Source organism: Sorex araneus, chromosome 1, assembly GCF_027595985.1.
Source record: "Sorex araneus isolate mSorAra2 chromosome 1, mSorAra2.pri, whole genome shotgun sequence".
NCBI lineage: Eukaryota > Metazoa > Chordata > Mammalia > Eulipotyphla > Soricidae > Sorex > Sorex araneus.
The window spans coordinates 329,705,146-329,849,324 of NC_073302.1; the positions used below are offsets into that span (position 1 = coordinate 329,705,146).

Genomic DNA, 144,179 nt, shown 5'->3' on the forward strand with positions numbered 1-144,179 from the left:
AGGGCTGAAACAGCACTTGCTCAACTGAGAATGAGAGCAAATTTAGATTGGCTGGTAGGCCACTAGACCAGTCCTTAGAGACACATCGTAATTTCAATTTGACATCAGGAGTTAGGATGATAATGACAAACTTGTGACCACGAATATGGAAGCTGGGAATGAGGGATCGGAATCATGTGCTTATTTCCCCCCTCCTTAGCTCTTAATAGATGGAATTCAATCCAAATGAATGAATTTGAATGCAAGGAATCCCATGTGGAAGGTCCAGAGATTGACCCATAAAGAGAGAAGGAATTTGGTCCATTTCTTGTTCTAAAGGAGTATAAAGGCCCGAAGATGAGACACATTTCTAACTTTAACACTGAAGCAAATAGCAGAAATGATCTGGTGTCCACAGAAGGGATAACTAGCTCAATGAAAGAGAAATTCATTTTTCCTTAGAGATTCTGGGAGGCTCCAAGGAGGGGTAACATTTGAGCTGGACCTGGATGAGGGTAGTACCTATCAAGGGAAAATAGTCCTATGAAGAAGAACCACCACTCAGAGTGAGTCAAAGACACATGGCCTGGGTGGATAAGAGCAAGGCATAGGACTGGGGTGAGTCATCCCACGTGGGCACTGAACATGATGTTTCTGTTCATAGGAAAATCAACTCTACTCGGAGGCCGGGGTTGTCTCGACTAGTGCTGGACCTGCCATGCTTCAAATGACGCTCAGCAAATAAGACCTGCTCAACACTTGAGTGAAAGGGATTGCTTCAGCCTCGTTTATTTTGATAAAAACTTCATGGGGTTGTGGTCTCTGTTCTCTCACCAGCTCCATCTGCTGCACCCAGGTCTCTGCTCCAACTTTGCTTTACTCTGGAAGTAGCCATGAAGTCTCTCCTCCACACCCCGCATGCCCTGCCCCTGCTGTCGGTAGCTCACACCTTCCCGTATCTCATCTCAAGAGCAGGAAACTCGGCCCTGGCGTATTTGTTTTTATATGATGCCCACACCTACTTCATCTTGCAATGTGAGATGGAAAGAAGGGCCCAGAGCAGGCAAACAATAGTCCCCAGACACCTGTGGATCTGCTATTCTTCGAGTCCTCAGACTATGCCACTGGCCAGCAGGCCACTCGTTTACTGCCCCCAAATCTACTCGCCTATTTCTATTTTAAATCTTTATCGGAAAGGTTCATTGTTCCATTCTCAAGTGGGCAGTGCTGCTCTCTGCTTCTCACAGAAGCCTGTGCTTTCCTAACATCAGACTGCCTGACAGCGATGGGTGGCCTGTGGCAATTATTTCAGGACTGGAGAGATAGTGCAGGGGTTAAAGTGCTTGGCTTGCATGTGGCCAACCTGAGTTCAATCTCTACACCACATATGGTCCCCTGGGCACCTGGGGAGGAAGGCGTGAGCACTGTCCAATGTGCCCCTCCCGGCCTCCCCTAGGCAGCCACAGGCCTGAACAGAAGCAATGTCTGGTCTTCTCCTGAGTAAGGGAGAGCTCTGCTGAATTGTCTTGGAATTGAGATGCAGCTTTGCAGAGATTAGACTTGCCAGTCTCCATAAACGTGTCGATTTCTAATATAAGTGTCTTTCCAATGTGTGCTATTGAATCTGCTGCTCTAAAGGACGCTGGTGATCATGATCCCTTCAAAGAAACCCCATGCCTGTCAGCTGTTCATCCTTCTCCTTAATACTCCTAAGCAGTCGTGGATATTTTTGTCTTTGTTAATTTGCTTATTCTGAATGTTTCTTTTTTTTTTCTTTTCTGTCTTGGGGCCACACCCAGCAGTGCTCAAGGCTTATTCATGACTCTTCACTCAGGGATCACTCCTGATGGGCTCCAGGGATATTGTGGGATGAAGGAAGTCAAACCGGGGTCAGCTGCATGCAAGGTGAGCTCCCTACCGGCTGTATTGTCACTCCAACCACCTCCCCACTTGTTCTGAATATTTCACTTAAAGGCCAAAATACGACATATGGCCTTTCGTGACTGGCTTTTTCCACTTTGTATTAATTTTTTTGGCAGGGCCGAACATTGCAGTTCTTGGGGATTTCTAATGCCAGGTATCACTCCTGGCAGGGTTTGGGATACCATATGAGGTGCTAGGATCAAACCCAGATGGACCTATGTAAGGCAAGAGTCCTGTGAGCTATGTCTCCAGCTCCAGCCAGTATAATATTTATATGTAGTTTTTCGGAGCGATACCACCCATCAATACTTTGTTTCTTTTATTATTTGAAATAATGGACCACTCATGGGGATGACTGGTTAGCAGTGAAGGTATGATAGTTTGGGGCTCAGCCTGGTAGTACTTGGAGGTCAACAGGCAGTGCTTGGGGACCATACGATGTCCTGGCACATACAAAGAATTCATTCCAACCCTTTAAGTTATCTCTCCAGCCCTTGTTCTTTTTATCACCAGACAATACTCCACTGTAGAGATTGCCCCACAGTTTAGTTCTGTACTCATTCATGCATGTATACTTAGAATGTTTTCATATCTAGATATCATGAACAGTGCTGCCATTCTCATTTGTTGACAAGTGTTTGAATGGGTGTGTCGACATCATTTCTCTTGGGTGTAAGCGTGTAGTGGAGAGTGGATTGCCCAGTCTGTTGTTTTGTTTGGGAGTCATACCCAGAAGTGCCGAAGACTTGTTCTTGGTCTTGCGCTTAGGAATCAGTCCTGGCAGTGCCCTGAGGACCATATGTGGTGCCAAGGAACAAACGGTGTTTGGCCACGTACAAGGCAGATGACTTAACCCCTGTACTATCTCTCTGGCACCCCAAGATTAAGCCTATTTCTTTCTGAAGGGCATGAGCTTTTAAGTTTGAGCTACTCTGTGATACTCAGGGCTGCTCGTGACTAGGTTGCTTGTGGCTTGGGATATGACATCTTTTGTGCTTGGAGGATCACATAATGTTGGGGATTGGACCAGGACCTCCGTCCTTGACATCATTTTCCTAGTCCCAGACTGTTCAATCTTAAGTAACTCTGACATTTTGAAGAACTGCCATACTGTTTTCCAAAGCAGCTTTTCCATTTTATTAGAAATGCATAAAAAATTCAATTTCACCGTACCCTCAACCATATTCATCTTTGTCTTCTATGGTTATAGCATCATGATGTGTATACATAGTATGGTATCTCATTGAAGTTTTGATTTGCTTTTCCCTCAGAGATAATGATGTAATCTTTTCATGTGCTTATTAAACTGTTTTTGTTATTGTTGCTGTTGTTTAGTTTTTTGCTTTTTGAGTCACACCTGGCGTTGCACAGGGGCTACTTCTGGCTCTGCACTCAAGAATTACTCCTGGTGGTGCTCAGGTGGCCATATGGAATGCTGGAATTTGAACCCAGGTTGGTCGTGTGCAAGGCAAACGCCCTGCCTGCTGTACTATTGCTCCAGCTCTGCTTATCAGACTCTTAAGGAGAAATCTTTACTCAGATGCTCTTCACATTTTACTTTATTTATTTACTTTTTATTTTGTTTTGGAATTATGCCCAGCTCTGCTCAGGGCTTACTCCTGGATCTGCTCAGGAATCACTCCTTTTGGTGCTTAGAGGACCATATAGGGTGCTGGGGATAGAATCCAGGTCAGTCATCTGCAAAACAAGTGCCTTACTGGTACTATCTTTGTCCACCCTCCCCACCCATTTTAAAAATCAGGTTTAAAAAAATTATTGTTGTTGTCACCATTATTCTTGACATATCCGTCTGTACTCAGGGCTTGCTCTTCACTCCAATCACTCCTGGAGTATCTCTGGGGGTGTAGTACCAGGAATGGAACCCAGGTTGGCCATGTGCTAGACAAGCTCCCAACCTGTTGTACTATTTCCAGTTATTTTCTCCCTTCTAAGTTTTAAGACTTCTAAATATATTCTGGATTTCATTACCTTATCAAATATATGATTAATAAAGATTTTTATCATTCTTTTTTCACTTTATTGAAGGTATTGTTTGCAGCAAAAGTGTGTTCTTTTATTCTTTAGAAGAATTCGAGAAGGATTAGGGCTGGAGCAATAGCACAGCATGCAGGGCATTTGCCTTGCACGCAGCTGACCCAGGTTCGATTCCCAGCATCCCATATGGTCCTGTGAGCACCACCAGGGGTAATTCCTGAGTGCAGAGCCAGAAGTAATCATTGTACATTGCTGGGTGTGACCCAAAAAGCAAAAAAAAAAAATTCAAGAAGGATCAATATTAGTTCTTTTGATATTTATTATATTTCACTAGTAAAACATACTGTTCTGTTTTTTTTTTTTTGGCTTTTTGGGTCACACCCGGCGATGCACAGGGGTCACTCCTGGCTCATGCACTCAGGAATCACCCCTGGCGGTGCTCAGGGGACCATATGGGATGCTGGGATTCGAACCCGGGTCGGCCGCGTGCAAGGCAAACGCCCTACCCGCTGTGCTATCACTCCAGCCCCTGTTCTGGTTTTATTTTTTTAATTTTTTTAAATTTTTACTTTTTTGGGTCACACTCAGCGATGCTCAGGGGTTACTGCTGGCTCTGCACTCAGGAATTACTCCTGTCAGTGTCTGGGGGAACATATGGGGTGCCGGGGATCGAAATGGATGCTGGGAATCGAACCCAGGTCGGCCGCATGAAAGCAAACACCCTATCCCGCTGTGATATGGCTCCGGTCCCTATTGTTCTGGTTTTTGCATGACATTTTTAAATTACTAATTCAATAGTTTTTTTGAAAGGTTTAGAGTTTTTTATTTCTTCTTGAATCAGTTGTGTTAATTTGTATCTATTTGTATCTATAAATATCTATATTTTGGGTTGTTGATGTATAATTATCCTTACAGTTCCCTTATAACTTTTCCCCTAAAGGTTAATATTATGCTTTCTTTTGTTCATACATTTAATAATTTGAATCTTCTTTCTCTCTTTCATTCTCTCTCTATCTCTCTCTTATCAGCCTTGCTAAACATTTTTCAATTTGATAATCTTTTATAAGAACAAACTGGATTTTTGCCAACTGTTTTAATATTCTATGTTTCATCTATTCTGTTATTTTAGTATTTCCTTCTTTCTACTTGTTTTAAATTTAGTTTACTCCCCCCACCCCATCTAGAGTCTTAAGGTGAAAATTCAGTTATTAATTTGAGGTTTTTCTAATGCTCTGAATTTCTCTCTTTGTATTGCTTTAGCTACATCCTAAAAGTTTGGATAAGTTTTTCACATTTATATATCACAAAGTATTTTCTAATTTCCCTGTCTTTCCTTCTGAACTGTGAGTTTAATATTTACTTAGTCGTGCATTTCCCAGATTTCCTATCCTTCCGGATGGATTGATCTATTTCCATAATGAAATGTCCCTCTTTATTTCTAGAAACATCTAAATTCTTAATGTCTATTTGGTCTTATGTAACCACTCCATCTCTATTATGGTTGGTTTTTGCCCAGCAAATCTTTTACTGTCTATTTGTATCTTAATTTTTAAAAATGTCTCAACAGAGAGCATGCTTCTTAAATATAATCAGATAATCTCTATCGTTTTATTGAGTTATTTGATCAATTAATTTAATGTTATTGATGGTATGTTTAGTTTCATCTGCCATATTGATTTTTGTTCTCCACATATGTCATGTCTGCCTTGTTCCTTTATCCCTCCTTTACCGTGCAGTTTTGCATTAAGTGGATACTTTCACTATACCATTTAAATTCCTGTGTTGGTTTCTTAAACATATTTTTGAATTATTTTCACAAGGGGTGCCCTGATTTGTATGGTATATACCTTAATTTATCAGAATTTACTTCAGATTTATATTGGCTTTATTCCAGAGAAATATAGAAACTTTGTTCCAATACAACTTCAGTGCCTCTACCCTTTTGTGCTATTATAGTTTTGTACATTATATATAATTCACAGTTCTATATTTTATAGTCATATTTTGTTATTTTGCATGGTATATGATTTAAAGTAGCTGAGAAGAGGAAAAAGAAAGTTTTTTTCTCCCTTCCTTCCTTCCTTCCTTCCTTCCTTCCTTCCTTCCTTCCTTCCTTCCTTCCTTCCTTCCTTCCTTCCTTCCTTCCTTCCTTCCTACCTTCCTTCCTTCCTTCCACCACATACAAGGCAAGCTCCTACACCCCTGTACTATCTATCAGGCCTTACAACTTTATTTATTCTGAGGTCCACTTTGGTTCTCCCTCCCGTGTCAGTTTTATATAATCTCCTTATTCCAGTGCAGATTAGGTCTGCCCATCCCCTCTGTACTCTTACTAGCAAATGTATTCCTTTTCTCTATATTATAGGCCAACAAGAGTATTATATAAATGATGTTTTGCACATTTGTTTTAAATTATTCATAAGAAAGAAGAAAACCACATAATTTTTATAATTGTTTACATAATTTACATTATTAAGTATCTTGGATATCCCTACCAATATCCCTCCCTTCATCACTCCTCCCCCCAACCCCATGCCCCACCCCCACCCCCCCACACATATTTTTTTGGGTTAGCCTAGCCTGGCTAGCTAGCTTAAATTATACACAAGTTTGCATTAGTTACTTATGGTCAAATGTGCTTAAACTTCAAGTCAGTCAGGGGTGTGTGTGTGTGTGTGTGTGTGTGTGTGTGTGTGTGTGTGTGTATGTGTGTGGTTGTGTGTGCACATGTGTGTGTAGGCCATACTTGCAGTGCTCAGAGCTTTCTCCTGGATCTGTGCCCAGGGTCACTCCTTAGGTGCTTGATGTTTAAGAAAAGAATGCTGTGCTGGCAATGAAACTGGGGTTGTACACATGCAAGGCAAGTGCCTTCACCCTGATACTGTCTTTCCTAAGATGTTTATGCTTTACTTTAGATGGTGTATGGCTTGTAGGTTGCCATCACCCTTTAGGAAACTTACTTTGGGGGGCTTTGAATTCAGCCAGAGGCAAGCTGTTTGTAGTTTTGGTGTTCACTCCCGATAGGGCTGTCTCTGCCTTGGAAGTGCACAATCTTTGACTGCCAGGAGTGAGTGTAACGATACCCAGCCTTCCTAGGCCAACTCCCGGGTTGGAACAGCAGCTTCCGGTTCAGACAGGACTTACTCACAGGCTGTCATTGAACACCTGGACCAGTAAAGCGTCTGTCCTGTGATGATGAGTCTGTGAGTGGTTTCCTTATCACCCCATCTCCTACTATGATTTCTTGGGGGTGCAACCCACACACCTCCACACCTGTCTGTGATCCCAGGAGGGTATTTAAATTTTTGCTTGTGTGTATTGGGACACATCTGATGGTGCTCAGGTGATTTGAACAAGGGTCGTGATTGTTGCAGCCTCCCTTTAAGATCAGCCTTTTCCCTGGACTACTCTGGTACCCCTGGCCCAGAACTGAGGACAAACGCCTTCTTTTCCTGGGAATAACGTGTATGCTCTGCAAGTAAGAACTGACACATGAGAAGCAATTGTCCCTGGTTTTCTTGGCTTGCTTCTTCGGAAGTAGAACCTCTGTTCAAGTGTGACAATTGTGCCAAGGGCAAATGAACCACTCCCCACCACAGTCCCCCACCCCCAGTGTTCTTGGTTTGACCCAGAAGCTGAGACAGATTTTTCTCTTGCCTGGAGAAAGCTTCTGCAATAAGTTCTCCTGGTCTTCTGCAGGTGCTGGTCCTGCAATAAAGATTTTTTTTTAAAAAGTGTAGGATGGGAAATGTGAGCAGCTTCCCTTTCCCAAGATGCAGATGAGGTTCTAGACAGAGTTGGAGGGAGAATTTCTATCTCTCAGGCCACATCAGCCCAGAGCAGAGGGCTGGAGACCACTCCAGATAAAGTGCTCAGACTGGCAGATCTAATATTTACTAGCTGTGTTTGACTGGGTATTTCTCCACTTGCTGTATATCCTTAAGGTACCTTCTAGAGATTTCAAATGATAGCTGTGTGCTACTGTTTTAAAATTTCCCTAGTTAAGTTATTTAGGGGAAATTTCCACTGAGCTCCTTCCCCTGGCATTCTAGAAGCTTTACTCATCTGCCATCGTGACATGCTCTTCAGGGTCAAAGAGAAAAGACTGAGAGCATCTGTACACTGAGGGCATGATGCCTGATCACGGACACATGCCAGGCATTTGCCCGTACCCAGCTGAATTCCTCGTTATGATTTCTCAAGTACAGAGAGACTAGAAGACAAATCTAGGTGATGTCTTCTCTCCTGTGGGTTCCAAACCAGTTGGGGAGGTTTTGCTTTCATTCCTGGTGAGTGAAATGTGTAAGTTCATTGTTTCAGTCTAGCTTCAGTTAAATATTCAGAGAGAAAAATGTTCTAAAAGAGCCTTCCATTATATTATACACTATAATTTATCAGTATCTGTATTGCAAACTGCAATGCCCAAAAGGAGAGAGAGAAAGAGAGAGAGACTCTGTGTGTGTAGGAGAGAGAGAGAGAGTGAGTGAGAGAGAGAGAGAGAGAGAGAGAGAGAGAGAGAGAGAAGTACCTGCCATAGAGGCAGGCTGGGGTGAGGGATTAAATGGGGGATGATGGGAGGGGAAACTGGGGACACTGGCGCCAGGAAATTAGGAAAGGTACCCTGGTGGACGGATGGGTGTTGGAACACTGTGTGACTGAATCCTAATCATGAACAGCTTTGTAAGGGTCTATTTCATTGCAATTCAATAACAAATTCTTTAAAGAGAGAGAGAGAGAGAGAGAGAGAGAGAGAGAGAGAGAGAGAGAGAGAGAGAGAGAGAGAACTTTCCATGAAATGTTTTCACAAGCAGTGTTGTATTTATAGTCTCTGGCTGCAGTAAGACATTGGAGAATAAAGAACTGGGGGCTGGGAGACAGGACAGCAGCAAATGGTCTCCTGAGCTCTGCTGGTTATGGCCCTGGTGGTCCCTGGGCAGTGCCAGGGTGAGCCAAGGCGACCCTCAGCAATGCTGGGCAGAGCAGATGTGTCCTCCCCAGGCCAGTTAGCAAGATCCCTGTACCACCAACCCCCTAAAAAATGCAGAACTAATATTAAATTTCACATTTAAAATGTATTCATTTGAAAATAATACAATGATATTTCTATAGCTTTCCAGTAATTTATTTCTGCAATTTTTTTTAATTGAGGAAAGAATTTTTTTAAGTGTTTGAGGTTTTTGGGCTTCTAGAAACAACCCAGTGTCCCTCCATTCCTGAGCTCATCCATCACGGACCATTCTTACAATCCATTAATCTTTCCCCTCTATCTGTATACTCTGCACAGTCACAATGCATTTCAAGTATTTTTAAGTGCAGTCATTTTGTTTAACATTCATTTTTTAAAAGTGGTTTTAGGGTCCGGAGAGATAGCTATAGGGGTTTGAGTGCTTGCCTTGCATGTGGCCAAGACTTATTCAATCCCCACATCATCCTCCAAACCTCAGTGGGAACACTACCAGGAGTAACCCCTGAACACTGCTGAGTGTGACCCCAATGTGCTTGCCCCCATTGTTCAACTTGTTCTTCATCATGGAGGCCACACCTGTTGGTGCTGGGGTGAGGGTGAGGACCACACAGTATTGGGGCCTGAGTCCAGGGCCTCAAGTATGCAAGGCATGTGCTCTAAAATTTGATCCTCACCCCCTGCCCTAAACACATACTTTTTTAAAGCAAACACTTCATCATCAATGCAAAGAGCTAAGTAGGAAATTTATTATTTTTTTTATTTTATAAAGTAGCACTGTAGCACTGTCGTCTCATTGTTCATCGATTTGCTCGAGCGGGCACCAGTAACATCTCCATTGTGAGGCTTCTTGTTACTATTTTTGGCATATCAAATACACCACAGGTAGCTTGCCAGGCTCCGCTGTGCAGGCAGGGTACTCTCAGTAGTTTGCCGGGCTCTCTGGCAAATAAAATAAAACTATTTTATTTTATAAAATCATTCACAATATTTGATTACATTTAATATTCAAACACCAATCCCATCCCCATTACACCTTCCCACCACCGTATTTCGGATGTTTCCATTCCAAACCCCAATCTCTTCCCCAAAGCAGAACTGAAATAATATATTTTGTATTGTTTGTTATGAAAAACTGCTGAAAATGCTGCAAAAAAGTATCCTTGGAGGAAAGAGTGTTAATATTGTTGTATTTCAGTGAGGGCCCATTAAGCCCTTTTCCAAGAGATAGATCACTAACATGTTGTTAAAGGTTGAATCTTCTGTGGTTTTATATATATATATATATATATATATATATATATATATACATATATATATATATATGCCTGGCACAAGTTCTGGCAGTATGGGCATGGCGAGTGTCATGTTATGCTCCCTTATAGGAGAGAAGGAGATGCTATCTGAATGGTGGCCTATAATGAGCAAGTAGTAAATTTAATAAAAAGAAAATTTGTTTGTGATTCCAGCTATATACACTGAAAGATTCCGAGCCTGAGGTGTGCTTTCTCAGTGGGGAAACAAAACAAAACAAAAAAGTCATCTCATATGTGAGGCCTGGCCTGGGTTCCTTCCTTGGTCCTGAGAGAGAGAGGGAGAGAAACACACACACACACACACACACACACACACACACACACACACACACACAGGCAGACAGGCAGACAGGCAGACAGAGAAAGATTCATCATCAGAGGCAACAGAAGAGCTGTATTTGATTAGTGCTTGCCATCCCAGGCCTTGTCATAAGCACTTTACACGCAGTAATTTATGGCATACTCCTAACAGCAGAATGAGATATGGATTCCTCATGGTATGTGAGGAAACTGAGGTACAAGGTGACTGGATGGAGTTGCCAGGAGTCACAGAGGTACAGCTGAGCATGGAGCTGGTCCCCATGGGTCCTGCCTCCTCTTGGCACCAAAGACCCCCAGGGAGAAGTGACTTCATCTGATGCCGGGTCCACCCCCTCCCAGGCAGGCTGGAAAATAGGGGCATCTCGAGGGTGAGTCGGCCACCCTAGAAATGCTGCCCATCCCTTTTGTCCCTCGGACATTCACTGTTTATATTTCAAAAGCTCTCAGGGTCCCTCGACAAAGCTCTTTTAGGCTTGAATTACCATAATATTTATCAATTACAAAAATCTTGGCACCCTTTGAAAGAGTTTTACCTGTGTTAGTGTGTCCGGGATCCTGTTTCAGGCAGCGGTCTGAGAAACACTGACTGTATTCAGTGGGGCAAGGGGTAGGTCCCACCTGGCTGTGCTCGGGGCTCACTTCCGATTGTGCTCAAGGGGTCCCTCCTGGACGGTGCCAGGGATGGAACCCAGGTCCGCCGTGTACAAAGTAAGTGCCTGTGCTGCTGGCTGATCTCTCGGCCCTCTAGTCTGTATTTAGAATAAAATTCCTTTCAAAGATGAAATCTAAACAAAAGATTGGAGATATTTCTTACTTGAGCCTAAAGCTTCAGATCGTTTCTGATACCAGGTGTTCTTTGTCATGCTTGTCAAACCCAGTCACTTCAAAGGGTCCCGTCATCAACCCCCTTTCAGGAGCCCCACGTCCCTTCCCTACGCAGGAGCCCAGCCACCGGCAGCTCACCAGACAAGTCCTTCCTGATTCGGGGCCCCCTGGTTGATGGAAGGGCCCCTGGGCCAGGGAAAGCCTGGGCTTCTGAGCTGAGCATGAGTGGTCAACCCGGGACCGGGCACTCCCTGCACGCTAACAAGGAGGTGGGGCAGAGCCTGGGAGGGAATGAACCCTCGCTCAGTGACGCCTGCTCTGCCAACAGCAGTGGCTTGGCTGTGGCTTGCTCAGCACGTTATTAAAAACTGCAGCGCTTTCTTGGTAAGGAACTCTACCCATGGCGTGACCTTGGCTTCTCCCACGAGACACCACATCCTGCCTCCTGCCTTTCCTGGCCCTGCGCCAAGGGGGCTCTTGTGGGTGCCTCTTCTGAAATGTTCCTAGAGCCTGTGGTGTGGCGACTGCTTTCGAGGTGTTTGTTCCAGTCACCTGCTGTCCCTGCCTACCACCTCAGCAGTCTTACCTGTGCTTGGATTGAGGGTCTTTTGGGGGGAGTGAGGGAGGCATATCCAGAAGTGCTCAAGGCTTACTCCTGGCTCTACACTCAGGAATCACTCCTTGCAGGCTCTAGGAACCATATACCCGGGTCAGCCAGATGCAAGGCCGGTGCCCTAACCACTGTACCATCCCTCCCTGAGGGTCTCTTCTTTCCCCCAACAGCTGGGGTGCCAGGGACACAGCTTGTCTTTTCCATCTTTCCTGAAAAGTTGTAATTTTTGCACAAAACAATCGCATTCTTTTATCTCTGTAGTCATCCTTAAATTATTATTTGTTTTGGCTTTTTGGGTCTCACCCAGCAATGCTCAGGGGTTACTCCTGGCTCTGCACTCAAGAATTACTCCTGGAGGTGCTCAGGGGACCACAGAATGGAACCCAGGTCAGCTACATGCAAGGTAAATGCCTTTTCCGCTGTACTGTCCATCCAACCCCCACAGTGATCCCTTTAAAGTGGCAGGATTAAGGGCTGGGATCAGGCATGGCAGAGCCCGTGCTTTCAGGGTGGGATACGAATCAGACAGTTCCTCCCTCTGAACTTCAGGGTCTGACTGAGGACTTTTCAGCCATCTGGACACCCACCCCGCCTCCAGGGAAGCTGGGCAGTGGCACAAGCCCAAGACTCCCCATCAGTGTGTTCCATCTACTCTAGTTTTCATTTGCGATCAGCTTAGCAGGAAGGGGATTCTTTCATGAATGGAGGAAGCTCTGTATTTACATGTGGTTAGCAAGGACGTCTGCCAAGAGCCTTTGTCAGGAGTTGGGGAGATGGTGACTTCAAACCTATCATAAAATCAGTTTTTTACTTAGAAATACAGCAGTTAACTCAGGGGGGAAAAGTTGTATTTTCAGAGACAGAGGTGCTATTCACTTTTCTTGGTTGTTTTTGGGCCACACCCTGCAATGCTTAGGGGCTGCTCCTGGCTTTGCACTCAGGAATTACTCTTGGCAGTGTTGGGGGACTATATGGGGGTGCAGGACGTCTACCCCGAGTCAACCATGTGCAAGGCAAATGCCCTCCTTGCTGTACTACCATTTTGGCCCCCAGAGATGCTGTTCAAGAGTGGAACCCCCAGCTGCAGAAAGAGGCAGGATTTTAACCTGGGGCACTCCAGTTTTCCACCTGGGACTCATCCCCAAACAGAGCTGCCCACCCCTCACCTTCCATTGCTCAAGTGACTGGAGAACTTAAAAGGTAAACTGGTGATCTTTAAGTCAGAAGTGGGCAGCTCTGACCAGAAAAGGCCTGTGAAATCATGGATGGCCCAGGATGGAACAGACATATGCTCCTTACCAACCACAGATTGTTGGCCACTCTCTACCTGTATCGTGTGGTCTATAAAATGATGTTTTCAATCTCCAAATTTATAGGAGGATACCCAGCCCGTTTTAACTGCTAAAATTTCAACAACAGAAGTAACAACAAAACAAAACAGAAATAACCAAACTCCGGGAATATAGCTGCTTAACACTTCTTTGTATTTTTATTCAATTTTTGAATTTCCATTTTTTTTAAAAAAAAATTCTGCCTGGTTCTGACAGTTAAATGGGAAACCACAATTACAATTCACAAACAGTGGTATGGAAAAGAACACATACCCCATCAGGAAGCACACCAAACTCTTTCCTTTTTATTCATCCAAAAGAGTCCAAGACACCATGTCAAATATGAGCACTGTCATTTTTTTTTTATATAGAAGGGGAAAAACGTTCATTCTGGCTGCACTTGGACCATCCCAGAAGTGGTTTTGATAAGCTGCAGGTATAGAAACGATAGCAAACTTGGAGGGCGTTTGTCTGTGAGGTAAGGGACTACTTGATTGGAAAAAACTCCTTTTGTGCTTAGTGAATCGCTTGCCAGCCTCAGTGGACTGTGTCTTCTCGGGTATTCAGAGAAAAATGGCATTTCCTGCATCCAGAGCAGAATTCCTCTAGAGCAGGGTGCTTTCTGTGTCTCCAATGCACCCCCCTCTTCCCACGGGAAGCAAATTCTGAGGCTTTTCGGGAACTTGCTGGGTCCCAGGACCCTCTGCCATGACAACCTTTCTGCTAAAGCACATGACACACACCAGTTCTTCCACTGCTTCTCTCAGGTTCAGATGACAGCACAAAATGGCACTTGTCAAAACAAAAGAGTAGATATCAAGAACATGGGCATGTCTATCCATAGAAAGGGCAAATCTTTGCAGGTATTTCACCCCAAAGAGCATTTTTGCTCTCATTGAATAGGGTCCCCTGTGCCTGAAGTGATACACGGGAGGCCGGGTCTTTCCAAATGGTGAGGCCAAGTCAGTGGGGGGGTTTAGGAACTGTTTCGTGCCAATTGAAACACTTTTATGCCCAACAATTCAATGGTCCATAAAGTAATCAAATGTTACCATTCTACTTATACGTACACACACACGCATGCACACGCACACACACCCATGAGAACTGTGACAAAAGGGACCAGATTCAATCCTGTGAACGTGCTCTTAAAAGGAAACGAAATCTCGAAGTTGAGGTGCCATAGCCAAGTACCCCAAAAGGCAAAACTCATCTCCTCCCATGAGAATTTAGGAGAAGAGAAATGAGACTTGTTACAGTGGAGGTTCTGGGGGTCTGGTGAGAGGACTTCCAGGGCACACTCTTCCCAAAACTATCTGTGAGTTTTTTCAATAAGCTGGTTGGCTCTTTCTTTTATTGGGTGGGGGTTGGCTGTTAGGGGAATCACACCCAGCAGTGCTCAGAACTTATTCCTGGCTCTGTGCTCAGAGCTTCTGGAAAAGCTCGGGAGAACCCTATGCGGTGCCGGAGACTGAACTGGAGTCAGCCGCATGCAAGGCAAGTGCCCAAACCTCCACGACTATCTCTCCAAACCCTCTGGTTGGCTCTTTCTTTAAGGAACAGGTTGCAACTCTGTCCCAGTGGCATTGCAAGAGTTAATACTTTGCGAGAGACGAATGAGAATAATACCAGCTGACTCATGGTCCTTGTTACACGGGTGGGGAACAGCTTTAGACATTTTCCATCCATGCTCATGGAGGAGGCAGGTGTAAACAGGGCCTGCCGTTCTCTGGAGAATGTGTTACTATTGCAGCACATGCTGCTGTTTGGCCCCAATTAAGAGGAGACTGGAGAGTTTTCACTTCATGGAGACGATAAAGCCGGGGCTAGACTGGCGGTGGCAGGGGACAGCCCTGTCAAAGGGTCGGCATTATAAATGGCCCATGTGGGATGATGTTCTCCAAGGAGGCTACTCTCTCCCTTAGTTTCTGACGGGAAGGTGTGCAGAGCCTTCAAGCACTCTGCTGTATTTCACAGGCATTTCTGGGCAAAGTGAAAGGCCTTCCTGGCAGACCCTGGGTGCCTTGGCCTGACCCTGAGTGTTCTCAGCTACCGAGACTCGATTGCTTCAAGAGCTCGAGTCCTTGCTGCACCCCTCCTGGGAAGAACCCCAGCCCAGGCTCTGCACCCCGTGCTGCCCTGACACCCCACAGTCTGTGTAATGCTGGAGGCAGAACATTAAGGCCAGCAGTAGCCATCTGTGTCCTGCCCTGCCGCTGGCCCCCAATCTCCCAGGCAGGGACTTGTATCCACAGGCGGGGGGCAGTGCCCAAAATGCAGGTTTGCTTTGGCTTGGGGGTCACACCTAGCAGTGCTCAGGGCTTACTCCTGCCTCTGAGCTCAGAGATCAAACCTAGCAGAGCCTGAGGGACCGTATGTGGTGCTGGGGCCAGCCACAAGCCAAGTGCCTTCAGCCCTGATCTGGCATACAAGTTAATTATTAGCAACCTCTGAACCAACATTAATCCACTGGCTGAGAGCGCGCTGGATGAAGAGCTATTTTGTTTTTGTTTTAATCTGAAAGGAATCAAAGAAGAAAGAAAGAACCAACAGATCTTCTGCTAAAACAAGAAATCAGCCCCACCTTGGCACAGTTCTCATGCAGAATATTGCACCCAGTGTTCACTAACGCTAGAAGCTTCCAACGATATAAATTTAAATGTATTTGCATATTATAAAAATAAAGATAAACATATACATATTTTACACTCATGACGGAACAGCGATGGACGGTCAGTCAATCCCTCTTTCACATTGAACAGAACTGAAATCTGAGTGCTCTCAATACTGCCGCCTGGACTGGAGCTATGGCTATATGTGCACAGAAAACAAAATCCCTGAGAAGCCGTTCGACTTTTGTTTTTCTTGTCTTCAAGTAGCGCTCGCCTTGGAGGATCACAGTTCTGAGGTTCAGGTTGTAAAACATTTGCCCCATCTTCTCGCCCCGAGTCCCAGCCTGCCCGCCTCATTCCCCCCAGCCCACTCTGTGCTCCCTCCACAAACAGCACTGAATGATAGAATGCTTCTTCCCTCTGGGTCCCTGCCGGCTGCAGATCATGCTTGGGGCGTGTGGAGGGGGCAGCGGCCACGCAGAGCGGTCCAGGCGGCTCTCTCTTCTCCGTGGAGATGGCCCTGCCACGCCAATCACTGGTTCCTGTGCTTTTCACCCACGTTCTTCCTAGAGGGCAGAGAAAGAAGGCACAGACATGACAACGGTCGGTCACCAGGGAGGGGAGTCTCCAAGATCAGGAGGGGCAGCAGTAACCACTCTAGGTTTTTGCTCACAAGTTTTCCTTTCTACCTCTGGGGCTCCTAAAGGATGTCGCTAACGTTTCTCACAAAGGAAAGAATCTTCGCCAGACTTGGAAAGGGGACTCAGGCTTGTGAGTTCTGTCTCCTGGACCCTCTGTTATCTCATGGATTAATTCCATTTCTGAGTAAGAAACCCAAACTCACTTGCTAGTTTGTTCTTGAGTCACACCTGGTTGTGCTCGGGGCTTGCTCCTGGGTCAGTGCTCTCAACACAGCCCTTAGAAGCTGCACACAGATACATGTGGTGCCAGGGTCTCTCAGCCTGTCTCTAAGGTGCCTGCTCCCTTCATGTGTCCCCCACATCCTGTCCTACCAGTGTACTAAAGCCCCCCTATTCATGTGCTTTTCCACCTGTGGCCCTGTTGGAACATCCTTGGGGTCCACGCGAGGCCAGTTGGGAAACTCTGCATTATGTAACTGACTAGGAATAGAAGTGTGTGCTAGGAGGGGAGGCGGGTCTCTGTATTGGAAACACGCTAACCTCTGGCACTGGATGGAGAAAAATAAGGACCTGCTGCATCTTACGCTACTTAAACCAAGTGATAAAAACCAGACAAAACAGAGCAGAGAAATAAAAAGTATACCCCAGCCCTTATTCTAGGTTTCTGTGCTGATTTTCAAGTTGCTTTAGCATTTATTTATTAAAGACACAGGGTCAGGAACATGGCCCGGCAGGAGGGCATGTGCTTCACATCTGTAAGGTCCCGGCTTGGATTCCCTTGAACAGAAAGAAAGGAAAGAATACAAGGGTGAACTGGTCTAGCAAAGTCCCCTAAAAATATGTCTGACTTAAGTCCCCATTCCAAAGACCTGGCAGGCTGAGACGGAGCATGAGAAGATAATCAGTTTGCCCAGGAGGTTCCAGAAGCCCCACCTTCGCTCCACTCTGCCCACGGCTCCCATAACTGGCCACGGCAGCCCTGCCTTATCACTTGCCAGCGAGACACAGTCTATGCTCCGGCCTCTCACACCCCTAGAATTGGCCTTACTACTCCCTTCCTGGGAGCAGTGTTTTATTATTTTCATGTAGATTTTATTATCTTTATAGCTCACTTAGAACATTCTATAGCTGATCCAAATGATTAGATAGGCATTTCTTGTCATTTCTTTATGTGGTTGACTTAGAATATTTTATGTACAAGTAACTTTCACTCCTGAATTGGGTACATGTCTCCTGTTCATCCCCTCTCAAAACCAAGCAATCTATAGGAAGCAGAAGTTTCCCATGAAAGCACGAAAAAACTGCATGCTACAGAAAGTATCCCCTTAGAATGCCAGACAGACCCGGTCCTTGGAAGGCCTCTGCTCCCTCAGACCTATAGTCCTTTCAATAAACGTGCTTGCTCTAGCTTAAAAGTCAACTCTTACATCACCCCACAGCTCAGACCCAGAGGATCTGGGTTTGGGTATCTTCTCCTAACCCTTCAAAAGAAATTTTCCTCCCTCCCTCCCTCCCTCCCTCCCTCCCTCCCTCCCTCCCTCCCTCCCTCCCTCCCTCCCTCCCTCCCTCCCATCCTTCCTCCCTCCCTCCCATCCTTCCTCCCTTCTTCCCTCCCTCTTTCCTTCTTTCCTTTTAATGGTTTGTTCATTTTTGCTTTGGGCCACACCCAGCAGTGCTCAGAGCTTACTCCTGGTGGACTTGGGGAACCATATAAGATGCCAGAGATTGAATTCAGGTTGTGATGTGAAGGCAGGCATCTGACCTGCTGTACTATTGCTCCTGCTCCTAGGAGTCCTGATTTTCTGCCTAACCTCCAGCCTTCCCATCTCTAGGCTACTTGATTTTACACAAAAGGGCAGCTTAGGTTCCTTTTATGATATTTCTCCAAATTCGTACAAGAACTGCTGGATATCCTATCAAGAACGACTTGGTCGAGAAGATGCACTCTCTACTTCCTAGTTGCAAACTTTTTGCTAGCAGAATGATATCTCTCCTAACACATCAGTGGATTAATCTTAGTGCCTACCTGTGCATTTGACCAAGAAAGAATCAAAGATTCCAAGAAATTATTTCCCCGAGGGCATTCTAGTGCGTGGAGCCAGCCTCGCTAGAAACAGGGTCACCAGACTCTGAGGGAGGCTTAGTGGAAAAAAACGAGGTCGGAATGTTTCAGGCGGAGGTTGGTATCATGTTTTCATGGCACTTAGCCCAGGATGCTTTTCTGAAGGCCCAGTCACGCAGGAAACGTCTTAGGAAGTGACTTCAAATTTACAGGCTCGCCCACTCAGCCTGACTGCAAAGCAGGGTGGCCCAAGCCCACGCGGCAGGTCAGGCGGTGACGCTGGGATTGGTGTCGCTGCATCCCACTGATGCCACATCCCGGGAATGCATGCAGGTGGGCACTTTCGTTTGTTTCCGGGTCACACTTTTGTTTGATGCTGGCAGTAGCCACTCAGCTAAGAGGGCACACAGCAGAGAGGAGGGGAGAGAGGGACTTGTGCCTTTTCCTCAGTCCCCAGTCAAGGAGGAATATAAAAATGACCTTTCCCAAGGGTCACACATTCCGCGTCCTCTGGAGGGAACCCCTGGGAATTCTGACAGTATCTGAAAACCTTCACGTGGCCAAGGAAGTTGGGGTTCGGGAGGGGAGTGGCCTGTTCTTTCACTCTCCTGCAGGGTTCCGGGGCCACCGGGAAAGCTGAGACATGCATCAGCACCTCCTCCTGGCACTCGGGGGCAAGCTTCCTCTGTCGGGGTGAGAGAGGCTCACTGGCTTTAACTCTGACCCCACTGATGACACTTTTCAAGTCTGGACTCTTAGTGAAAGAACAGGGTCATCCAACAGCCACCCGTCTCCCCCTCGGTGGCTTTATTTTTATTTTTATTTTTTTGCTTCTTAGGTCACACCACATGATGCACAGGGGTCACTCCTGGCTCTGCACTCAGGAATTACCCCTGGCGGTGCTCAGGGGACCATATGGGAATCGAACCCGGGTCAGTCGCGTGCAAGGCAAATGCCCTACCTGCTGCGCTATCACTCCAGCCCCGTGTGGCTTCAGCATCTCATCTTCATCTGTCAGGGCGTACCATGACCAACTCCTGCCTCTCTGAGCTCTTACACTGTACCTGTCCTGCCCCTGAGAAGCCTGGGGGTTGGGGGGGTGGGGGGCAGCTCCAGGGCTGAAGCGCCTGCCTTGAAAGTGTGAGGCTGTAAGTTCGATCCCTGTGGCTGCCCACAGGCACTCAGCACAGTGCTGGGTCTCTGCTGACCTGGACCCGCAATGCACTCTAGCCAGGTGTGTGAGCCCCATAACCAGGTCTGCGTGTGACCCCTTGACATGCAATAACGACTATGGGAAGGGGAGAGAGAAAAAATAACACCCAAGCCTGCCAGTCTGAAACCTGCCTAGTCACAGTGCCCCCACCTCCAGCAGAAACCACGCTCCAGGCTGCAGGCCACAGTTCCTGAGAATTGCTCCTCTCTTCCTGAGCACCGGCTCCCTGCGTGCCCCCCCCGGGTGTCCACCCCCACAGCAGCATGTCCCCATGGGGAAGCTGTAAGAAACTACTGAAAGGCAGTCAGTTCCTGATCTGCTCTCCTGGCCACACCTCCAAGTTTCTCATTCACCCTTTTCCTCCAATCTATGGACCCCAGGTCCTGCTACTCTACACCCCATCTGTCAGAGCACCTGTTACCTGTCACCACGGGAGCAGGGAGCAGGGCTTGGCCGACAGTGAGTGCTCCCGGAGCTATGCCACTTACAGGGCTGGTAGGGAGTCACGGGGGCTGGGGTCAGGCAATGGAGGTTATCTGTGATGAGAAGGAAGAAGGGACCCTCTTTACTGCTTTCTCCTGTGAAAACGGTGCTAGGGCACCGATGCTGACTGACAATCCACATGGTCTGAGGTCATCATGGGACAGGGGAAATGGGCAAAGGGTGAGTTTTGCATGCACGAGGTACTGAGTTCAATTCCCAGCCCCACTGGGCCTACACAGCACGGTGTCACTGGGCCTAAACATTCAACCATCTGGTCCTGTTGGTTGAGTATTGCCAGAAGTAGCTCCCAGGTATTCTGAATTTTGGAGACCAATTCAACAACAACAACAACAACAACTTCAAGAAAACTCTCTCCCTACTTTGTGATGGTGAGGGGAAGTTGTGCCAATATCCCCCGCCCATCATTGTCCAGTGCAGGCAGCTTCTTAAGGCTAAAGGTTGCTTGGGAAGCAGGGAATAGACTTTATTTGAGTAAAATTTTACTCTGTAATTAGAAAGCAATTTTGATTATTACCTTTAAAGGCTATCCACCAGGTACATCACTAATACTTTTAGTACAAGTAAGAGTCACCGGATGTATGAAGTGTTAATCTAAGGAACAGTGTAGCTCAGTCAGTATGAATCTGTACGTAACAAATGTCAACAACACTCAATCCTTAAAGATTAAGCTCAGGAACTCACTGCAGGAGATCTGCCTTGGGAAAATACACCCAAACACTGTGTTTTATAAAGCAATGGGCTGGCTTGGTCAATGCCAGCTTTTCCTGAAGTATTTATATATGATGTTAGAGTAAATTTTTTTTTTTCAGAAAAACTACTTTTAGTCCAACAAGGTTTACGGTCATTCAGTATATGTGAAATTAAAGTAAATTACCAAAAGAATCATGCAGTTTCCTTATTTTATTTGTTGTTTGTTTGGGTGCTGAGGGATCACTCCTGTTGGGACCAGGGATAGAACCAGTCTTGTCTTGTCAGCCACAGACAAGGAAGCTCCCTACCCACTATACTATCTCTTTGGCCCCAGTTTCCCAATTCTTAATCTCCAAATGGGTCTTGATTCTGGATAAGGAAAATACTCATAATCTTTCTCTATTCAGCTCTATGGGGTGGCTTCTCTAACCCTGCCCGCCCCCCTCTTTCTTTCTCTCCCATCCTCCTCCAGGGCACCCTAACTATGAGGAGAACTCTCCTTCTTCCCAGAGACTTACCCTTAAAACTTGGTGCTCCTAAAGTCACAGACTGAGTACAGTAAAAATGATGGCATTAGGGAAAGAAGCACTATCTTTTCCACTTAATTTTCCAAGAAAGTATGGAGAGACCTAAGCAGAGAGGGAACAAATTCCAGTGTCAATGTGGCTGATGGGTGACTAGGTCATCAAAGAAACACTCTTCCTCCCAGCCTTTGGGGGGGAGGGGGGCAAGGCAGCATGGGGGGAGGGGATGGTGAGTCATCCTTACGAAGAACCAATCAGTGCCCTCAAAGGCTCCAGGCGAGCTCCACACTGAGCCTCCACTCTAAACTATGCCCCCTCATCCCCCCACCCCATCCTCCCCCACACACACATCTCTCCATGTTTCAAAATTCTGGGCTTTGTGAAAATGTTTCTATTGTGACATAAAGCCCAATTCACTCCACTGCTTTAAGAAAATGCCATCGCGTCTGCACTAATCTGAGAGGAGTGAAACAAATTCAGAATTGCCTGAATAGCCTCATGTCATCACAATGTCACTGCCAAGATTCCTAGGTAACAGAATCACTAGACTTTTGAGAAGACGTCTAAGCACTAGTCACTGAAAATTCCCTGGGATCTGGCTTGAATGGGAAGACTACAGAATCGAGGTGATATTCCAAGTCTGGAAGGCAATTTTGAATCCCAGGGTCTCAGCATGGCTTTTTACTGGTTGTTGCGGTTTCTGGAAATGGAGAGCGTGATCCACTGCTGAGCACAACCGCCCTATTTTCTAATCATCTATCACATGAGCTGTTAGAATTAACTTCCTTTTTCAGTCCCACTGCTCTGCCTATGGCAGAGCGCAGATGGATGTGAGAAACGGCAACTGTCAGGAAATGATCTATTCCCATTTCCTGTTGTTCCCGGGTCAGTCCATTATAAAAACCACAGGGAAAAATGTGGGTTGCATTCCAGGTTGTGTAGAACACATTTTTATATGCTAACATGTTGAGATCTTTCTTTTGAGGGAAAATCAGTAAATACATTAGATTATCTGGCAGCTGGCCAGAATATATACTTTAGTTATCGGGGAAGGAAGTGGTCTAAACCAATTTGGAAATAAGAAGAAATGTTCTCCAGGAGACTGACAAAAGAAAATGGCTATTTGCCCAAAGACATTCACACTTCCCTTCTGATTTAGAGTATTTAAGTATTTCTACCTAACGGGCAACAGGATGAAGCAGATATTTTGAGTACATTTTAAGAATTATCTTTCTGGGGCTGGAGTGATAGCACAGCAGGTAGGGCGTTTGCATTGCACACAGCTAACCCGGGTTCGATTCCCAGCATCCCATATGGTCCCCTGAGCATAGCCAGGGGGAATTCCTGAGTGCAGAGCCAGGAGTAACACCTGTGCATTGTTGGGTGTGACCCAAAAAGAAAAAAAATAGAATTATCTTTCTACTCTCTCCTTTTCTCACTAAAGGTACAGCTCCTTTCAGGATTCCTAATGTCCAAGGCACCACCTTCTTAGGGAATCTACTAAGAATCTTAAAGGATAAAGATGGGAGGAAGTGGTAACAAGCCCAGGTTATATCACCACCAAAAATAGTTTAAATATCCCGCGATCTTGCTGATTGTAAACCTCAATACAGCCAATAAAAGGAAAGATCAGTGGGCGCTGCTGCCAGAGGCAAGGAGGGAAGGAAATGGGAGAGGGGAAGCAGGAAATGGGAGAGGGGAAGCAGGAAAAGGGAGAGGGGATTTTGAGAACAATGAGAACATAGTGTGATATCACGGATGATGGGATTTCACACATTAACCATTCACCCAAACCTACAGAATACACAACACCAGAAATGAACTCTAATGTGAACAGTGGGCTAAAGCTTTATCTATGTAACCTCAGAGACTAACACACGTGTAAGACTAACACATGTGTACTCTGGGGAGCAGCAGTATGGGAACGGGGTGTTGGGGGTTGATGCATGAGGGTATATGAGGGTGTAGGCAATTTTGTAAACTTTAAAGCATAAAGTCTATGGTCTGTTTGTTTTCTTTAAATCACTACCTGTGCTAAAAAAAAAAAAACATATTTGGGTGCAGGAAGGAGTGAGGCTGTTCTCCCCGCAAGCACTGCCACCCATCTACTGTCCAATAAGGAGGGAGTGAGGCAGAAACAGATTCTTTACCTTTGTCTGCCCTACGCTAGTGGTAACAAGCATCTGAAAGAATTTCATAAAACTCAGCAGTCTGTTTAACACCAACACACTGAGCAACAAACCCATTCCTGAATGTGATAGGGAAAATAATAACTGGCTGCATAGAGCTGGGTTTTGGACTGGGACACACGTAACTGTAAATGGGTCCCACATGTCTTTTGGGGGTTGGGAATGAAACTGCATGATCTCATGGATGATGTTCTAAATGAGACCGTGATGGCAGTGTCCATACGTGAACAAGTACCTTCATGATGCTTTAGAAAATGGAGCTGACTATTATATCCTTGAGGCGGCCTGAATTTGTCAGGGCAGTCCAGAAAATTTGCTACTTGGGTGAATTTTCATCCCAACTGAAAATGTTGCTGGAAATTACTCCAGGGTAGCCAGTGTACAAAAATGCCTCGACTGTCTATCTGATAATCAAAAGGTTCAGTTCTGGAGTTCTCCCAGGAGGGGAGACCCTCATGACCATCAACTGCTGGGACAAGTGATTGGGTTGGGGGTGGAAGCCAATACCGATCTTGATCCCATCTCTCCGGAGGGCAATACCACATTCAGAAACGTTTTCAGTGAGATTGAGAAAAGTGCAGAATTCAGAAGGACGGGCTGACCAGAGAGCAGCTCCCTTTGGCAGGACACACTGCAGCCAGGGTTTTGTCACACAGGGGGGACCAAGCCAGGGAGTCAAGTACCTACACAGACCTACACAGGATGAGACCTGCACAGGAATGGGGCAAAGGGATCCAGGAAGAGTCTGAAGCATCTTTAAAACCAGCACAAATCAATGCCCTAGGAATAGAGAAGTTTATTCTCACATGCCTGAACAGATCTGGCTGGTGCCTGCTGACCTGGCAGTACTGTCACTTTAGGCCATTTCCTGTTAGAAGAAGTTAAGAAATCAAGTTTTCATACAGGGCTCAACCTGTAACAACATGTTAGTAATCTCTCATACAAGGGCTTAATGGCAGAGTGAGATACAATAATTTTCACACACTTTCTTCTAAGGAAACCTTTTTTGATCATTTTTAGCACATGATTCATAACAAGTATAATACACAATAAATTATTTAGGGTCTGCTATTAGGGCAGGCTTGGGTAGTGGTTGGGAAAACTGAAAACTGGTGGTGGAAAGGTGCAACGATGTGGAATTGGGCTGGAATACTGAATGCAATAAATCATCACGAACAACTTTATAAAAATTTAAAATATTTAAAGAAATTAAGTGTACAGTCACAAGGATAAGCTGAGAATGGAATGGATTATGGTGATCTGTGAAGCATTAATCAGCCTTGCTAGGTGCTACCAATAAATTACTGACCAGCAAAAGGCCCTAGAGCCCATGACAAGAGGAACCTTGGAACCTGAAGGGGGACCTAATGGACACATCTGAGAATCATCTAGGCTGCTTCTGTTTTCTATGGTCCATGATCTTCCTGCCCCTGGGAATTTTGATATATACAGCCCCGGCCTGTGGCTTAGGGGGAAGGAAGGCAAAGGGAACCTGCAGGGACCAGCCTGAGTTGGCTGGAGTCGCCAAGCTGGGGAGTGCTCTCTACCTCTCAATCTTGACTGCTGGGACTCCCCCCCAAGTCTAACACTGACACAGATCCAGGCTAGACTGGGGCAGCAAACACTCCCTGTGACACAGTTCCTTCCAGTCCCCCAAGTGCCCCACTTTCACTCTACCAGACCCCCTGGACTCACTCAGGCCTGGCCCCTGGCCAGCTCAGTGCTGCATGCAGATTTTCAGCAGTGTCCATGGACATGAGCCATGTGTGCTCGGGACAGGTGTGCTGTGTATCACACCAGATGGCACAAACAGAGACTTCAAGTCTGAGTGGACTTTAACACAACAGAGCACAAGAGAGACAAGTTTTCCTTTGCTTCCATGTATTTTTTTTAAAGAGGACAATTTCCAAGAAAAGCCTTGATTGAAATGCAAAAGTCTCCCCTTTAGAGAGTCATCCTTCAAGCTGACACTTAACATCCAAACCTGACCTCCACTTGAAGAAAGGCTTCTATGCTTTTTTTCCTTTCTCCATTTTAAAATAGAACTATTCACATGGACAGGTCAAAGCAACTGAATGCAGGCCAGGCTGCAGTTTTGCGGAAGAGCTCCTGCCTTGCATGTGGGAGGCCCTGAGTTCAATCCCCAATAGATTCTCCTCTCCCATTGCCCCTCCAAAAAAGTTCAATTCCTAGAAGTTTTCCCTTTAGCATCTTAGTGTCTGAGGCCACAGAAGCTCTGATTATACAAGATTTTCAAAGCTGCTTGTTCCTGTAGGGATAATTGAGGGCTGTGAGGTGAGGGTGGGCTACTGCATTATTCTTTTCAGGCTGGTATAGAGGTCTTTCTTGAGGGTCCAAGAAGAAACTGCTGAGAACACACTGATCAAGTTGGCTTGGTGCCACATGGCTTCCTATGGAAGTGGATATTCTCCTTCCTACCCCTAGCTCACCTTTTAAATGGCACATGGTTGTGGCAAAACAATAGCTTAATGTCTCTCCTGGCTCAGGAAACTCTGTGCCAATATAGAAAGAGAGTACTGAGCAATCGTGTCTCTCCATTCTTTGTCCTGTCGCCATGTCTGCAACATCCCCTTGTCCTTACTGTAATGAGCTGAAAGGAAAGGATCTGTGCATGCCAATTCAAAGAGGAGCTCCATTTCTGTCATTTGATGCATTTAAGACAGGGGGTCTGCTGGGTGACAAGAAGTTATGAGATAAACCACCGTTAATATTTAAGAGGCAAGAGGGTCTATCAGCGAGGGACAGAACAACGTGCATATTCACTAGAACAGCCTGCTGAGCCAAAGAGCTAGAGATAAGAGTGTCCCTTGGGTGTGCAGTGATATTTTCCAGCATGGGAAGATTAGGTATGTCCTAATGAGTCACGGGACTGGAAGGAAACTTCTGCCAAGCTTGCTGAGGAACCGGAAGGTCCCCTCAAACCTCCTTTGTGGGAAGTGCATGGAGGGCAGCTGCTGAGGCTGCCCAGGAAGGAGGCTGGGAGCAAGTCTCTCCAGAGGAGGTGACAGCTTGCCAGAGTCCAAATGCACTAAAGACCCCACCCCCTCGATGCAAGCTTATGTACCAAAGTTACCTCCAATCGATTTCTCTGCCTGCCTGACCCCTCAGTGGCCTGGGCTGTGTGGCTGACCTGAGCCCTATTACAAGATCTCCTTTTCTGGTTCCAATATTTCTGGTTGCCCCTGCCAAGACTGGGCATTAAAAACCATCTGCCTCTGCTGAAAAGTGGCCTGCTTGGCTTTAACGACCACAAAGCACCACAAAGCACAAGGATGTGCTTTATCTGGAAATCTAAACATTCGACTCAAAAGTCAGTTCACATTCTGTGTCTGAGACTGTTTGGTGAAAGGATGGGGAGCCCAGTCATCAGGCACTGATGGAGAAGCCAGTTAATCTGCTACACATTTCCTGTGGGTTCTTTTTCTTTAATGGGCTCTGACCTGTCCTAATAGGATTTCCTCAGAGGCAGAATGAAAACTCACCATTCAGAATGTTCCTGGTGAATATGCAGACTTGTAAATGATACACTTTATAGGAAGGAATGACAGAATATTTATTGTATCTCAACAAAGTCGTTTAAAAATGCTCTTTTGCCGGCAAATATTAGAAAGAAAGAAGAAAGAGAGAAAGAAAGAGAGAGAGAGGAGAAAAGAGAGAGATAAAGGGAGAAAGAGAGAGAGAAAGAGAGAAAAAAAGAGAAATGTTTCTAGTTTGCTGTGTAAGTAAGATCCTGGGGTCTGCCCTGGCGGATGGGAGGCCGCTCAAGTTTGGCTGAGGGACCCTTTCACTAGGTGTCTAGTCACCCCAAGGATGGCAGTGGGATCCCAAAGGAGAGATGAGGCCAGCACCACATCCAGAACTCACTTTGAACACGGGCTGATCACAGTCGGTGTTGGTGGGTAAACCAAGGCCACATTCACTCGCTCGCTGCCATTCTTGGGGCAGATGATCTCGGCCACTCCTTCTGGTCTGGGCTGGCTCAGCAACTCCCCTGAAGGAGAGAAAAAAGTGTGTTGTTCGTGAGATCAGCCTTCAAAACCACTTTTTTTTAGACAGAGAAATGCATCTGGTGGGGGTGGGGAAGCAGGGAGGGCTGGCAGCAGTTGGACAGCAAAGGGGGAACAGACAATGGGGTCTGCAAGCTCCGCACCCTGCCTGCACCCCACCTGCGTGGCCCTGGGGAAAGAGAATGTATTCCTGTCTGTGGCAGGAAGGCCATCACCACCTTCCAGACAAAGACAACATCTGCCACTCGTTCCTGCACCATCCTTCCTTCCCGCAGGCAGACAGGCTCCAAGATCTTTATCTAAACGTCATGCAAATGGAGCCAGGTCCCTAGAGCCCTGGGAAGCAAGGGTTGCTGGGAGATGTTCATAATTAGCATTCAGGGCGGAACACTGCAGCCTTTCAACAAAGCCCTGTGCAAATGATCTGGATATGCACCGACTAAAGGTGGCATCAAGGTAAACGGTCCAGTTCCTACTGACAAGATTTCCTGGGTTGCTGGATCCACAGATTTGAAGGGAACAAAGTAATATTATCTTATGAGCAAAGGCGGAGGATGGATGCAGGGGGCAGGCACAAGGAAAACCAGATGCTTAATGCATTACCACAGGAAGTCTTGCTACTCAGCACACCCCAGATATCACCCCTCCAAGAAGACCATGAAGCCCCTAGGAGTGAGGTGACTTCCATCCCTGAGTCTCCATCCCCAATCTGCTGACCACTGGGTCCTGCCCTTCGTTCTTGCAGCTGGGCTGTCAGAGAGTGTTCAATCAATGGCTCTGGCTAACGGTGGCTCATGAGGGCAAAATATTCCCCAGTTCCCTCCACTTCTATCTGGAATTAAAATAAACAAAGCAAGGGAGCCACATATAAGTCAATATGGGGAAAGAGCCCGCAGAAATGAGGACCTGCTCTGGGGAAGCTGCCACTTGTTTAATGGACTTAAAATTCTCCTGACCCCAAAGTATGCGCCAACATATGATGATACCGAAACCAAAAACACGCACCAAATACAACAGGACAAAGCACCTCAAAACAGCACTTCTAAATGCCTCCCTTCTTGCAGGGGTTGCCACTGGGAATGGCCACATGCCAGCACAGAGCTTTATATGTGCATCTCAGTCTGGACAGCGGCCCTGGGAGGATTATTCCTATTTACAAATGAGCACGCTCAGGGGCGAAGGGGGCAAGGCAAGAGCCAACAGTGACAGACTCAGATGTGACCTTCAGGTGACGCATCTCTGTGACACCTTCACCACCACTAGTAAATCCCCCAGCCGGACTGCTGGGCTATACCACAAGACGTCCTCTCCGCAGAGAACACACGGTGTTGAAATTATAGAGCTGAGCACTGACCTATTTGAGCTTTTATGGAAGACATTTACGTCTGGCTTTGGTCAATTTCATTGGGCTTTGAAGACAGGAACCAAACATCATTTGAGTTCCTGCTACCCTTGTAAACAATGAACCACTGTACAAATTCATTTAGCATCATTAGCCAGGATCACGCACAGCTGAGCATCAGAGCTGTACAATGACACCGGCTAGGAAAAGAGCCCGAAAAATGAGAACAGGAGTTAGAAATGTAAACATGAAATGTTATCGAATGCATAAAACAAACCCAAGGCAGAGCGTGAGAGAGTGCGGGGGACTCGGAAGCCGGCCGGTCCAGATGCCACTGTGCGGGTCAGAAGCTCTGATTTTAACAGCCCGGCTCCCGCCCCACCGAGACCCAAGCATCTCTAAACCTACGCAACCGCCACACTTTGGGGCGAGTGCCAGCAGCAAGTCCTCTGAACCTCCCGTCACGCGCACACCAGGTCCTGGGCCACCCTGCCCTGTCTCCTCCCCGGATCGTTCCTATTTCTAAGACCTGTCCCAAGATTAACCTAAAGGCCCAGCAGACTCCCCTTCTCTAGTTTCCCAGAGAAATCAGCCCTAGTAGGAATTTCCTGGCAGGCCAGCATCTGCCGACAGCAGTCTGGCCTGTGGAGGCCTCTGCCGAGCTGAGCCCTGGCCCCAGCCTGGCACAGCTGGTTTACTTGCTGGGTCTGTGGCGGGCTGTAGAGAAATAATATGCAGCTGACCAGGAAGCATCTCCGGATTCTCTGGAACCTGCTGGGTCTTCCAAGTACCATCCAGGAGGAGCATCACCAGATTTGTTTGGCTCCTTTGTTGCCAACCAGAGAAACAGACAAAGGCTGAAGCACTGACAAGTTTCAGACACAGGAGAGATTCACTCGATGCTTCCGAATTTTGAGCAACCAACAGGGCGGTCTCTAGAACCGACTGCAATGACCTACTTCACGGAGCCAGTGTTACCGGGTTAGGAATCACATCCATCTGCTGAATGGGGAAAATAAGCGACACTTTCCTCTCAGAACATCCTCTCAGCACAAATTGGGAGAATGGTTTGCAATACATATTATTTGCTAAAATAGAAGAAAGCCATCTTAAACACCTTTAACACAAACTTGATCTCCGGAATATAGCATAGGCCCTGGTTAGGCATCTATTTGTGGTGGTGGCACTTGTGTGTGAAGGACTGTGAGACAGGTGTGTGTGGGGGGAGAGGGGGGGATGCGCAGTCCCACATCCAAGAAGATGACAAGGGTGCAAAGACTTGCAGGGTTGCAGGTCGGATACCCCCAGAGTTACATGAGGTGCTCGAGAAGTGAAGGGCAGATGAATGTTGATTTGCAGGACTGGGAAAACTTTCAGAGTACAGAATACTTTGGGGGGCTGGAGCGATGATAGTACAGCAGGTAGGGCATTTGCCTTGCACACAACTGACCTGGGTTCGATCCCCAGCATTCCATATGGTCCCCCCCCCAGCAACGCCAGGAGTAATTCCTGAGTGCACATGGGTGTGATCCAAAAAAAAGCAAAAAATAAAAAACCAAAAACTGAAACAGAATACTTTTGGTGGGGGCCTTCTGGAGGTCTTCAAAAGGCCCCCGGGGCCCCAATAACAGTTTTTGGCCCACTTGGCTCGGTCACTGAAGGTTTGAGGATGCTGGTTACCTGGGTTACCTCAGTGGTGCTCAGTAGACCATAAGGTGCCAGGAACAGGACCTAGGTTGGGTGCATGCTAGGTGTGTGGTTTATATGCTCTATAATCTCCCAGGCCCAAGAGTGCAGAAGTCGACTCCAAGCACCCAGTAACATTCCTTCTGACTGGTAGCACACCTTCTACTGTACCACAAGCCGTGATGTGTGTTGGAGATGACGGAGAAAAACAGAGTGTGAAGTAGTTCATAACAGTCCCAAAGAGGAGGGGGCAGTGCAAGGGTCTGCACCAGGCCTTGGTGTGTAACTCCTCTATTGGCCCCCTTAACCACCACGTGATGCTGGAAACATGGAAGGTGATAATCACTGTCTCCACACCTAGAAACTCCTGACTGATGATGATGCCGATAAGACTTTCCAAACACTTGCTCTCCCAAACATCCAGAGTCCGTGCACATGTCTAAGCACCCTGATTGTGTACTGATAAGGCAATACACAGGCATGGACCACAAATCCTCTACGGGCAATGTGAAAACAACAAAGGCAAAGCATTAGGTTAAACATCTATTAAATATACCTTTACTAGTAAAGCCACAATTAAAAAAAATAAGTCCCAAAGTTGTTGGAAATACCAAGAGTGATCCTGGAGTGAAGAGGCAGGAGTGGCCCAACTTCCACTCCCCATGAAAACATGGAAGGAAGGAAGGAAGGAAGGAAGGAAGGAAGGAAGGAAGGAAGGAAGGAAGGAAGGAAGGAAGGAAGGAAGGAAGGAAGGAAGGAAGGAAGGAAGGAAGAAAGAGAGAGAGAGAGAGAGAGAGAAGGAAGGAAAGAAAGAAAGAAAGAAAGAAAGAAAGAAAGAAAGAAAGAAAGAAAGAAAGAAAGAAAGAAAGGAAGGAAGGAAGGAAGGAAGGAAGGAAGGAAGGAAGAAAGAAAGAAAGAAAGAAAGAAAGAAAGAAAGAAAGAAAGAAAGAAAGAAAGAAAGAAAGAAAGAAAGAAAGAAAGAAAGAAAGAAAAAAAGAACACACATCATCCTCTTCCTCCCATCTGGCATTTAGCAACTCCCTGTCCTGCATCACGCTACTTCCATCACCTGCTGTGGAACAAAGGTCCCTCCCTCCTCTTTCTGCCTAGACTTTCTCCACATGCTGAAAAAGCCCAAGGGTCTGGAAGCTGCCTGAGTCCCTGAGGAATTTCCTTCCCCCAAGTATCTCTCTCAGTGTGTAGATAAGATACTCAGCAGAAACTTCTGGAAGATTCCACTTTGAAGCATAAGACTCTGACAGACAAAACATAAATATTCCTGATGCCCAGCATAAACATCCCAGGACAGCAGGTGAACTGAGTTCACATGGTGTGTATTAATGTGGAGGAGAAATGACTCAGGGGATTTTCAGGAAGCTGGAGCGCCTGCTAGGAAGGGTAAACTTGGGGCTCTAAGATAGCAAATAAAATCAAAGCTAGGATTGCTTCTATCTCAATTTTTTCACAATCAGCTTCTTTCAGCATCTCCACCAGTCCTAGATTATCAGGCAATATACAGACTGAAGAACATAATAGGAGTACATATCTTTAAATTATTATGGAATTCTCTAGAAAGTCAAAAATCGAATTAGAAATGTAGAACCATGCACCCCTAAAGCTTAAGTGAGGTGGATATTTTAATGTTGGAAACTTTATTTAAACACCATGACTCACAAAGTTCATTTACAAACTTTAGGATTTTATGATATTATGATTTACAAACTCATAACACAGTTGTTTTAGGTAGTCAATGTTCCAACACCAGTGGGACCTTCCCTCCACCAGTAGTTCCCAGTTTCCACTCAACCCCCAAGATTGCTCCCTCAGCGGACACAAAATAATTTATTTTATATTGCTTGTTACAACATCCACCTCACAGTGGTGTGACTAATGTCACTAAGGATTTACTGGGCTGCTGGGTGGGAGCTGAGCCTTCTGTGTTACTGTTTTTGCTCACTAGTTTAGGGGGCCTCTAAGCAACTTTCCTGTCTAATCTGCTGTGCTCCTACTGGGCTATCAGTACTGTGAAATTTGGAGATGTTGTGTGGCTGCGTATGCGGCTGAGAGCTAGGGTATCTGTGGAACTGAGAAGATTCAGCAGCTTGGTGTATCTCTGAGGTGCGCCAGGGAGCTGATACTAAAATGCCAGAGTAAGTTGGGTATGGGTGGGCTCCTGCACCTTCCAGCAGGGCGGGGACTCAGCCCACCTCCATCCCAAAAGGGCAGCCAGATATCTCAGTCTGAAGATCAGGCCTGCTCAGGATGGCTCAGCTGTGGTAGCTCTCCAAAGTAGTGTTTCTGACAAAAAAGTATTTGTGTTACAGGCAAATGCCATTTAAAAAGTCACTGTCCTGCGACTAGAAAGGTAACACAGGGGTTCGGGCTCTTGCCTCGCATCTGGGCAAACATGGTTCCCCTGATCACTGTCAGGAGGGAGCCCTAAGCACAGAACCAGGAGCAAGTCCTGGTAACTGCTGGGCATGACCCAAAAAACTGAAAAGGACAAAACTCATACTCCCCAAGGTGGGGCAAAATACCAAGGGTGAAATTCCAGAAGACAAACAGTGCCTTTCACACCATGATTCTCCTAGAAAGGTAAAAGGAAGCAAAGCAACCTGACCAATGTTGGAGGAGATGAGCTGAGAAAGAAGTCCCCTCACTGCTGGAGGGAACCGGGTCTGACTCAGCCTCTGTGGATAACAGTACACAGACGTCTAAAAAACTTAAAACTGGAGTTTTCCTCTGACCCAGAAATCCCATTCCTTGGCCCTAAGAACGCAAAAACATTAATTCAGAAAGACCATATGCAGGGGCTAGAATGATAGCACAGTGAGTAGGGCATTTTCCTTGCACATGGTCAATTCAGGTTCAATTTCCAGTATCCCATATGGTCCCCCAAGCACCGCCAGGAGTGATTCCTGAGTGCAGAACCAAGAGCAACCCCTGAGCATCGCTGGGTGTGACCCTATGTTCATGGCAGCACCTCTCCAATAGCCAACCCAAATGCCCAATAACAGGATCTCAGTCAAATGGGGTGTATGAAGAAGCAAAGAAAGGAAAAGGACAGTAGTAAGTGAAACTAAAGTCTTGAACTCTGACAACAAAGTGGAGAAGGGTGGGGAAGGCAGGTAGGCGGCAGAGGATGGGACAGGCTGCATGAACACTATTGCAAAAACGGATAACTACCACCCTTTTTAAAAAGGAAGGAAGCAAAGGGATCCTTCACATGCCTACACACATCTCTGTGGTGTTTTCTACAATCTGCAGTTAACAGATGAGTTCGTGAATGCACTGACTCCACACAAGCTCCTTGCCTAGAAGCAGATCCTTGAGAAAACAACCTTGCGAAGGTCTGCACAGATGGGCCCTGGTCCCCAACTAATAGGGGGTTCCGGGGCCCTGTTTCACCCCACCATCACTTACCCACCCAACTCCCCTCTCCTGCAGACTTACATGCCACTTAGCCCCATTTTCATCTCTAAGGGTTTATATAAATACAAATCCACCCAAGAAAGGAAAACTATTTCCTCTTTTCCTGCTCTGGATAAAGTTCCAGCCGACTTGGCTGAGGATTAGACATGCTTCACAGATCAAAGTGTGTTTGGGGGACCGGGGTGGAGAGAGCAGAACCCAAATTCAGCGAGGCCTTCCCCCTCTCCAAATGCAAGTCAAGATTATAAAAAGCCCTCACTGCTGGGCTGAAGTGATTTCAAAAGGCGACCCTTTATTTGGACAGCCTGTCACCTACTTCTCACAGCAAAGGGTCCAGGCTCAGGGGAGGGAACTCAATCACTCCAGCCTGCAACTTTCTCCTTTCTCCTTTCCTTCCAGCTGAAAATGGAAGGGCCCTTTGGGAGTGGCGCATGAATCTGGAGTCCTGGCCCTTGTGACCTTTTCAAAATGAACCTGATTTAATGGGACTTGAGGGGAAAACTGGCAGTCCTAAAATATGGGAAATTGCTTTACAGAACCAAGCCGAGGGCCTTATGGGGAAACTTGGATGGGAGGTAGCCTAGGGACACAGGTGCAGGGAAGTGAGTTCTCTGGTGGTGGGTGCAGGAAGGATGTATCCATGACACTATCATGAACAGCACTGGAAGGCACCAGACCTCCATAACGGCGGGTCTGTGACTAGAAAACACAGTATTCCTACTCTCTTAACAAGAGAGATGGCAAGAATTTCTCAAGGCACTGTTCACAATAGTCAAAATCTGGAAACAACCTGAGAGCCCAAGAACAGATGACTGGTTAAAGAAACTTCGGCACATCTACAGAATGGAATACTATGCAGCTGTTAGGAGAGATGAAGTCATGAAATTTGCCTGTAAATGGTTAGACACGGAGAGTATCATGCTAAATGAAATGAGACAGAAAGAGAGGGACAGACATAGAAAGATTGCACTCATTTGTGGAATATAAAGAAACAAAATATGAGACTGACACCCAAGCACAGTAGACACAAGGGCCAGGAATACTGCCCCATAGTTGGAAGGCTGTCTTATGAGCTAGGGGAGAAGGCAGCTGGAATAGAGAAGGGATCACTAAGACAATGATGGATGGAAGGATCTTTTGGGATGGGAGATGTGTGCTGAAAGTAGGTAAAGGAGAAAATGTGATAACCTCTCAGTACCTGTATTGCAAACCATGATGCCCAAAAGTAGAGCCTATGGGAGAAATTCTGTGCCATGGAGGCAGGGGGAGGGTGGGGAAAGGCGGGTATACTGGGGAGATTGGTGGTGGGGAATGTACACTGGTGAAGGGATGGGTGTTTGATTATTGTATGACTGAAACTCAAATGTGAAAGCTTATAACTGTATCTCACAGTGATTCAATAAAAAAAAAAGGATTTCTGCAGGCTTCTTTCTCTCTAAAGAGAAAGAGTGGGATGCTGGGATTCCAGAAATGCTGGGCTGGAGGAGGGGCTTGCCAACCCTGACAAAGTTCCAGTTCTTATGGCACACAAATGACATCTTCCATATACACAAACCAACCCTACCCCAAGTTCTATTCCCCAAGACCTGTGAAACCTAAGGCCTGATATTTTTGAAGTTTTTGAAGTTGTTTTTGCTTTTTTCAGTTTTTGTTCAGTTTTTGTTCTTGTGTTTGTTCAGTTTTTGAACAGTTTTTGTTCAGAACCCTGAACACTGAGTTTCTACAAGACTCATCCAAACACTGAGCTATACATACAATGTTAACCGAGCACCCCTTGGCCACTCTCCCCATTTGTTTTTATTTTTTAAGTTTTTCTATAATTATTTTGGAGGGGATTGGAGCTAGCACAGCAGGTAGGGTGTTTGCCTTGCACACAGCCGACCCGGGTTCGATTCCTCCATCCCTCTCAGAGAGCCCAACAAGCTACCGAGAGTATTCCACCCGCAAGGCAGAGCCTGGCAAGCTACCTATGGAGTATTCGATATGCCAAAACAGTAACAACAAGTCTCATAATGGAGACGCCACTGGTCCCTGCTCAAGCAAATCGATGAACAATGGGACGACAGTGCTACAGTGCTACTGTATGCTGGGGGGGGTGGCTTCCAAAGGTGCCTGTGGTATCTGGGATTGAACCAGGGTTGACCACATGCAAGGTAAGTATCTTAATCCCTGAACTTCTTCTCCAGTCTTCTCCTCATTGTGAAGTTGGTTTGTGAACAGAACTCTTTGTACTGCTAGAGGTATCAGCACCTGTAAGCAGAGGGAGCCGGTGCTACAACAGAACAATGCTGGCACTAAAGTTAGGTGACTCTGCCCCCAAAATATTGTCCCCTGCCTCTACTGACGAGGATAAGGATGGGTGATGATGGTGCTAAGTGTGCTTGGTCGTGGTGCCTGCTGGGGGCTGCACATCCAGGTGCTGTGCTTGTACACTCAACATGGTTCTGAGGGGGCAGACTGATTCAAAAGTCAGGGGCACCCTGAGGTCACCTGCAGCCCAGGTGTGGGAACTGGACCTGACACCACAGGGGCAGTGGAATCCCAGTCTAAGAAAGAAGAGCACCTTGGTATGAGAAACACTCTCAAGCAAGGAAAGCTGGCAGTATCATCCATTTCCTTCACCTCAGGGAAAGTCACCAGCGTGAGGCCTGAAGGATAGCGCAGGGGTTCCAGTGCTTGCCTCGCATGTTGTTCCATCCTTGCCTTGCACGCTCTTCCCTCCCTGGCATGGGATAGAATCCTAAGGGTCATGGCTGAGCAGAAAGCTAGGAATAGTGCCCTGAGCACTGTGGGGTGTGGCCCAACACCACTCCCAAACAAAAACCCCACCTTATTGGGGACAATGAGAGTGGGGAGACCAGACCAGTGTAAAGGCTGCAAGGGCTGAAGCTCATACTTTGCTGCAGGGTGACCCAGGTACAGTTCCATCCATCCCCGGTATCACAGACCCCCCCAGGCACTGCCAGGAGTCACCATCCAGCACCACTGGGTGTAAGCCAGAAACAAACACACAGACACACAGCACACGGGTGAGCCTGCACCTGTGTCAGACGAGCCGCCTGGGTTCTGAGTCTGAGTCACACAGTCATGCTGGCCTCCTGCCTGTGGGGACCCCGGGCCACTCCCCGTGGGCCTCTGCTGCAAGTGAGATGGCTGCACTGCAGGGGGATTAGCAGCTTCCGAGCAAAGCTCCCGGATGCCTCTGTGGCCCTGGGGGGCATGAGGGCAGAGGGATAAGCAGGGAGTGGAAATGAAAGGTCGTTCCCCGTGAGGCCTCTTTCCATCCCTAACTTCTTGGTGCTCAGACTTTGTCCCAGCCCTTACAGTCCGCTGGGCATGGCCTAAAAGCTGAGCCCTCGCTCGGGATGGGAGATGCGTGCTGAAAGTAGACTATGGACCGAACATGATGGCCACTTAGTACCTGTACTGCAAACCACAACACCCCAAAGGGGAGAGAGAGAGTAAAGGGAATGTGCCTGCCATAGAGCCAGGGATGGGGGGGTTGGGGGAGGGTAGGGGTGGCGGGAGGGATACTGGGAACATTGGTGGTGGAGAATGGGCACTGGTAGAGGGATGGTACTCGATCATTATATGACTGAAATGTAATCACGAAAGTTCGTAAGTCTGTAGCTGTACCTCACAGTGATTCATTAAAAACAATTCAAAAATAAAAAAAAAAAAGCTGAGCCCTACCACCCATCATCCTCAGAGCCACACAAGGCTCTGATTGATGCAGGGTAGGAGGAACCAAATGGCTCCTTGATTGACTCAGAGGTGAGCCACTTGTCTGCACAGCTGTGGTACGATGCAGCAGTGCATCGTACCACATTTTCATTAAAAGAGGGCAGGAGCTTTCATATGCACCCCAGTCACTGACGGTTAGATCCTGCCGTCGACACCTTCCACAGGACCTGACCTAGCTCAAGGGACTCTGTCTCAGCCTTTAGGCATGGAGGGATGGGAGCAGACGGGTTTGGGGAGAGGACCGTCATTACATGAAAAGTATCACTGGGGGCCAGAGTGATAGTACAGCGGGTAGGGCATTTGCCTTGCATGTGGCTGACCCGGGTTCAATTCCCATTCCCAGCATCCCATATGGACCCTCAAGTACCACCAGGAGTGATTCCTGAGTGCAGAGCCAGGAGTAACCCCTGAGCATCACTGGGTGTGATAACACCCTCCCCTCCACCCACAAAAAAAAAAAAGTATCACTTAAAACAGTTCTTTTTTTTTTTTTTTAATTTTATCGAATCATCCTGAGATAGTTACAAGCTTTCATGTTTGGGTTACAATCACACAATGATCAAACACCCATCCTTCCACCAGTGCACATTCCCCACACCAATATCCTGGATATACCCCCCCCCCCCACTCTCCCATGCTCCCCCTGCCTCCATGGTAGACAATATTCCCCATACTCTCTCTCTACTTTGGGGCATTATAGCTTGCAACACAGACACTGAGAGGTCATCATGTTTGGTCCATTATCTACTTTCGGCATACATCTCCCACCCCGAGTGATTCCTCCAGCCATCATTTTCTTAGTGATCCCTTCTCTATTCCATCTGCCTTCTCCCTTCTGCTCATGAAGCAGTCTTCCAGCTATGGGGCAATCCTCCTGGCCCTTGTATCTACTCTCCTTGGGTGTCAGCCTCATGTGATGTTATTCTATACTCCACAAATGAGTGCAGTTCTTCTATGTCTGTCCCTCTCTCTCGGACTCATTTCACTTAGCAGGATACTCTCCACATCTATCCATTTATAAGCAAATTTCATGACTTCATCTCTCCTAACAGCTGCACAGTATTCCATTGTATAGATGAGCCAACGTTTCTTTAACCAGTCATCTGTTCTTGGGCTCTTGGGTTGTTTCCGGATTTTGGCTATTATGAACAGTGCTGCAAAGAACATAGAGGTACAGATGCCATTTCTACTGTGCTTTTTTGCATCCTCAGGATATATTCCCAGAAGTGGAATTGCAGGATCATATGGAAGCTCAATTTCTAGTTTTTGAAGGACTGTCCATATTGTTTTCCAGAAAGGCTGGACCAGTCGGCATTCCCCAACAATGAAAGAGCATCCCTTTTTCCCCACATCTACTCTAGCACTGGTTGCTTTTGTTCTTTTGAATGTGTGCCAGTCTCTGTGGTGTAAGATGATATCTTATTGTTTTGATTTGCATCTCCCTGATGACTAGTGATGTGGAGAATTTTTTCATGTTATGCGGTACCTATCAGGATACCCATGACATTTTTCAAAGAAATAAACAAAACACTCCTGAAATTCATATGGAACAAAACCCCCCCACGAATAGCTAAAGCAATGCTTGGGGGAAGGAAGATGGGGGCATTACCTTCCCCAACTTCAAACTCTACTATAAAACAGTAGAAATTAAAACAGCATGGGATTGGGCGAGAAACATACCTGCAGACCAATGGAATTGAGTTGAATATCCTGTCACAGATCTCCAAATATATGGCCACTTAATCTTTGACAAAGAAGTAAGAAATGCGAAGTGGAACAAGAAAAGCCTCTTCAACAAGTGGTGCTGGAAAAACTGGATAGCTACATGCACTAAAATGAACTCTGACCTCTGTCTAATGCCAGACACAAAAGTCAGATCCAAGTGGATTAAAAACCTCAATATCAGACACAAATCTATAAGGTACATAGAGGAAAATATAGGCAGAACTCTCCATGACATTGAAGCCAAAAGCATCTTTAAGTACGAAACAACACTGACCATGTAAGTGGAAGCAAACATAAACAAATGGGACTACATCAAACTAAGAAGCTTCTGCACTTCAAAAGACACAGTGACCAAAATATAGAAAGAGCCCACAGAATGGGAAAGACTATTTACCCAATACCCATCTGATAAGGGATTAATATCCAGGATATACAAGACACTAGTAGAATTGTACAAGAAAAAAACCTCCAATCCCATCAAAAGATGGGGAGAAGAAATGAACAGAAGTTTCCTCAAAAAAGAAACACTTAAAACAGTTCCAAGTTCTCCTACTAGCAGGTCCACATCGAGAGCCTGGTCAGAGGCCTCTGTGAGGGTGAGAAAGCCCGGGCGTCTTGGCATGGGAGCATGTGGCAGGAGTTCAGGGATCATTCCCACGGAGCCCAGCAGCCGAGGAAGGGCTGGCAGGCAGCACTGCCCTGCTGGCTCTCAGGCCCTCTTCTCGGCAGCAGGTGCCCAGGGCCAGCGTGGCCTGAGTCTCCATGGCTTCTGCAGCGGGGACTGCACCATCCCTCGGTGGGTGGTAACCCAAGTTCAGGCCATCAACACAGGCGAGCACCCGCCCTGAGCCCCCCAGGTCCCGCACCTCAGCCTCAGAACCTGACCCAGGCTGCAACCTGGACCCCACCTTAGGCCCACCAGATCAGGGAGTCCCACAGCACAGACCCAGCTTTGTGAGGAAAACTGATTTGGGCACACCAAGAGGCACCCTGGGGAGCTGAAGCAGGGGGTGACAGGCAGAATCATGTGCGGTGCTGAGGAAGAGGAGGGGCCCATCAGAGGGACCTTGGGGAGAGGTGAGCACTCCAAGGCTGAGTCAGGAGTAGGGCCACGATGGAAAGAAGGGACTGAAATGGGGACAGAGGCCAAGTCAGGATGTCAGAGATGGGGTCCTGAGAGGACCCATGTGCCCCCATAAAGCCCAGGAGGAGAGGAAGGCTGCGGACGGCAGTGCCATCAGTCAGGGGGCACAAACTGCACCTACATCCCATTCGCCTCCCAAAGGCCTGGGCTCGGTTTCCATCCTTTGGGTTGTGGGGTCCACACCCTCCCTTTGCCATCCTCCTGCCCCTCCACTCCCACATAAATGAACATAATGATTAATTTACAAGGCTTTTATGGACCGGACCCATTGCTTTATGAACTCTAAGTTATGGCTTGGGACCTACTGTGGAGCTCTAATAGATGGCAACGATGACGTAGAAGAAATGACTCAGATCTCTTGGCTTGGAGACTCAGAGCTCAGAGCCAGAGAGATGCCCTGCAGAGCCGGGAGGGCTCCTACGAGACGGAGGGAGCGGGAAGCAGACCCGACCCAGGTCTGCTCCCAGCACGGCTCCAGCTGCCCGCTGTCCCCACAAACTCTGCAGGCCTCAATTCTTCAGCTGCAAACGGAGGAAGCCGACAGCTTTATCTCTAGGGTCTGTTTGGCTGAAAATAGTCTGTTCCAGCTTAAAATACCCTGAAAATGTATTTTCTACTTAATTTTTGAGCTTCTCCAGTTAAGCTCCTTGCAAATTTAGCATGAAATAGCTTACCATGTTAAAGAGGCCACAGAGACGGGTTTCCGGGCTCCCCACCACCTCCACCCCATTCACTGACCCCGCCCGGCACCCCAGGGACCACGTGAGCAGGCACGGAGAACAAGGTGCTGTCTGGGACGGTGCAATAGCCCTGGGAGGCTGTGCTCAGCCTCAGACTTAGCTCGGAGAGCAGTTAGCACCCAAAAAAGGAAATTCTAGTCTGAGCAGGCTCTCAGGGCCACGCCTGTCCCTGGACTTCAGAAGAACACAGCTTCACAACACAGCCACACAACGCAAAGAACACAGCTGCACAATAAACAGAACACAGCCACACAACATACAACACACAGAACACAGGCACACAACACAGCCATATACATGGAACACCGACACACACAACACACAGAACACAGATGCACAATGCATAGAACACAGCCACACAACACAGCCACACAAAGCACAGAACACAGGCGCACAAGACAAAGAACATAGGCACACAACACAGCCATACAACACAGAACACAGACATACAACGCACAGAACATAGATGCACAATGCATAGAGCACAGCCACACAACACAGCAGCACAACACACAGAACACAGCCGCACAACACACAGCCACATAACTCATGGAATATAGCCACCCAATGTATATAACAGTCACACAGCACAATGCACAGAACACAGCCACACAACACACAGAATACAACCACACAACACATAAAACACAGCCACACAGTACACAGCCACACAACTCAGAGAACATGGCTGCACAACACAGAGAACATACTTCAGAACACAGCCACACAATGAACCTGGGGGAGACGGTTCCCATCGAAGCCAAGCGGCCGAGGAAGAGGCAAGGTTACACTCTCTGTGCCAATCCAAGTGCACTTCACTCTCCACTTGCCCAAACAGCCCTGGCTGGAGCCCACAGCAGCTGCATTTAGCCAGACCTAAGATCCCGTCTGTGTAGCTCTGCTCGGAGCCCAGGCTCAGACAGAACGGGGGGACATGCTGGCCAGCAAGGGCTCCGCGGCCCACTCAGACGCTGAGCTTTGCTGGTAAGCGGAGAGGCAAAGACCTCCCAAATGAGAACACCCTCTCAGAGGTCAGGGTCCCACCCAGTGCACAGGGGTCCCTGAGGTCACTGGCTACTTATTACAGAGTATGGGCCCCTGTTGGCTCCGGAAAAGACATAATCTCCATTCAGCTGGAACACTGCGAACCCGTCGGCCCGGCGAAGGCTGACGTCAAAGCACAGAGCTAAGCACAGTGTGCAAACTCCAGAGCTGTCTGCCTGCTTCCTTGTCTGTGTGACACACACTCTCTCTTTCTCTCTCTCCCCCCTCCCTCTCCCTCTCTATCCCTCTCTCTCTCTCCCTCCTCTCCCCACCCCCCCTCTGGCTCACACAAGCACACAAAACAGGCTGTCTCCCACCCCTTCCCACACCACAGGGCCCAAGCAGCATCACATTCTATGACCCTTGCGTTGAAACGCTGGCCTCGGTGGCTGAGAATCACCATGCCACCTTACCACCACTTGGCTGGCATCGATTTCTTTTGGGGGAAGCGGGGGAAAGTGGAATATAATTCCAGGCCAGGAGCAGTGAGCAAGGAAGAGCATCGATGTTCTCAACCCAAAGAAAGAAATGAAGCAGAGACTCCACACACTGCTGGAAACGGGGCTCCCAGCCTCCAGGAGACTCTGAGAAGGGCTGCGCCAGCCCCCAGTGCCCAGTGGAGAACCATAGCCACACCCAGGAAGTCCAGGGTCCAGGGCGAGTGCCCCTGGGAGGCAGTCTCCTCTGGCAAGGTACTAGAGGGAGTAGTTTAGTTCAGTGGAACCTCCACTGGGAGACACTGCAAAATATAATTGTCGCCACAGACAGTTAAAGGGGGAGAGGTAGTGACAGTACAGTCTTGCACACTGTCGACCGATTCAATCCCCAGCATCCCATATGGCCCCCCCGAGCACCACCAGGGGTAATTCCTGAGTGCAGAGCAGAAGCAACCCCTGAGCATCACCAGGTATGGCCCAAAAAGCCAAAAAATGGGGGTGGGGAGGAGACCTAATTGGTTTGCTGGGGAAGAGTTGATACCATGAGGGCAGTTTCTCCAGAGGCGTCCTAAGGGTGGAGACAGCCGTCTTCCAGCCGGTTCTTGCTCCCCCTTCTGTGTGTAAAACTGACTCTACTCTCTTCTCATCACAACCCCAGACCTGGGACTCAGGGTCACCCACTGTCTCATTCAATCATATTCACTTCTTCAAACATCCATTCTCCAAGTCGGGTCCCGTTTTGAGGGGATGAGGACTTCAACCGAGCCCCAGCGACAGACTTGAGAACCTCTTTAGAGTTTCATTTGTGACTGAAGGGGTTGGTTCCTAGAGATTGTGTCATTGACGGGAGGAGCCCGAAATAGCACCTCAGCTTTCCTCTCATTCAGAGGCTCAAACCCACAGACTCTGAATGACTGAATGACTGGCTTCACAGCTCTACCCCAGGGCTTCAGACAGTGGATTGATGTCAACTTCCCATCTGCTTCCTTCCTCTAACATGAACAAACATTCATTGTTTAAAAAAAAACAAACTCAGTGGGAAGGAAAAATATAAAGTGAAAAATAAATATCCCTCTTCTGCCTGACCACCCATGTCCTCGGTCGAGTTAATGGTTGTTGACACAGTTGATAACTTTATAAATAACTCTGATGGTTAATATTGCTAGCCTCTCCTTAGGTCCCCTCCCAGAAAAGCTGTGTGTGAGCGAATGTGTGTGTGTGTGTGTGTGTGTGTGTGTGTGTGATGTGCCACCTGTCACTCAGCCTGTCTAGTCAAATTCCCCTTCCCTGCTTCCTCACTCCCTGAGCCCCTGATAATGTGTGAGGGTATACGGGTGAGGCTTATGAAAAGTCTTGCCTCCAGGTTCCTATCGAGGCCTAGGAGTGTTAGAGCCACTGAAATGATAGCCAAAGTCTCCTGAGACTTCAGGACCGTTTTAGACTTGTGGATTGACAGAAGCCATCCCTTCTTCCTCTTCTTTATTTTTTAAACTTGGAAATGCGGCTGTAAAGCTTGGCAGCCATGGTGCTGGGACAAAGGGAAAACTAGGAAGAGAAGGTGTCCAGAATTATGAACTGGGAGCTTTTAAAGGGTGATATATGGGCCAGTCCTGCACTGCCACACATGGACAGCTGGTCGCCCATGGCCAACATGCTTGTTTGGGTTTCGGGTCATTTGTGGCTAGCACCTTCCTGACTGATATACCATAGATTATTTGGGGGACATGTTGAGCCACAGCTGCTACTGCTCAGGGTTTACTCCTGGCTCTGTGCTCAGGGCCCCCTCTGGCAGACTTGGAGAAACCATCTGGGGTGCCGGGGGATTGAGCCTGGGTCGCCGTGAGAAGCTAAGCACCCGACCTACTATAAGATCGCCCTGGCCACCACCATATAATACTTCTATAATAACGCCTATGCTATCCAACTCCATCTACCAATTTGGGTTTTCAGTCAATATCTGCTTTTTTTTTAATCTTAATTTTTATTGAATCACTGTGAGATAGACTAACAAAGTTGTTCATGATTAGTTTTCAGTCATACAATGTTCCAACACCCCTCCCTCCACCAGTGTCCATTCCCCAGCACCAGTGCCCCCAAGTTCCCTCCCATCACCCCACCCCCCACTCTCCTGCCTGCCCCTACTGCAGGTGTTTTTCCTCTCTCTCTCTCTCTCTCTCTCTCTCTCTCTCTCTCTCTCTCTCTCTCTCTCCCTCTCTCTCTCTCTCTCCCCTCCCCCCTCCCCCCTTCCCTCCCTCTCCCCTTCACCCTCCCCCCTCCCCTTTTGGGCACTGTGGTTTGCAATACGGATTTTCAGTCAATATCCTGACTCGTGGCTGGGTGGCCATGCTGAATGCCTGCTGACTTTTCTCCTATACAGACACCATCAGAGCAAGTAAGTGTGTGGCAACATTTGTGTGGGTGTTGAAAAGTAAATACAGGGTCAGAAATAAAATGATTGAGTCCAAGGAGATGCACCTTTTCAATTCTGATACTGTCTCAATTCCTTCCGAAACACTCACACGCCAGACGCACATGCAGCCTTCCTTCTTCATACTCTTGCTAGTAATGGGGACCATCAAATTGACCATTATCTAGCTAGTAACAGGCATCATCGTTCCTCATCAGCTGGTCTCATGAGGGGAAAATGCTAGCTCATGATTTCAGTTTCAAGCCCAGTGTAGTGTGCTTTAATATACTTATTTCAATCGATGGATATTGATTTGACTTAGTTGTTAATCTTTTTCTCATGACTTCTAGGAAATTTTTTATATGAGAAATTAGCTCTCAAACAGGCATGCTACAAATATTTTCCCAGAACAGTATTTGTCATCTGATTTCACTTAGAGTGTTTTTGCCAATCAGAACCTCTTAATTTTCGCATGAAATTTTCCCCTTTGGAAAGCCTTTCACTTTATAACAGCTGTTCTTTGCAATATGCATACCTACTTTTTTTTTTATAGTCTTCTCACTCTACTCCAAGATACATTTAAACTTTACTCGGGATTCTTCTGATAATCAACAAGATTCCATTAAGTTAGAACCATACTGAATTATTTCTATTAAATTTCCTTTTCTTGGTTTGTTATTGAGCCACATCCAACTGTGCTCAAGACTTACTCCTGGTTCTGCGCTAGGAGATCACTCCTGGCAGACCTGGGGAACAACATGGGGTACTCAGGATAAAATCCAAGTCAGACAAACACCCTATCCACTAGCTTCAGTAATCACTTCAGTCCCAAATTACATTACATTAAGCTTATTACATTAAGCTTTGAGTTACCTGTAGTTGACTTTTATCTGTATCACTGTATCACTGTCATGTTCTGTTGCTCATCAATTTGCTCGAGCAGGAGCCAGTAACATCTCCATTCGTCCCTACAGCGTTCAGGGGAATGAGTCCCGTTACTGTTACTGTTTTCTGGCATATCGAATACACCATGCGTAGCTTGCCAGGCTCTGTTTTTCGAGATTCTGCATCGCTCTCTTCCGGGAGCTTTGTTTTATAGTCTCTGGATCTTAGCTGTTGATGAGATTACATGGTGCCAGGGACAGTTTGTGGGTGTAACTGCCTAGCTACTGGAAAACTGGGGATCTGGGTGGAGGAGGCCCAGTCCCAATCCAAGCAGGCTTGGAGATCTCAGCCACGGGTTCTGCATGCATCGGTTCCTCTGTTGGTTCCTTCATGGGTGAGGCTCGTCCAAGCATGCAGAGAGTGGCCTTGAGCATGGCTGTGGCTGGGTTCTTGAGGTTTTTGGCTGTTGGGGTTCTGCTTGGGGCAGGGAGGGAAACTCAACCTACCCCCCTCCGAGGGGGCTCCAGTGAAGACTTATATTTTTTTAATTTTATTGAATCTCTATGAGATAGTTACAAGCTTTCATGTTTGCGTTACAATCACACAATGATCAAACACCCTTCCCCCCACCAGTGCACATTCCCCACCACCAATATCCTGGGTATACCCCCCTTTCCCACCTTCCCCGTCTCTATCGCAGACAATATTCCCCATACTCTCTCTCTATTTTTGGGCATTATGGCTTGCAACACAGACACTGAGAGGTCATCATGTTTGGTCCACTATCTACTTTTGGCACACATCTCCCACCCCAGCTGATTTCTCCAGCCATCATTTTCTTAGTGATCCCTTCTCTATTCCATCTGCCTTCTCCCCTCTGCTCATGAAGCAGGCTTCCAGCTATGGGGCAATCCTCCTGGCCCTTGTATCTACTCTCCTTGGGTGTCAGCCTCATGTGATGTTATTCTATACTCCACAAATGAGTGCAGTCTTTCTATGTCTGTCCCTCTCTCTCAGACTCATTTCACTTAGCAGTATACTCTCCACATCTATCCATTTATAAGCAAATTTCATGACTTCATCTCTCCTAACAGCTGCATAGTATTCCATTGTGTAGATGTACCAGTTTCTTTAACCAGACTTTTATCTATGTTATGTAAATGTCTCTGCTTTTCTTTGGCCAATAGGTACCCAGCAGTCTAATTTGCCTGTTAATGATGAGTTTATCCCCTGTCCCCCACCCCACCCCCAACCAGACCTGTCACCTTCTCTCATCTGGAGAATCAGTGCAGAGCCGCATCCACCATCTGGCACCCTCTTTGAGAGCCACGTGGCATCCCAGCCAGTGACGTGGAGGAAAACTTATGTACAGCTGGAGGGCTAAGTGACTTCCATCCAAGAGAATAAACTGATGAAATGCGAGACTAAAAATACATCCTCATGGGCTGTATTTGTGTGGAGACATGTGACAGGACGGTGTCTAAGAGGACGGTAGCTGGAAACAGAGAGATCCCAGATATGAAGCAGACACTGGGAGACAGGAATGCCTGTGGCATTTGGGCAGCATCTGATGGGTGGCTCTCAAAAGTGGAATAAACTGAGAAGATTTACAACAATCTTCACACTTTCCCCTAAGGAAACTTTTTTTTGGGCATTTTCAGCGGTTTACTCATAACGATCATACAAAATAAATTATTCGTTCTGCTTTGGGGCAAGGGTTGGGGTTCAGGATGGAAACATCTGAAATATAGTGGTGAGAAGGTGTAATTGTGGTAGGAGTGGTGTTCAAATATTACATGTAATCAAATATTGTGAACTACTTCATAAAAATAAAATTTATAAAATAGAGCATAAAAAGAAGCTGATCCCTATCTTATTTCAGGCCCTATGGTAAAAAGACAAGACTCCAGGCTCGTCTACAGGGGCTGGGATGGGTTTATCAGAAGTGCTGGATTCTAACCCGGCCCTGCCCTCAAAGGAGACAGAAACAGTGCCCAGCCTTTCACCAACTGGCCCCTTCCCACCTTGTTTCCTTCCTGTGCACCTCCTGCTCAGCCCGCCCTACCAGCTGTCCCCCTAGTCTCGTGCTGTGACCCAATATATTGATATTGCTTTCACCTATGGCCCCCTTAGAAAATCGGGGGCGGGGGGAAGGCAGTATATTTCAGGATAAAGGCACTGGAAACAATGGCAAAGGAGAGAAGACCCAGAGGTGTCCTTCACCCACTCCAGTGTGGAAATTCTCGGGGGTGTGAGAGCAAGACCTTCTGTGCATCCCCAAAGTTGAGCAGTGCCTGCAGTAACTGGCCCGTCATGAGTAGAAAGTGAAGAACAAGGGAGGAGTCGTGTCCCCTTCTGCTCATGAGGGAGGGCCTCAAGGGGCAGCCCTGGGGCCAGAGCTCACACAGTGATTCTCATCCTCACTGTCAGAGAGCTCTCTGTCCCATCCACTGCCCTGCATCCGCCTTCCTCAAACAGGCATCATCACCTCTCACGAGGCTGCTGGGATCTCCTGCCTCCTGCCACTTGAACACCAACAATACTGCTACACTTCCCAGTGCCCCTTCATGTGCCATCTCTCCATGGTCACTGCCAGGCTCCCATCTGTCTGAGATGCCCTCTTGCCTCACCCTCGTCTCTCTCTCTCTCGGTACCAGGCCCTATGTGTCCAGCTGACACCACACAACCAGACAACGAGCCACGACCACCAGCTGAGGCATTCTCCTCACCCTGACTCCGATGGAATCCCTTGGGGCTGCCTCCTCGGTCTTCACTGAGTTATCATACTGGACTCCAGTCTTCGCCAACAGATCCCTCTTAAGGCAGAGTGCCTTGAAAAGTGTGACTCCATCTTTGACCTCTGTATCTCGGTGCCTGGCAGCACGAAGAGTGAAAGTACAGGGAAGGAGCATATTTCAGGTCAGAGTAAAACAGCAGCACGACCAGCCTGTCTCTGATGTGAGAGGTTCACTCAGGAGCATGTGGGGGCTGATACAAGGGTGGGGGTGGATTATTATTCCAAGGTTTTCAAGAGCAATATTCTTATTCCATAGCCAAGGAATCTGAAGCCCAAAGTCAACTACTTAATGTCTAAATACCAATTGAAATATGTTTATTTTCATTTTAGAAGTAACTTGAATCAGGCGTTTTAAAAATAAATTTGATAAAGGGAATTAAATCTGAAAAGATATCCTCTCCATAACGCTGACGTGATTTCAATATCTATCATAAAACTATACTAATCAAGGTCATGTGGATAATGTGAAGACCAGTGGGGCAGAACTGAGTTCAGAAAATAACAAATAGCACCGTGTCAACTGATTTTTGAAAAGAGTTTAAAAAAAAAAAAGAGTTCAATTAATTTAATTTTTTTTAACTGAAGAGATATTGGTGTGGAAAAACAACAAAACACCTCAATTTTTCTCATGGAATATGGACATACTTCTTGATCTAAATGTAAATCACAACGTAAGGGAGGAAGAGAAGGAGATGACAACACTAATCAAAGAGGGAAATGACAAATTAAAACTTCCAACTATTGCTCTTACAACTAAAAGCAGTTAAGAAAATTCAAAAGCAACCACCAACTAGGAAAAACCATCAATAATACACACATCTGGCAAAAGGAAAGCTCTTGCAACTCAATTAAGACAAGTACCCAATTGAAAAATGGACCAATGATTTAAAAGGCACTTTGAGTACCACATTCTGCATGTTACAGTAACACTGTTCATCAGAGAAATTAGTCATCAGAAAAATGCAAGCTGAAACCAACTAAAATGTACCATATGCATTAGCATAACTAAAATTTAAAGAAACTGATGATTATCAAGTACTGGAACAACTAGGATTTTCCCATATTGTTTGTAGTAATACAATGGAAGGATGGCAGTTCCTGGTAAAGTTAAATATGCTTTATCAAAGATCCAATACTTCTCATCTCTGTTTTGTTTTGGGGCCAAATCCAACAGTGATCAGGGCACATTCCTAGCTCTGCACTCTGGGATCACTTCTGGAGGGCTTGAGGAACCATGTGGGGTGCCGGGAATGACAACCCAGGTCAGCCATGTGCAATGCAAGCGCCCTCTCCACTGTGCTATCTATCTGTCCTCCTAACACTTCTCATTTTAAGAGAAATGAAAACCCATGCTTCCTCAAAGACTTGCACATGTATATTTAGTATTTTCATTATGTTGAGGGAGAAAAGCTGCTTTTCCCAGACTGCACGTTAAATCACCACAAGGATCACAGCACTCACATGGCACCAGGAAGGGCTAAATTCTGAGGGAAGCACAGTGACAACCAAACCCCACAGAAAGTGCTTTTACCGGAGACCTCAGCAGTTTATGGGAACTCTGGGGATATTTCTGTTGACTTGCGATACCAGGATAGACTGAGATTCTAAGGGTGTTGGAGTTGAGAAAGTTTGATAAATTTAGTTGAGGACAAGAGAAAACTATACTATGGGCCCATATATATGAATTCTGGAACTCACAAGTCCAACCTCCACAGTGAGAACACAGAGCAAAGGCTGTCTGGAGCTGCGGACTTGGCATGGTTGGGTGGAGGCCCTTTGGGGAAGATGGAAATATTTCTTACCTATTTTTAATTTTGGGGGCCACATCCAACAGTGCTCACAATTTACTCCTGGCTCTGTGCTCAGGGATCACTGTTAATATGCTGGGGTCAGGGGCGGGGAGAATTATATGATGCAAGGGATTGAACTCGAGTAAGCTGCATACAAGACTGCAAGACAAATGCTTTACACTCTGTGTTATTTCTCTGGTCCCTGTTCCATACTTTGATTGGAGAGGGTGGCTGCATACCAAAACTCATGAAATTCATCATACACTTCAAATAGGTATTTCTTACAGTCGGCACATTATACCTCAGTAATGTTCTTTTCCACTCAAACGTCTGGCTGCAGAGAGAGTAGAGGGATTAAGGTGGCTGCATGGTCTTTGAGTACAGAGCTGGGAGTAGTTGCCAAGCACCACTGGATATAGCTCAACACCTCCCCTGGCCCCAATAAGTTTAAAACACACATGCCCTCTCTTGGGCCTTTACCATCCTTCCAGGGTACTAAGAACCTCAGAGCAGGAACCGGTGAAAACCACCCCAGCAGCTCATGATGCTTCCTATCAGTGTTTCTCAATGGAGAGCCGAAACGGATAGGCCAGTAGGGGCCACAGTAAAAATTAAGTATGGGGGGGCCGGTACATGAGGGTTGGGGTCAAATACCTTTTAACAGGTGGCATAACTGAATGTGGGGTATGAAAATTTGGCAACAGTAAAAGTTTTCTGAGCACACAAGACCAAAAACTAATTCAAATTAAAATGTGTATGAATCAATGTGTTTCTGGGAGTTCTTGGTTGCATTTCTTGGATGAAAACAGGCAGCAAACAGAAAATGCTTAAGGAGCCTTAACACTTTTTTACTCATCAAATCTTGAATTATCTTCACTATGAAGATGTTTCCATGATGAAATAAAAACTACAACTGAATGCCAAAATTTCTATGAAACAAAACTTCTTAGCAATTCCTACTGTTTTCCAATTTTTAGAAAGCTTTTCTCTCCTATTTTCTTCAGGGTTTTCCTGTCTGAAGATTTCAAAAGGTCATTAAAGTCCTCCACAGTATTTTGGAAGCCTAATAATACAATGGAGAAGAACAGACGTCCTGAAATATCTCCCATTATCTGTGTACTGAGATTAAGCTTTGCATGGCCCCTGAAATTAAAAACACCATTCTAGCAATTCCTCTTCCGACACACAAAAGAATGGAAAGGTGGGTCTTAAATAGATTATTTCAGCACATAGGTTCATAACAGTATAATCCTCAAAATTAAAACATGGAAGTAACCCACCATCTATTGTCAGAGGGACTGATAAGCAAAACTGCAGTACACACTGGGATATCACTCAACCTTAAAAAGGTGCCATAAGGCAATTCTGGCACATAGAAAAACTGGAATGGACCATAAAGACTATGCTAAGTGAAGTAAGTGAAAAAACACTGCACAGTTCATGAGGTATGCACAGCTGTGGAATTCTGAGACCGAATGGGGGTTCCAGAATCCAGGCAGTGAAAGGAAGGGATGAGAAGTTACTGTTCAATAATATAGAGTTTCAGGTTTGCAGAAAGTTCTGGAAAGAGACACAGCCAGTGACTGCACAACGATCTGAGTGTTCTCTATACCACTTCGCTGCACACCTAGAATGGTTACAATGATAAAATTATGTGTACTTTACCAGTTTTAAAAATGGAAGGGGGAAAAAGAGGAGTGTGGGCCAATCTTCCTCCCATACACACAAAATAAATTTTTTAAAATGAAATGAAGCAAAGGACTTGCATCCTGACTATAAATATAAATTTCAGGAGTCAATAAAAAAACAACCATGCAACTTAATAAAAATGTGCAAAAATTTAAATGGACACATAACCAAAGGAACAACTAATAAACATATGAAAAGATACTCAACACATCACTGGTCATGAAGAAGATAAAAATTAAAATCATGTATCTAAGAGAATATTAATTTTTTTTATTTAAGGGCCCAGAAGAATGGAGCAGGGAGAGGGAAGATGCCTGCAAGTATGCAGCCATGATTAACATCCCTGGTGCTGCACGTATACCGAGTATGGTACTGGAGCTCTGCTGTCTGGGATCCCGGTGCCAAAAGAGAAACCCAGCTGCCCCACCACCAAGTGCATGTAAGCACCACAAAAAAAGAGTGCAACCCCCAGTAAGCACTGAAGCCAACCATGTATGATCACCACGGTCAGGAAGTGCGACCCTTGGTGAGCACCATCATAATTTACGTGTTGCCACTAAGAATATAGCCCTCCCCACTGAAAGCCAGTGCCAGCATCAGCATTAAAGGAGTGCAAATCTCTGCAAGCAAGCAGCACACACTCACGTGCTACCCCAAGGGTGTCACACCTGAAATCATGCAAGTATCAGCCAGGCACGCATGCAATCCTTGGTCATCACAACGAGGGCATCAACCACAACAATGGGGAGAGGGGGCAGGAGGGCGGAATATAAAATAAATCCAATACAAAGATAAGACCACGAAGTAACTGAACTCTCATACATCGCTACTGAGACTAGGAAACGGTGCAGCCACTTTGCAAAAACAGTTTGACATGGCAGTCTTGGAGTCCTCATAAGTGAAACAGACACTCCATGACCCAGCAAATGCACACCTAACACATGGACCCAAGAGAAATGAAAAGCTGCGTTTGACATGGCGAACGGTCATCACACCTCTACGCCCATGAGGATCTGACAAGCACCTCTGAGGTGTTCAGAGACTGGATCTACAGACAGCAATGTAGACAGACGATGTTCAGCAGCAGAAAGGATTACTGATACGGGCAGGAGGATGGCTGGAGTGCAAAGATGTCAGAGATCAAAAAGGCCGGAGAAAACATGACCCTCCAGGATTCACTTGCCTAAAACTCCAGAGAAAGCGAATCAAATTTATAATGACAGAAAACACTCTGGTGGTTACTGAAACTCAAATGAGAAAGGAATGAGTGAGAGGGGGCAGAAGAGGAACTCGCAGGGGTCAGGGTAAGGATCTATAATTTGGATTGCAGTTGGGATTACACACGTGTAAAAGGAAGCCATGACTCATCAGAGAGTATTTTTAAATGGTGCATTTTATATAAATCACATATTAATTTTTTAATTAAAAAAAAGGTATCCTGATGGGAGTTGGAAACAGTAAAGGGGGTAAGGCACATGCCTCGCATGCAGTGAATCAGGTTGGATCCCCAGAATCCATCTGTGGTCCTAGGAGGGCCCCAAGCACCACCAACAGGCCACCAAGGGTGAGCACTGCATCCACAAACCCTCACATTGAATCCACAGTCAATGCGGCTGGGAATCACTGGAGGCCCTGCTCCCGAATATGGTCCTGGAAAAAGAATTTGCTTTCTTGACTTTTGGGTCACACCCAGCAGTGCTTGGGGCTCACTCCTGGCTCTGAACACAGGGATCATTCCTAGTAGAACTAGGGAAACCATATGGGGTGCAGGAGGTCATGCCTGGTCAGTCGTGTGCAAGGCAAGTGCCCTACCTGCTGTAGCGTAGCATCACTCTGATCCTTCAGCAACATTTGTTTTAAGTAGGCTTTAGTACAAACTGAAGTATCTGCCACAGTGGCAGGTGGTGGGCTGGGGTGGGGGAGGGGAAAGGGAGTAAGGGGGAAGGGCGGGAGGGAGAAACTTGGACCATTGGCGGCAGGAAAAGTACACTGGTGAAGGGATGGGTGTTGGAACATTATATGACTGAAATCCAGCCATGAACAACTTTGAAAATGTGTATATAACTGTGATTCAATTTCTTAAACATTGAGAAATAAATAAACAAACAAACAAACAAACTGGAGGTGTGGCTCAAGTGCACAAAGCCCTGGGTACAACCCCAGGCCCCAGCAATGCCCTGTACAAAAACAAACTTACAAAAGCCCAGCAGGGATCTGTGCCTCTTCCTCCCTTCCTCATAACTCTTCTACACCAAATTTCATTTCATAATAAATTTCGTTTTCTCTTTTTTCCTTCCTGAGCACCATTTGCATGTTTTAGAAGACTTTCTCTGATCTCACACAACACAAATAAAGGGATGTATACACAAAGGATTTGGTTTATGCTTAACTCTCTACATGTGAAAGACTTTAACTCAATTACAAATTGCTACTTTAGAAAGATGAATGCTATTAAGAAATGAGAATAATATTGACAAACCAGAGCACTAAACTTGGGGAGATCAATAAGCTCAATAAGCCCATTTCCTACAGGAACTATCTATTCTGGATATAGAAACTAATTACTCTCAGTTTTCTCCCTTCACAAAAAACCAAACTGAACCAACCCAACAACAACAAAACCCAAAACCCATAAAAATCAGAAAGACCTGAGGGAAAGAGACTGATGAGATATAAGGATTTTTAAGTTTGGATGACGTGATACAAAACTGACTGAAAAGGAGAAAAATTAATCTATCATTTCTCTATCTGATCCAACAAAAATTTAAAGATAACATGACTCAAAGAGTCAAGAAAAGGGGGCTGGAGTGATTGCACAGCAGGTAGGGCTTGCATGCGGCCCCAACCCGGGTTCGATTCCCAGAATCCCATATGAACCCCGGAGCATCACCAGGAGTAATTCCTGAGTGCAGAGCAGGAGTAACCCCTGTGCATCGCCGAGTGTGACTCAAAAAGAAAAAAAAAATCAAGAAACTATTCTACCTATGAAAAAGTCTCAAGTGCAAAATGCTACATACATTTTTCACATTTTATTTCATTTTATATTTTATTATTTATTTATTTAATTCAATCACAGTGAAATACACAGTGACAAGGTAGTTCATTATTGGTTTTTAGTCATATAATGTTCCAATACCTGTCCTTTCACCAGTTACATTTCTCAACACCAATGTCCCCAATTCCCCAGTTTCTGCCTCCTGCCTCTCCCCTGCCTCTATGGAAGACATTTTTCTTCTCTCTCTGTCCCTCTCCCTCCCTCCCTCCCTCCCTCCCTCCCTCCCTCCCTCCCTCCCTCCCTCCCCTCTTCCCTTTTGGGCATTATGGTTTGCAATACAGATACTGAAAGGGTTGAAGTAGGTAAAGGGATATACATAACTTTTTTTTTTTGCTTTTTGGGTCACACCAGCGATGCACAGGGGTCAGTCCTGGCTCATGCACTCAGGAATTACTCCTGGTGGTGCTCGGGGTTCGAACCCGGGTTGGCCGCGTGCAAGGCAGACGCCCTACCCACTGTGCTATCACTCCAGCCCTACATAACATTTTTTACATTTCACTTTGGTCACCATGATTTATAATACTGTTCAAAATAGGGTCTCATACATACAATGCTCCAACTCCCACCCTCTACCAGAGTTTCCCTCCACCACTGTCTCAGTCCTCCCTTTCCCCCCACTTCTCTGGGACTTGCCATCCTCATCTCCCAACATAGTAAGCTCAGTTCCGTAAACCAGTTCTCCAGCCTTTGGGCATCTTCTATGGGCTCACTATTATATAAAATGCTACATATTCTACAAATGCCACAAACAGAGGGGTCCCTGAACAGGGCATCAGCAGGCAGGTGCAGGCGTGAGTTACCTGCAGGAGCTGGGTGATGCGCTGAGTCAGAGATACTCAATGTCATGGTGCATGCAGGGCACTAAGTCTTCTCTAGCAAGCTCCTCAAATACTGGGGCAGGATGAGCCAGCAGTCAAGAGGAAGAAGCTTAAAGAACGGGCCATGAAAAGGCCCCAAAGGGCTTCATGAGACCTTCCCTCTGGGTCTTCCCACTGCTCCGTGTTCCACTACTCTGGGCCCCAGGGACACCCCATGCCACCCCAATTTCTCCTCATGTGGAGCAACACAAAAGCCAGGACCTCTCTGCTCTGCTGCCAGAATACAGCACCCCCAACACCTCTGTGATTCGGAGAAAGATGCCATTCTGTCTGCACCAATTTCTATCAGGTCTTCTGAACCTGCCCGAGTACCAGAAATAAACATCTTCCCTCCTCGTTCTACCTGATGCACACAGTGAGAAATAATCAGGGCGCGCAGTGATGAGACACGCGGGCCCTTTCCTCCCCTACCCAATGAGACCCCCAGTTGCTGCCCACAAACGGCCTCTCCGGCTCCTGATCAGGCTGCTTAACAGTCATGATTCCAGAGACTCAGAAACAAATCTCGGAACCCAGCGGCTTTGAGCAGAAATCTCTGCAGATTTAATTATTAACATTTTAGAATTCTAAAATCACATGACTGCTACCGCAGCCGTGCAACATCTTATGCTATTCATAATCAGCAATAGAAAGCAAATTGTCTAAAGTTGCCTTTTTGGCAGATCTGCATGTTGGGGTAAAATCTCAAATAATTGTGGGTCTGGTATCGAAATGTTGAATGTAATCAAAGTAGAGTGAAAGTAATGTGGAAATCATCTGCCACACAGGTAGGGGGAGAGCGTGGGATGAGGGGTATACTGGGGGTTTTGGTGGTGGAAAATGTGCACTGGTGAAGGGACGGGTGTTCCATCATTGTATGACCAAGATTTAAACCCAAAAGCTTTGTAACTGCTCTCATGGTGATTCAATAAATAAATTTATTTAAAAAATTAAATAAATAAAAATAATAATAATCAGGGCACAATTCTACTGTGACATCAGGACATGGGGGGCAGAGCTGTAAGAGCTGAGAGCAAATGGGCTTTTCCTTTTCTACCACCTGATCTGATCTGCTGTCTCTGTTTTCTAATGAAGTAAGTTTATTAAGGAAATGAAGAGGGGGGGCAGGGAGAGCAAGAGGGAGAGGAAAGGACAAGAAAAGAGGGAGAGGAAGGGAGCAAAAGACATGGAGAAGCCTACACAATAAGGTGCAAATCACATGGGTCTTAAAGGGAGCACTATTCCACCCCCAGGAGTAATTTTTGAGCCTGTAATTTCAGGTACTTCTTCAGTCCATAGTAAATCTCTCACCTTCAAAAGAATTTGAAGGTCTTGCCGGAAGCTTGGGTCTTACCTAAGGGGATGTAGAACAGGCTGTTCCCAGCCATATCAGCACCATCCTTTGGAACAAGGTACTCCAGGATTCCTGTGCTTGGTGCAAGACCTAAGTCCTGGGTTCCACTTACAGTGTCTCCAAGGAAATTCCAAGATTTCACTTGTGCTTCAGCAGCTCTGGCTGCCTGGGATAGCCCCTCTGACCCCCTTTCCACCGCTCCCCACCTCACCCACCTTTGGCAATTCGCATCTGCAACTAGCCTGACGTGAGGCAACAGTGAACAGAGGAGAGGACCTTGCAGGTAAGAAAAAAAAGAGGGCATCGGTGGGAGAGCAAGAGTAGTGAAGGAAAAGAGCCAAGTAGACAGACCTGAGCATGCAGGGCCTGGGAGAGAAGAAGCCCAGAGCGGGCACATTCACTGCCTTTCAATGTCTACCCTATGCTCCATGCAAGCTCATCCTCTCAACAGGCCGCAAAGAAAGGCCTAGCACCGCTCTGGCGTGCAGCTAGGACACGTAAGGTCAGTGAGCAGACCACAATGCAAAGGCAGAAAGGGAAGAATTAGCTGTTTTCTCATCACCCAGGACATTACATTGCATCTTTAAGGAAAGCAATATCTAAATTATAGAAAGCTACTTTATCAATCATTGGTCAACTGAGTGAAGTTCAAAATCTGCTCTCCTCAGCAGCTGAAATAGGGATCACTAATTCAATAATAGTTGGAGGGATGGGAGATGTGTGCTGAAAGTAGATAAAGGACCAAACATGATGGCCCCTCGGTATCTGTATTGCAAACTATAATGTCCTAAAGTAGAGAGAGAAAGAGGGAAATTATCTGCCATAGAGGCCGGGGGAGAGTTGGATGGGGGTGGGGGATACTGGGGACATTGATGATGGAAAATGTACACTGATGGAGGGATGAATGTTCGCTCATTGTATGACTAAAACTCAAACATGAAAGCTTTTTAACTTTATCTCACAGTGATTCAATTAAACAAAACAAAACAAAACCCAAAAGTTGCTCTTTAGTGACCCTCTAGCTGCTGAATGATGCGGGGACAGAGCCCAATGACTTGGAAAAGGGACAGATGACAGGGAAAGAGCCCTGGACGGCCCGTCAGTCCTTCCACTGGCAACCAGGACAGCTTGGGCAGAGCTGGTCTCAGCTTTGTTGTCCAAAAACATGGGAGAAGCTAGACTGGGTGCTGTGCAGAAAATCTCCAGTCAGTGCCCCCAAATGTTCTGAGCCTAAGTCATCTGGTTGTTGTGACAAAAGAACTACTTCTGGGAAAAATGGATGGGGGAGAGAGCTCGGCAGACTGAGTGTGTGCTCTCATGCAGGTTCAATCCCGGCACCACACAGTCCCCGAGCACCCCCAACTGATGTTCCAGAGTCTCCTCAGCACCAGTGAAAAGCCGGGCAGGGTCAAAGGAAATAATCCAGATACGTTTTCACCAGACCAGGCTCCCAAAACTTTTTGTTATTTGTTAATTTTAGGAAGTAGTACAGCATTATTCAAAACATGATTCTACTCACATTTAATGAGATTTTTTTAAGTGCAGATAAAGTCACATTATTCAAACTTGTTAATTTAAATACATTAAAAAAATTAAAATGCAAATAAAAACCCTAGGTTCAACCCCCAATATGCCCCCAAAGTATAAATAAAATATGCATGAGCATATATATCACTTCTGTCATTGTTTAAATTTAGCATTTAAATTCAGCACTTTTAAAATTAAATCTTGCAGCAGCTCCTTGTCTGAAAATGTTAAGTTTAAACACTGTAATTTTCTTACTTCAAAGTAAAAGTCTTCTGCACAGCAAAAGACATATATTGAAATGAAAGGACATCCCAATATGGTCGCACACCTAACACAGGGTAAATATTCAAGATATATTTTTTAGAAGAAACTCATAAAATTCAACAACAAATCAAAAACAGGCATAGACACTTCACTGAATAAGACATACAGGTAGCATTTGAGAAAGTGTTTGTCATCACTGATTATCAGGGCAGTGCAAATCAAAATGGTACTGCAAGGCTGAGAACAGACTATCAAAAAAGGCAAGAAATGGTAAGAGCTGGGGAGGGGTGGAGGAAAGGCACCTTCATTCACTGCTGGTGAAAAAGCAAACTGGTTCAGCCTCAATGGATACCAGTGTGGAGAGTTTCAAAATTTTAGTCACTGTCACTCTCACTGTCATCCTGTTGCTCATTGATTTGCTCAAGCGGGCACCAGTAACGTCTTCATTGTGAAACTTGTTGTTACTGTTTTTGGCATATAAAATACACCACAGGTAGCTTACCAGGCTCTGCTGTGCAGGCAAGATACTCTCGGTAGCTTAATAAATCTATCTTGCAATCCTGTCATTCCACTTCTTAGGTATCTAACTCTAAAATACTAATTAAAAAAGATGTCCACACACCCTCTGTACATTGCAACACCACTGACAGTAGCCATGACCTGGAGACAATCCAAGAGCCCAACAATGAATTGATAAAGACAGATATATATAAATATACATAAATATTGATATGTAGTATTACTCAACTGTAAGAAAAGAAGACATCATGCCTTTTGCTCCACCATACCTGTAGATGCAGAGGGTCATGCTAAGTGAAACAAATCAGGAGGAAGATATATGCCTGATGATTTCACCTCTATATGGTATTCAAGGGGAAAGGACACCAGACAAAAATCAAAGGAAAATGAACTCTGAGACTCTGCCTACAGAGCAGAGGGAGCAAGGTTGGGGTGCTGGGGTCTGATGGACTGAGACTGGGGGGAAGCAAGGCCTAATGGATTGTGATGGGGGGGTAGAGAGGCCTGATGGACTGCGGTGGAGGGGGTCCTGGGTGCGATCCACTGTGGGGCGGGGAGGGAATGAGGGGGTGGGATGCTGGCACTCAGGTGGAATGCGTGGAGTAGTAACATATATTTTTAAGAGAGGTGAAACGGTACCCTTGACAAATACACTGCCTAATAAGCCAAAGTCAGATAAAGAATAAAATTGTAAAACGTTCTTAGGAATATATTAAAATTCAAATGAACTTTGATAAACATTTGCTGGTTAAAAAAAAGAAATCAGAAATTTACACTGGTTGACTTCCATCTGTAAGCTAAGAAAACAGAGGGTTTGGGTGTTTCTTTGTCTTGTTTTGTTCTGTTTTTAAATTCTGCTTCAATTACCATTGTGAGATGCCATCAGAAGAACAAATAGCAGATTTTTCTAGGTTAGTTGGTGAAATAGAATCCATTCCACAAATAAATAAATAAAAGAAGTAAGTGGGACAAAAACATAGTACATGGATTAAGTAAGCAGTGTGCCTTGCATGACTCGGCCCCAGTACACATGGCACCCCCACTCCCACCCCTGCCCCCAGCATCACTGGATGCTGTCCTGGAGGTCCCAAAGAAATGCAGAATATAGCTCTGGAGACCTGCAAGCTCCAACTCAGTGACCCAGATCATCTCTAGCACCAAAGGGTCTGAGCAGCATAGTATCCTTGGGTCTTACTTGGACCCAAGCACCCAGTTGGCCAAGAATTAACAGGAGAGATCCCTGGGCAACACTTGGGAATCCCCTCAGCCCAAACATTTACTTTCACAGAAAATCCCACATTGGCCAGACTACAGCTGGCCCATCTGTGAAGCAGCAGGAAATTGAGCCTCTTCCTGAGTGATGCTAACCACATCACTATGTCTTGAGGCAGCAGAGTCCATGCCGGGTGTAGACCCCACAGCCGACTCAGGCGCAAGAGATGCCAAGGGCTGCATCAGTGTGGCTCGGTGCAAAAAGGTGCCGCATTAGGAATCCTCCACCCACCCCGTGTAACTAAACTGCCTTCTACAAATCCCTCCACGGGAGCCCGTCTCATGCTCTGGGGGCTGCTTTTTCCAAATTGCCCTTTTCTGGACGTTAGCCCATTTTTAGTTCCTTGACTTAAGGTTTCTACACAGTAAGCTTAGACTTTCCTGAGATTAAAAAGTGCTGGGAAGACTGGATGAGACAATACAAGTTCTGAGTAATTTCTATAATAAAAAAAACTGAACTGGGGGTGGGCAGGGAAAAACTCAAAGGGCTGGAAGGGGCATGTTTTGCCTGAGAACTAGTCGAGGTTCAGTACAGCTAGGGCTCAAGTACAGCTAGGGAAAGAGCCCGGAGCACTGAGCCAGGAGAAGCCCACAAGCAACAGTGGCTGTGCCTTCTCCCCAGCCCTTAAAAAAATAAATAAATAAAATAAGAATCACTGTTATCACTGTCATCCCATTGCTCATCGATTTGCTTGAGCAGACACCAATAACATCTCCATTGTGAGACTTGTTATGGTTTTTGGCATATCGAATAAGATACACCATTGCAAGTCAACCTTTCCCTTCCCCCCCTCAAAATCTCCTCTCCTTGACATTCATAGCCCAATAAACAGCAACGTCATTCTGGATGCTCAACCTTTATATCTTTCTTTACTTCTCTCTCACGAACTAATCCTTCAAGGGACCCACTGGCTCTGTCTTCCAAGCAGAACATGCCAACTCCTCACTGGCCCCTGTCTGTGCACTGTCCAGGGCACCATGCAACAGTCCACCTCACCTTCCTGCCGTCACCCTTCCGGGTTCACTACCCACTGCAAAAACAAAAATTATAATGAATTTATTTTTCCTCCTTTTTTCTTCTGGTGCAGTCGAAGATTGACAACCTCCCCTTCACCCCCGACCCCACTTCCCATCCCCAGATACTGGCCTCCCAGCTCCCATAGTCTTCCTTCCACATAGTTTCTCTGATCTCGACTCTCATTTTTATTTTCACCCTGTCTGTGGTCTTCCATTGGAGGACGTGGTCTCCAACATGCAGGGGCTGCTGCTGCCTCAGAACCTTCATCCCTCCCTCCCTGCCTGTCCGCCTCTCCCCCAGAACCCCTCAGCCCTTGGCTTCATGCCTGGCTCTACTCCATTATCACTTGTCAAATAGGTTTCCCTCAGATGCTTTATCTAAAATAGCATCTTCCCGTCTATTACGCTCACCACTAGTCTGTAAGGTCCCTAAAGGCAAAAACTTTGATTAGTGCCTACAGTCACCTTCAGAGAAACAGACATAGAATGACTGCACTCATCTGTAGACTATAAAATAACACAGTATGAGACTAACACCCAAGGACAGTTGAGACAAGGGCCAGGAGGATTGGTCCATGGTTGGAAGCCTGCCTCAAGTGCTGGGGGAGAAGACAATTGGGATAGAGAAGGGACCACTAAGTCAATGATGGTTGGAGGAATTGCTCGAGATGGGAGATGTGTGCTGAAAGTAGACAAAGGAACAAACATGATGACCTCTCAGTATCTGTATTGCAAACCATGAGATGCCCAAAAGCAGAGAGAGAGTGAAAAGGAAAGTGCCTGCCATAGAGGCAGGGGGTGAGTTGGGGGTGGCAGGAGGGATACTGGGGACATTAGCGGTGGGAAAGATACACTGGTGGAGGGATGAGTGTTCAATCATTCTATGACTGAACCTCAATCGTGAAAGCTTTGTAACTGTATCTCACAGTGATTCAATCAAAAAATTAAATTAAAATAAAATAAAACACAGGGACAATCAAATCTTTGTGATTGTACGAATGATCTTTTTTAGACATCACTGGTGCATAAGGCATAACAAGTAGCTGTTGAATGGTGCCTGGATACAAGAAGGGAGAGGTGAACCCTAACATCCCTCCCTCCAGCCGCATTCAGCCTAAGATGGCCTTTCATTCCCAAAGTAGCTTGGATTTTCAGGAAATCCAGGAAAGCTCTCAGGGAGTCTTGGATTTCTTAGCAATTTCTAAGGTCACTGGTTTTATTTTTAAGTGACATGAGGAAAGGAAGAGAACTAGGAACTCTAGTATACTGATAGTAAGAACACACAACAACCTACTTTTCTTGAGAGGAAGCTTGGTGAATATTAAAAACATCAAAAACATGATGTGAGGAGACATTCCCCAAGGCTGCTCACTTCCCACACATCTTGTGAGCACCGGCCACCCCAGTTTTTATCCCAGATTACCTTTTGTTCCAGACTGCGAGTGTTTCCTATAAAAATTAGTAAGCAACCCGGAAAGAGACAAGCAGGGTTCCTTCCAGAGCAGAGGGCATGTCTGCTGCTTACTGAGCATGAGAAGGCTTCCCTGCAGAGCCTGAGTGGGCTTGCTTACTGCCCATGACAGAAGACTTAGTCTTAAGACTCAGGGCTGTTCAAGTGTGAAACAAGGCAGGGTGAGCGCAGCCAGCAATTTAGGTCTGGTTAAATTAAGGAGCGACCCTGCAATGGAAGCAAAGGAGTGATTACAAGAAACTCTTTAGAATAGATGAGGGAGTTACGAACTTTTAGTGTAAAACTTAAACAAAATGTTGAGTAAGAAACTGGTCTTGGTTTATCCAAAGACTATCCACAGAATGGGAAAGGATATTTACACAATACCCATCAGATAAGGGGTTGATATCAATGGTATATAAAGCATTGGTTGAACTCTACAAGAAGAAAACATCCATCCCCATCAAAAAATGGGGCGAAGAAATGAACAGAAACTTTACCAAGGAAGAAATACGAATGGCCAAAAGGCACATGAAAAAGTGCTCTGCATCACTAATCATCAGAGAGATGCAGATCAAAACAACCACGAGATACCACCTCACACCACAGAGACTAGCACACATCCAAAAGAACAAAAGCAACCGCTGTTGGAGAGGATGTGGGGAGAAAGGGACCCTTCTACACTGCTGGTGGGAATGCCGACTGGTTCAGCCCTTCTGGAAAACAATATGGACGACTCTCAAAAAGTTAGAGGTTGAGCTCCCATTTGACCCAGCAATACCACTGCTGGGAATATATCCCAGAGAGGCAAAAAAGTATAATCGAAACAACATCTGCACATGTATGTTCATCGCAGCACTATTTACAATAGCCAGAATCTGGAAGAAATCCGAATGCCCTAGAACGGATGACTGGTTGAGGAAACTTTGGTACATCTATACAATGGAATACTATGCAGCTGTCAGAAAAAAGGAGGTCATGAATTTTGTATTTAAGTAGATGGGCATGAAAAGTTTCATGCTGAGTGAAATGAGTCAGAAAGAGAGAGACAGATATAGAAAGATTGCACTCATCTAGGGTATATAGAATAACAGAGTGGGAGACTAACACCCAAGAATTGTAGAAATAAGTACTAGGAGGTTGACTCCATGGCTTGGAGGCTGGCCTCACATTCTGGGGAAAGGGCAACTCAGTGAAGGGATCACCAACTATAATGTAGTCGAAGGCCATGTGGGGGAAGGGAGTTGCGGGCTGACTCAACTCAACACCTTTATTGCAAACCACAACAGCTAATTAGAGAGAGAGAACAGAAGAGAATGCCCTGACACAGTGGCAGGGCGGGGTGGGGCAGATGGGATCGGGGAGGGTGGGAGGGATGCTGGGTTTACTGGTGGTGGAGAATGGGCACTGGTGAAGGGATGGGTTCCCGAACTTTGTATGAGGGAAGCATAAGCACAAAAGTGTATAAATCTGTAAATGTGCCCTCATGGTGATTCACGAATTAAAAATAAATTAATTAATTAAAAAAAAAAGAAACTGGTCTTGTTTTATATACATGGATATGTATATATGGAAAAGATTTCAGAAGATCTGATGCAAAAAAAATACTTTTAAATAAATTAATTCTTTTTAAAAGAAGATATGACAGGGGCCAGAGAGATAGTACAGTGGGTAGTGCATTTCCCTTGCATGTGACTCACCAAGTTTGTTGCATCCCATATGGTGCTCTGAACACTGATAGGAGTAATCCCTGGGCACAGAGCAGGAAATAAGCCCTGAGTACGGTCCCACAAAAGATATAATGTTTTAGAATAGGTAATAAGGGAGTCTTTTCTAAGAGTGTACAAGTGCCAGAAATTTTTTAAAAGAGGGATAAAAGCACAGTAAGATTCTAATCTTGTTCTATATAAGGCATGGACACATGGAAAAGATTTAAGATAGATTTCACTGAAGTGTTTATTCTGGGTGGTGAGACCACAAGAGCGTTCTCTTTTCCTTTTACTTTCATGCATTAATGATAAACATTTTGTTTTCCCTGAACAGTAACTGGGTCTTAGGGTCCTGTTTCCAATAAACTAGTGAGAAACGTCTTAAGAGATAATCATTCTCAGAAGTAGCAGCATCAAGTTAACGTATAAAAAGAAAATATAAACTGAAGTAGAAATTCATTATTGATAAAACCAGCAGTTCTATACTAAGAAACAAAAGCAACCTGTATTTAACAAGCCATAGATTCTCAAAGGAAGGCATCTCACCATGCATGGGTAAACACTTGTGTGATAAATTCCTTACACACACTAGAGCTTTGGAGAAAGTCACATTAACTGAAACTCTGCCTTATGGTATATGGCTAACAGAAATTTCAAAGAGCCAGTCTCAAAAATCAAACCATTCTTTCGTGGCAGATGCTTTTTGGCATGCCTGGTATTTTCCCAGAGAACCAATGAACGTCATGTCCCTGTTATACACGGGCATGAGAAATGCATGTATAACATGGGTTTTACATGGGCTGATGGAGTATCTCCAGGCTGGCACAAAATGGTGACACAGAGAGCCAGGCACAGTGATGTGTCTCTATTTGGAGATACTGTTCTCCTTGTTCTCGGAGGAGAGACCCCCCAGTGCAGTCTAGAAACCAGTTTGACCAACTATTGAGACAGCCACCTGGCGATGCTTTCCCACACTGCTGGCATGGATGGCCATCCTGGGCTTCCATGGCTATCGGGGAATACCCAACAGCTTGGACGGCCCCCATGTGCCACTGCGATTCCACCACCAATCCTCTCCAGCACAGTGGCCACAGCAGCTCTCCTCCTTGTCTTCAAAGAAGGGAGGATGACCGCGAATACACCCAGATGAGCACTAGCCCTCTGAGGGAGGAACTCTGCTGGACACTGAGACTTTGTAAGGTGTCTTGCAGGCCGAACAGTGAGCAGCACCCACAAAGGCATGCAGCGCTGTGCTCCGTTCCCAGCAAAGGGAGAAATGGGAAAGTCACTGATATAAAGCTGGGGCTGGAGAAGAAGAGTACAGTGGGTAGGGCACTGGATCCCCGGTACCACATGTGGTTCCCCAAGCCCTCGGGGAATGTTCCCTGAGAACTGAGCCAGGAGTGATCCTTGAGCACCACTGGAAATTGCCCAAAAGCAAAGACTAAAGAGGGTCAAAGAAAGAGAGAGACAGAGACAAATATCCCAGCAACCAGGACTAAGGGGTTCTCAAAATCCCCTCACTGCTAGCTCTGAAGAGGTGATATTGGAATACTTGATGAGTTGCTGGAGACACAGGGGTCAGGGTACTTGCACTGCATGTAGGTGACCCCACTTGGGTCCCATGGCACTGGATGCAGCCCTGGATATCCACAGCACCACAGGGTCCAAGCAGCCCTGTGTCCTTTGACCCTCAAGTTAAACCCCTCGCTTGGTTGGCCAAGCACAGCCCAGAGGGGCTCCAGGTCTCCTGAGCTTCACTTGGGTACCATCCCACCCTCCCCATAAGAAAAAAGAGAATTCTGGGTGGGATGCAGGTCTGTCCTCTGAGAACTGGGCAATTCTGTTTGCTTGCTGATGGCACTGTTTCCGTCTTGCTGTGGTGCTGGGGTTACCTAGTGATGTTAGGGACTGACCCAGCCTGTTTGAAAAACCTGCACTCGGCCCCTCAAGTTACTGCTCCAACCCGTAGGAAATTGTTTTTAAACAAAATTTTTTAAAATACAATATTCAAGAGGGAGCTAACTGAGCTTTTGTCCTAAAATTAGGGATTTTTTTTTAATGGGGAAGGAAAACAAATGAATGATAACTGCTGGCTTGTGGGAAGGCCCCGGGCAGCAAGCCCCTTGGGAGCTGAAAGGTTTGCTTTACCCAGGCAAGCCCACACAAGGCCCCGCTTCCTCCCTCACACTCTGGCCTGGGAGGCAGGGGTCAAGGCAACAACCTTTTGTTCCCACAGGTGAGCATTTGCTTCAGATTCCAACCAGCCAAGCTTACTTTCCTATTAGACGTACCGCTTCAGGAAAGGCTGAGTGCACAGCACTCCGAACGCCAAGCCTGGAAGTGACGCTCCCTCCCAGCCCTCCCCACCCTCCCACACAAGTATGCGTGTGCGTGCAGGAGCATATATTTGTTCCACTTCAGTGACTGCACTTCCTACTGTTACCACACAGGAACACAGAATGCAGGTTTGCACATACACTTGCATATATAGACCAGGAAGAATGGTCTCTTAGCATTTCGGAACAAATTCAGATTTACAAAATCATATCAAACTAATGCCACGACCCACCTCCCCAAGTCTCCCAAATCTCAACATTTTGCCCCATTTGTTTTATTCTTTCTCCTCTTCGGCTCTTTTCCTCTATTCTGGGTCACTGAACAATTGTACTTGGCAGAGAGGAAGCCACTGGGTCTGGAAACAGTTGTACGCTTTCCCCTAAAGAAGGCCATGCCCTTCCGTGGCCACACACTCAGGGCAGGGAAAATGAACTCGGATACAACCCCACCAAATCGAACACAACCCATTTTCAGATTTTGCCCTTGAGTGCCAAGCCTTTTTATCCTCTTCCTTCTGGAAGGATGTGGCTGCAGGCCCCCCTGAGAAGCACAGCTGTGTGGGTGAATGACCATGGGAAGGCATAAAGGGGAGGGGGACAGTCCCACTGGATGAAGGCTCTGTCCTTTTAGAAGGAATTCCACGAAAGGGGGAAGGGTGCGTGTCCTGTTCCTGGAAGTGGTTAAGGGGGTTCTGGCCAGAATTCTCCATAAAATGATCACTGCTTCCTTTGCTAATTAATAGGTTTCTAGTGCAATAATGTCATCTGACATTTCATAAGTGTCAACCTGCCAATTTCTGTTGACAGTGCTCACCTCACGGCTCGTCAGCTCCGACAGAATGGGGTTTGTGCACTCACGCAGTCGTAACTTCAGGATTCCCACCCACAGATTTATCAGGGCCTGGAAATGTTCCCAGAGTCTCCTGAAAACTAGCTGGGGAGGCAATGGGACCTCTTTTTGTGTTTTGTTTTTTTATTTTTGGGTCACACCCAACAATGCTCAAGGGTTACTCCTGGCCCTGCACTTAGGAATGGTGGTGTGTGGGGGCAGGGGGTGTGGGGGGGGCGCATATGGGATGTCCTACCTGTTATACTATCACTCCAGCCCCAAGGGAACGAAGCTTTCTCATAAGTGAATCATTCCATTCTTCAGACTGCAAACAGGTAGGGGAGAGAAGCTTTACTTTCTAGCCTGGGCAAAAGTTATCCCCTTTCCTTTCCTCTCAAAGGGAACTGGACCCTGGGAGTTTTTGGCTGAAAGCCACAACTGCCTGGTGTGAGCCAGGGAAAATTCCATTTTGAGAAAATGTTCTTTCCTTAAATACTCTGAGACAGTAAGCAGCCAGGTCTCGGAACAAACCACGCGAGTCTCAAGATGGTAGAGACTTCTCGAAAAGGAAAGAATATTAAAGCACTGAAATCTAGAGAGAGTTTGAGATCTTTCCCTGAGTAACCCTGCTAGCTAACACTGAAGATCATGAGTATTGCCAATTCCAGATTAGGTCTGAGAATACCAAAACATAAACAGACCCATTGCAAACATTTAGATCTGGTGGCACCTACTCCTATCAATCACTTCAAATTCTTTCATTAAATGAAACGCAAAGAATTTAATTTGGAGGGGAAAATATTTTCTCCAGGCATAGTTTAAGTGTAAGCATCAGTTTCAGGTCACCGAGTAAATTCCTACTAAGAACTGAATGCAGCACAACTACTTCAACATATCACACCGGGACGAGAGAGAGGAAGGGGTGAAGGTGCAGGCCAGGCATGCAGCCAGTCCCCATGCGAAGGCCAGCACCATATGGCCCCTGAACACTGTCAGGTATGGCTTTGGAGGTGCACAAAATCATCAGAACTGACCTGGGGAACCCGCACCCAGGGCCTGACCAGCACTGCATTCTCAGGCCCGTACAGTGAACCACTGGCTAGGTTGGCCAAGAATCTCCAGGAGGGAACTCCAGGCCTCCTGAACACACTTAGGAGGCCCCTCAAATAAAAGTAAATAAATGGAGTCAGAGATACATAGTGGTTGAGGCACTGGTCTTGCACACGGCCAACTCTGGTTGGATCCCTGGCACCACAAAGGGTCCCCTGAGAACTGCCAGGAGTGATCCCTGAGCTCAGAGCTAGGGGTAAGCCCTGAACACAGCTGTGTATGACCCAAACACAAAATAAAACAAAACAATAAAATAAAATATATCACATAATGGAGCTGGAGTGATAGCACAGCTAGGGCGTTTGCCTTACATGCGGCCGACCCGGGTTCGATTCCTCCGTCCCTCTCTGAGAGCCCAGCAAACTAGAGTATCCCATCTGCACAGCAGAGCCTGGCAAGCTACCCATGGCATATTCAGTATGCCAAAAACAGTAACAAGTCTCACAATGGAGACATTACTGGTGCCCGCTCAAGCAAACTGATGAACAACAATAACAACAGTGTTACAGTGCTACAGACAGTAGAGCTGGGGACATAGATTAGTAGTAGAGAACATGCCTCTATGAGGACGGGGTGTGGTCCCAGCATGAAAACACACACACACACACACACACACACACACACACACACACACACACACACACCCCAGAATGACTCACACAAGGCTTTATATTCAGAATCTGCTGGTTTGCTTCAATGGGTTCAAGCCAAGGAAGCGTTTTGCTTCTTTGCAGATTCTGTGTTCCTGGGACGCCACCGCCCTTCATTAAAGCCGAAAACCCAACTTCCGTGGCTAGTTGCCACTGATGCTTTTAATAACCATACATTGATTTGGTTCTCAATTCTAGAGAAAAAGCTTTCTATTTTTATTTTCCTAATAGGGTACAGCCAACAGAGCACACCCCACCATGCTAAGCTCTAATTTGGCTGACATCCGAACAAAGTCTGTTAAAAGGCTTCTTTTATTAGGCTTTAATTGCTGTTAACCCAAATGAGTAAAATTTACATTCTAGGAGAACACACGTCCAAATAGTTTAGGTCAGAACTATTTATGTTTCCACAAAACCATTTATACCTGGGGCCCACTATTTTTAGAGGGTTACTTTGCAGCTAGGAAGAGTCTGAAAAAAAGCTAACAAACCACCCCCCCAAAAAAAGCCCAAATAAAACCACCACCAATAACCTGATGTAACCCACAGGCGGCAGGAGCAGCAGGACCAGCCTGGCTCTTTCCTGGTTTCTGCTCTGAAGGCCTGGCTTATCCCTACTTGGTCTACTTCCTCCTTTCCCAGTGTCCTTTCCCAGCCACTGGGCTTCACAGAGCTCCATCCTGCACAAACACTAGTCTCTCTCTCTCTCTCTCTCTCTCTCTCTCTCTCTCTCTCTCTCTCTCTCTCTCTCTCTCTCTCTCTCTCTCTCTCTCAGAGCTCCATCCTGCACAAACACTAGTCTCTCTCTCTCTCTCTCTCTCTCTCTCTCTCTCTCTCTCTCTCTCTCTCTCTCTCTCTCTCTCTCTCATGCTAACCAATTAGAAAGGATCCCAGGCCGGCTTGTTCTATGGCCATTTTCCTCTGGTTCTGAGGACGGCACCTCTGCCTGTCCACCTCTGCTCTCCTTCCAGGGAGGGGGAGCGCCCCCAGAGAGCTGAGCTGAGGAAGGAGGGAGGCGACACGCAGCCAGTGGGTTCCAGTCCCCAGGGTCTGCTCCTCCCTCACGTCACAGGCTGGGAGGAGGAAGAAGGGGTGGCTAAGAAACACGAGTGGAGCCATCACTCGGGGCTGAACCACTACTTGTCACTGCCCCCTCCCCAGCCCCCCGAGGTGCAGCTGTTGTATGTAGGTGGTTCATGTTCACTGAGAATATTTGTAAGGGAGCAAAATTATTCCTACAGACCCTTCTGGATTGCTGGAATTCCTACAATTCCCGGACACATCTCAGGGTGCCCTAGTTGCTGCACCTTGCAGAATCATACCTATTTTGATGGAAAACCTATTTCAAAGTAGTGGACATTACATAGTGCCCAATTTAGAAAAAAATACCAAAAACAAAACAACAACAACAACCCTGGATGATCAAAAAATCAAATACTGCAGGAGGGCATATATTTACATGTTGAAAAGTATTTTCTCCAGGTGTGATCCAAAACAAACTAGGATTCCCTGCTTATCAAAAATTCAAATCTCAGGGGACTGGAGAGACAGAGCAAAAGGCTGAGCCCCCATTTGCAGGCTTGAGGATGGGCTTCAATTTCCAGCAGCACATGGTTCCTGGAGCTCTGATGAAATTAAGTCCCAAACACTGAGCCAAGAGTAGTCCTTGAGCACTGCCAGGTGTGGCCCAAACAAAATCAAATTCAAAAATATAAGAATATATGGGGCATACTTAGAATAAAAATGTATCGTTCAGGCCCAGCAAGAGATGCAGCTCGAGTGATAGAGCAGAGGCCTTGAGTGTGGCCCTGGGTTTGACTGAGCACTGCTGGCTCCCACTTGGCATACCTGGCATACCAGATTTGGCCCTTGTTACAGGCTCCCACAACAATAAAAATTCAAACTTTTTTTTAAAGTTTCTTACATTATGTAAAACTCGAACACAATGGGACATCCTGTATTTTACTGGGCTCCTCCAACAGTGCGACAGAACCTGAGAGAACAAGGTCAAATGAGGCGTAGCATCCAAGGCCCCCAGGGCTCAGAGTCCAGAGCCCTGGACCAGAGCAGAGAGCTGCGGAGCATGGGGGACGCGGGGAACTTAGCAAGTGCAAAGGGGAAATGAAACCTTAATGCTGGTCACTACGGCCTCTTCCCTCCACAGTCGAAGTGGACATTGTGAAATTGTTTTTCTCCTAGAATGCTCAGTACTCTGCAGATTCTCTAAAGCTGATTCCTGACTCTGCTTAGTGTTCAGGCGTTTGCACTCACCCACCTTGAGCTTGACTGATGTTTTCCACGCTTCCAGGAGGTGCCTGAACACAGAACCTGCATTAACCTCACAAAAACCCACTGACGAGCAAGGCAGCACATAGCCTGGCTGCAGTGGGTGCTCAGAACGGAACGGCTGGGTCCGAGCTGGAGCCCATGAAAGCCACGGCATCTTGAGGGCTGGGACCCTGCCCCACATGACGGCAAGGAGCACACATTCCACTCTCTGCCCCATTTGCTGGGGAAGCGAAAGCAGTCATGGTCACTCAAGGGCAGTTGGAGAACAACAGAGCAACAGCCACGGAGCCCAACTGAACCTCTGAAAGGCGGGTGAGGAACGAATGGGGTTGTTTCGAGGCCCAGTCCTCTCCCTCCCTTCCATGCTGAGAGCTGGCGCAGCTAGACGTGGTCTTACAGGATGGCTCCTCGGCCACTTCTGAGACTACAGTGTTCCTCCGACGGCCCAGCTCAAAGCTCTGAAAGATGCTGGGGCGCGGCTTGGAAAGATGGGTGGTTGGGGACATTGAGGAAACTTTCTTGGAACCAGAGACTACAACAGGTAGGGCACTTGCCTCACACATGGCTGGTCTTATCCGCTCCCCAGCACCCCATCTGGTCCCCTGAGTCCAAGAGTAATGCCTGAGTCCAGAGTCTGGAGTAAACTCTGGCAACCACTGGGTGTGGCCCCCAAATCAAACATATAACAAAAGAAGAAAACACTTTCCTTTGAAGCCTTCAGCCTTTTTTTCTTTTTTCTCCAGCTGCCAAGAATGTGACACGGGACACAGAGAGGCAGGTGGGCCGGTGAGGTGGGGTCATTCGGGGACAGTGCCAAGGAGACCTGCCCAGGTCTGCCTTTGGTCTCTTGCCTGGTGCCCAGCAGACGCGCTCTGCAGCCGCCGCCGCAGAAACAGCAGCTGGAGCCTCAAAGTCACTCAAAGCGCAACTTCACTTCCCCTGGGTTAGGACTCCACCGGAGAATGAGCACAGCAGACGCAGGAGGGCCTCTACTTCCTGCTAGACTGAGACCAGAGCACAGGGGCGTGAGGACTGCCACGGACAGTCAAGCTTCGGTACTGATGCAAAACCCCAGGCCAGGGTTCATTTCATTTATCTACTTTGGTTTGGGGGCCACTCCCACATGCATGCTCAGGGGATCTGCAGTGCTGAGGCTGGAAAGCCGGCGTGCTCACCTTCACAGCGTGCGCCGCAGCCCGCACAGCTGTCTCCACAGCCCAGCCACGTTTTATAGCAAAAACAATAATTCAGACATCAAATTGGATAGCTGACAAGGTCTTATATTTCAGTACTAAAAATACTAATACTGGGGCCAGGAGATAGTACAACAGTTTGAGTCCATGCCAAGACAGGGCCTGACTGGATTTGCAGCACTAGGGGATCCCCGAGGCACTGACAGGGGCAGGACCCCCTGAGTGCTGGGATAGCCCAGTTTCCCTGGCAGGGTCAAGCATCACAGCCACTGGCCTGGGAAGCCAAGAATCTCTGGTAGGGTCCCTGAACCTCTTGAGCACTGCCCGGGAGCATCCCCCCAAAAAAAGGAATACTTTTAAAAACTGGATTTTTATTTCTTAATTTTATGTTTGGGGTCCTGGTATGGGTTGTTCCTGGCAGAGCTCGGGGACCCTGAGGTATTGGGGATGGAAAGCAGGACTCTGGCATGCCCTTTGAGTATGTCCCTGGTCCACACATTGGCTGTTTATATTGCCTTTTGGTCTGTTCACCTTTCCATGCCCAGCTTCAACATGGCCCTCCACTAAACCCCAAGGAGTTCTGATAAACCGATGAGATCGAGAATAGTGTCCATGCACCTCCGACCCTACCCGACGAGCCGAACTCCCTCCTTAGCGCACTCACTCATCCCTGGTTTCTTACGGGAGGCGGGAAGCTTTGCAGCAAATGGTTCTATTTATACCTTTCCTAAGAGCCAGCAAGATTCGCTAGGTGATAAGATGTGAAGTATGCGCGAGTTCTCGTCTTCCAAGGCCCAACATGAAAACCGACTCAAAACTAGACATTTTTGCAAGTCAGAAAAGCAAGAACACTATTTCAAAACATATCCCCCAAAACAACAAAAAACAAACAAAAAAAGCCAACCTATTAATAACTTGGGAGGCGAGGGCAGAAGGAAACATTCTGTAGTACTGCCAAATTCTAACAACAACAAAATCTTAAAAAGCAAAAAAGCAAAATCAGTCCATTAAACATGGAGGATGAAAAAGCCTTTTGACGTGAGGCAATAAAGGCATTAAAACAGAAAGTTAATGGAAAATTTAAAAATTCCAGATGTGACCTCGTTGTTTAACCATAAACCAGTTGGTCTAACTCTCATTGTTCAGCCAATAGAGAACTAGGCTGCGGCTAATTTAAGAGCCCTGCAGATCTGACTCCACAGGGAGGTCTCTTTCAAGCCATAATACAACCACTCCTTTACCTTGACATAAAGACCTGAATACTCTGTGCTCGGGTGCTTTCTCTTCTCTCACCCAGCCACAGCTAGATGGGACACCCCTAGTTGGGACAGAGGCAGATGCTTCCCTACAGTTCCCCACAGCCAGTCGGCCTGTACTGTGTGACCCACCAGTGACGCTACAAATACCCAAGTGGCCCTTGGCAGAAAATAAAAAGAAATAAAAATAAAATATAAACTACCGCTGGTTTATATTTTACCTATATGCATAAGTAGTGTGAATATGATAAGTGTATATAAAATATTAAAGCAAGTGAGTACAGAAAACTGACAAGTGAAATGAATTTAAGAGAATGCAGTTCTAAGTAATAATAATAACTAAGTTTAATATGAATATATCCTCTGTTTTGAGAATCCAAGAGATGAATATGGCTTTGAACTGTTCACCAAAATCCTTTAAAAGATGGCTTTATTAATTAATTTTAAAGTGCTGAGCCAAAGCGACAGTACAGCATGTAGGGTGCTTGCCATGCCCACTGCTGACCCAGGTTCCATTCCCAGCATCCCTTATGGTCCCCCGAGCACTGCCAGGTGTAATTCCTGAGCACAGAGCTAAGAGTAACAATTGAGCATCTTCAAATGTAGAAAAAAAAAACCTAAATCTAAAAAAACAGCGTGCCTAAAGCCTAGTACATAGCCAATACATTTTGATCTCAGCGTTACATATGGGTCCCCCAAACACCACCAGAAGTGACCCCTGAGCACAGAGCCAGGCATAAACCCCAAGCACTGCTGAGTATGGCCCAACAACTTACCCCCTCACCCAGAAAAAAAGTACCTAACATCTAAAAGATGTTATCTTTAGGTGTTAAGCAAGTCCCTCGGGCTTATCTATTACCCCATTACAACAACACACTCTATATTATAAACTGCCATCAATATTCTAGCAACACCACTTTTATTAAACAGATTGCGAAAAACCAGAATACTTAAACACCTAAGCTGCACTAAACAAACTGATGCAATAAAACGACCAGCGTGCACCCAACTGGGTCATTTCCCTGCCTCCCCGCCAGACAACCCCTGACGCATCTCAGCAGCAGCGTCAGTCCCGGGGTGGGGAGCTGGAGAGGCCCAGAGGGGAAGATGGGACTGGCTTGGGGAGTGCCTGCCATGTGCCGAGCACTAGTAGGTACTTTTAAACACATCAGCTTTTAATTTTTACATTTGTTGACATTAGCTTTTTAAATCTTTACTATGGTTCTATGTAATACTTGGCTTTTCCTTTCACTCCTCCCCTGCCCCCAGCAAACAGATTCAAATAGCCCTAAAAATATATCAAAGAATTTTTCTTCATATTTCAAAAAAAATTATACTTGGTATATATGAAAATTCTACCAAATGACCCACCCAGTTTTAGAGGCCAAAAAATTTCCATATTAACTCTTTCTTTTACCAGGACCTACAGCTACATGGGGGTCTCATTCTACTTAAAAGGATTAAATGATACAATGATTACAATTTTATTAAAAATGTTATGCCTTTCTGGAGCGATAGCACAGCGGGTAGGGCATTTGCCTTGCAAGCAGCCGACCCGGGTTCTAATTCCGGCATCCCATATGGTCCCCTGAGCACCGCCAGGGATAATTCTTGAGTGAAGAGCCAGGAGTAACCCCTGTGCATCGCCGGGTGTGACCCAAAAACCAAAAAAAAAAAAATGTTATGCCTTTCGAAGCTCAGATAGATAAAGGACCACCACCAAGTAAAAGGTGCTTGGAGGGTCCGCTCGAGACGGGAGATGCGTTCTGAAAACAGACTACAGACCAAACATGATGGCCACTCAATACCTCTATTGCAAACTACAACACCCAAAATGAGAGAGAGAGAGAGAGAGAGAGAGCAAAAGGAAATGCCCTGCCACAAGTAAGGCAGGGTAGGGGGGATGAGGTAGGGGTGGGGAGCGGGGTACTGGGGTCATTGGTGGTGGAGAATGGGCACTGGTGAAGGGATGGGTACTCGAACATTGTATGACTGAAATGTAATCACGAAAGTTTGTAAGTCTGTAACTACCTCATGGGGATCCACTACAAAAAATAAATTTTTAAAAAATGTTATGCCTTTCAGAGTGACATGTCACATTCTTTATCTTGATTGTGGTGGTGATCCCATAGCCAACAAATGTTTTAAATTGTGCTAAATTGTGTATAATTTATTATAGACCCATCATACTTCAACAAAACTATAAAATAAAATATGGGAAAATGTTAACAATTAGCAGTATATTTTTAAAGTCATAAAATGGAGGTAAACAAGATTTTTCTATCAGCAGATCTCAGTATATTCAATGTAACATCAGTTCTGAGGGACGGACACACACACACACAATTGAGAAGTACTTGGTTAAACAGAATTAAGTATACGTGTTTCTTTTTTGTTTTATTCAGGGGCCACACTTGGTGATGCTCAAGGGTCATTCCTGAAGGTGCTTAGAGGACCGTATGTGTTGCTGGTGACCAAACCGAGTAGGCTGGGTGCAAGGCAAGCATCTTAACCCCTGTACTATGTTTCCAGCCCAGCTCCATGATTTTGAAAGGGAACTGCTCAGAAGTGTTGTTTTGTACCAAGATACTTTGGTGATTTTCACAAATGGCTCTAGAAGAACAGAGCATTTCTGAAACTACTTTGACCGGAAATGCTGTTTCAGCGTCTCTCGTGGGCCTGAGCTTCAGAACAACACACTCAGGGAGCTGCTGTTCAAGTTCAGTCTCCCGGGTCTGCTGTGGCCAGGAAGGTCGAGATCAGGGAGACCTTGACCCGGTGCTAAACCCAAGGACTGCAGCATGGACATGAGTTAGCAAGCACAATTCAGATGAGGAGACTTGGTCGGGCCCCACAGGCCAGACCCTGCTGCCCTTGAGTTTGTCCTCCTTTCTCCAGACAGGGTCACAGGGTCCCCCCAGAGCTGCTCTTTCCAGTGAGAGCCTCAGCCACAGGCACACACTGCCTCACACCCTTCAGGAGCTCCTGAAGCCAGACCCTGCCATCAGTGGGGCTGACTCCTTCTGCGAGAGAATCTGTGTCTGACCTGTCTCCAGAGCATACAGTCTCCCTGGGTTCTCTAAATCTAACTGTCCCCTTTTTATAAGCCCATTCATATTGGAAAATGCCTGATTTTTTTTGGGGGGGACAGGAGGGCTGGACTATACCCGGAGACGCTCAGGGGTTGCTCCTGGCTCTGCACTCAGGAATTACTCCTGGTGGTGCCCAGGACACCATAAGGGTAACGGGAATGAAACTCAGGTTGGCTGTGTGCAAGCAAGCTCTCTATCCAACGTATTGTTTCTCTTGACCTGAGGGAGGCTCTTCTAATGAGTTCATCTGAATTCCATTATCCTCTGTCAAGTGTGTCTCTAGATAAGGTCACATCCTGAGGTGAGGTAAGTTAACCCCTCACATCCCATCCCATCCCCAACTGTACTCAACTAGAAAAAGATCCATCAGGAATACAGTTAATAGATCTACCCTCCTGGGAAAGCTAGAACCTGACAGAATTTGTGGCCTAACTGAGTGAATAATACCCTGGTTTGGTAAGACTTCCTCCAGCAGTATACCAAAACCACGTCTCCTTCCACTGATTCCTACAGTCACAGTAACTCTGTACTAGGTGTTTGTGATGACCCACTGAATCATACTATCAGACATACTACATCTGTGGATTTAGGAGGGTGTCACAGAAAGATTTGTCTTAGATTTTTCTTCTTTCTTCTTATTTAACTTGTTGAGGTAGCCTGGTTACAATAGTTTAATCTTTTGGTATACATAGTGGCTGCACCTTCACACCACCAAAGTGCCCACGACACCAAGATCCTCCACCACTGACCTCACATCACTTTTAGGCCACTTCTTTTTTCCCCCACCTCTTCTAACCTTAGTTCTGTCATCAAAGCCCAAGAGTTTGTTGTCACTAGACAGTGCCCATTCCCCTGCTTCAGTTCTTTATATACCACATATGAGTATTTGTTCTGCTGACTTAACATGACCCCCCTCTAGCTCCATCCAAATTTTAGCAAATGGCAAGCTTTTGTCTTTTCTTGCAGTTGAATCTTCGTCTGGTCTTAAATTAGAATGCAAGAAAACGACCCAAGGACAGATATTGTTTTGTTTTTTCTTAAAGGTGGAGGAGTTTTATAGACAAATTGCATATCTGACAACCTTGATTGGAGCTACTATTAAAAGTGGTACCAAACAGTTTCATTAAACTTCACATCAGTGTATACTTTCATATGAACCTCAAAGCTAAGGAAGTGGTTTTAGGATTAGATTTTCTGGAGTCAAGCTCTCCGAAGTGTGGGGATGTGTAATTATTTCCACAGTCAGACCCCTAATTCCTTTACAACACAAGTGTTTGTGATGGACAGTGTGATGAAACAGCACAGCAGAAGGGTGAAATCTTGGCATCACAGAGATTTTCTATGTCCCAGATTGTGCTAGAGTACAAACCTGGACAAGACTTAAAAGCCAGATAACCTCACATCCCAAAATTCCTGTCTTACTGCACGAGAGAGAGAAAAAAAAATCAGCAATTAGTTGGTATCCATTTTTTCAACAATTTCAAGTGACATCTGGTATTCACCTGATTCTCAGATAAGGAAAGAGGCAACTCTCAAGGAAACAACTTTCCCAGGATCACATTCCTTCAGTTCTAAGATGTGAATCCACCTTCCTCTAAACACCTGAACATGAGGCCAGAGAGATAGATGCTTGTTGCCTTGTACATGGATTTGAATCCACATTCTACTTGCTCCACAACCTGGACTCAGGGCTGAAGAGATAGCACAGGGAGTTAAGGCACTTGCTTTGCATCTGGCTGACCCTGGTTCTATCCCAGACACTGCAGAGCATCCTCCAAGGACTGCCAGGAGTGACCCTGGAGCACACTGTCAGCAACAAGCCTTGAGTCTTGCTAGGTGACACCCAAACCTCTCCCTTACACCCAAGAAAGACAAAACCTGGGCTCAACTCTACTGCCCCAAGATGCCACCACAATAACTATCAAGTAATTTGGGCATGCCTGTTCCCTTGAAGCACTGCAAACCCTTGATCAAGAAGAAAGGCTATTGTCAAGAGAACACACAGAGACCCAAAATTCCATAACGGGAGCATAGAACAAAACAGGGAAACCCATCCCACTTACATAACATCACTTCTTGGGTACACTCTCAACTGTGGCAGACAGCCAGGGACAACAGACTGCATGCTATGTGTCAACTGTCTAATCTCTGACAGCGAGGGCAGCTTCAGGCCACACTGGAAAAACAGTAATGACCACCTTCCCTCTAAGCCCCCCTTACTTGAAAGAAGGAGGGACAGAGAAAATATGCCAGAGAGGAGGCAAACCTGAGCCCTGCTTTCCCTCTGCTTCTACTGTTCTCCACTCAGAAAGCTGATAAAATATGGTGACAAACTGGCCAGCCTGGACCTACCGCAGCATCCAATTTTCTAGAATATGTAGTTATTTTATTAACTGCCACACCCGGCTATGTTCAGGGCTGTGGGGCCACTCCTGCACTACTCAGGGCTGCTGGAGAGCGCTCAGCGGTGCTTCTTGGTGCCAGGTATCAAACCTGGGGATTCACATGTGCAAGGCATGTACTCTACCACTTGAAGTGTCTCTTCTTTAAAGGGCTCTCAATGTTCTCAATGTGCCCTTGTCACAATTCTCAACAAATAACAAAATGGATCTTAAGAAGAAGTAACAGCCACATTTCTAACACCATGAAGATGCCCATACGGATCAGTTCTTCCCAACTAATGGCTCCACACAATCCACTGATTGTATGAGCATCAGCATGAGTTCATCCACGAAGTAAAGGGAACTACACAGACTTCTCTTGAAAACAAGGAAAGAAGTTGAAAGGCTTGGTCTTGGAAGACTGCTGTAACTCGTAAGCAAAATAAATTCTTCATATGGTCATATGCTATATGCTGTCATTGTTCTGCATACAAATCCACATTTATTTCTTCAGTATGAAAACAAAAATCTTAAAACTGATAGAAGGGGGACGATAATGACTAAGAGTTCTGTTTCACAGTCTCAAGATTATGACATGTTTCACAGTCTCAAGATTATGACATGTTTCACAGTCTCAAGATTATGACAATCTATGTGCATGTCTGAATTCCATCATCTAAATTCTTCCTGCAGGGACATCACCAAATGCATCATAATATCAATCCATTGTCATTCTAGGTAAGACCCCTGGAAAGCAGTAGTGATCAATAAAACATCAACTGCACCAAATGAAAGCAAAATGAAGAAAAAGAAAATGCACAACTTCAAACAAAAATTCTGAGGCTGCTTGTCTCATAAAACCCTGTAAGAAATTTCTAAATGGTTTCATAAAGTGGTAATACCATTTTACTTTCCTGCCGACCAGGAGAGTCCCAGACGATGTATAACTTCAACAATACTTGGTATGGTGAGATTTTTCATCCTAGCCCTTCTAAGGAGTGTCAACAGTATCTCCTAGACAAAGTTGCATTTCTCTAGAATGCTACTGTCTTTTCATAAATTATTTGCCATTCTTGAGTCATAATTTGGGAAGTGATGATTTGGGAAGAGTATTTCAAGATTTCAAGATCTTAGTATTATTTTCTTACTGTTTTTTGTGTTTTCTCCAACCCCACCCCCAATCAGGTATGTTTTAGAAATATTTTCTCCTGAATTATGAAATGCCTCTTCATTTTCTTTTTGGTTTTATTGAGGGGGGCACAACACACCTGGCTTTGTTCGGAGCTTACGCCTGGGCATTCAGGCGTCACTCTTGATAGGCACTGGGGACCAAACCTGGGTTGGCTGCATGCTAGGCAAGCACTTCACATGCTTTACTATCTCTCCAGCCCAGCCAGCCTCTTCACCTTCATAACCAATCTTTTAAGGAGCTGGAGATTTTCATTTTGATTACCCTATAAATAAAAATGTAAAGTGGTTTCTATGCTATAAAAAATTTTTGTGTATGCAAACTTAGTTTCTCTTATGTTTTCTTACAAGTTCTTTTTTTACATTTAGATCTATTATTCATTCTAAATTAATTTGTGTATAAAGTATGGGGAAAGGTTGATTCTTATGACTGTAGATGTCATTTTTTTCAGCCCCACTCATTAAAATATTATCCTTTACTCAGTGAATTACTTCTGCTCCTTCATAGAGCCAGTGAAAGGTAGTACCGGGATTAGGACAAAAGCTTTGCATTTTGCATTCACCTGACACCAGTTAGGTCCCAGGTATCACATGGTACCCACAAGCAGGCCAGGTACAGCCCTGCAGGCCTCAGCCTCCCACCAGCCCACAGAGATGGCAAGAATCCCAAGCCCCACAGTACCACATCCTTGGGGCTCCAGCACTGAACTCCAGTATGATTGGGTGAGAATTTGAGAAAGTGGCCCAGACCTTCTGAGCACCTCTTGGGAGGCATATGTGGGTGTGCTCTACTCCGTGATCCACCTGCCTCTTTTTAGACCATACTGTCTCATTTGCGGTTCCACTTCTCCATCTCTTCTCTCCCCCCTTACTGCACATTAGAAAACCTCGTATTAAAAAGGTCCAAGTACAAATATTTTGAATGCCCCCCTGGACCAAATTCATATTCTAAGTACTCCTGTATCAATCTTAAGGTATTTCAAACAGAAGAAGACAAATTTCTATTGGTGTTAAATCTCTTTGAGTTTCTTTCCCTTAAGATACTCAAACACGCTTTAGCATCTTAACCACAATAGTATAAATTTAACTATTCCATTCCTAGATTTTGCACCCAATGATTTCCTAGATAGTTTGAAATTCATTTTATGACACAGAGCAAAAAACAATTCCCAGTGGTATTTCAGGATAAAAGTCTTCAAAGTGGCTTGGCAGTATTACCTTTAGGAAGAAAGGAAGGAACTAATGAACAAACAAGGGGGGGAGTGAGGGAGGGAGAGATGGATGGAAGAAAGGAGGGAGAGGGAAAGGGAGGGAAGGAAGGAGGGAAGGAGGGAGGGAGGGAGACATAATGAAATTATACATCAATGCAATTTTCTCACCCAAAAGTTTACTTGAGATTTCTTTTGGTTTAAAGTATGCAGAGCAGGGGGCTGAAGCGATAGCACAGCGGGTAGGGCATTTGCCTGGCATGCAGCCAACCCGGGTTCAATTCCCAGCATCCCATATGGTCTCCTGAGCACTGCTAGGAGTTAATTCCTGCGTGCATGAGCCAGGAGTAACCCCTGTGCATTGCCGGGTGTGACCCAAAAGCCAAAAAAAATAAATAAAGTATGCAGAGCATATTAACCACGTAAAAGAATATCTGGTTTCTAAATAAATGCATCAGGAGTTCACCTAGGTTTAAAAATAAATAAGTTCATCCTCAAAATGGAAACTTAGACGCTGTCTTCTCAAACACAAACACAAATCTCCTTCAACTCAGTTTAAGTAGCAAAACTCACAACTACTAGTTTTAGAAAGTGGTTTGGATGAAATTCTGTTAATTTGGTTTCAGAGCAACTTCCTGTCACAGAACTGTTTTCTTTTGGATCATTCAAAAGTTTGTCAGTTTTTTTAAAGAGGTGATTAGCCCACAATCTCTCTGAAATTAGCAGTGATTATTAAAAACAAATCAAATTATAGTTAAGCCATACAGCTCCAATTGCTCCGTATTCCTAACTGGACATTCGATCTCTTAAAAAGAGATTTAATTTTCCATCCAAAAAGGTCAGAAGCCCAGTTCCTACAAAACAATGGGTGCCCTATTATTTTATTCAGGAAGACAGAACAATAGGGACAGGGACCATTCCCACTGCAAAACAGACATCTTTTTTCCCCTCCTTAGAAACTTTTCGCAGCAGGCTGAAAAAGTACCAAACCCACCACTGACCAGAACGATGAAGTCAGGGGCTCCTGTGCTGCTCCCAGTCTGCACTGGCCTGGGCAGTCAGGGAAGCACCATTCCTTACTGATGTGGCCTTAATTGTTCTTTCTCTATGCAGGAAGAAGACGGGAAGAGAGAGCTAGGGAAGCCACAGCAGACAGGTTTACCACTGGGCAGGCACTGTCCATGCACCAAAGCTCTCCTAAAAGATCATCTTTTAGAAGGGACAAAGTCCCAGCCATTTAAATGGGAACAAGAGGGACCTCTGAGCAACCAGCACCCTGTCAGAGCGGATGAGTGGGGCAAGGGATATGGAGTGAGTGACTACTGACCCTCTTCCCATGTAGTCTTACAGTTTCAGTCTTTCTGCAGAAGAATACGCTGTGTGAATAGAATAAACAGAAAAATGTTCATAGTGCTACTTTGTTCATAGAGCAACTACCCTATAAGGAATCATCAAATCAAATCAAGAATTCATGCATCAGAACCAAAGAGACAGCACAGGGTTTAGGCGCTTGCCTTGAAAGTGGCTGGTCCTGGTATGATCCCCGGTACTCCTATGATCCTCCAAGCATCACCAGGAGTGATCCCTGAACACAGAGCACCGCTGGCTGTGTCTCTCCCACCCCCAATTACTAATTACTATGTTTTTGCCCTTGGGAGGTAAGGGGGGAAAGGTGTAGTTGCCAACAAGTTAAAAGCCCAGGGAATCAATCATCTCCCTCAAGGCAGTTGCAGGGGTTGAAGGGAGACAATTTATAAGCTTTATTCACTGCAAGCCTTTCTCATCACTAATAAATGGAATTCCAGACCCACTCAATTGGAAGGAATCTTTTTCCTCTGAAATTTTGTACCACTTGGTCCAGATTTGCTTTTACAATGGTCTCTTTATAGACCAAGGTCATTAGAGAGAGGCTCCAAGGTGTTGGTGGGGAGGGGAAAGGGGATCCACGTTAGCCCTCTGAGATACCCACACATTGCTGCAAGGAATTGATACACTCTTGCTAAGTGAACACAGTATCACTTAAATGATATTCTGACAAATCTCAATCTAAATTTGATTCTGACTCTCCCTAATGGGTGAGCACTGTGCTGTGTATTTTCATTAAGGTCATCCCTCCTCTCTGCAGGTCCATAAATGAGAACTCTGGGACTTTAGGCAGAGGTGACTGTGGGCTTGCTTGGACAGAGCTACTGCCGAGTTTCCTCGGTTCATCCCACCACAGGATGCTCTCAGGTAATGTGAGACTCTCTCCTGAAATACACGGAAACACCTCCTCACTCCCCATGAGCCAGAGGAGTCAGGAGGTGCCACCCTCAGAGGAAGTGGGTGCTTTCACTCTAGAAAGCAACAATGAGTAACTCAGCTATGCCAGCCTTGGCTCCCACAGACAGCCACCAGGACTTGGGAAATTTAACCAGTGATTGTCAACCTTTTATATATCTGTGGATTACTAAGACAGAAATTGAAACATAAACATATATACATACATATATAAATTTTATAGCACTGTTTTGTGTATTCAATTGGGATAGGAGATCTGGGCGACACCCAGTGGTTCTCAGGGACCATTCCTGGCTCTGTGCTCAGAAGTGACCTCCAGTAGTGCCAGAGGTGCAATCAGAGTCAAGGGTGCAAGGCGAAGGCCCAACCCCTGTACATATCTCTACGGTTCCTGTGTATTACTTCTGAATCTAATATTTTAAATCAAAAGCTTTACCCAGGCATGTCATGTGTTAAACAATAACTTTTTTTCTTGAACAGCAGGAAATTTCTGGGGTCTGGCACTGGTCCATGAAGCAGTCATTGAAAAAAAAAATCACTGATTTGTACAGAACCTTTGATACCATCTTACCCAGAGCCTTCAAGAATCTGTGACCAGAGAGGCGAGTAAGGGGGGTAAATGTGTAAACTCATGCTTGGCTGTTTTCCATACTTTTTAATTCTCTCAGTTTGCACTGAGAGACTAGAGAAAAATCAATGTGAGAAAAGAAGGTAGGCCTGTCCTTAACAATATATTCTAAAGCCTTTTACTCAAATATTATTAGGTTAAAGAGCAGTGAGGCCTGACCCACAGACTAGAGCACTTGGAAGCTAAAGCAGGTGCAGGAAGAAGGAAGAAAGGGGCAAGGGAGAAAAAGCTTTGGATTCAGGATCTCAGAAGAGGCAGGGGCAGGGCAGCCTGTACTCCAGCATTAGCCTGACCCGCCACTGTTAATACTGCAGGGGCTTTGGTTTCCCACTGTCCACCAAATCCTACCCTCATGAGGACCAATTTGATAATGAATCAACAAAGTGTGAACAAAAGCAAGTCATCAGATAAGAAAGAAGGGGAGGGGAGAGCCCATCCCTCACCCAAGAGATCACTGCCTTAATGCCTCTGCTCTGACCTCTTCTTTTACAAGCACCACCACTGGCAATAAGCAGGAACAAAAGCAGATTCGTTATGCGCAGTCATAAAGAACTTCAGGGCGTGCGGCATACATAACTCGTGATGCAAAGCAAGCGCCGCCAGTAGCATCCTTTAGCCTTTCAACATTTTAAAGTGGTGGAAGGCTATTAGGTATTTTATAAAGAATCTTATTTCCACAAGACCCTTCCAAATTGAAGAACAGGTAGGGAACTTGATTCTTCTGCAAATGCCATTTACTCACAAACAAGGTAAGGCTACTCCTCGTCTAGGACCCATTTGGTATCAATCAGATGCGAGGAGCTAACAGACCCTACAAGCTAATTTAGCCATATACAATAAACATCATTCCAATTGGTATTCATCTTCTCAAATCACTATTGTGTTTTTGTTTCAAAAACCAACACAAGGGTTTTCTTCCCATTGGGGTTAAGACTTCTCCTGTCCCGTATACCTGAATCAAAGACTTTCCACATCAAAAGAGTAGAGCCCGTGGTGGGTGCATGCCACGTCAGGAGGAGCTACCCTGAGGCCTGCTTCCATGACTGAGCCCCTCCCCTTGACAAGCACGACTCTCGCCTTTCTCCTCCCAGGAACCTGATGCACACCTGCCTCATTCATTGTCAGGCTTCCTCTGAGTGGGTCCCCTGAGACCAATCTCCCCAGTCCAATCCATCTTTCATGATGCTGCCCTGAGTGTTTCTACAAAAGGTGGACTTGACAACTGGAGAGATGGATGTTTTGCATGCAGGAGGCCTACCTGGGTTAAATCCCCAGCACCGCATAGTCCCAAGCTCTGCTGTGCCAAAAGTAGCCCCCAATGCCGTTAGGCATCTCCCCCAAACCAAAATTAAGGCCAGAACTCAGAAAAGATCATGAGGGAGAAATGTGAACTTGATATTCCCTATGTGACCCTTTGCTAGTGCCCTCCAATGGGAGGAAGGTGGGGGATTATCAAATCAAGAGATGTTAATTTTATACGAGCTTTCAAGAGTTCTGTTGTATCAAAAACAATTATTTTACTTTTATTTTTTGGAGGGGGGAGTTGGGCCACATTGCTGATGCTTAGGGTTACTCCTGGCTCGGGGATTACTTCTGGCAATTTCTTAGGGATCATATGTGGTGCCGTGGATTTTCTAGGGATCATATGTACTAAACCAGAGTCAGCCACATGTGAGGAGAATGTCTTAACCTACCCCTGTACTATCTGCTTCCTGTTCCATGAAAAATCATTAGCTAACCAGGTAGGCGAAAATAAACTTACATGATATGCTCAATGGAAAGTAGAACAGCTACCCCTGGCAGTTTGTATTACCCTTACCGCCCACTTTCAATTGTTCTAAGGTTTGCAGAATGTGCCTAGTTCAGCTTTACGTCCTGCACTAGGCTCCATCGATCCCACCCCATCCCCTTGCCCCAGAGGGTGCCCCCTTGCAGCTTCTCCCACCCCAGAAGACCTCACCTCAGGAGCACTTAAGCACACCTTCCTAGAAACATTCTCTTGTTGGTGCCTGACCAGAGTCATGACGAAGTTCTGGGGCTGCTGCCTTGCAGACAGCTAGGAACTCTGAGTGAACTGGGCTGGGGTCAGCATGTCCCGATACAGCTGCTCTCTGTTAAAGATTAACTGTGCTATGCTTGGATGAAAGTTAAGCAAATACTTTATTGGGCTATTGCATAAGCTTTCATAGATTTTGATGCGGAACTTATGGGAAGTGGGATGTAAAGATTTACAAGGTGGTCTGATTTACTTCATCAGGAACTTTGTGCGTTATTGGGCTACAAAATAATATGTACTTTAAGGTGTTTTGATCTTATATATTTTGATCTTATGTACTCTGAGGTATGCTAGATGTTTTGATCATTAACCCAATAAAAAGAGACCATGAAAAGTTCTTCTTTGCCAATGAGCCTAGAGAGAGCCAGGATCCTCTGTGCTTCTACATTCCTCTTTCCTGAGTTGTCTGTGTACCTCCAACTGACTGAGATTTCTCACAACACTCTCGGACCAGGGCCTTGCCTTGCTGTCTCTCCACCACCTGCCTAATACCCCAAGCCACAGATACCTGTCAACCTGAGTCCATAACAACTAGGCCGATCACCCAGACCTTTCATGTGCATGACTTTTTCATGCAAGAACCCCGCTGGGCAGGCAGAAAGCTCCTGTCTTCCTGAGAGGCAACGGTGCAGAGTGTGGCTGAACACAGTGGTTCTGGAGGCGGACAGTTTTAGTGCTGACACTCACAGCTGGGGACCAGTCAGGAGAAACACTCCGACTTCCTCTGCCTTCCAGTCAGTTGCTCATCTACTCAGCAGAGATCAAAGACGTCCCAGTTGACTTTCTTGGGCACTAAATAGCTGGCAAAAACCTACTCTGGGTAGGCGACATCCACCAATTCACTGAATTCTCACAAAGCATCCTCGAAGGAGGCCGTGAGGATGGACACAGGCACTCAGGAACTATGAAATGACATCATCTTACTGACTGAGGAAGAAATGGAGGCTGCGGCAGGGGAGGTTTCCCAGGGACTTAGGTTTCTTTCCTCTCTAATTCACTGACTTTGAAAGATCAGGGGCGTAGGGACTATCTAGTCCTGTGGACAGTATAAGGTCCGAAAGCCACAAGGGCTGGCCCTGGTCCACAACGGAACAGACAAAGATACTTTTCATTGGCTACCTGAGCCTGTCTGGGTATTGTATTCAACAACTCTCCTGCCACCGACTCCCAAGTAACATTATAAATAACCCAAAATCACATGGCAGAAAAAAGTGTCCCCATGCCTGAGTCTAACACTTCTTTCTCTGACAGCAGTTTAGTGGATAGCAAGAGAGCCCACAACAGCTTCACTTTGGCCTGCACTAAGGGGACACTTGTCTGAGGGCCAACTCTATAGGATGCTGTCTGGAGGTAGGCAGGATCCTTTCGGGGAAGGTCCATACCATGGTAGGAAAGAGCTCAGTTAGAGGAGGAGGTCGTGGCAAGTCAATCATCCTCCAAACAGCTCAGCTTCCTAATATGAAGCATCAGAAAAACGCCTGCAAGGCACGTGCGCCCACATCCTCTGAGGCGAGTGCATGTGTTTTTGCTTGGATGTCAGCAAAGTCTTCACATGCCAGCTTCTCCAAAAGCCAATATTTGCCTGCTGCGACAGAACCAGGAATCTTTCCTAGCAAAGAGCAATGCACAACCTTCTCATGCCACCTTCTTCCTCCTGTTTGACAGTGGGCTTGGTTTCAGTGGAAATCTCCCCCCCACCCCCACTGGTAAGCATGTGTGGCATCACAAATCACCCAATAAATCAGTAACTTGACAAACACGGTGCCCAAACTTCCTGCAGCACATCTGGGCCTGGTGGGAGGCAAGTAGCTTTTTAGCTCCAGGAAACAGTCACCTGTTTATTGGGTGGTTGTTGTTGATCATTTTGGGGGGGGGGGTGCAACAAAAAAATTTTCAGTCTGGTATTAAGCAGATGCAATCAACCCTGCTACTTGGCTGAGCTTTGAATGCTGCCAGCACCATCACACACAGCCATCCATTTGATGGGCACAGACCTGATGTGCTCGGCAGATACAGAAAAGCCACACGCAGTAGCCCTGGAGGCATATTCCTGAAGTGATCACGGAAAAAAGAGACGAAGAAACCTCATCCTTCCTGCAGAAAACAAAGGCCTTTTGACATGTCATGAGGCAAGTTGTTTGGTGTTGGAACCGAAAAACAAGCACATGTGAGTTTTTCTTGGGAAAAGAGACAGGCAAACAGGGTTGAGTCATGGAGGCTAAATAATAGAAATAAATGCAAAGAAACACCTGTCATTGGAGCCAAAGCAATAGGAGAGAGGATAAGGCCTTTGTCTTGCATGTGGCCAATTGGAGCTCAGTCCCTGACATCACACAGGGTCCCCTGAGCTCCACCAGGAATGATCCCTGAGCACAAAGCCAAATGCGGCTCCAAAACTGAAACAAAAGCAAGAGATCCTGGCAGATATTCGTGGTGAGCAATTCGCTGGGACAATGTGTCAGGCTCTCTTCTTCAAGGTTCCCATAACTGCAGACAGGTGGTAGATGAGAGGATTCAGAAGACCAAAAGGTCAGACTCTAACCAGAGATTTCATTAGCTTGAACCAAGATGTACAATTAAGTACTGCTTAAATGCAAGAACTTAAATGTAACAACTATAAAACAACTATATTAACTGGTTATTGTTTCTACAGATCAAACGCATTAGTCAGCTAGGGTAGACCCATCTTTTTACACATTACGCACACACACGCAAGCGAACAGTATGAGGTTACCTTTTACCTCTGAGCTTCTACTGTACTGGGATACAATGCCTCAGGTCCGTTTCCTCTGGCTAAACCAGGCTCAGGTGTAGAAAATACAACAGTGTGGAACTCTGGGGGTTAGTTTCAGGACAAAAGGAAAAAAGGAAAAAGGCACTCACAAGGAGATTTCCTTCCAATGTCAGAAAGGCAGACACAATGCTCTGAATCCATGATACAGTTCATTATCAATTATGTTTCATTAATTTCTCACATGGCCACAGTGTTACTCTGCTGCCACTGTCTTATTATGATCAATGGGATTTTTATTTGTAGGCATGTAAGATTTGCAATTATTGCTATGTCTAAACATTACATCACACTATCATGGGTGAATGAAGCTGTGAAATGCATAATTATGTTGAAAACAATGGTTCTAATATGCATCACAAAAGCCCGGCAAGAAGATCACTCTTAGTTTAAATCACAAAGTTAAGCTTTTATAAATCCCAAGCCCCTTTCTAAGTACCACCATTTTGACTCAAAGATTTGTCTGCTAATTGCACCTCCACGTGTAGTACCAAGAGGGATCAGCAGCTCTCAAAGAAGAAATTACAGGGAGTGCTTCTAAAAGGGAGAGAAGAGCTGAGCCCACGAATCTATATAAAGATTCAAAATGGGGCTAGAGAGAGCTCCAAGGGCCGGAGTGCACATTTTATATGCAGGAGGTTTGATTCTCAGTGCCACACAGTGCCCTGAGCACTGCCAGAAGTGACCCAGAACACTGAGCTGACAGTAACTCCTAAGCATCACTAGATGTGTCCCTCTCCCCCAAAAAAAGAAAATTAAAGAGGGGCTGGAGATATAGTAGAGAAAATAGGGCTCTAGCCTTGCATGTGGCAACCCGGGTTCAATTCCCAGCATCTCATATGGTTCCCTGTGCACTGCCCAGGGTAATTACTGAGTGCAGAGCCAGAAGTAACCTCTGAGCACCTCTGGGTGTGGTCTAAACCCAAACCAAACCAAAACAAAACAAAGAAAATAATCAAAGCTAGGGCTGGAGTGATAGCATAGCAGGTAGGGCGTTTGCCTTGCACGCGGCCGACCCGGGTTCAAATCCCAGCATCCCATATGGTCCCCGAGCACTGCCAGGAGTAATTCCTGAGTGCAGAGCCAGGAGTAACCCCTGTCAGGTGTGACCCAAAAACCAAAAAAAAAAAAGAAAAGAATCAAAGCTATATCAACATAAGACTACACTGTACACCCACTGGTATATCATGCTCTTGCTTTATGTGTGTGAGTATATGTTGTATGAATGTGCATATGTATATACATACAATAGGCTTAAATAACTACTCATATGTAAGCATTTTCAAAATATATTTTAAGTGACTTTAAGCAAGATGAAAACATGAGTATAGCATAATCTCTTTCAGGTAAAAATATTTAAATATGTGGAAATGTGTTTTTCTTTTCCTTGAATGAAATCACAAGATACATTTTACTGGGGAGAAAGAGGTCTTATGAAGGAGACAATCAAATGGGCGGGGGTTTCCTTTGAATACTATCCATATGCAGCTAACACTTTTTAGTACCAGCATAGACTCACCTGGAAATTCCTTCTGTACATCTCTGAATTTAGAAAATATAATGGTATTTTATTGATCACAAAGGAAGTCATCAATAATATATCAAATAAAATTGAAAATTTCAAAACTAAGTTTTACTAATATCGAAAAAGAAAACATGGTCAAAACGAATGTTTAGCTATAATAATAATTGTAAAAAGGCCAATATCAGGGCTGGAGAGAATAATACAACAGATAAAGCACTGTGTTGCACATAGCCAAACCAGGTTTGATCCCAGCAGGGGAAGGAAGGAAGGAAGGAAGGAAGGAAGGAAGGAAGGAAGGAAGGAAGGAAGGAAGGAAGGAAGGAAGGAAGGAAGGAAGGAAGGAGGGAGGGAGGGAGGGAGGGAGGGAGGGAGGGAGGGAGGGAGGGAGGAAGGAAGGAAGGAAGGAAGGAAGGAAGGAAGGAAGGAAGGAAGGAAGGAAGGAAGGAAGGAAGGAAGGAAGGAAGGAGAGAGAGAGAAAGAAAGACCATCATGACAGAAATAGTCCTCACAAAAACTCAAGCAACTTAAGTGCCAATGGTTAAATAAAGGTAATACAAGGTTAAATAAAGGTAAGATCCTCTTGATGGACTGTGACATAAGCACTGACAATTATTCTGTAGAAACAAACGGCATTAAGCCACAGCATAATGGCTTAAGTGTAAAAGCAGTATTGACATTATTTACACAGTATGATTTCAATAAACCCCAGGGTAAAGGGGAAAGCTGATAAGAAATAGAGCAGGTGTAGTTACCACGTACTTACAGCATAATCAAGGGTTTGTTTTTTTCCTTTTTTTCAGGTATTTCAGTAAGGAGGGGAAAGGGCATTTTTGATAGATCAGATGGTGATGGAAATAGGAACTACATAGCACCCCCCTCCCTCAATTACAAAAGAGGGCTTTTTATCCATTCCTAAAGAATTGCAGCAGCAATGCAAATATCTATTATCTTATGCCATTTGTCAAACATTCTACCCATATGACATATATGACCTCAACCTAAAGGTCCTCCCTAGGGTTATGAAATGGTTATGATCCCCAAAATCACAGAAGAGGGGGGAAAAGAGCTAAAACTAAGAGACGTATCTCAAAACCTCGCCACTAAAGGCAATATGATAACACTTCAACTTTAAAGTGCAACACAAAACCCCAAATGCTTTAACTCAGCTATCAAGTAAAGGCAAACAGCACATCAAGCAAAAATGTAAAATAGCTGGCACATTTTGGAATTTCAATTAAAATGTGATGAAGTATTTCTTCAATAAACTGAGAGACAAGAGAAGATAGGTGGTGGTATAAGAGGTGCTGGGAAATGCTGTCAGTGTGAGAAGCAGTCTCCACAGGGATGAAAAGCAGATTATAGTGTTCCAGGAGCACGAAAGAAACAAATGTAGTGTTTTCAGGAATCCTAGGGTGGCCCCAAAGAGCACAGATAAGGTCCGTCATGAAACGCTTGTTGTGTTCCAGCCAAATCTACTTGTATGCAGAATCTGGTATGGCACAATTTAGAGCAAAGAAAATGGAGGTTCCCAGGAATATCACAGGGATCTGGCTGATGGACAAGCTCACATTTTTTTCTCCCAGATGTCAGACATGAAGTAGCTAAACAGGGCACATCACACATGGCTCTGAGGTAGGACAGTCCTTGACTAGAAGCATCAGCAAATCATCTGATATGACCCTTCCATCCTCTCAGCCAAAAATACTTTCCTGTGTCTCACAGAGCCCTGTCCGAGAGAAAAGGCATCGACTGTGGACTGGAACTACTAGTGGTCAGCTAGCAGAACTCTAGTAGTCAGCTATGGCAGTAAGCAAACTCTCACCAGTCCTTAAGAGCAACTTATATAAAGAAGTCACTGCCTCATTCAAATTATTCCAGGAGAAACACTTCCGTGCATCCATCCACACCTGCGCCAGGTGTGGCCATGGCATGTGGGACTCTGCACTTCCCTTTTAAGTAGGTAACTGGGTTATGACCTGGACATCATGCTTTAACACTCAGTTACATTGTGGTCCTTCGGGAACCCCCTCAGAGAACCCTATCTTGCCTTCACACACACCCAACCTGATTCTATCAGTGAACTAGACCCATGGACCAGGAGACCCCGGACCAGCAATGAGGGTATGTAAGGTGTGTGTGTGTGTGTGTGTGTGTGTGTGTGTGTGTGTGTGTGTGTGCGCGCGCGTGCGTGCACACATAAAAGAACTAACTCTGGGTGGGGAGCTCATCTACCTTCTAAACTTCGTTTCTCCACCTGCAAAATGACAGTGACAGTGTAGCCTCGAGGTCTGCCGGGAGATGGAAGACTCCCTTTGACCAGCATTTAGGACTGTCTAAAATATGCTGAGAACGACTTCATGTTCCTAATTCCTAGCTATCCTCCAGCTCAGCATCCCTAAGAAGACTGGAGTGATGATGAACACCATAACCTTGACATGAACAAAAAGAACCTATTGAAATAAGAATGTTGGTAAGTCAACCACCAACAACTAGAACAAATGTCATTTTTCTGATTTTACATTTCTCCTTTCAACAATATGTTAACTCTCCATCTTTTCAAAAGAAAATAAAGACAAGAAGAAGAAGAGGCTTATTCTACTACTCCCTCTCCCCCATCCCCTCCTGCTGTAACACAGCACTAATGCAATGACAAGATCATATGGTGCATTTTAGGAGTGGGGAGGATCTAAGAACATTAACTCTTTAATCCTCTCCCAATTTACTATGCCAGCAACAAAAAACCACCGCAACAAAGCCATCCTCATTTAGTAAGGAAATCTGTAATTAGCGGCCATATATTCTCATTATGACAAGTTTCCGGAGTCTATGTTAATAAGATCTTTGGTGTTCAAAACTGACCAGGGACTTCAATCCCTTTCAAATGGAAGCGAGTCCACAAATGACTCTGAGAAGTGTAAAGATGTTTGGAGAGGAAGCATTTCATTTTCCCCATCAAAGAAAGTTTTAGAAGCTTGAAGGAATCTTCAGCTACAATGCGCTTTCTTTTTAAGGCTCCTCAAGATTTCTTGCAAACAAATGATTCTAACTGAGCCAGCTAAAAGTAAAGACGTGGGCATTACTTTCCACCTACCCATCTATACCAAGCTAATTCAGAGTTGTAAAGCCAGTTTTACTCAGAATGCCTTATATTTTTTTTTCCTGGAAGCCCAGGGACAGGAAGATAGTTGGAGAAGCTCCAGCATATATTTTGCACACAAGAGACCCAAGTTTGATCCCTTGGCACCTGATCGTTCCCTAAGCACCACAAGGAGTGAACTCCCCCACATACAACCAAGGTGTGGCCCCCAAATAAAAGAAAAACAACTTAAAAGCCAGTTTCTTCAATAATGATTCACACATGCAAATGCATTTCTTCATAAGTGGTCATATTTCTTATGTGCAGGAATCAAGGACTCAAGGACGATATCAAAACCCCAACAACTCCCCAATGCCAAAACTCTTTTGTACTCTAAAATGACTCACCATCTCTTCAACACAGACCTCTATATCCAGCAGTGACTAGTGACAATATCCACCTTCTAGACTTATGGTTCACTTCTGTGTCTAATCTGGCAATGACCTAATTTTCTGCCAATGCAACCCCCTCTTCTTAGTCCTCAGCTGCCAATGGCCTTGCCAAGCCTCCTAAAAGCTCCACTGAAAGAATCTAGGCAGAAATGAACTGTATAGAGGTAGTAACTACAGGAACTCATTTGCAATTTTTTTCCTGTGTATGCCAGCCCTCCAGTAAAATCACAATGCAGGGGTCAGAAAGAAAGTAAAGAGGAGAAAGTGCTTGCCTTCCATGTCGCTGACCTGGGTTCAATCCCCAACACCCCATATGGTCCCCTGAACCCACCAGGAGTGATCCCTGAGCTCACAGCCAGAAGTAAGTCCTGAGAACCAGTGAGTGTGGCCCCAAAACCAAACAAATCACATATTTCAACAAATAGACAAAAGGCCAATACCCACTGTTTTGTTTTCTCAGGCACACTGAAAGGATTCATATCAAAGCCATGTTCATTGGCATCCCTAGACTAGTCTGCTCTTCTTAAAATCACAAGGAAGGAAAGTTGCCACAAAAAAAAAACCTGACAAGGGGGGCTGGAGCGATAGATAGCACAGCAGGTAGGCCTTGCATGCAGCAGACCCAGGTTCCATATGGTCCCTGGAGTGCCACCAGGAATAATTCTGAGCGCATGAGCCAGGAGTAACCCCTGTGCATCACCAGGTGTGACCCAAAAAGGAAAAAAAAACTCTGGCAAAAACCTCTAGGGTAGACACTTGTCTTGCATGTATGACACCCTAAACTCAACCCCAATAATAATTTTTTTAAAAAGTACAGCCTGCCGCAGTCCATTCACCTGATAAAAGCCACGTCTCAACTGAAAAGACACCTGACTTGACCTGTATTGTATGCATGTACTAAATCCCACGGAACTGCTCACTTAAACAATGCTTCCTTTGGGCAGAGAGATAGTACAGGGGGTGAGACAGATGCCTTGCACACACTGACCCGTTTTATCCCTAGCACCATATACAGTCTGATGAGCCCCACCAGGAGCAATCCCTGGCACAGAGCTAGGGTAAGCCACAGCTGGGGGAGATGGAGGTGGTGGCAGGAGCCATGGGTGCTGTCATGTTTTACCAGGTGACCGTCAACTGCTAAAGTGAAGAGACGAGGAAGAAGCAGCAACAAGATCAGCTTGACTCATGCAATCACTGAGCCCAAAATGCAGAAGAACTTACGCCAAACAGGAGCCTCCGGGGAGCAACCCTGCCCCCTGCCCCTCTCCCCAGTGCCCCTGCGCCCAGATCTGCAAAGGCAAGAAAACAGCTGGGCCAGTCGCTGCTGGGGCTGCCCACCTAGAGCAGGATGTTGCTTCCTGCTAGGAGACTCTACCACGGGACACCAGTGCCTCTGTCCTTCCTCAGCCCCCACTGCAGCCCCTTTCTCCTGCGCCACCTCCTCCTTCAGTATTCTTTGCCTTCTGTGAACCTCTAGCAGAAGAACAAAGAATTCGCCAATGGTTTTCTCACTCAAAATACAAATTTTTTTTTCAGCTCAGAGATAATGTTAATGAAGGGAACCTGAGAAAATATTTGCAAGCACTCAGTGTCAAAAGAAAAATAACTGAAGCTTTCCCTCCTTCCTCTCTGCAAAAAAGTCAGCCCTGTTGTAGTGGGGCCTGGGAGTGGTTCTGCTGTGCCTAAGGTGTGCAGGGCATTGCGTGGACACTCCGTACGCAGCGGGCACTTCTCTGCAGGCTTTCCTGAACTCACACCAGCAATGAGACTCCGTGCAGAGCTACTGCAGCAAGGGCATGGGAAGAAGGTGAGCCGGTCCTCTCCAGGCTGGGCAGGGTTTGCTTCCGCCCCGGCACCTCCCAGGCTTCCCTTTCCCACCATCTTTCTCTTCTTTCCCACACCTGGAGGCCAATGTCATGGGAGTTGAGGTCAGTTAGGAAGAGCTATGGGAATTGTGGGGTGGGGTGCCTGTTGAGGCCAGGCGGTGGAAGGTATTTCATCTCAGAAGGCATCATAAATAATTCTCCAAAAGTTGTTTGCCAAGGCATCAATGAAGAAACATCGTGACATCTTAAATTCTTTAAAAAGAGCTGATCTTTGTTAGAAAAGATGAAGTCATGAAATTTGCTTAAGTGGATGGTCATGGAGCATATCATGAGCGAAGTGAGATGAATCAGAAAGAGAGGGACAGACACAGAATGACTGAACTCATTTGTGGAATATAAAATATCATAATATGAGACCAACACCCAAGGATAGTAGAGACAAGGGCCAGGAAAGTTGCTTCACAGTTGGAAGCCTGCTTTATGAGCTAGGGGAGGAACAGCTAAGATAAAGAAGTGATCACTAAGTCAATGATGATTGGAGTGATCGCTCAGGATGGGAGATGTGTGTTGAAAGTAGATAAAGGACCAAACATGACGGCCTCTCAGTATCTATTGCAAACCATAATGACCAAAAGTAGAGAGAATGAGGGAAACTGTCTGCCATAGAGGCAGGGGGGGGATGGGAAGGTGGGGATGGGGGGAGGGAGATACTGTGGACATTGGTGGTAGAAAATGTACACTGGTAGATGGAGGGATGGGTGTTCGATCATTATATGACTAAAACTCAAACATGAAAGTGTTGTAACTGTAGTTCACAATGATTAATAAAAAAGTAGCACTGTAGCACTGTCATCTTGTTGTTTATCGATTTGCTCGAGCGGGCACCAGCAACGTCTCCATTGTGAGACTTGTTACTGTTTTTGGCATATCGAATATGCTACGGGTAGCCTGCTAGGATAATAACAAAATAAAAATTTAAAAAAATCTCAAAAATTAAAAAAAAAGAGCCGATCTGAGCCCAGAGAAAAGCTACAGGAGGTAAAGCATCCGCTTTGTCCGATCCTTGGCACTGCCAGGAGTGATGTCTCAGCACAGAGCTGGCTGAGTGTGGCACCGCTGGCCCCACTTCTCCCCACTTCTCCCCACCAAATAAACACATCTGCACAGAGCCCCTTCTCCCAGGAACACTGCCGTCAGCACGCTGAGAAGATGTACAAACCACAGATGGACCCACGCTCCCCGATGCCCTTGCAGGGAGGACACACCAGGTCCTGGAGGAAGGCGGCCAGCCTGACAGCAACCCGTAAATAGTTCTCTCTGTTCAGCTGTGTGGCTTGGTCTGGGCCACACGCAGCAGTGCTCAGGGACCACTCCTGGCTGGGTGTTGGAGGGCTGCTGGGGAGTCACGCAGTGCCGGGGATCGACCCAGAGCTCCATCATGCAAAGCACACATGCCAGCACTTTGAGCCACCTCCCAAGCCCCTATTTGGCTTTAAAGTAGATTGGGGAGGAGGGGGCTCCACCTGGTGGTACTAGGGCAGGAGCTACTCCCAACTCAGTGCTCAAGAACTGCTCAGGATGGAGCTTGGGAAAACCATGCACTGTCCAGAACTAACCCCAGAGCTCCAGCATGCAGAGCTAGCACTCGGCCTTTGGCACCATCTGCCCTGCCCCTTAACTGATTTTACAGTGAGAACTGCTGAACCTGGGGAAGCAGAGGCCTGGCTGGGTCTCCCTCGGCACTGGTGCGCAGTATTCTGCACAGAGCTAGTCTGCACCTGCTCCCTCCCAGACACTGAAGTTCCAAATTGCTGGGTCAGAGACAGCGAGAGACAAGGCCAGTGCCTGCCCCCAGTCAGTCATCAGAGGAGCCCCTGGGAGTGGATGGTGGGGTTCTGGTTCACAAGAGATGCCCTGGAGAAATTCAAGGCTGAGGGGAAAAGCACCCTGTAATGTGTGCCAGCACCCGGGTCCCTGCGCTGCCTCTTAATGGAGAACGAGCACATCCTATCCATCTCAAGGCAAGGGACTGTTCTCCACCACCCACTCTCTTCCCTCAGCCCCAACACAACCCTGCAAAGTACAGGCTGTACGTGTTACAGGCATGAAGGTGAAGTCAATGAGTGAGAGCCAGAACTGGCAAGTGAGGTGTGCTGTAGTGTAAGAAAGAAGGGCAGGCAGCAGGTAGGGCAGAAAATATCTGTCAACAAATAAAATAAAGATTTCTCTAAGAAATCCTAGAGGCCTAGAGAGCTGACTGGATGGCCAAAGATGTCTGCTTTCCCTCATAAGAACCTAAGTTTGATTCCCAGCACCGCCTGCCCCACTCACCCCCCACCCCCAGTGATCGCAGGATGTATCCCTGGCAGCCCCCAGCACAACTGGATATAAACAGAGAGACAAAGAGACATCGAGGAGCCTAAACATTGAGTCTCCTGGACAGATTGGCTGAACAAGCCAGGAGTGGCCCCCAGGTCCCCTGAACCATGCTTGGAAATACCCCCAGCCCCACAAATAGAAATTACAAACAACCCGCATACAGATGGACTTGAGAGTATACTGTAGAGCACAGAAAAGAGACACATAACGTAAAATAATTTGAAAGCTCCAAAGGCTTTTTCCATCTTTGAATTCCACGAAGCTAAGAATTTCTTTCTTATATAACATGAGTCAGTTTTTGATGTTTATGTGAAACAAAACACGAGAGTTCAAAGCAGACTGTCCAGAAAAAGCAAGAGCCAATATTAGAGGTGTATTGACATTAATATAGCTAAACTAAAAAGACATTTAATAGCCTTGATAAAAATTTTTTTAAAAAACAACAATGACCAATTCAAACAACTAGGGCACGCTCAAATTCCAGGAACTCTAAAACTGAGATATAACAAGGCAAGAATTTTGCTCTGCTTCAGTGGTCGGGATGAAGGGCGCATTCATGGGAAAGGGCAGGAACTCATGCACAATGGGAGCCCTGCAGGAGCATGTGCGGGGACACAGAACAAAGCAAGATGATAAGACAGAACCACCTGGAGTCTGACGGAGCCAGTGCAGGACAAAAGAAGAAAGTGATTGCTCAGAAATAGCAAACAATCGTTCAACAAACATTTGAGAGATGCTAAAAGAAGTTACAAAGCCTCTGGTTTGTCTCCTACTCAGAGAAAGAAAGTGTGAAACCTAGTCCAAGTTAGTACAGTGACAGGACACCGGCAGAACCTGGCAAAATCCCCAAAGAGCTGCAAGACATACACAGGGGCAAGAAACTGAACTTGGGCAAAAGCACTGGGCTTGGGAGGTATGGAAGGTCATCGTGACTATGAGAGTCCAAATATAAGGAGGCCCACAGGCCAATCCCTGACTATTGCTTTAGGTTGCTTTCTCTTTTTTTCCTGGAAAAAAATTAAATAATTTGGAGGATCATTGTAAACATACCTTCAACCCAGTTCTACTCACAAGGACACACTCTTCCAACATGAAAATGCACTGCGCTCCTTCAGGCCACTTCCATGGTAAGTCACTAGAATCCGGCTGCAGACCCCACTTTTACTCAATACACCACATGTGGTCAGGTTTGGTTGGCTTCTCTAGGTTACATGCCATATTGGGGGGAGGACCAAAGTCTTACATAAACACCCTGTAAGCAGAAACTTAACTCCAGAACAAGAACAGACAACCAAGGAAGAAGGAAAGGATAAGGAAAGGAAGGGAAAGTTGGCATCCTGTGCTCGCCAGTGGGTCAGTACCTGCAAGATGCAGGTGAATGCTCCCCCTGCCATGGAGGCTTCTGTGAGTTTTCAAAGCCTACCCAACACATACATCTGAAATTAGACCAACAGGTAGACAGTAGGAGTAAATCACATTTTACAAGGACTTTTGAAAACCAAGTAGTTATCAGCTAAGGACTCTACAAAACATTCCAGTTCTTTGTAAACACAAATAATAAAAGAGAACCAAGAATTATGCTTCCCTGGGTCAACTCCATGCTTGCAGATCAGGACCAAAATACCTGTTGACACAAACGAGGTTCAAACAGGCTTCCACAAACACACAAAAATGTAAGGATATGATGTTACTTTGGGTTTCTTCTGTGCTAAGTCAGGAGAGGCAGTCCTTGATTTCTATGCTCATTTGAACATCTGAACATTGAAAAAAGTAAAAATCCAGTTTTTTACAATTAAACATAAAACTGTTATTCTTCATGGAGCTTGAGACTTCAACAAAAAAATAATCAGTTTTTAATGTCTCTAAAAAACAAACATCTAAAAATAAGACAAAAGGTTATCAACAGATTCGATGGTTTCTGATGAATTAAACTTTATTTAATAATAAAAGAACTGTAACTGTCATTTTGAGGACACATGCGGCTGTGTTCAGAGCTCTCTCCTGGATCTGCACTCAGGATCACTCCTGGTCTGCTAGGCTCAGGGAACCATATTTGGTGCTGGGGGTTTAACTCAGGTCAGCCATGAGCAAGGCAAGCACCCTACTTGCAGTATTACCTCTCCAGCACATCAAACATTTTTAAATGTATACCCTATAATTGAATACTCAACATCATAACACTATCCCTACATCTGACATTCTAGGTTTTTCATTAATTTATTTATTCCCAAATCGTTCAGAAGGTAGAATTTTGGCAAACAGCAAAACGATGGCTATCAGAAAACTGGGGGCAGGGAGAATGGCTTTTCCATTCTCTTAATGTAATAAATACACCATTATGACCTCTGTCCAGGACTCTTGATGCACAACTCTTTGCTGCTTTGGGGAGAAATACGACCCCCACAAAAACAAACAACAAAAACAAGAAAGGCAACCTATTTCTCTGACCTGAAATGAGAAAGAACACTCTATGTAAAAAACTTTATTAAGAAACTCTATACGCAAAAGCTGTATACAAAACGGATCGTTTCTGTTTAATACATAGATAAATTTTATATTTTTAAACAATGGATTGTTTCTGCTGAAATCATGTCTTCCTTGGGGCCCAGACCCATAAAGGTGTGCCTCGTTTCAAACAGGCAAAACAATAACAAGATACTGGGCTTGCTCCTACATCTCCTGGGATCTTGTTTGCAAAATTTATGAGTGTTAAAAGCAAAAAATAAATAAATAAAAAGCTATCGTTGGGGGAGAGGAGGAAATTCCAGTCTCATTGTTGGTCAAATTTCTTGGAATTCCTTTGCACAGACATCTCCTTGGTTAATAACCTGTGTCTTTCCCCTTTGTTGTTACACATATCAGTTTTGTCAATGCTCCATCTTCAGAATAAGAACTGACACTGGGTAGTCCCTACTGACTACTCTAGAAACATGTAACCGTCAGCCACTTGTTTCAATTCAGGGCACACAATAAGAAAGCATTTTGCTATCATGACTAAAATGCAATGGCAAAAATAAAACAAACTGCAGAGTCTAGTGAGGCACTCGACAAAATACCAGAGAGTCAATACAGAATGGTTGGCTCAGGTGACTGGTAACTGAATATGGTGGCTTTTTTCCAAGCCAAAGAAACAAACTTGGCCTAGATCTAGGGCAATGGTAAGAGGTTACTTTCGGAAGTATTGGTGTTCAATTCCTTCCTGATACTCTTACATACCCATTCAGATTAGGACAAAGATTACAGTGGCAGGCATCTTCCGTTTCTTTATCCCCTGTATGGGGAGGGGTAGGCACCAGGGGAGAAAGTGTCAATGATGTCATCAGAGGTTTGTCCTTAGGGGACCGAGAATGTGGTTGTCCAGGTTGGCTCCCTGAAAGCCAGCACTCAGGAGAGAACTACATGCTTAGCAAAATGGACATGTTCTCAACTAAAAAGTCAGAAAAAGAGAGTAAAATAAATAATAAGAGTCAGGTTAGAGAATAAAGATGTTCTCAACTAAAGAATCAGTGTATCAGGGGCTGGAGAGATAGCACAGCAAGTAGGGCGTTTGCTTTGCATGTGGTAGACCCGGGTTCGATTCCCAGCATCCCATATGGTCCCCCGAGCACCACCAGGAGTAATTCCTGAATGCATGAGCCAGAAGTAACCCCTGAGCATCGGCAGGTGTGACCCCCCTCCAAAAAAAAGGCAAAAAAAAAAAAAGAATCAGCATACCAGGTTCAACAAACCCCCAAGAGTCCTGGAATTCAACTTATCATAGAGTCACTTTTTATCCCTTCCATCTCTTCCCAAGTAGTTCCAAAAGCCCCTTTCTCTAATGCTTACCCAAAACCAAATCTTAACATGTCTGTAAAGCACACAAAACTGCCGCCGGGAAGTACCACAGGAAAGCCCCCTTGGCCATCAGTAAGCAGTCAACTATCTTTCCTGCCCTCATGTGCTGGGTGTATCCGATCCCAGCACTGAGGTGAGTCAGACTGAAAAGTGTGTGTCTCCTAGATCCATCATCCACCCCAGGGACAAAAATGCTCTTCTCTGGAGTTTCTTAGGAAAAGTGAGCTTGCTCAGGCTGCTGCTGCTGCTCTGAGTTTAAACAAAAGAAAAGGACCACAGATATTTCAAACACTGAGCTGCCTGTCGAGCTGAGTGGCCCAAACAAGCATTCCCCAAGGTTTAGGATGGAAGGAATGGCAGAGCAGGCGCCACCCGTCTCTGTTTGTGTGAAACGTCCTTTCCACAAAAGGCAAGCTAACTTGCGATGAGAGAAAAGGAGATCCCAACTGTTTCGGGGTGGAACCCACTCTGAAAGTGAGTCTTAACATGAGGAGACCGTGATACGGGACATCAGCAAGCATGCATTCCCGAGAGAAACAGCATCCTTAAACACACCTCAAAAGAACCACCTCGCTCGCTCCCTCCACTTACCTGGGAAAGCGTGTGGATTGGGCGACCCTCTCTTAAGGCACTTAGAACAGAGAATATGCACAGTATAGTGCAGTCCAGGCCACTCCTGAAGCAGCACATTCAGTTCCTCCACCAACGGGGTGATGGCTTGCCACGCTGTCCATATATTTGGTAACGAGGCATGGCTGGCAATGGACAGAGTGTCTGGCTGCAGAACCCCCTTGGCAGGTCTGTAGCTCACCACCACAGGAACTTTCCCGCGGTAGGCAAAGATCTGAAGTTTACCGTCTGACCTGTGCACCACGTGGCTGTTGATCTGGACGCTGTAGCGTGCAAACAACCCAGGAGGAAACGTAAAGGGAAAACTATATTCAATCTGCAACTGCTCAGCCACAAAAGATTGCCCAGCAAGATTGGTCCCATTAATCCAGGCCTCTGCGTGGGGCACCTCATTCTGGACATAGCAGGGGAACTTGTACCAGGCCGTGGAGCCATTCAAAGGCTTGCCCTTGGGTTTATTGAGGCAGTAACACAGTCCCATCTTCTCCAGCAGCTCCAGCAGCAGCTGCAGGTCCTGCTGGGCCTGGACGTGAGGCTTAAGCAGCATTCGGATGACGTGGGCTGGCAAGAGTCCGTGAAGCAGAAAGCCTTCCACGTAGTGATGGAGCTGGGTGGTCCGGAGCAGGTCCTGGCTTGGGGCAGGCAGCGGCAGCAGCGGGAAGCTCTCACCCTCGCCCTCGCCCTCACCACTGGCCCCAAGGAGCAGCTTGTGCAGCAGCAAGGAAGCATCCCTCTGGAAGAAGACATTGAGGATGTCGATGAGGCGGGAGAGGTTGTGGAAGACGTGCTCCTTGAGGGCGGGGCTGTCCTCGAAGTAGAGCAGCTTGCCGCTCTCATGGAGGTAGGACAGCGCGCTCTGCAAGCGGTCCTCTGTCAGACCTGCCTGCAGGCCCAGGCGCGCTGAGTCCCACCAGCTCAGCCACAGACGCTGCGCCTGCGGCGGCTGGAAGTGCAGCTCCTCCAGCACCTGCCAGGAGCGAGGCAGCACCCGGTGTAGGTTGGGGAAGATCTCGCGGTGCTCGGCCACAGAGAGCAATTTGTCGCGGAGGCGCTGCAACTGGCGGGGGTCCCTGCAGCTGACGGGCAGCACAGGGGAGAGGATCTGCAGCCGGTGGTTGAGCAGGTACTGGAAGTGGGCCTTGCGCCGCCGCAGGTTCTTGTCAGAAACACCGTAGTAGGCGGCATGGGGGCTGGCCGAGCGCAGCTCGAAGTCCCGAGCCAGCGCCTCGTCCACCACCTGGGCCAGCCGGCTCAGCCCCTCGGCGTCGTGCTTCTCCTGCAGGGCGATCTGGCGGTGAATGTCCAAGCACTTCTCCTCCAGCTCCCGCTCCCCGCAGAGGTCTGCGTGCGTGCCCACAATGCACACCACGGCATGCGGCACCCGGGCCCCCACCCGATGTAAGAAGGACCCCACGGTGGTGGGAAAGCGCCGGGGTTCATAGGTGGCCAAATTCACCACCAGGACATAAAGGGCCCCGGGTGAGAGGAAGAAGGGCTGGATCACCTCGTAACTCTCATCGCCAGCCAAGTCATACACGATGAAGCGCAGGCCCCGGGAAGCATCGGCTGTCCAGCTGGTCACCTCGATGCCTTTGCTGGTGGCGGGCAGCGAAGTCGGGTAGCTCTTGTCCTTGTCCTGAATTCCGTGGTTCCCCTCTACCCGCTCCTCTGTGAGGCAGTGCCGGAGCAAGGTCTTCCCCGCCGACTTGTGGCCCATCAAAAGCAGTTTGAGCCGCGGCTGCACGGCTGGCTGCGAATGAGCCAGCTCCTTCTGGTAGGCTGCGATGTAGGGGATCCCCTTCATACAGACCTCGTAGGGGGGCTGGATCAGCGGGTTGTCCTTGATCTTCCACAGGCCCACGCGCGAGAGCTGGCCGAAGTTGTCTGGCAGCACCGCGATCTGATTCCCTTGCAGCACCAGCTCCTCCAGACCCGTCAGCTCCACGATGGAGTCTGGCAGGTAGCGGATGCGGTTATTATCCAACCACAGGGTGAGCAGGCGACCCAGCCCCGAGATGAGGGACGGCACGGACGTGAGTTGGTTGCGGCTCAGGTAGAGCTCCTCCAGGCCGGCCAGCGGCAGCAGCGCCTCGGGGAACTCCTCGAAAAGGTTGGAGGACAGGTTGAGCATCTTGAGCCGCTGCAGACGGCTGAACTGCGCGGGTAGGGCCTGCAGCCCGTTGTTGTCCAGCATGAGGCTCTCTAAGCTGGCCAGCTCGCAGAAGCCACTGGGCAGGGTGCCAAGCTCAGCCCCACTGAGCCAGAGGATCTTGAGGGCACTCAGGGCACTGATATCCTCAGGTAGGCCCCGCAGCCGGTTACTGGACACGTCCAGCTCCTCCAGGGCGGCGAGCTGCAGCAGCTGCCGGGGGAAAGCCGTCAGCTGGTTATGGTCCACGTCGAGGGTGCGCAGACGGGAGAGGCCGGCCAGCGAGTCGGGCAGGTGCGCCAGGCGGTTGAAGCTGACGTCCAGCTCCTCCAGGTGGGCCAGCGCGCCCAGCTGCGCGGGCAGGCCGGGCAGCTGGTTGTGGCTGAGGTTGAGCTTGCGCAGCTCGCGCAGGGCGCTCACCACCTCGGCGCCCAGGGCCTTCAGCCGATTGTGGCTCACGTCCAGCTCGGTGAGGTGGTGGCCCAGCTCGGCCACGGGCGGGGGCAGCCGGCCGAAGCGGTTGCGGCGCAGGACCAGGACGCGCAGGCTGCCCAGCGCCGACCCCAGCCCCTCGGGCACCTCCTCCAGGCCGTTGTTACCCAGGTTGAGCACCTCCACGTCCCCGAGGTTGGCGGGCAGCACCAGCCGGGGCGCGGCGTCGGGGGAGCCCGGGCAGCCCCCGGCCGCGCTGAGCGTCAGCTGGCGCAGGTTGCCCCGCAGCTTCCTGGCGCGCAGGGCGGCGTCCCGCCACAGCCGCACGGTCTTCAGGTCCCCGCGGTCCCTCCCCGCCATGGCGGGGCGCCGGCCGACACCCGCACGCGGGTCGGGCCCGCAGCTACATGCCGCGCCGGGCTCCGCGCTCCGGGGCACTAGCGCAGCCGGGGGCCGGGCGCGAAGCGGGCGGCTCCGGGGGGCGCCGAGCGCGCGGCGCGGGGGCAGGCGGCGGCCGGCGGGCAGCGCCGCGCGCGTTCTCCTTCCTCCCGGGCCATGGGCGCGCCGCGGGCCGCGGGGCCGCCGCCTCCTCCTCCGGCTCCGCCCGCCGCGCCGCCGCCTCCGCCCCGCTAGCCCCGCCGCTGCGGCCCCGCGGCCCGCGGCCGAATCGCACCGGCGAGCTCCGGGCGCGGGTGGGCGCTGGGCATGGTGCGCGGCCGGCCGCCGCGGGTCTCCGCGTCCCCGGGACTCGGGCGCGAGCTGGGAGCCAGCCAGCCGCCCCCCACGTGACCGAAGGAGGCGCCGCGTGTCCCCGGCCCCGCCCCGAGGAGGGAGCCGCGGGCGGGCGCCCGTGCGGGGTGCGGGGGACGCCCCCCGGGGCGAGGCGCGCCTGGAGCCCGAGCGGGGGGCTGCCGATCGCGGGGTCCGGGGCTCTCCCGGCCGGGTTCGCCGGCGTCTGACTCTTGGTTGGCCCCGCGGCCCGCGGGATTTCTATTTCTTCTCGCCAAGGGCGTCCTTACTCATTCTTGCCCCCACCCCATTCTTGCCCACCCCACCCCATCCTGACTCTATCCCGCCCCTCCATCCCTTTCACACTGCACCCGTACTCGAGTGGAACTGGCGGGAGTCGGGGACCTGGGTTCCTTTGTAGGAGTTGAAAATCAACGTGTGGTTAAACAAAAGGAGGAGAGTGGACAACCATTCATTCATATGGTAAATATTTATCGAGGTTCTATTTGGTGCCAGACCTGCTGTGGCTGTTCTCAGTCTCCCTGGGGAAGCTGTGAGCCTGCTCTTCAGAGCCTGCCTGATTAGTGGGATGTGTGTGTGTGTGTGTGTGTGTGTGTGTGTGTGTGTGTGTGTGTGTGTGTTGGGGGGAGGGGGGCATGGTGGAAGCGTGCAAGGTGTGAGGTCTGGTTATCCCATTTTTCTCCACTACAAATTCCATGCCCTTTCCTGCTAGTAGTTTGAATGCTGTAGAGGCCAGAGAAGGCTGTTCTGCAGGCACAATCCACAATCCAGTGTTTGATTCTAAGGTCTTCCTTTCCCTCTCTGGGCAAGCGTTTTGCTTGCTTTTGAGATCATGTGTGTACTAAGTAAAGCCATTCTTCAGATTTTGCCTAAACCTTGAAATTGTCTAGGGGTTGTCTATCGCAGGCTCCAGATTGGTCAATAAAGAAGTTTCAGGGACACCAAACTGCACTTCATAAGTCGCATACATCAAAACTCCGTGTGATGCTCCCTGGACCTAGGATGTAGCTTTTCTTCAGGAGACCTATTTTTGGAGCTGTGGTTTGAGGTGGAGGAATTTGTTTCTTTAAAGAGAGCAACTGAAAGTCTCGGTAACTCATCTGCAGAGATAGCTAGCAAAATCAGGAGCCTGAATCCAGAGTAATAGTACTGCAGGTAGGGTGTTTGCCTTGCACATGGCTGTCCCAGGTTCCATCTCCCACATCCCACATCTTCCCCGGAGCCCGCCTGGAGTGAAGCCTGAACATAGAGCCAAGAGTAAGCCCTGAGCTCCACTGGGCGTGGCCCAGAAAACAAAACCTCCAAAATGAGATTTCGCATACTGTAACTAAAGGGCACTTATCCCAGAGGAGTGCCAGAGACATGTACCTCCAAGGAAATTTAAGCACAGAGAGAGCTGATCTATGTTTTCCTAGAAAGAGAAAGATCAAATGACTCAACAGTTCCCACTCCTGCTCAGGAGACCACATGGTACCAGGGATGGAGCCCAGGCTCCTGCCCTCACAGCATGCACTCCAGCCTCCTGAGCTCTCTCTGCTGAGCTATCTCTGTGGCCCTCAGACTTTCACTAGTCTGAGGATATCAGTCCTCAGACTGAGTATGGGAACTCAAGTCCCTGACCTATCACTGTGGCTGTTCATAGCCACCTGGGTCAAGCAACCCAGACACACGTGTCTTACTTAGTGTGTAGAGGTTGAACCATCCAGTAAGGGCAGTTAGATAAGCTAACTTCTCATGCGCCATTATTTCCCGGGCCCATCACCTTCCTGGTGGTCTTAAGTCAGACCCCAAATTCTCCACTCTTCGGGGCCTTGTAACCCAAACTGGATTTTAACCCAGGGGAAAAAAAGGTGCCTTTTCCCTGTTGACCTTACTAATTACTCTGAAGTCCTAACATTTAGCTGATGGCTTCTTGGATCTAAATTACTTGGGACAAACCACTCCTTCTTTAAAAATCATCAGAAAAATGATGCTTCTACTTTCACTGTCTTTGAAGGCCTCTTTTCCATGAGGTAACCTGCAATTTGCTCTATCCATGGATCTAAAGATAGAGAGAGCTACCCAGAGAATAGCCCCCAAGGGCCTCTCAGTCAAGGTGGCACGGAGTCTCCTAGGCAAAAACTTGGTTCTTTGAACGTGATTTGTTTGAAAGGGTTCTTGTAAAAGTTTTGGGTTTGCCTGTTGTTAAGGTAGTTTTGCTAAAATGCTCCCCAGAAAAGTTGAGTTGTAGAAGATAGAAAAATAGGTGGAATAGAGACAAGGGAATTGAAAGAGCTAAAAACACAAAGGAGCAAAATAGAAATAGAGGCAGATGTGGTAACTCAGGAAAGATAGGTGAGGTAAAAGAATTGCAAGGAGACCCGACTTCATATCTCTAAACTTTGTGTTTGTAAAAATGGCTATCCCCAACCCCTCACCAGCATCATTTTTTTTCATCTTTTTCTTAGTCCAAATACTGTTTCTCCTACTTTTTTCCCCCTTTTCTTTCTTTTAGTCCATTTTTGTTCTCCTTTCTTTTTTTCTTCTTTTTCTCCCTTTTTCTTCTTCTCTCTCTCTCTGTCTCTCTCTCTCTGTCTCTCTCTCTGTCTCTCTCTCTCTCTCTCTCTCTCTCTCTCTCTCTCTCTCTCTCTCTCTCTCTCTCTCTCTCTCTCTCATCTTCTTTCTGCTCCTGGGCCACACCAAAGGTTCAGGGATCACTCCTGGCATTGCTCAAAGCGATCTTATGTGGTGTCCAAAATGTAGCTAGGGTCAGCAATATGCAAGACAAACTCTTAACTGCTGTGCTGTCTTTCTCTGCTTTATCCTGTACTCCTTAAAAGTGTTGTGTTGCTAAACTTTGAATTCTGAGGATTTGTCAATTACCCAATATGAGTGTGCAATAAATGTTTATAAAACTTTTAAGGTGAACAGAAAGATAGTACAGTGGGTACGGCACTTGCCTGACACTGAGCAGAGAATTGAGTAAGCCCTGTGCACCAGCAATGTGGTCCAAAGTTGTTGTTAAATTTTTATTGTTGTTGTTGTGTTTTTGTTTTGTTTTAAGAAAAAAAGGGAAGTTGTTATGCTAACAACTAGAATTTCAAAAGACAAATAAAATTCCAGGAAAAAAAACAGGGTCAGGCACCCTCCCTCACACACACCCTTGTGTTTCTAAAGTTTCTAAAGGGTTGAGGGGCCAGGTCGCCATGGAGACATGCTCTCTTGGCCTTCTAGAATGCTTGAGAGGAAGGATCCTGAATGCCCACCCCATCAGAGCAATCTTACTGGCCGTTCAGGAGCTAAATGTATTCCCAAGGCTGATCTCAGAAGCTCTAGACTTTGCTGGAGAAAGTCCACTGTAGCTTGAGAGTAAATGTAGGCACGCCATAGTTGGTAGCCTGATGTCACACATTTAACTGTGTAGGAATATGGGACATGGGCCTCCATATGGGTTCTGCCACCAGGCACGATGCGGTTAGGGCTTTCCCAGAAGCAGAACACCGTCATCTTAGCTTAGGGGAAGGGATCCCTAATCTTTGATCACTCTAAGTTTTCTTGCCTGGGCTCTTTGGCTAATGCCCAGGACCTAATCAAACTTTCTCAAACCTTTTCATTTATCCTGGTTTCCTTGCCCTTACACTGTTTCCGTTGTAGCTGCTGGTGTGTAATTGACTTTTCTCCCAGAGTGCCACCTCTGCTAGAGCTCAAATCCTCTCAGGAGCCTGGGAGAGCCCTCGGGAAGATATAACACTAGGATCAACATGGAAAGTATCATGTTAAGTGAAAAGAGTCAGAAAGAGAGAGACAGACATAAAAAGATTGCACTCATTTGTGGAATATAAAATAACAGAATAGGAGATTGACACTCAAGAATAGTAGAGATAAGTACCAGGAGGATTACTCCACAGTTTAGAAGCTGGCCTCACATGCTGGGGGAGAAGGAAGTCCAGATATAGAAGGGACCACCAAGTAAAGGGTGCTAGGGATGGAAGACACATGCTGAAGGTAGACTATAGACCAAACATGATGGCCACTTAATACCTCTATTGCAAACCACAACACCCAAAATAAGAGAGAAAGCAAAAGGGAATGCCCCACCACAGAGGTGGGGGGGTGGGGGTGGGGGTGACGGGGTGGTAGTGGTGGGAGGGATGCTGGGACCGTTGGTGGTGGAAAATGGGCACTGGTGGAAGGATGGATATCCTACCATTGTATGACTGAAATGCAAGCATGGAAGTTTTGTAAGTCTGTAACTGTACCTCACGGTGATTCACTAATAATAATAATTAAAAAAAAAAAAGATATAGCACTAGGTTTGGAGTTGTGTGCGCCTGTAAACGATGTGTCTAGGAGCTGGCTGTGACTGGTAGAACACGTGCCTTTTATGCAGGAGACCTGGGTATAATCACTAATAACACACACACACACACACACACACACACACAGAGGTTTTTAATTAAAAATGAAGATGTAGTCAGGGGGCAGGGGCCTCGGGCACATTGGTAGCGTAGAGATGTGGTGTACATATAGATCTAAACTACAGAACCAGCAATACTGCAAGCCTGAGAACCAAACTGCAGCAACCAAACTTAAGAATATATTTGTCAAGGGGGCCGGCTGGGGGTAAGGGGGAGCCTGGGACATAGCAGGTAGCCGGCACTGGTGGTGGGGATGTTGTAGGAACATTGTATACCCAAAACTCATAACTATGTAAATTACAATGCCTTATATTTTAAATGTTACGTGAATTTTTAAAATAATAAAGATGTAATTGGTCAATTAGGCTCTTGGCAGTAGCAAGTCTTTCATTTAAATGGCATTGATGTAGTCTGAAGGGCACAGGCAGCATAGGGATTGGGCTCCTGCTCCTCATCAAGACCAGCAACAAACTCCAAGGATGCTTCCATCCCTGTTTTCCTTTTTTTTGGGGTGGGGGTAGCTCCCTACCGTACCATGCTTGGGCCATGCCTGGTATTGCCCGGGGAGGCTTATTCCCATCTCAGTGCTTTGATTTCTTATGCCCAGGGTCACTCTCAGTGATGATCTGAGGACCAGGCCAGGGATTGAGGGCAGTGCCCCCTGCATGCAAAGCATTGGCTATCTCCCACCCTTCTGATCCCCAATCTTTGGCTTTTTTTGTTCTGTCTCCCACATACTTGACATTCTTCCATCTTGACAAATGTTTCTCTTGACCCTTGTTAACCTCCTGGTTCTGGGTTTACTTCTTGACTTCCTCTCCCTGTCAAATATATTGCGTTAGTTAGTGGTAGAGGGAAAATCTGGTTCCTTTCTACTCATTCCCTCCTAGACTCAGGAATTCAGGTTTCCAGCCCCACCAGGCCCTCGGCATTGCTCACTGAAGGGGTCCATTCATGTGTTTGTGTCCCTCAGCCTCTCATCACGGTGAATGGGAAAGCGGCTTCTTTGGGAATTCTCTTTGCTTGGGACTACAGGATATTTTCTGTCACGTAAAGATTTTTTAGAAAGAACTCTATAAAGGGCTAATTATTTCCTTCTAGGATCTGTTTGCAGTAAATAAGTGCTACCAAGTGAACCATTGAAATGATATAGACAAGCTGAACAGAAGTTGCTTAGGACCATATTTAGTCTTAACTGTTTTCTATATTTAAACTTCTAAGCATTTTTTGTTTATATTTATATTACTTTTTTAAGATGCATTGTTTGGAAACTCATGTCAGTTCCCTTTCCCACTGAGTTTTTATTTTTTAATTTAAAAAATTTACCTATTTATATGGGGGTGGGGGGTGTAGTGGTGAGCCACACCTGACAGTGCCCAGGGAACCATATGTGGTGCCAAGGATTCAAATTCAAACTTTTGTTCACTGAGTTTTATTTTGTCAGAACTGAATTAAGTCTTCACTTCAGGCACTCAGTTGTCTCTGAGTGTTCCCAGGATAGGAAACATTCTGCCTTTCTTTTTTTTTTTGGGGGGGGGGGGCAGGTCATACCTGGAGATGCACAGGGGTTACTCCTGGCTCTGCACTCAGGAATTACTCCTGGAGGTGCTCAGGGGACCATATGGGATGCTGGGATTCAAACCTGGGTCGGCTGCATGCAAGGCAAATGCCCTACCCACTGTGCTATCACTCCAGCCCCACATTCTGCCTTTCAAACCAGGGCCATCCCTGAGAGCTAACTACAACTTATTCACCTGCATGAACTTCTTTTGTATTTTTAATCTAAAAACCCACCTTGCTCTTCTTCAGGAGTTGAGAAATCAAAGCTTCTCAGAAAGTCAAGACTTTTACATTCTTGGGCATTTTCAGATTTCTAAATAGTTCTGATTTAATTTCCTTAGTTATTTCTCTCTAACTATCGGAGAGAATACTCAAGAGCTTGAGGTTGTGACTAACTTTGGAGTATGAAAACTATATAGTCTTTAAAGGAAAAATGAGCCCTTAAACTTTCTGTACAAATAAGACCTGAGCTGGCTTGCAAGAGTCAATTACACTTACTTTTCCCCTGTAAGTCTGGAATATTGGTTGAAGTTACCTTTATCAAATAAAATGGGGGCCAGAGAGGTAGTATGGGGGTTAGCATTTGCCATGCATGTAACTAACCCTAGCTTGATCTCCAGCACTAATATGGTCTCTCAGCACTGCCAGGAGTAATCCCTGAACAAGAACCCTGAATAACCCCTGGGCTGGGATGGGGAGAAGGGGGTGTAGGAGAGGAAGGAAAGAAGGAAAGGAAGGAAGGAAGGAAGGAAGGAAGGAAGGAAGGAAGGAAGGAAGGAAGGAAGGAAGGAAGGAAGGAAGGAAGGAAGGAGGAGGAGGGAGGGAGGGGGAGACAGAAAGAAAGAAAGAAAGAAAGAAAGAAAGAAAGAAAGAAAGAAAGAAAGAAAGAAAGAAGAAAGAAAGAAAGAAAGAAAGAAAGGAAGGAAGGAAGGAAGGAAGGAAGGAAGGAAGGAAGAAAGAAAGAAAGAAAGAAAGAAAGAAAGAAAGAAAGAAAGAAAGAAAGAGGGAGGGAGGAGAGGGGAGGGAGGGAGGAAGGGAGGGAGGGAGGGAGGGAAGGGGGGAGGGAGGGAGGGAGGGAGGGAGGGAGGGAGGGAGGGAAGAAGACTCAGAGAGAAAAGAGGAAAAGTAGAAAACTGTTCCTCATATTTCTGTTTTCTTGTCATCATAGGTCTAGCTGCTATTTTGCTTTCAATAAATAATAAGAACAAAAAATGCACACTCCTAATAATTAAAGATAAAGATAAATAAGAGAAAAATCTCACCTTTATGATTTTGGCCAAGCCACACTCTTTGCATGGTTTTGTTGAAAGAGAAGCAGGAAAATTACAGGAAACAGTAAAGAAAAAGATGTGTCTCTAAAAAGGTTTCTCCTTGTTTCAAAACTTAGAAATAAAGCTGCAGGAGTTGACACAGGGCAGTTAAGCCAAAGGACATGTTCAAGGTCATGTCATCTGAAGTCTCCTACTGAGCTAGCTGAGGATAATCCCCAGTGATAACAGCTAGCAGTCATTGAAGATTTTCTCTGCACCAGGCAGGGGCTCTTTGTGCAGTATTTTATTTTATCTTGCACCATAGATTCCCCTATTCACCTCTTTTTACAAGTGGAGGGAAACTATGGAAGGGGAGCCAGTGAATGGCAGAATTCAGGCTGAAAACAAGGCAGAGGCCATACTCATGTGTTAACTACCATCATCTTTCTCAGGGGCGGGGATGTGTGGGGGGAGGTGAATGAGGGCAGTGCGTGTCTAGGTTCACTGAGCATGCTGCATCATTTAAACTGTAGGCAAGTTCTACTGGCTGCAGAGCAGGGCTGACACTCAGGGTAGAATTAAACTTTGCCCTTACCACAGTTAGACAACTCTGGGCTCTAAGCAAACAGTATCCCCAAGATACAAGGACTGGACTGAACATCTGTTATTAAATGTTAGAGCAGGAAATAGAATTTCTGTGCCATCTGCAGATAAGTTGCATTTGCTTCATGTGTTTGTTTTCAACGGGACTTGATGCTAGATCCATAAAATCTGTACTTCAGTTAGAGGGCATTTTCACAGGGGGGAAAATATGACAAAATGGAAGAATTAAGAAATCAAGCTGGGGCTGGATCGATAGCACAGCGGGTAGGGCATTAGCCTTGCACGCAGCCGACCTGTGTTTGATTCCCAGCATCCCATATGGTCCCCTGAGCACCACCAGGGATAATTCCTGAGTGCAGAGCCAGGAGTGTGCATTGCCGGGTATGACCCAAAAAGCAAAAGAAATCAAGCTGCAATTAGGTACAAAGAATCTGATAGTTTTTGTTTGGGTAAAAGAAATTAAACTTTCCTTATCCCTGTTTCCTACAATGTAATGATGCTTCAGAAAGCAAAGCACAGAACCATGTGAGTTGAGCATAAGCGAGTTCACATCAACACCACTGATGTTAACCGTTTGACTGCCTACAGGGAGCATATAAAATGTGTTCAGCAGCCAGGAAGAAGACCCAAAGTGCAGAGGTGCATGATTTGCATGTAGGATCCCCAGGCTCGGTACCTGTGACTCCAAGATAGCCAGAACACCCCACCAGCACCATCAACCTTGACGTCCCCCTGCACTTCCACCAAAACATTAAAAAGAAAAGAAAAACTGTACTCCAGATATTGAATCTTGAGTGTCTACTGGAACAAAGGCAAGGTTCTGCCAACATATCTGTTCTGTTTTCTTCCCCTGGCTCTACAGAGAACAGATTTATCTTGGAATGGGCAGCATTACATTTAACATCGGATCTCTCTGTGTTTCCAGGTCAAGCAGGAACACATATGCTCCCTATTGAGGAAAATAAACTGCAATGTATTTTTAGCATCTGCTGCAAGTACTTGCAGCCGAAGAAATTCTGCAGGATCCAGGCTGTGAGGCAAAGTCACCTAGATCTCCAGAACTTGCCCTGGGGGTCCGTAAGTAGCAGAAGCCCTAAGCCCCCCAGCCCCCTCTATCCCACATTAATCTCAATCCCCTTCTTCATATTGGCCTCTCTATGGAAGAAAAGAAAATCATTCCTATGAAAGAAAAATAGAAACCATCTGTGAAAGAGTTATGACAAACGAAGCTAACTATAGCCCATTTGGCACTTTGGATGAAGCCTGGCCAGGCGGAGAGAATGGACTGGAAGGGGAGCAGAGACATAGGCCCACCTACTGCCTTTTGGGCTGACACTGAGGGAATGGCTTGGACAGCAGCTCCTCTCTGGCCCATTTTTGCAAAAGGTGGACTAAGCACTGCTTTGGGGGACCTGGCCTCTCTATCACCTAATGAACCCAGTCCCCCAGGGCATTTGGCCTCCTGCCCCTTCCTCCTAGTGCCATGTGTAGAACCCAGCTGGCTGCAGCCCAGCAGGATGAATTTTAATTCCTCTTTGTCTGAAATGAAAAGTCTGTTCCTGAGAGTCAGTGACAGCAAGACCAATTATTTAAGACCCCCCACCTCTCTCTCTCCATCTTTCTCTCTCTGCATTGTTTGAACCAATATGTCCCATGGTTAAAAACAAACAGACTGCATGCTAGCTTTAAAAAAAAAAATTCAGCGGGCCATTACATGCTCTTTTTGAAACAATGCATTTCTCAAATGGTCGGAGACAGCGATGGCCCAGGGTCCCATAGCACTCTGTAGCATTGAAATGTGGAATGCTACCAAAGAACTGACTGTTTGTCGGGTTATTGCTATCATAAAGTTCTGTATTTATTTATTAAAAGATGAAAAATCCAAAGAGATTGTTCCTGGTTGTACCTGGTACTTTATTACTATGTAGAATAAAAGTTTCTCTTTTGTTTTCTATAGAAAAGCACAGTGAAATCGAAGTCCCTACCTACTTTTTTGGCCTGCAAAATGATGAGATGCCTTGAAATAATGCCATGAAAATAGGCCTCAAAGTGAGTCTAACCCAAACTAAATAACAAATATTTAAGTAAGGCCTTGTGCAGAGTGCTTACAGGTATCAGGACAGGAATCCAAGAAGGTGTCTGTTTCCGTCTTATTCATCAAAAAGTGAAAATAAAACATTTATCCACTCTATTTTGTTGTTGTTGTTGTTGTTGTTTGTTTGGGGGCCATGTGTGGCAGTGCTCAGGGATTACTGCTGGATCTATGTTCATGGACGACTCCTGATAGGCCTTGGGAGGGGGTCAAACCCAGACTGACCATGTCCAGAATAAGATCTATAACCTGCCATACTATCTCTCTGGGCCCAGCCTTTGATTAAGCCAACCTGTAAACAGTTGTTCTCATAAAGTTAAAATTGGCTGCTATTTCAAAATTCTTAGCTTGGATTTGTTGAGAATTGAGCAAACTCCTGAGTTTTGTGCTCTTATTCCCAACTTAAGAATCCAAAAGGAACTCAGTTCTGGTATATCCCTTCCTGAGAGTTACGTCAGCCAGGAAGGACTGTCCTTGTTGCCAAAGAAGACACAGCAGACACTCTTCGTCACAAACTATCATCTCTCCACATGATTTCTCCACTCATAGGCCTTTTGATACACTTTTTTTTTGATAAATACAATATCTTCAGTTATTTAAAACAATTTGACAAAACCAGAGAAATAAACCAGTGGGCAGAATGCATTCTGGAGGCCTAGGTTTGATTGCCTGCATGGCATGGTTCCCCAGGTACCCAGCTGGCTGACTCAACTGGCCACTTGGCACTAAAGTCAACTCTGTCAAGGCAAGCATATTAATGTCTATACTACCTCTTTGGCTCTGGAATTTACATGTTTAAAACTGAGTATTAAGTGACTATATTCAGAGTTTGAGTTTGTTCTAGTACAGAACATTAAATTAATTTTATTTGACTTTCTAAATAAAAATATTATTTTTTTATTTATCATTGAGGCCCCCTAGCAGTGATCAGGAAGTCAAGGGGTCAACTGGTCCAGCAATTCAATCAAGAGAATGCAGTGCTGGCCAGGACCCTGTAGTGCTGGGGACCAGCAGGGCCACCCAATGGTGTTTGGGTGTCTACAGGGCTGTTCCAGTGATGGTTGGGGGACCACTGTGTCATCCTGGGAATTTGAATCAGGGTCAGCTGCATGTAAGACAGGCACCTTAACCCCTAGATTTTTTCTGTAATCACTAAATAAGTTTTAAAAATAAGTTTAACATTGTACTAGTTAAATGGAAATAGTCCTTAAGGTTATGTAGCACTGTTGCACTGTCACAGTGTCATCTTGTTGTTCATCAATTTTGATCAAGAGGGCACCAGTAACATCTCTGTTGTGAGACTTGTTACTGTTTTTGGCATATGGAATACGCCACTGGTAGCTTGCCAGGCTCTGCCGTGCAGGCGGGATACTCTCAGTAGCTTGCTGGGCTCTCAGAGAGGGATGGAGGAATCGAACCAGGGTCAGCTGCATGCAAGGCAAACACCCTACCTGCTGTGCTAAGAGCAGGAGACAGAGATAAAGACAGAGACAGAGAGAGAAGAGAAGGTTGAGTGCATGTCTTAGATATCCAACATTTTAGTTTCCTGCCTAGTGTTCTCAAGTCTGTAGAACTTTTCCTGCTTTAAAGACTTTTGGCAAATTCATCATCTTTGCCAGAGCACCCTTGAACCGCTAAGGGAAACTCATAGTGAGGAAAGACTTATTTGGAAGTGTGCTTGCAAGCTATGGGCCTTGTTGATCAAAGAGTTCGATGATACAGTTGGAGTGAGAAGAGTAGCCCTGGGCTCAAAGGAGAGCTAGTTAAGGTGTGAATTGATCTGGCAACCCTAAAATGGTGTGCAAGGAGCCCACAAGTGTGGAGAGGAGAGGCTGCAGGCCAAGGTTCCTACCAACAGCCGACAGAGAAAAGAATCTGAGGCCAGAGTGATAGTACAGCAGGTAGGGCCTTGCACAAGACCAACCCAGATTCAGTCAATCCGTGGCACCCCATAAGGTCTCCCAAGCACAACCAGGAGTGATCCCTAGGCATAGAGCCAGGAGTAAGCTCTGAGCACTGATGGTTGTGTGAAAAAAAAAAAAAAGCAAAGACTCCAGGCAAGGAGGTATAGAAACCTCTCCAACTCTAGCTGGCCCTCCAACACTGCTCAAAGACTATCTAAAACAGAAGTTCCCAAACACACCTGGCCTATTGCCCCCTTTTCAGGAAAAGAAAAATTACTGATTCCCTCCCCACCCAGAAATCTATCTTCTTTCAGTGTGCAAACAGAAAAACCAGGAAGTGCCTCCCAATTGCACCTGAGCCTACAATCCCATCCTGGTGGTGGGAAGTGGGGGGACAGGTGGGGGGTGAAGTCTAAGACGATAGTGTTGCCCACTGTAAGGAACACTGATGTAAAAGCATCTATAGAGCTTAGGAAATAGCACAAGGTCTCGGGTCCATGTTTTGCATGCAGAAGGCCTCAGTTCAATCCCCACCATTACAATGTACCTGAACAAGAAGTGGGGCCTTTTACAGCCCGTGTCTCTGGGTGTAGTCCCCACCTCCCGAAAAATATTTTAATAAATAAAAGCACTAAAAAAGGCACAAATCAATACCACCAGATTCTGAACTGCAGCCATTTTTGAAACTAAAATTAGTGTGTTTATTGAAAAGACGTAAAACCTTGACAGTTTGAATAGGAATAATTAGAAGTCACTAAAGGTGCTATGGGTGTTAACTCCAAAATCCAGCCTTGCTCTCTCTGAAAACCTTCCATATTTGCACTTTCATATCACCTCACTAGATAAAAGCAGTATGGCCTGGCCAGCAACACACACATACACACATACACACACACACATACACACACACACACATACACACACACATTAAGCAGCCTAGTTAAATCAACTTAAGTACACAGGCTTTTTTTCTATGTCAATGCAGGTTACATTTGAAGAAAAATAGTCACTAAAGAAAATGATGGGGAAATATTTTAAATACATATGAGTTTATATATATTCAAAACATGTAAGAAATTGCCTCAAATCACATTGCAGACAATGACTCCCTAATAGAAAAGAGGCCAAAAAAGCAGTTCACATGAAAAGAAATACAAACGGATAATAAATATATTAACATAAGATCAATTAAAACTAAATTAAATTTTAAAAGCAATTAAAATAATGCAAATTAAACAAATATAATATATTTGGCCAATCCATTTGGCATCAATTTTTGAAAACTGAAGAGAGTAGGGGAAAGGATCCTTCAAGTAAAACAGCTAGATATGTATTGTGCAACTTTGTGTAAAGTATTAAAATAATATGCAGTAGGAGCCTAAGTAAATATTGAAGTTCAGGAAATTGTACTACAGAAATAGCAATGTTCTCAAATATTCATTTACAAGAATATGCAGTGAGGGAAACTGTCAACACCCCTATTTCTAAGAGTAGAGTAACACTTAAATAAACATTGATGTTACAAATTATTTTCTAAGAAAAGTTAATAACTTAATACTACTATGTTGAAATAGCAGCTGCAAAGGTAAAGATACAATTCTTCATATAAAGGACATGATTACATTTGTGTTAAAAATATATAAACACTTATGTATGTTTATATATGAATATGTATACATGAAGGACATGTGTTTGTGTGCATCTATGTACCCTAAAAGGAAAGCTTTCACATCAAATTCTCTGTAGTTATGTCTCTCCTGGACAGAATTACAAATACTTAATTTTCTTCCTTTCTATTTTACAAATTTTCTAAAAGAAGCATTATCTTTTTTTTATGGAGATGAAGGCAATTTTCCCCCCTTTTTTATTGATTCATTGTGAGGTACAGTAACAGAGCTTTCATATTTGAACTATGATCATACAATCATCAAACACCCATCCCTTCACCAGTCACGTTTTCCACCACCAAAGTTCCCAGTATCCCACCCCCACCCCATCCCACACCTACCCCTGACTGTGTGGCAGACTTTGCACAATACTCTCTTTCTCTATTTTGGTAACCTTCAATATTTGAGCCCAGTCCCACCACCACTCATACCTGCTGAAAATGCAATGCTAGACAATGTGTTTTGTATTGCTTGTTATCGGTAAAATATAATGTACGACCACAAGAGCGGCCGTGTGCTCTAGGAATTCTAAAATTTTAATAATTAGGGTCTGGAGAGATCTCTGCAGCAAGTTGCTCAGGTCCAAGATTCATTTGTGTGTCTCTGGATCATGGCCGTGTGGGAGCTTAAGTAGACAGTGATCGTGTGTGGGCATCATCCCAGAGTTCCATGGGGGTGGTGGGGGGAAGGAGAAGAGCCATTATCAATACCATAAGAATCACTGTTACCCCATTGCTCATCAATTTGTTTCAGCGGGCACCAGTAACGTCTCCATTGTGAGACTTGTTACTGTTTTTGGAATATCAGATACGCCACAGGTAGCTTGCCAGTCTCTGCCGTGTGGGCAAGATACTCTAGGTATCTTGCCGAGCTCTCCGAGAGGGGCGAAGGTATCAAACCTGGGTCGGCTGTGTGCAAGGCAAACACCCTACCTGCTGTGCTATCACTCCAGCCCACCATAAGAATAAGTATATTTTAAAGCAATGTCATACCCAAAAAGACATACAGTTTATTCAGGCAATCACAGAAAGCATTTTCTCTATTTTTCAACTTGTGATTTGTTTGAGAACAAATATGTTCACAAGTAAATCCCCCTTTTCTTGGAATATCCATCCAAGCTTTCTTCTTAGCCTTCACAATCCAGCATGTGCACTTCCTCCAACTTAATTACACAAGACTCATAAAATGGGGGGAAGGGATGGAGTTAGATATATTTCAACAATGTCATAAATACAACTGCTTAGTATTACAATTCAAAACAGTTCCAGAAATCTTGCTCTGACTATTGAAAAAAAAAATGAAGTGAATGACATTCTGAAAAATATACTTTTTCTTAATTAAAATTCTGCTTGGTGGTTTTTTGCTTTTTGGTACCACATTTCTCTACTTTGTCCTCCTTGAAATGCAGAGCTGGTTATTTCGAGCATTGACAAACATGTGAAGGGCCAAAGGTAACAGTAGACACTGGAGAGCACCGAGGTTAAGGTTCACACCCGGCTGTTTCCAAGTTTAGTTTGTTCCCCAGCACCACATAAGGTCCACTGGGTATCACCAGGTGTAGTGCAGAGGCCCTAAGCACCTCTGGGTGTGGGTTAGTAATGCCTGGAACTATAGGGCCTGAGCAGAACCACATCCTCTGGACCTTGTAGTGAATAGCTACAATAGCTCTTGGTTGGCTAAGAATTGTCAGAAGACCTCCTGGGCACCATCTGGTAGCCCCCCTTCTACCTTCCCCAAACCCAACAAAGTCAGCACAAATAGGGAGATCAAAGTTCCCAAAGGAGAACTGGGAATGAAAGACTAAGCTAGGAGACCTGTGTCAAGCTTCAGTTACCTCCATTGGCCTTTGAAGGGGGTCAGTGCTCAATGTCTTCTCCACATTCATTTGATTATACTACCAAGAGAACAGTCAGGGCAAACTGGAGGCCACTGTAAACTTTCACATTAATTATCTAAGATGAACTCTGACTTAGACAGTTCATGATCAAGTGATAGTTAAAAGCAACCAGAGTGAATTCTCCACCCTACTTAACTCTGTAGCTGTGTGTGTGAATCACATAGTTATTGTGACTCTCAATTCTACCAAGACAAATCACATCAGATATTTAACTTGGAGTCTAACTATGGGCTTCAGAAAATCTGTGAACTTGAGAAATTATAAGCAAAATTTACATGTATTTTGCTCTAGAGGAGATCCACAGCTCTCGTGCAAATTTTAATTTACAATTCCAAAGAGTGCAGCTGTATTAAATGATAAAATGCTTAAATTCCATTAAATATTAATAAGAAGAATATTCTATGATTCCCCACCTATACACATTTTAGGGTTTTTTGGGGTGGTTCACACCTGGCAATACAGAGGGGTTACTCCTGGCCCTGCACTCAGGAATTACCTCTGGCGGTGCTCAGGAAACCATATGGGATGCTGGGAATCGAAATCGGGTCAGCCGAGTGCAAGGCAAACACACTACCTGCTGTGCTATTGCTCCAGCCCTATACACATTTTGAAATACATTCTTGCCTGATTAGAGAATTTTTTTTCCATGTTAGGGTCACTCAATCTTCAAACAAGTAGGATCAGGTTCCAACTTGAATGAATAAGAATCCCTTTCTCATCTATAAGAAATCTTTCTTCCTTCCTTCCTTCCTTCCTTTCTTTCTTTCTTTCTTTCTTTCTTTCTTTCTTTCTTTCTTTCTTTCTTTCTTTCTTTCTTTCTTTCTTTCTTTCTTTCTTTCTTTCTTTCTTTCTTTCTTCCTTCCTTCCTTCCTCCTCCTTCCTTCCTTCCTTCCTTCCTTCCTTCCTTCCTTCCTTCCTTCCTTCCTTCCTTCCTTCCTTCCTTCCTTCCTTCCTTCCTTCCTTCCTTCCTTCCTTCCTTCCCTTCCTTCTTTCTTTCTTTCTTTCTTTCTTTCTTTCTTTCTTTCTTTCTTTCTTTCTTTCTTTCTTTCTTTCTTTCTTTCTTCTTTTTGCTTTTCGGGTCACACTCGGTGATGCTCAGGGGTGTTTGATCATTGTGAGATTGTAACCCAAACATGAAAGCTTGTAACTATCTCACAGTGATTCAATAAAATTTTAAAATCTTTTAAAAAAGAAATTTTTCTAGGAAAAAAATTTATATGCATACAGAGAAGTGCCAAATTAGTCAACTATTATATGTTATGGTATATATTATTACCATGTTATGTTATTGGATAATATAATACATATTGATATTATATAACCATTCTATATCTGATATTGATTACATGTCAATGATGGAAATTTTATGATTATGAGAAATAAGATACTATTTTCTATTTCTGTTGACCTAGTTAAAGTACTATTGAATTTGAGGCCAGAGAGATACTACAAGGGTTAAGGCACTTATTTTGAATGTATTCAACTCCAGTTCAATCCTCACCACCACATCTTGTCCCCTGAGAACCTCCAGGAGAGGTCCCTGAGCCTGAGCACTGAAAAATGCACTCCCTCCAAAATGATATTGATGGAAAATATACTAAGGATGATATTATACACTATTCTTAGCTAAATGGTCTTCTTGTTCACCTTAGCAAAAATATTTTTGAAGAGTTCATTGGAAAAGAGTTGAGAAAATTCAGAAAACTATAACCCCAAGGCCCTAACGCCATCAATAGACAAATGGTTACCTAATAAATTTAGAATCTTTAGATATCCATTTTCCTCTTGACTTCAGTAATGCAAAATCCACATCGACCTCTGTGATACTTGCTCTTATAAGAAGCTCCAACGGAAGTGACTTCAAGGTGGCACAGTTCAGACATCTTGTTGCTCTTCTCATCTGCGCTCAGAAAGTTGGGAAATTCTACCTGGGAAGGAGCACCCGCAGTGTGGTGCCAGGGGCACTGAATCAGCATGCCTGAACACTGTTCTCTTTCCTGACCAGACAAGCCCAACATATGGAGCCAACCTCCATATTTCCCTACAATGAAGCGTCACCTCGTGACTCACTCCAAGTCCCCCAGACCAAATAATAGCTGGGCCCTGCAAGGCACAGAGCAGCGTTTTTATTTTAAAATTGGTAAACTTAGAGCACCGTAAAGCTTACAAGTAGCTTAATTCCACCATTTGAGTCTTCCTCTATTTAGACTTTGAAAAATATCACTACCTGTCTTTCATTTTCCCACCCCACCCCCAAAAAGTTCAGTGAATTTGCTAACAAAATAAATAAATAAATAAAACCGGTTAAAAGGAAGCAAGAGACAATTGGATATACAAAATGTAGATACTAACATTGAAATAATAGTTTGGGCTTTTAAAGGAAGGAAATTCTGCCATAGACTGCAATCTGTGAAACTTGAAGACTTTATAGTGACAGAAACCAGACAGAAAGGGAAAATATTGCAGAATGCATTCATAAAAGGTGCCTAGTACAGCCACATTTGCAGAAATACAAAGTAGAATCTATAGAAGTCAGATGATAGAAGGTGTCAGTGAGGGAAGAAGAGGGAGGAATTGAGAGTTCATTGGCTTAGGGGGTATGAAATGTCAATTCAGGAAGAAAAAGAAGCTCTGGGGGTGAAAAGGAAGTGGACATTATGTTTGCATAGTAAGGTGCCTGTTTGAAAGCCATTGAAATGGTGACTTCATATGATGGTTTCGGGGGATGGCAGTAGGACAGAGTTCAGTTTCCAGCTCTTCATGTATCTTGCCCCTTCCATTCCATGCACAGAAATTAAAATTGTTTAAATGGTAATTGCATGCTTTTGTATTCTTTACAATGATCTTTTAAAAATCTATTGGATAAAATTATGAAACAATAAGGGAAATTTAAACACTGTATCTTATTGATTAGTGAGGAAATATTGTTCAGTTGTGAGATTTTCTTTAGGCTATATTTTGGTGGTATAATATGAACTGTTTGTAGATTAAAGTTATATGATCACTGTCATTTGAAAATGAATTAAACAGATTTATTTGGCCAGGTTTTGGTTTTTTTTTTTTTTTTGAGTTAGGTCAGGAGTGATTCCTGAGTACAGAGCCAGGAGTAACCCTGCAAGTTCATGCACGGGAACGTTTAGTGACCAAGAACCGCCTCCCAGGACCTGCCAACAAATGATAGATGAAGAAAGGAATAGGGTCACAGGCTGGTTGGTAGTCAGTGAGCATTTATTTTTGTCTCACAGTATAGTTATATAGAAGTTGTAAAGGGTGGGGGTACACATAGGTGTGGTTGAACATTATCATAACAATAAACAATAAACTTCCCTTCCTTCTGGGATCTTCTTCTAGGATATTAACCCAAGGACAAAATCTCCTCTGGGGGTTCAGCATTCTAGATTACTAGGAGATCCACTCAAGAGCGAGATTCCATCTAAGGGCATATTGCTTTTCTTCTTTCCTTATAGCTAAGGAAATAATCCATGTAAACAATCATATTAAACTTACTTCTTACTAATATTTCTAGTTATTTTGTATGAACATACTAAGATATATTAAACTGAAAGTTTGGCTCTTCCTGGGGACATCTCACTATATACCCCAGTCTATAATCCTAATGCCAGGTTAGACTTTCCTAATCTCAGCAGGTTCCTTATTCAGTTACGCTTTTTTGGGTCATGACAAAGTTTATTCCATGACCGTGCTCTTAACTTACTATACTTCTTATGGTGCTTAGCCTGTCCCTTTTCAATGCCAGGGTAGCTTAAGGCTTGCCCTGGGTCCATCCAATCCCTTGCTATGACCCTCCTTTCGGGGGTGTTAGAAAAACCGAGGCTTAAGTCAAGTAAATATGATGGATGCCCAGGAGTAAATATTATTTGGATTCAATTAACTTGCATGTTACAAAAGCATAGCATCAACTGTCTTCCTGTGTCTATACAGAAAGGACATTGCAAAGGACTATGCAAAGTACATAAAGGAAAGAGAAAAGCAATAAAGGAAAGAGAAAAAGCAATATAGAATTAGGAGTTGGAATGGATTTGGAACTGAATGAATTAGGTGTGCTTTAGGAATACTGTGATGGGAGTAACTCTAAATCTAACCTCCCTGCAGGAGGAGCAAGAACAAACCAATGCTATCCAACATAACCCCTGAGCACCACCAGGTGTGGCCACCCCCCAAAAGCAAAAAAGGTGAGGGAAGCAAGGATATCAACGTGTATTGCTGCTTATCTTCATAAATCAAATAAACAATAGGGTTTTTTTGGTTTTGAACCACACTCAGAAGTAATCATGGCTCTGTACCTAGAACTACCTTCTAGTGAGACTTGGGGGAGCCGTGTGAAGTACCAGGATCAAACTCCAGTCAGCCATGTGCAAGGAAATCACCATACCTGCTGTACTATTTCTCTGGCCCTATAAAGACTAATTTTAACTAAAACTACCTATCTCTTGATGAGTTACATGTATATATTTTGCTTACCTTAAAGAATAAATGTTTTTAAAAATGCTTTTATTATTTTGGATTATAAATGTTTAATTTTCCATTGCCAGTATTATAAGCTTCTAGAAGGCGTTTTAAATTTTCTTCTGAGTAATCCTTTCAGTCTAGTGAATAAATTGAATGTCTTGCCTGGGGTCATAGAGATAATAGAAATTATTCCCTTGGTGCTTCAATCCAAGATCTTTAGTTTGAGGCATCACAATTTTTTGTTACATGACTTTGCCAAATTAGAAGATGATTGTATCACCATAGAGTCTGACAAAACACTAACACAAACTCAATTTTATTCAAACTGAGTGTAAATTTATTTATATAATCTCTAAAGTTACGCTTTTTGAGAACAAAATTTGTCTTCTTAACATTGTTTTCTAACAATGAGTCCTAATGAATATTTCACCAGGAAAAGACTGTCCAAGACTCCATTGTTGGAATTCCTATGATGAACTATGAACCTTTGTCTTATAAAACATCATCAGATACATTCATAATTGACACTGAGTAGAAAATAAACACATAGTTAAAGAATCTAACTTGTAATTAGAACAAAGAGTTTCAGTTATATCTTCAGCAACCTTCATGGGAATGCTAATCAAATTTAATGACATTTATTTTTCATCTTTAAAGTGCATCATGACCGCCCAGATGAGATCTGGAGCAGCCGCACACACGGCACGGCCCCTCTGCTCCTTAAAGACTATGATCCAGGAGGCCTACTAACCCTTTTTGGCACCCCGTGTCTCCTGATAGAAATGCATCTAGACTATGAACTGAGCTACAACCCCATACCGCCCCGGGGAGGGAGAAGGATTTTCTCTTTCAATGCTTTCTTTCTATGGGGGAGATAGCAGCAACAGCAGTGGCAGCAGTAACGCCCACGTGGCATCCACCATCTCCTAGAACTCACAACCCAGAGGTATGAGCTTGCAGTGACTTAGCTCACAAGAGATCATGGAATGGGCGTGTTACCAGCACACTCTCCGCCCAGATGAGATCTGGAGCAGCTGCACACAGAACAGCAGGTTTGATTGTTGGGGGAAAATTCCAAATAATAATAGTGATTTTTCTGTTGAAATATTGAATGTATTCAAAGTATAGAGAGAATAAAATGAAGATCATTAGCCACTCAGGTGGGGGGGGTGGTGGGGGGGTATATTGGGGTTCTTGGTGGTGGAACATGTGCACTGGTGAAGGGATGGGGGTTTGATCATTATATGACAGACCTAAACCTGAAAGCTTTGTAACTTTTGTCACGGTGATTCAATAAAATAAAAATTAAAAAAAAAATAAAGTGCATCATGAAAATTAATTCTTCTAATATGGTCAGAGCAATAGCACAGGGGTAGGGTGCTTGCTTTGCATGCAGTCGCAGTTAACCCAGGTTCAATCCCCAGGACAACACATAGTCCCCTGAGCACTGCCAAGTATGACAAAAATAAATACATAAATAAATGATTTTTCTACTACCTCCACAAAAGAAATGCCAGTACTCCATTTTACAGGTGGGAAAACTAAAATGTTCATGCTCATACACACATATACATAAGCATACACACACATACTCCTAAATTCCTAAAGATCAGAGTAATTTGGGGCTGGAATGATAGCACAGAAGGTAGGGCATTTGCCTTGCATGCGGCCAACCCAGGTTCGATTCCCAGCATTCCATGTGGTCCCCTGAGCACCGCCAGGGTAATTCCTGAGTGCAGAGCCAGGAGTGACCCCTGTGCATCACCAGGTGTGACCCAAAAAGCAAAACAAAGCAAAACAAAACAAAAAAAACCCTAAAGATCAGAGTAATTCAATGCCAATAGATTTAAAGAATTTAACAGGGGTTTGGGTCATGAGCAACTGACTTCCCAAAGTCATTTTACTCTGTCTCATGCTTGTTACAATTCATTTAAAAGTTATTATTTCCAAATTTAAAAGTCTTTTAGGTAAAACAAATGGAATAGTTGTAGCAGGTGACTCAATTACTGCTACTAAAGTTCTTTCAAACATATGTCCTTCAATCTCTATTACTGGATATCTATTGCTAGATACTTATCTAATAGATATCCAGTAATAAGTAATAAAGATTGACAAACAAACTTCACAAAGTTAAGGGTTTATTTTTAGCATAAAAATAACCTATAAGTAATTTACCAATTCTTTTCGTTGATACTTGTCACTCCTTTACTTTTAAAATAAATTATATCCACAAACTCCCAAATTACAAACATGAAGATCCTCTCCAAGCATGTCTATAAAAGATATTCTTAAAGTCTAATTTTGTTTTTAATTCTACAAACATCACTAAAAACTATATGATGCCAATATTCAGACTACTAAAAAAGTTCCCATAAAGCAATTTTTCAGCAAGAAAAGCATTTTAAACTATAGAAATAATCGCCATTATATTTGACTACATTTTGGAATCACCTAGAAATTTTTCGAACTCTGATCTGTGTTGCATTACCAGAGATTGTAATTTGTTTGATCTGGGAAGGGACCTTGGCATTGTGGTTTTGGAATGGATTTGTTTGGTTTTCTGTTTGTTTGTTTGTTCTTGGGGTCACACCTGGTGATTGTCAGGGCTTATTCCTGGCTCTGTACTCAGGGATCAATCCTAGATGTGCTGAGGGGACTAAATAGGCTGCAGGGATAGATTCCCCACTCAGCAACATGTAAGGCAAGAGCCTTATTCCTTTTACTATTGCTCTGGCCTCTGGCATTGTGGTTCTTTAAAATAAAGGTCTTAAGTGCAGCAAGATGGAAATGCTCTTGGGAAATAGCTCCCCCACAGAGAGTTTGTTGTGGTAGGGAGGTGTTTGGAAGCTTTGGGGGCCACACCCACACAATCTCAGGGATTTGACCCAGGGCCTCTTACATAAATGTTACTCAGAAAGTGGCTGCTTTTATTTCAAAGTTGCTGTTGCTGTGCTTTCACCATCTGCCACTCTCACAGGCTGATTATTGAATAGTTTTCGTGCCTGAGTGCTGTACTCATCCCAGGACCTACACCTTAACATAAAACAGAGCCCTATTGTTGCACGCTCCTCCTTGCTTTGAACAGCCAGGAACCTCTTTTGATAAACCACAGAGTCGCTTTCATATGTGGTTCCCATTTGTTTTCTCTCAAGGTCTCCCACTTGGTACTTCACTATTTGCTTTGTGTGTTTAAATGTGAGGGATTAACAAAGACAAGGTAGAGAAAGACAAGGTCGACAAATGAGGAAAGAATGAACAACAACAACAAAATGAAACAACTTTTTGAAAAATCATGAAATGATGTGAATTAAATCTGGGTTCAATCTCCACCAAAACATGGTCCCTAGGGTACTGCTGGGTGCAGTCTTGAAGGCTTCCAGGTACTACTGGGGTGGCCCTGGTAATCCCTTGGTATGGTAGGACCTAAAACACACCATATCCTTGGGACCTATCATTGAATATCCAGCCAGAATGACTGCGAGTCCCTAGAAACTTCCCCTTATCCCCAAATTAACCCATCAGTTCATTAAAAACCAGGAAGACTATTCATGGTAGGAACCTTGCCAAGGGGGCTGGGGGAGGGGAGTGTAGTTAGGTCACAGAAGGCACAATGACAGTGGAAATGATCACTCTGTACAAGAACTGGGTAAGTGATATTCATGATAACCCTTCAATAACAATATCCACCTTCCCCAAAAGAAAAAGAAAGGAAGGGGGAAAGAGAAGAAAAGTGTCTGTCATAGAGCCAGACTGGGAGATAGGGTTGGGCAGGAGGGAAACTGGGAACATTGGTGGAGGAAATGTACACTGGTGAAGGGACAGGTATTAGAACATCACATGACTGAAACTCAATCAATAGCTTTATAACACTATCTCACAATGGTTCAATACATTTTTAAAAACAGCAAAATGAAACACATATATTCAGAGGGCACAGCCATTAGTATAGCAGGTAAGGCACTTGCCTTTGCTTGTAGCCATCTTGGTTTGACTCTCAGCACCACATTCGGTTGCCCTGTTAACCAGGAGTGATTCCTGAGCACTGCTGGGTGTGGCCCCAAAACAAAAACAAAACAAAACAAAATCACATAAACTCAGTTCTCTGAAATCAGGAACCGAAAACCCTGTTTCATCCATGGCTCATCCAAATGATCTCATTGGGACTTTTAGAACCCCTTTCCACCAAGTCCCCCCTCCCTTCTCTGACTGGTGCCTCCAGTTTTCTTATCACTTAATTATGGAAGCTTTTAAGTGCTGGTGTTCTCCTACTTTTTGCCTGAATGTTGGGCTTGTCTTTGGGCTAGGTTCTTGTGAGCAACAAAACCGCTGCCTTCATTCAACACTCTTAAATACACCCATCATTTGTCCTGTTTGGTCTGGCTTTTTGGGTGTTGCCCATAAAAACAGTTTGGCTTTTGAATCACACTGAGAGCAAGCAGGGTGGTGTGACAAATAGGGCAGTCCTCGGCATCTCTGTTCTCTGGGAACTGAGTCATTTTCAACATCAGCTTGTGTGTCAGCCCTTCCCTGAGTCCAAGTCCATATTTGTTCAACGTTCAAGTTGCTTTAAAAAGAAGCTGACTGGTTTTGTTCAGAAAACATATTTTAAGTCCTCCGAAGCAGTAGAATGAACATGTCAGAAATTTTTGGACTTCATAGACTCAAGAAAACTTCAGGAACTTCATAGACTTGAAATTATGGCTGCAGGAAAAACTAAATGGCTACTTTAAGACTATACAAGCCCCCCAAGCACACGAAACTACTACAGAAACATGGGACAAAATCCCTTAATAATAATCTCTCTCAATATCAATGGGCCAAATGCACCAATTAAAAGACAGAGAGTGACAGGATGCATCCAAGAATCGAACTCAACATTCTGCTATCTGCAAGAAACACATCTGAACACTCAGAACAAACACAAGCTCAAAGTCAAAGGATGGAAAACAATTCTACAGGAAACAACTCCCTCAGAAAAGCCGGGTGGCCATACTGGTATCAGACCACATAGATTTCAGACTGAAGAAGTTTACAAGAGAATAGTGAAGTTCATTTCTAAATGACCAAAGGATCTGTACATCAGGAAGAACTCACACTCTTAAATGTATATGCACCTAATAAGGGACCAGCAAAATACTTAAAACAACTGTTCATAGACTTGAAGAAAGATATCGATAGCAACACGATACTAGTTGGAGATTTCAATGCCACTTTTTGATCTCTTAATAGATCAATCAGACTCAAGCTCAGCAAGGTCATACTTTATCTGAGGAAGAAATGGAAGACAAGGGTTTAGTAGATATGTATAGGATATTTCATCCCCCAAAAGCCGACTACACATTCTTCTAAAGGGCACATGGGACATTGTCCAAGTTAACCACATGCTGGGCCACAAAATATACCTCCATAAAATTAAGAGGATAGAAATTGTATCAATGATCTCTTCAGACCATGATGCACTGAAAATAGAAGTGAATCACACACAGAAACAGAAATTCAAATTAAACACCTGGAAATTAAACAGTTCACTACTGAACAACCAGTGGCTTAGGGGGAAAATCAAACAGGAAATCAAAAGATACCTGGAAACAAATGAGAAAGAAGACACAAGTAAACAGAAGTTATAGGACACAGCAAAAGCAGTGTTAAGAGGAAATTTTATAGCGCTACAGGCGTTCCTCGGGAAGAAAGAGGGAGCCCATGTAAGTAACTTAACCTCACAGCTTAAGATCTTGGAAAACGACCAACAAAGGGAGCCCAAACCAGGCAGGAGGAAAAAAATAATAAAACTTGGAGCATAAATTAACGACGTGGAATCCAAAAAACAATCCAAAAGATCAATGAAACCAAGAGCTGGTTCTTTGAGAAAATAAACAAGATTAATAACCTACTAGCAAGACTCACAAAGAAAGAGAGAGAGAGAACCCTAATAAACAGAACCAGAAATGAAAAGGAGGACATCACAACAGAAACCACAGAAATTCAAAGGATAATCCGAGATTACTTTGATAATTATTATGCCACGAAACAAGAGAAACTCGAAGAAATGGGTAAATTCCTGGACTCCTATAATCTCCCAAAGCTGGCCCAAGAAGACTTGGAATACCTGAACAGACTGATCACTATCAGGAAATTGAAATAGTAATCAAAAAGTTTACAAAAAAAATAAATATATAAAAGCTCTGGCCCAAATGGATTCACTGGTGAGTTCTTCCAAACATTTTAAGAGGACCCAATCCTGTTCAAGCTTTTCCAGGAATTGAAGAAACAGAAACACTTCCAAACAGTTTCTGTGAGGCAAATATCACCCTAATACCAAAAGCATACAGGGCCATCACAAAACAAGAGAACTACAGGACAATATCCCTGATGAATGCACTCCTATTTTGAATTTTCTGTCACAAGCTACTCTAATTCCATGAAATAAATATGATTTATATTTTCCTTCCTATTCCCTCTCCACTAACCCCTCCATTACTCAAAAAATAGCTTTTCATGATTGAATTCTATTTCTAAGATATTTTTCTTACCACCTAATTATTTTTGCATTAACTATTCTTAAACATCTAATTCTAGGAAATGAAAGTGGTGCATAAAAGGGAGTCTTACAAAAAGATTATGATGTTCATGGAATAGTAATTAATCTGTAGTGTAATTTCTATTAACTAATAATCTTCACAAGAGAATTTTCAAATAAACCAAACCCCAGTATAAATTTAGCCTTTGTTCCCTTTATAGTAAAATTACACATTTACTAAATTTTGGGAGCAATCCCAAATATGACCCTTAAAAGTGTAAAGCAACACAAAATAAAACCAGGGCCATGATTCTTGAGAAATGGTAACTGGTTATCTGAAACAATGAAAACATTAAGAAAATAATCATTCATAAATGTCACTGTTGTGTTTTTGTGAACTATTTCCATAAATAGGCATTAATAGTCTACAATCTCCCTCTTGTTCTCTCCACCCACTTCTCCACCCTGACTACCCCTTCCCCCCAACCCCCTCCTCTAGACTTTTAACGTTACACTGGGTTTAGGAATTATAAGTCTGTTCAGAGACGATAGAGCAGGAATGGAAGATGACAGTTAATAGTTGCTAGGTGTCCATTTCAAAGTGGTTACCTAGCAACAGTCCCTACTGATAACTTAGTGCCAGCAGCTTACATTTCAAAAGCTTGCCTGAGTTACCTACTTACTCTAATAAACATGTCATTTGTTGGTTTTCAAATAAAAGCCACCTTTTGGATTTTGTTGGCTGATGTGCAAATGGCCGTCTAGTTTTTTTGTCTTATCTCACCCTCTGACAGGGTGCAAGCTCGAAATGTTTATAAAAACACCTCTGGTTGTGAAAAAAACTAACAATATTTCATGTTAGGAACAAAACACAAACTGTGTTTTGAAGTTTCTAGGTGCCAGGATAGCAGCTATGTGAATTCATAAATAGATTTTCTTGTTTGCTTTTAGGTTAAAAAAATTAGTTTGCTTATACAAGATTATCCTGAAGAATTTAAATTATTATTAAATAAGTTTCAGTACAGCTGAATATCATTTTCAGAGCACTTTAACAAGGTTTCCCAAGATGTCATATTTATATTTAGTTTCAGGAAGCTAAGGTAAATATCCATAAGAGGAAAAATGTAGGAAATATTACAGTGATTGTGATTGTGACCATCATATCCTATCATTTGGATGTGCCTTTATCTCCTTTGTGTGCTGATTAATATCTATTTCCTACATTTCAAAAATCATAAAAGTATAAAATCTGATTATTTATAAAGACTTTTGAGCTCTGATCTCTCAAAAATATGTCTATTAGAAAACAAATGTGCCCATGGACTCAATTATTTGAACATCAATGTTCATAACCATCTTGTTCCCAGTAAGAGAAAGATAGAACTCAAATGTCCACCAACAAATAAATAGATAGATAAAATGTAGGTGGTTGTTCATTAAATTGAATCACTTCCAACCCTAAGAAGGAAGAGACTTCTGATACAGCCTAAATCATGGATGAATCTTGAAGACACAATGCTTAAAGACAACAAACTACAAGGCAAGTCTTAGATGATTGCACTTAAGTGAGCTACCCAGGGGACTCAGATGCAGAGACAGGAAAGGAGTGTGGCAGTTGCAAGGAGGAGCGATGGAATGAGAAACTATTGTTTAAAAGACACAGCTTCATTTGGAGAAAATAAGAAACAGGGTTCAGGAAACTGACAATAGTGACATAGTGACTGTGTGGTGATAATAAAGGTAGTCATCACCCAGCCACTGTCCACCTAGAAAGAATGAAAATGGTAAAGTATTTGTATTTTATCATCAATATATTTTGCATTGATTTGCACACAGAATGTTAGCAGTGCTTGAATATTTCCTGTGTTCCAGTGTTCTAATGGGAGACGATTAAGGGAGCAAAAATGTGTTGTGGATACTGTGTGGCATGTACCCACAGACAGAAGAATGTAGCACTGTAGCACTTTCATCCTGTTGTTCATCGATTTGCTAGAGTGGGCACCAGTAACGTTTCCATTGTGAGACGTGTTGTTACTGTTTTTGGCATATGGAATACACCACAGGTAGCTTTGCACGCTCTGCCGTGTGGGCAGGATACTCTCGGTAGCTTGCCAGACTCTCAGAGAGGGATGGAGGAATTGAACCGGGGTCGGCTGTGTGCAAGGCATACTCCCTACCCACTGTGCTATCGCTCCAGTCACAGACAGAAGAATAAATTACAGTATATCATGAGTATGTCAAGAGCAAATACTGACTGGTGCTTGCTAGGGGCCCTCACACTGTTTGAACTATACCTTTTATTTTTCTTTTGGGCCACATCCAGCAGTGCTCAGGGTTTATTCCTGGATCTGTGCACAGGAATCAATCCTGGTTCAAGGGACCATACATGGTGCTGGGAATCAAACTCAGGTTGGTCACAAGCAGTATAAGTGCCTTCTCTGCTATACTTTGCTTTGGTTCTCAAGTGAAATAACATTATTTAAAAAAATTTACTTAGAGAAATGTGTGTGAGAGAGAAAGAGAGAGGGAGAAAAAAAGAGAGAGAGAGACAAAGACACAGAGAGAAAGAAAGCCATGTTATTTTTTTAAGTGAAAGAATGACTCTTTGAAGGAAGAAGGGTCTGGCAACATATATTCTAACAAATCTCCATTGTGCTGTCTCTTGTTGGTCTTTTTCAAGTTCTTTCAGACATTTATGGTCTGGACTGCAGAATCAAATAAAACACATGCTAAGAGTGAAGCTAGACTTGAAATTATGGGTTTTTTTTTGTTTTTTTGTTTTTTGTTTTTGTTTTTGGGTCACACCCGGCGATGCACAGGGGTTACTTCTGGCTCATGCACTCAGGAATCACTCCTGGTGGTGCTCGGGGGACCATATGGGATGCTGGGATTAGAACCCGGGTCAGCCACGTGCAAGGCAAACGCCCTACCCGCTGTGCTATTGCTCTAGCCCCAAGACTTGAAATTATGTTTTATTATTGCTCTCCCTAAAAAAAAGTTTCATAACTCATACATGCTTATATAATTGATTCTGTTCAACCACATAATTATATTATCTCTGTCTGTTTTCTCATTTGAGGCCTGAGCTGAGATGATATGCTAGCTGTTGTACAGAGATACTGGCTGTTTAATTATAGTCTCCTGGTTAATCATGATGGAACCCAGCTAATCCTGGTTCAGTTTCCAGCAATGCGTATGACCACCCTCCCCCAGCTCCCAGTCCCACCGAGCACCATGGAGTATGATTCAATGTCAACTGTCCCAGTAAAAAGGATGATCTTCATTTTTGAATGTAAGTTTTCATTATTTTCTTTTATGATTGTAAAAAGGAATATTCCCTTCCTCCTTCTCTTTGGTTTTTTTTTTCTTTTTATGGCCATACTAGTGATGCAACAGTTTATTTGAAGGTAAATCCAAGAAATAGGGTAAAAAAGCAAGCAAGAGAGTGAACTACCATGCATGTAATCCCTTTATAAGCAATTGAACTTTACTCTTCAGGAAAATATTGGGAATAAAGAAGATTCTGTGATGAAGGGCTGTTTAGTAATTTATCCTTAAGTCCCATCTGTCTTTGGGAAGGACTGACCTGGGGATCACACACGTGAAAATGTAAGTGTGCTTAGGAGTAAGACTACACATGGGTCATGAAGAGAGAAAATAGAAGGGAAAGGTAGATAAGTCCCAAAGCTGCACAAAGACATACAACACCTCAGGCACAGGACTGTGCCCCCCTCCCCACGTACACACAAAGGGACAGCTGAAAGGACAATTCTAGGGGAGTGTCAGACACTGAGATCAGGACACTTCAGAGGAAAACGGACAGATAAAATAGAAGGCAAGTTCTCTCAGAAAGATTTATCTTGAAAAGAGGAGAGGAAAGGGGCTCTTGTGAGAACAAAGGCTCTTGTGAGAACAGTGCTCCTCAAAGTACTGTCATCAATTTTATCTGGGATCTGGCGAAATAATACAGTGGTAAGGCATTAGCGTTGCATGTGGCTGCACTGGGTTCGATCCCCAGTACCTCAGATGATCTCCTGAGCCCTGTCAGGAGTGATCCCTGAGCACAGAGCCAGGAGTCAGCCCTGGGCACTGATGGGTGTGGCCTCCCAAATAAATAAAACAGGAGCAGGAAGAAGCAGCAAATCTTATCACATCTATCAGGTTCCTCTGCCAACTCTAGGATCTCCAACCATAAAGAACAGACTCATGGCCTTGATTTTAGGAGATAAAGGATTTTGCTTAGCAAATAAGTGAAGGCTCAGGCAGGATCGAGTGAGGAGTGGGCTTTCTTGCACCAGGGTTGTGCTGGAATTGGGACCTTGGAGGCAGGCCAGATGTGGAAGCCACTTGCAGGGCACCTTGGGGATTCTTCCTGGCCATTCGTACAGTGATTGTACATTCGTACATTCGTACAAGAGCACAGAGACTCTGAATCAGAGGTAATCCCAGGATTCTGATGTGTAGCAAGAAAGTTGGAAAATGTAGGTTTGGTGATTAGGATCATCTTAGTGTGTAAAGGAGTTTCTCACAAAAGCAGACAGACCCACATGCGCGTAGAGGAAAAATACTAGGTTTTTATGGAGTAGTTTTTGTAATTTGTTGTGGTTTTTCCATCCCTGATCTTTGTTCCTTGATTTTTAAATCATTGTGGTCAAAGTACTGAATATTTCATGAGTGACCCAGACAAACTACTTTAGTTCCACCAGTCTGTTTTGTTTCAGCCCATGGAGAAAATTGCTTATATTTCACATGTAGTTGTAAAGAGAAGGTGAGAAAATACAATAGAAAAGCAGTTTGCAATCTCTAGAATAGATAATCATGAGGTAGAACATAAAATAATTTCTTAGGTGTTTTTCTATGTGTAATTTTAATGATTACAGATTACTCTAATTGTTATCCCAGTTTATTTAACCATGGTTTAATTGTTGCTTACTCTTGCTCTTTGCTATCATATATTGCATTATAAACATCTTTGCAAGATTAGCATTATCCCCTCCTAAAATATTTCCTTAAGATGAATCTCTAGAAGGGCAACAACTCAGTAGAAACCTCAGTTAAGACATTCTTTAGATAATACTTCTCTTTTTAGTGCAAAACACCCCAAAATATTAGTTAATGATGTTGTGCCACAATTTGGGTAAATAAAAATATGAAATCTAATCCTGGTACTAGTTCTACTAGCACCAAGTCAGCACGTGCAAAGCTATGTCATGCTTTTAAAAAGGCAATAGATACTTTTTCTCTTATCTTAGAACATGTCTATCAGTGGCTTAAAGTCCTTTCTAGGGAGTGTGGCAGGCTAAGACTGAAACGCCGAGGTTATGGTAACGTGTTTTTAGTTTTCCTACCCTTGACTTATAAGAGACTTGTTTTCATGGCATGAAAGTTTTCCCCTCCCAGGTCCTGGGTAACTTTTTGTCCTAGTTGGTTTACATTTAGATCAAAGTAATTTTGGCAAAATGGGTTTCACTGATTTTGGGTCCAGGTCAGGGAGGAAGCAGAGAGAGGTTTTAGAGAGCTGAAGTGCATGTTTAGCATGTGGAGACCCCAAGTCTGATCACAGGCATCAGCAAATGTGGCCAGGACAGCTCCACATGGCTGGGCCCTTAGCAGTGAACCAGCTCCTGGGTCCCCATGCACAGCTTGAGAGAAAAATAATAAACAACAACACAAAAATAGATTATGTGCTAGATTTAGATGAAATCCCAAAATAGATCTGTCTGGAAATTTATCTTAGTATTTATAAGGTACATGCAGACTTCTGAATTGTCAATATTCTTAGCATCTATCTTTGATTCCCTTTTTGGATGCCTCAATGACTGGCAAGAATTCCCTCTGCTTCAAAAGATTTTTTGTTTTTTGGCTTGAAATTTTGTTTTCTTCTGGATCATTTTAGAAGGAATGGCTATGGCGTCAAAGAAATGTCTGACCAAACAAAAGTGACTTTGTAGATTCTTTATAAGATGTTTCAGGGAACTTTACTGATAACATTAATCAAGACCAGTATGTTTACTAAATGATCATTGCTCACTTTTTTTTTCTGGCTATCTCTTTATATAAATGTCTTGATGTAGGGGTTTAGGGAAGGGATCACAGGAAAGTCTTAATTAGGAGTTAGATTTGATTTATGGCTTTGGCAGTCAGGGCCTCTAACTCATCAGATCCTGCTTGGGCAGCGCTTTTCTTCAAAAATTCCAAAATGAGCCTCAGGTCTGGTTCAGATAAAATACACCATGATTCTAGGAGGAGAAAGGGCCATTCCCAGTTACACAGTAATCTTCTGAGGATCAAATAATTTAGAAAAACCTCTCAAGTGTTGTGTTGTTGCTCTTGCATTGTTGTGTGTGTGTGTGTGTATGTTGAAAATGTGGGTAAGAGAAGCAATTGCTACTTTGTATACAGCAGCGGTTAAGAATCAGGTTGTGGGGCTGGAAAGATAGTACAGCAGGTAGGGCATTTGCCTTGCATGCAGCTGACTTGGGTTTGATTCCCAGCATTCCATATGGTCCTCTGAGCACCACCAGAAGTAATTCCTGGGTGCAAAGCTAGGAGTAACCCCTGTGCATTGCCGGGTGTGACCTAAAAAAGCAAAAAAAAAAAAAAGAATCAGGTTGAGGACTGGATTTCTAACTTCACAGGGTAAGTGCATGCATGCCTTGTATACAGGTGGCCCCTGTTCAGTTCCTAGTACCGGTGATTCCCCAAGGACAGAGCCCCACTGGGGGCAATCCTTAATCTATATAGAGCTGAGAGCAGCCCCTAAGCTCTGCCTCCTTGGGCCCTACCTTGAACTGCTGGCCCAGTTGGCTGAGTATCACTGGGATTGCCTCCCAGAACCCCTGAGTACCACTTGGTATGCGCCTCTGCACTTCTTCCCGATAGACTGGAAACAAAACCAAACAAAACCCTGTGCTTGCCTGTGTTTGGGAAATAGAAATCAGGCCACCCCGACCTCATGGTCCCAGGGCAACTGCCAGGAAGCTCCACAATCCATCCAGTGATGCCGGGAAGCATGTTTGGCAGAGCTGGGCTTGCTGGAAGACGCTGAGCTGGGATTTAGCGCCTGTGGAGAGATGAGCTCTGGGCTTGGCAAAGGCAGCCCATGCTCAGTGCTGCAGTAGCGCGGGGTTTGTGGGCATTATCAGCACCTCCACGAACAGCCAGCTGAGCGGTCTACAGAGGGAAAACACTTTAATGTACTCAAACTTAATGCATGATTACTTTGAAAAAATAAACTGCAATCCTTCTACTGCTTGTTACGGGATTAATGTTCCTTGCAAATTGAAATTCTGGCAGTTGTTTGTTTATATCTGCATGTGGTATTTCAAGAACCCCAGAGTGGAGGGGTGACTCCTGCAAAGTACTGGAACAGGAGCTTGGACAAGTGGATCCCGGTGTGTCCCTTCCCACAGGCTCCCTTCCTCCAAACACCCTGAAACCCCAGCCTGGGAATACCTGCTAACTCCTCTCACAACCATACTTCCAGGGTCCTGCCTATTGGCCACCCTGCATCTTGCTGGTTCTTCTCACCTGCCTTTGCTCCCTGGGAAATAATGCTCTTTGAGGGCCAGAGAAATAGTCCGGTAGAACTAAGGTGCTGACCTTGCACTTTGATCCCCAACATCACATGTCCATTTAAGAATTGCAGGTATAACCCTAAATAAAATTAACAACCACCCCCTAATAAATAATAAGTTGCTGTTAGCCTATAAGTGCTCCTCTCTGGTTCTCTGCCTAGAAGGTTCTTGTCTCTACTACTTAGTGCCTTAAACTCTTAACACCTGCCATCCTTGAAGATGTAGATAAGGGAACAGAGAAAGTGCTGGAGCTCTTGCTTTCTATGCAGAGGCCAGAGTTTGATCCCTATTACCACATGGTCTCCCAAGCACTAGCGGGGTACTGCCCTCCCAAAAAACCAAGAACAAAGATTCAGTAAACTCTCTCTTTCAACTATTGTTAATTTCCTCTTCTCCCCAAATAGAGACACAAATCCTGAACATCGCTGGGTGTGGCTCAAGAAAAATATTTTTTTCTTTTTGGGTCATACCCGGCAATACATAGGTGTCACTCCTGGCTCTGCACTCAGAAATTACCCCTGGTGGTGCTCAGGGAACCATAGGAGATGCTGGGAATCAAACCCGGGTTGGCCACGTCCAAGACAAACGCCCTACCCAATGTGCTATCACTCCAGCCCCAAGAAAAAATTTTTAAAAATTATTTTCACAGAGGCAGTCTCTTAACACCTCACCCACAACACATACACTCCCACAAACCTCTCATACTTTTTTTAATCAATGCAGATCCATTTGTGTTAACAAGTTACTCTTTCAAACATCTTTGTTACATGCTGGAGTATAGAGAGTAGGATCTTGTCTTGCATGGCACTGACCCGGGTTGCATCCCTGGCATCCCACTTGGTCTCGCTAGGTGTGATCCCTGAGCATAGAGCCTGGAGTAAGCACTGAGTGCTGCTGGGTGTGAACCCAAAAATCCACCACCAACAATAACCCCCTTGTTACTTTCAGAAGGGAATAGCCTTAAGACTCTCAACAAGCCGATTTTCTAAACCTCCCACAGAGACTTATGTGCAATGAATGGTGAGACTGGAGAGCACTCTTGGAAAGGAACACTCTTCTGAGCACAAAAGACACTGCTCTGATTCTAAAAGCATCACTGCATTCACTCTTGGCCCAGATTTCTGGCCCACCAAAAACCAATCTCCAGAGTAGAAGGAGCCTGGGCATCCTTCCCAGACAAAGCGAGACTCAAATCCTGTCTCAATGACTTCCAGTAAATCACCTAATTTAGCAGAGGCTCTATTTTTCTCACCCAGAAACTGGTGATAATAACAGTGCAGACCTCAGAGATTGCAGAAACATTAAATGAGAGAATAGAGCTCAGGTTCTGTGAAGTAGTTGGTGTATGGAACTAGTAACTTATATTTCTGTATAACTCTGCCATTCCATAGACCCCACCCCCAACCCCTGGAGAAGTTTTAAATTGGTTGTTTTTTGGATCTTGCTCTAAACTAGATTGAGATGTGGGCATTGAGGTGACCTGTGGACAGGCTAACCTGGGTTTAATCCTTGGCACCCTATATTGTCTCCTGAGTTCACAAAGAGTGATCGCTGAGTACAAAGCCAAGAGTAAGCCCTGAGCATTGCAGATGTGGCCTGAAAACAAAACTAAATAAATAAATAAATAAATAATATTTCTCAGGGCAATCATACCAGGGTATGAGCAGATATAAAAGACAACACTGTTTCCGAGGCCTTTTCTGAAACCTGATTCCTCTCTGATACCCGACTGTTCTAGAATCCTCTCCATCCTACTAGCCTCCTTTCTTCCCACAGACAAGTGGTTCTAAAGTCTGGCTAAACTCAGAATCACTTGGAAAGCTTTGAAAAATTCAGCAGGGGCCTGGAACCTACCTCCTGAGATCTAGAGTCATTTGCTTCATTAGGGGGCTTGGTCAAGAAATTGAAACTTGGTACTACAGTGGGTTAGGCAGTTGCCTTGCATATAGCCAATCCTGGTTCAATTCCTGGCATCCCATGTGGTCCCCCAAGCACCAGAAAGAGTGGTTCCTGAGTAAAGAGCCAGGAATAACCCCTGAGCACTGCTGGGAATGGTTCAAAGCACCCTGCTCCAAAGAACTTGGAACTTCCCAGATGATCATCATATAGAGTAGAGGTGCAATGAGGTTCTCAAAATGTATTGGGGGGATCATGAGGGATTATGGGGCTGGGGAAGAAGGGAATGCTAAAGGAGCAGAAGATAGTACTTTTGGATGGCAGAGGAAGAAAAGCTCAACTTATCTCAACTGCCCAGTGTAACCAAGGTTGGCCATCATATCATCGCATA

At 45.3% G+C, this 144,179-nt stretch overlaps 1 protein-coding gene across 2 annotated transcripts; it reads right to left on the reverse strand.

Moving 5' to 3' along the window:
* Window positions 1–13,402: 13,402 nt before the first annotated feature.
* MFHAS1 (multifunctional ROCO family signaling regulator 1) lies at window positions 13,403–107,719 on the reverse strand. 2 transcript variants are annotated; one of them, XR_008629205.1, is made up of 4 exons: window positions 104,589–107,719; window positions 27,587–27,713; window positions 21,507–21,617; window positions 13,403–16,444 (listed from the first exon to the last, which is right to left on the reverse strand). XR_008629205.1 is itself a non-coding variant. In XM_004618901.2 (3 exons), exons 1-3 carry the CDS (start codon window positions 107,566–107,568, stop codon window positions 16,411–16,413), a joined length of 3,141 nt encoding a protein of 1,046 aa, XP_004618958.2. In that variant the 5' UTR covers window positions 107,569–107,718; the 3' UTR covers window positions 13,403–16,410. The 2 variants fall into 2 exon arrangements, 1 of the variants encoding a protein (XP_004618958.2); XM_004618901.2 differs by lacking the exon at window positions 21,507–21,617 and having other exon boundaries at window positions 104,589–107,718.
* Window positions 107,720–144,179: the final 36,460 nt, after the last annotated feature.

Excerpts from the sequence above, each read along its gene's own strand:
- MFHAS1 (XM_004618901.2), bottom strand. The coding sequence starts at position 107,568 with ATGGCGGGGAGGGACCGCGGGGACCTGAAGACCGTGCGGCTGTGGCGG. Across the intron at positions 27,714-104,588 it reads CAATCCACACGCTTTCCCAG|GGGAGTTGCTGAGCCAGCCC; the intron begins GTAAGTGGAGGG and ends TCTCTCCTTCAG. Across the intron at positions 16,445-27,586 it reads GTGATCAGCCCGTGTTCAAA|GAAGAACGTGGGTGAAAAGC; the intron begins GTGAGTTCTGGA and ends TCTGCCCTCTAG.